Here is a 144179-nt window from a genome sequence, read left to right on the forward strand (position 1 = left end):
GATACGTGCAGTAAACATATTTTCATGGGACGGAAAGAGGAAAGTAACTCTAACTTATTAGTTTTAATTGTATGTGTTTTTCGGAGCCTGGCCAAACTACAGTGAAATTTATGACCTGGTAGCAGACAGAAATAACCAATGGTCGTCCAGAGTAACCATCTTGTGATGGTTTGTATTCTTTCCCAAAGGGATGGACGGTCTCGGACCTGATGGCAGTGCCGTCACCAGTAGTGTCGGGTATATTAGACAGAACTGCCTAATTCACCTTTTAACGCAAGTATTTTCAAACCTTTTACGTTTACTGCATGTATTAATAATAATAATAAATGAATTATAAAATTTGTTATTCGTGTCGTGTAATTGAAGTTGTGAGGCGAAAAATGAAATATTTTAACTTTAAAAAATGAAGAGTAATTCTGGACCGAAGAAAAGGTCACATAAACGAAGGAAGTAAACAGGGTTTCACGGTAAATAAGTGATTTCGGGGAATACGATTGCCTGTTCAAGATTTCCGAAGGCTTCGAAATGTCTGACATTTGGAAACCCTAGTTGAGCAATCTAGAACTGTTAGTTAGAAATTTACTATAAAATAGCAATGCCATGGATAATTACATTTTTTTCACATCCATAATGTAGCTGAAATAATGCAATATATATACGGGGTGATTATAAAAAAACTATCCCGACATATGGGCCCCTAACTATCATACCATTCACAGAAACTGAATGAAATTTTGGCATAAGGTATTTTGAGGTATGCGCTCAAGAATGATATGGAAAACAACAGTGTCACTCTAACAGTTACGGTTACAGTGAGAAAATTTCGAAAATATCAAATGGCAACACCAAGTTTTTTGTATTGGAATGCGATCTCCATACTGAAAAACACTAAATAGCGTTGGAATGGCACCTGTAGCACGAAAATCCCCGGAGCTAGGCAAGGAAAAAGTAAAAAGGACTTTGCCGTGCACCAGAGCATTAATGTTCGTTTCATTCGTCACACCGTTTCTTCGGCTGAGATCCCAGCCTGATTAGTCCTCCACAAGGTCATGTGGAAAATTTGTGAAACACAATAAAATGCTTTATTTTATGCTGCTTCTCTGTCCTTATTGGTTGTCCTCACTTTTAGCCTATCTACCGCCGGTGATTTTCATGCTACAGTTGCCGTTCGAACGCAATTTAGGGTTTTTCACAATGGAGATCGCATTCCAATACAAAAAACTTGGTGTTGCCATTTGATATTGCCGAAATTTCCTCACTGTAACCGTAACTGTTAGAGTGACACTGTTGTTTTCCATATCATTCTTGAGCGCATACATCAAAATACCTTATGCCAAAATTTCATTCAGTTTCTGTGAATGGTATGATAGTTAGGGGCCCATATGTCGGGATAGTTTTTTTATAATCACCCTTAATTTAATCACCTAATTAATCCTTAAATCACCTTAATTAATCACCTTAAATAATCACCCTAAATAATTTTAATCCTTTATTTCAATGAATTATAATTCAAGTTGGTTTCGTTGAAAATACGTATAAAAACGGGATATTTTTACAAAAAAGTCTGGATGGCCTAAATTGGGTGAAAATACAGAAATGTCCTGGGAAATAGGGGACATCTGGTAACCCTAGATATTAAGAATCTAAATATCGGGTATCACTAGTTATCGCCAAACTGATGCTAAAAATAAACAACGTTGCCAGGCAATGCTAAAATTACTGAAAAATCCCCAATGGCGGGAAAGGAATCATTACTGTAAATTGCAGACGATTACAATGATTTCTACAAAATAAATCGTTTAACATGAAAAATATATGAGATGAATATTCTTATTTATAGTCATATCGTAATTGCAAATTTGAACGATATAGTTGAATTACCCGCGATAAATCTCTGAAACTGGTATATTTGTTAACATTTAGGAAATAGAGCGGAATAAGTTGAGTGGAAGGGATTTTCCTTCTTTCCACAGTTTCCACCCCTCCCCACCCAGTCAACTTTGGATCTTTGTTTTAAAGTTTTTGACTAGTAAAAACATTGTTTCAATTGTTATTTCAAGCGTCCTCATATGTTTCTGAAATTTCTACCTTTTGTTCTCATTTTCTAAATAACAGTCGCATACAATCCAATACATTCATAGTTTGAATTTTAGAGCCAAAGTATTCTTTCCAAAATTTAGTATCAATTATTTTCTTTCCTCTTTAACACCCCGTGGGGCGAATGGGTAGGTAGCACGGCCCCAGAGCTGTCCCTGCTGAAGCACAACAAACAGGAATCACCATCGCAGTCATTAACCTTTTAAGTGGCACCGCAGAAATCACTCACTAATTTGATTAATTATTACAAGAGCTGTTGGAAGTGGCGGCCGCTGAGGTCGTTGCACAGTTTACAACGACGTAAAAACGATTTCCGGACGCGATTCCAGACCACCGTGTGCTGAACATCGAGTTCAGCTGCAACCGATCGTGTACTTGTCGCCGAGAAATCGGCAAACCGTTGCAGCACGGTTTCTTCCATTTGAGGAGTGCGTACATTGCGCGGTCTCCCTGCATCACGCCATGCTGGGTGGAAGGTCCCGTCTCCCGTAGTAGTCGATTGATCGTAGGGAAGGTAGCATGGTGTGGACAACGCCTCATCGGATATTGCTGTTGGTATATCCGTTGTGCTAAGCGACCATTGAAATCTGCTCGACCGTAAGTCAGATGCATATCAGCGTATTCCCCATTCATGCAGTCAGCTATCACCATACTCATTGAAACAGACAATTAACTGCCACACGTGCTTACTACCACACAATAGTGCTAATTTGCATCGCCCACAGCGACGACAATCTGCGCTATGAGATCCACACCGTGATCCTACCCCAGCGCATGCGTTTCACGACGCTGCTCATGTCAGATATGGTGCGCGAACCCACGAACGCATTCGGCGATCAACTGACATCCACCATTCGTCTCTTCTGGACTCTCGCGTTTCTCGCGATTTTCACCCTCTCAACGTGGTTTGCGGCACCATGTTCCATTTCAATTTTTGTTCCTCTTCATGCCTACTGACAACCCTCTGAGTTTGTCGGTCCCTGTATACAGTCCTATATCAGATCCGTTCAGCCCGCTTCATTAAAAGCGTGACCCTGTTCTATGATTTCCGTTCTCCTCGTATCGTATCTCTACCAATGACTGATTGCTGTACAATTTCGAAAAAAAATATCTGGATTTACTCCGATATCAGCAACATAATGGAGATTCTTGTCACGAGGTCGTTTCAGAACCGAGGTCATTCAGTCACGAGGTCATGAAGCGAATCATTGCATCGTAGAGATTTTTCCATGCGGATTTAAAAATATCCGCATGCATTTAGTACCGTGGTTTTCAAATTGAGAGTTGCGTTTACTGGGGGGAGGGGCAAATTTTGTGAGTAGCATCGTGGCGAACTGGCTATATTCATGTGTGTGTGTGAGCCCGTTTAATACTTTGAAGTTGTTCTTTTTAAGCTTTTTCCGGGAAGCCGTGACTAAACGATGACGACGCCAAGTGAGCCACGGGTCGAAAAAGTTTTTAAACCTTTGAGTTAGTGAACAAAAGAAACAATACGTAAACAATGACAACATTTTCTGAAAGCACGCTTCCATGAGTGTGAGCGTCACTCATGGAAACATGCCCAGTCCCCACATTAAAGAGCTGTTCCTGCAGGCCTCGATGTTTGGCGGGACCCAGGAGATAAGATTTTTTTACGGAAATCCTTTAGAGTAAATTTATAGTGTAAAAAAAGTATTATTCTTGTGCTCCCCAGTATAGAGACTTGCCAGTCTCCCCCATGCACCCATGTAGGGGGCCATGGGACGTAATGTCCCTGTCAAATCAAATTTTGGACGATTAAGGGCTGAGAAAATTCTGACAATTGTGCGACTTCTTTGATGTCGTCCATTGCTTGGATCATGAAACTGAATGAACTGATGCATGAGATACTGACAATTTTGTACATCACCATTATTAGAATCGTTCACGAATAATCTCGATGAATACTATACAGTATTTTCTAGTAGCATATTAAGAAATTTTGGGAAATATGTGATTTAAATATTTTGAACTTAATCAAGTGTTTAGTTTATATTATAGCTTAATTATTTTTGAAAATTCTAAATACTAAACTTATTAGATGATTTTTCTAAATAATCGAAGAGGTATTGTAGTGGTCTCTTTGACTTAATTGTATCGCAACCGATATTCATAGTAATCTAATATCATCTGTAAAAATGATGCATGCGTAGAGAAAACTTCAACACATTTTCTGGAGGTCTTTATTTGAACATTGTTTAATAGGCAGATGAAGTGTTTATTTTGAATTGATAATTACATGATAATTATATATGTGTGCATATATATGTATATATATTATAAAAAAAAGCAACAATAAAATTAACCAACACAAAAAAAAGCAAAATGTTCACATAGACATGATAGAGACTTTGTGATGATAATGGGTATGGAGAAGTGGATGGATAACAATAAAGTATTTAGAAATGGGTAGTGAAGTAATTGTATAGGTTATAAAAAAAGTAAAAGATGTATTTTTAAGAGATGAATGAAAGGAAAGTAAAGAAAAACACTAAAAACGATAACAAATGTCTTTCAACAAGGCGAAAATAAAAGTTATTCGAAACACAAGTTTTCCATGAATTAATTTAAAAAAAAAGTGAATTCTCGGTCACAATAATGGTGGTTATTAATATCCAGCCAGAAGCTGAACTTTTCAGCATTGTCGAAGGGGAGGGAACAACAACGGATAAGTTTCTAGCTAAAAATGACAGCACTAGTGACAAAGAACAATTTATGAAGAGATTCGTCTGTTAAAATATGTTATAGATTAATCGTAACATTGTGCATATGAGACGTAACATTAAAAAAAATGTTTTTTCTCTTGTTGAACGGTAAGGAGTTCTAAAGCACAATCAATATACATGCATAACCACTGATATTTATGAATATTAGGTATAAGTTATGAATGAGACAAATGAAAACACATTTAGATTAAATTTATTTACACGACTTCTGAACAAAAAAATCTGTAGAACGAAAAAAATTATATAAATGGCATTTTTGACAAAATTTTGGACCACCAATTGTTTCTTTCTTCTCTACAAGAGACAACTGCTCGGATATAAATTTAATTTGAATTTTTCTTTAAGGTTAGAGCAGGAAACTGAACAAAAACGTAACATCAATCTACTGGCATTTACAGATAGCACAAAAGCATCTACATGTTTATGGCAGAAACTGTACTATACAGAAAATTTAAGAACCACGATTAGTTTTCAAGTACAGTGACGAATAAAACATCGAAGTAATTCAGCATATGCAATGAAGGACATTAAGATGGAGAAAAAACAAATTTTACAATAAAAATTTGATCAACTGATTACCCAATTAGAGAATAAAGTCTATTTTTTTTCCTACTCATAAAAAATATTGAACATGTAAAACACATTTATAAGCAATTTCCTTTGAGTCCTTGACCCAGTCTAAGTTAGCCGTTATTTTCAAGCTTTACTCATCTTTCAGTCTTGAAATTCGGTTTCTAGTCATGCTTTATGTAGCGTTTGCACTCGAGAAGACGGTGTAATCAACGATTGAAAAATTATAAATTTTCACACTGACGTTGATGGAGAAATCCCTTCCTCTCGTAGTCGCCGGCATCGAATTTCTTCTGCAATATCGATATTTGGTCGGCAAAGGTCTTTGATTTTCTGAAATACATATATGAAAAAAAATTAAAGCAAATCGTCTATTTCTCAAGTTGATTGAGCAATCGTGCTCGAAAAACTCAGTACCGTTAAGATCCTACGAATAAAATCTAGACAAAAGCATTTAAATACTCTTTTGATGACGTTGTAGTCATTTTAATAGCTTGATTATAGTTATTGATGTGGGGCATAGTGTAATTTCAATGCTGAACTGATGAAATTATTTCAAGAAAAAGAGACGGGAAAAAGTAACAGAACCTAAATCTTGTACTCATATTGAAAATGTAAGTGAAGTTAACTTAAGATTTTTCTTTACTTAATTTTTCTAGTAAATTTACTTAATTCTTACTAGATTTTTCTTTTTAATTTTTTTTAAAGTACACATGCATGCTATTAATATTAATTTGGTCTTGGTAATTGTATTAACGGGAATTTTTTTGAAGAAATTAAAGTTTTTCCTTAAAGTTTTTTAAAAGTTTTTCTTAAAACAAAGACGGCGAGAGTTTGCATTTCTTAATGTGAAAAAGTAGAAAATGAACTTTATAATGCCCCATGTTAATGGAATTTAATATTTTTTTGGTTTTGTACTTTCCGAGAGTTTAATAAGTGTTTTACTTTGGTTTATCGCGACTTTGATTTCAGATTTTCGGTGGTTTTATGAAGTATTTTTCAAAGAACTAATGAGGGGTTTGAGAAGAATGATAGAATTTTTGGTCTATTTACGAGAATATTAAGTATATTGTTTGCTTTATTTATTTTTTGGCCAAAATAATATTTGAATGATGTTTTAGCGTTTGTCATGTAGCTTATTTGACATGGCATATACACGTATTTGGTTATTACTACCCTAATGATTTTTCCGTCTGAGTACATATGACTATTTTTTTAATATTCATATCACGAAAAACATTAGAAGATCTGGTAAATTTTTATTTAATTTAACCTAAAATTTTGCCTCAAAAAATAGATACAGATTACAAAGTAAATGACAAAAAATTCATTTGTGAAATTTCTGAAAGTCACTTCATCACCTTGTTGCCATATAATAAATACCATTTTATAGTATGTACTTTAAAAATCTTGTACAAGAGCCTTAGACTTACTTCACTGAACGTCCCGGGTGTGGTTAGATATTTGTAAAGTCCATAACCTGGTATGCATAACATTGAAGATAGACCGAGAAGCCAGCCAATGAATTGTCCCCACCATGGATATACGTAACCAATGTAACTTAACGGTTTATACTGTATCATACTGAACAGGAATACTCCCTAAAAGAATAAAGGAAATTGTATGTTATACGTGTGCTGTTTTTTTAAACGATGAGAAAGGTCTTCAAGGAATGGAAAGATAAAGTAACGTTGAAATATACTGTGAAATATATGAAATAGGTATTGAAAAGTTAGTAAATTGAAAATTCCCATTGTGTTAATGACAATCTTCTCCAGACATGGCAATAATAGTCATCGTAAATATCGGCAAACGGTATTTAAAATTATCCTGGAAAAAACTGCCGTGGAACAATTAAATTGACAAATGAGTTAGGAGGCTGAAATAATTTTGATTAACTGCTCAGTTTGTTATGCTTGAATACTAATATGAGAATTCGAAATAATTTGCATGAAGAAATTTAGCTTAGCCAAAACATCATGCCAATAACAAAAAGAAAAAAAATGTAGGTTTTTTTTATGATAAAAATATTGAATCAATGTAGTGAGATACTCACGAAGCAAACGCATGGAGTGAAGAAAACCCAGCACAATTTCCACCAAAAGCATGGATAATAGCCCAGCATGTCTTTCAAATTTTCATAGTAGCGGTTAACGCCTGAAAAATAAAGTTTTCAGAAAAGTAAAAGTTTATAAATGAAAAGTTTCTGTTCTTTGAAAGCTTTCAGCTGATAATTCGAAAGCATATAATGTTAATTAACAGATATGTGGAATAAATTTCGATATTGTACAGCAACTACAGGAACTCAACGTTCTTCTTTGAAAGAACAAATGCAAGCTTATGAAGTTTTTTTAACTTTGACTGATCGAAATTGATGGTTCGAAATTCTATGCATTTCTAGATAATAGAACAAACATAAAAGAATATAGATATTTTTTGTTGAAATATTGAAAATCATAATAATTTTTTTTCGTATTAGAGGGGCCGTATTAACGCATGTGCTCTTTTGGGCACACCACGGGAGCTTCCAGGTGAATAAAAACCTCATGTTAGTACGACCAAAATGTAAAAAAAAGAAAATAATGTAATGTGAAATAATTCTAAAATGGTTTGGCTGGTACTTTTCAGGTCTCGTAACGGGGGAGGGCATGATTTTGTTAAGATTGGGTTATTAGTTTTTCCTCTTTTTTTGTTCGTATCTTAATTTTGTAAAAGTAATTTTTTTAGGAAAATAAGAGGTATGTTTTCCAGTCTTACCATATGACCAAGAGATGGATACAACTTCGAAAAATATGAGAAATAACAATGAGATCCCACTTGCTGCGTAGTAGTCAAAAAGCTGGAATACGTACATTCCACCCTAAAGTAAAAAAATTACGAAATTGTTTTTAATTGTACAATTAGAACAATGAAATTTATATTGTCCGATGCGAATATTTTGTAGAATAGGTCATTGAGTTCATGACATACATTTATATGGTAATTATGTGTTTATATGTGATTATGTGTTCACATCATAGCAGACAATCTTGCAATGTTTTAGTTAAGTTGGTTTTTGGATTCATAGCATTGCGTGACGGAAAATATGAGACTAACGTACGATTTGAGAGAAGTAAAACAACAAAACCTTAAGTTTCTATATATTATAAACGAATGCGCCAGTTCAGCCTCGCAAAATACCCATGTCTGTAAAACCATTGTGCAGCGTTCCATAAAATGGACCAGACAAAAAGCATATAAAACAATTGCTGCATTTTTCGGAATAAGTGCCGCACAGTGAAGGAAAAAATATTTGTGAGCTCAAGGTACACCTATTCCTCACGAAATGGTACAAATAATTTTCATTTGATATCTATTTCTTTTCATTCGGCAAAATAGTGTTTACAAGAGGTTATTTTCAAAATTATCAATGCTATTTACAAATATTTAAATTTCAATTCAATTAACTGGTAATTGAAAGCAGTGAACCTAACCTTAACTGAAGTGATGTAGGTGACAGTGGATCGGACTGTGAACCTGAAGGTCAAGGTTCGAATCCAGCTCGTGATAGTCTTTGCATTTCTCTCCAGAGTGGTCCAACCCCTCGGGGTAAATGGCTTACATCCCACTAGGGACAGAGCTTGGGCCTCTACTGGCCTTAAAGTGAACCTGTCACATTCACCGCTCGATTTTACGAACCGACACGTTTTTATGAACTAGTCTTCTGGTATAATATGCCCAATATGCCCTTTCTTTGAACGTCATCCCCATTTAATGAACTTTTGATTTTAATTGAATAATTATAACTATCTAATTGTTCAAAATCGTTAGAGTTCATAAAAACGAGCTTTGACTATATTATGTAAAAGTATATATATACATATATATTATTTTTTAAATTTATACTAACGCTTGCGTCAACGTAACACCATAATATCCAAAAGAATATTTGCGAAAAGTGGAGCACAATGTGCCTATTCTGAGAGATATGTGGTACTAAAATTGAATTTATTCTTTTTAAATTGACAGTGCGCACACAGGCGATCTTCATAACAAGAAAGAAGTTTCTATTAATATATCTTTCCAGACCATTCATAGATTTCTTGCCAATTTTTTTTTCGAATAACTGATTGCTCACAGAAGGGTTTTAAATCATATATGCTTTCATCAAAACAAAAATTCTACGTAAACATTACGCTAGCAATGTAGCAAGACCGCTGATGTGATGTGTTTGCGTGCGGAACTTATGGTTTGCCGCATGCAAGCTATTAAATTTTGCCGCCTTTCCTTCGTTGCAATGTTTTTGACCACCAATTACTAAAATCTGCTGCCTTTTCGAACTTGCCGCCCTGGGCTACAGCCCGCTTAGCCTCCTCCTCTCCTCTGTGCGAAACACCGTGAATATGTATGTACATATTTCCGAAATAAGTGCATCATAATACAAAATATCGTTTCGAATTATGTATGTAAATTGTGTTTTTATCCTGACAATCACGCTTCAACCAGACAGACTATATATAGCAGTATGTAAATTTTTGTTGTGGAAACATTGCGTTTAGAGAAGATTTTAACGAGGTTGAAAATCATAATTTTTTTTTACATTTGAGTAAGATTTAGCTTAAATAAATTGAGTTTGATACCGAAAAGCAGATCTCAGTGAAAAGCTAGAATGATCCCCTAAACTCATGGCGTAGTAAATTAATTGCATTGATGCAATTTCGCTATACCATTTTGAATGCGAACTCAATTGTTTTTTTTATCACAAACAAAACACACAAAAAACATGAACGAGATTACCTGAGTGACAAAACAAAGGCCCATCACGTATGAGATGACACAGACAACAGCAATAAATAATTCTTTGTGGGGTCGAAGGAGTCGTGGCCACTCATCCACAACTGCAGTTATGAAGCCTTCCATTGTGCAAAACTAAAAGATGAAGAAATGAAAATCTGCTATTGAGAGATAAACCGAAATTAATCTACAATCGGAAATTTCTGTGCATAAGTATAGGCTTTGAATAAGAGATACTACAGTATATCAAATATTTCTACATGTAGTTTACGGTGTCAATCTATATATACACATATACATTAGACTAGTCGACTGCACCTTTGACGTTGGAGGTATGCCTGTATGTGCCTCCCCCGTATTCCCGCCCATGTTCTTGGATTCATCTTCACATCAGCCAGCTGTCGAAACCTTCACTACAGAGTGTCAGACAGTGGTGGTCAGACTCACTATGTATACTCTCGAAGGGCAATCTCAATCAGGGGTGTACACAACATCGACTTTTGGATGGGGGCATAGAAGGCTTAGGGGAGTGGGGAACAATGAATTTCTTAGAGAAATATTTTAGTTATTAGCCTTCAAATAAGATTGAAAGTAACATAAATTGATTAAAACAACATATATAAAGGTATTGCCTATCGATATTTTAATTTTTTGAAAAATATTTTTTTTATCAAAATAAATTTTTGATCGTCTTGTGGGGAAGGGGGGGGGGAGACACGATCCACCTATGTACCCATGTACCCCCGCGTGTGCTTCTGAACCCGATGTTCAGTAGGAGGTGGAGCCAGAGCTGACGAAGAGTTTTGCTAACAATGAGGAAGGGGAGGGGGGTTAGAGTTTTGTTGACTTTTGCTGACGGGGGGGGGGAAGGGGGGTCAGAAATGGCTAAAATCTGCTGACGTTATACTTAAATGGCCTCTTAGCGCATGCTAAGAAGGTGAGAATCCTGTCTGTTGTACACCCGAATACAGTATTAAAATTGAGGACTCTATACCCTATGTGATAACATGTCGCTAGAACAAGCTTCTTTGAAATATGGTAGCCCTTTGCGAATAAAAGCGTTCCCCATTCTGTAAATTGGATTTTCAATGCCGATCGTTTAGGAGATCATCTTTCTGGAACGGAACGTCTCATTTGTCATTGTAAAGAGGTTTGAGAATCAATTTCAACATCCCAGAAGAAAAGAACCTTTATACAGCTGCATTGAAATAAGGGAACTCGTCACATCATTTTTCTGTGATCATAGTCGACATAGTTGTAAGAAAAAAAAATGTTTGTTCGTGATGTGTGTCTTTTTCGGATTTGTTGGCTAAAATGTCTTTTCCACAATGGCAGGCGAACTTTTTTTTTTTGGTTTGAAACTAACGATGCTATCTCATTTTTATCATAAAATAGATACAAAAAAATTCTCATAGCTCAAGTAATATGAGACGTTTGAGTTTCATTCATTTTCAGAATTGCGAAAAATTGAAAACACACTTTTGCTTTTGAGAGAAGCTAGAGATATTAGAAAAATAGAATACTATCAGTGTCCTTTTGATACAATGTTTTAATCCAACTAATTTTTTTTTGCAGAATTAATTATATTTGGAGTAATGTTACCATTCAACTCGTAAGTGAAAAATGCGAGTTATTCTAAGTAAAGCGAGAAACCATGCACAGGACCACAACTATAGTATTTTCTTGCTTATAATTCCGTGGATTATAGGTTAAAAAAGCATAGATATTTTTTGGTGAGGATTATATTCTGCTGCACATCATCCGCTTTTTTCCTGGGGGGAAAAAGATTTAAAATGTAAATAACATTTTTAAAATTAATTTGTGATGTATTTTTAAAGAAGGCGTACAGATGTGAAGAGAAAAATTAATGTATAAAAACTTGACCAACAACCCGTTCCATTCCTTACGATTTAATTTATAAAATTTGTACAATAAAATTTTATACAATAAAATTTGTATACGCGGATTATCAGGTTCGCAGCTGCGGGGAAGAGGAAGCACACGGGTCTAGCGACCCGGGCGCCGGACCAGTGGGGGGCGCAAATTTCACTCTTTAACCTTTTCTTCAACATCACAAGGGGCTGCCAAAATGCGTGAAAGCAGAATTTCACTCCTATATAAAATTTTAGGGGAGTAGATTGTAAAAAGAGGGTATTTTTTTAATGAAAAACCCAGAAATATAACTCTATTAATCCTTCAAGTGACAATTAGAAAAATCACTAAACCCTCCTTCAAAAAAACAAACAAATGTCATATCTTATTTAATATGAAGCAAGCTTTCTTTCGATTTTCAGCAGGTGCAAACTAAGGGGCATAGAGAAAAGTTTTCATTGAGAAATTAACTTTATAAAATATCCGGGCTTGCCACTTAATGGGGGTCCTTGCCCCTTAAATGGTTGAAAAAATTACCTACAATTTAAAGTGCAATATTTACCTACTACAAGGAGTATTTTCACTAGTGAACCAAATTTGGAGGAATAAAATTGAATTTTGATGCGTGAATTATATATATATAAGCATTTAAATACGGATTGGCAAACACTGGCAGGTAGATATTTGGTCAGACGAAGCGAACATGCATTTTTACACTCCCATCATGTTGAACGAGCCATTGAAGAAAAGATAATGTGAAAATTTCTGTGTCCCCCACCGTTCCGGCTCCCGGGAGCATGAATCCCGCCTACCTCACTTAGTAACGGTCCTGCCCATGCATTTCTCACAATGAAAGTCATCATTTGTGCATGCTGTGATCGTATCCAAGTTGGTCAGAAGTGATTCCTTATCACCAGCATTCCCGGCTACACCCATTAGTTTATGTCATCTTCGAATTACTAAAAATCTCTTCGATACTTTTATTTTAATTATCGATAAAAAGCAAAAAAAGTATGGAACCTAGGAAACTTCATTGAGGGACTCTCGCGTGCAATCAGAAAATTTCGTACTTTAAACTTTGAAAAACAAATAAAAATGCAGTTAAAATGTCTTCGTATTTTACACCTAAATTTCTTTAAAAAAAGAAAGTAAAATTTCACTCTAAATAAAAATGAGTTTAAATTACCTGGCTGTCAAGTCCTAACATTAAAATCATGAGGAAAAACAGCACAGCCCAAAGTGGAGATACAGGTAATTTTAGAACAGCTGAAGGATACGCTAAGAATGCAAGTCCAGGGCCTAAACGGAAAGAAAGCAAGAAAAATATTTAGTAAGTCTCAAATTATCATTATCTTCTCAGACATAACTTTCTTTACGATTCACAAAAAGCTATTTTCTGACAGATACTGCATGAAAGCTTACGATTACTATTGACTATAAGCAGTTTCACTGATGTTGATATGCCATGCAGAAGATCGTTGGTGAATGAAATAGATTTTGAAAATTTCGCAAACCAACGTTGCAAAGTTGGCTGAATTTATTCTTTCAATTTACAATTTATCGAATGCATCATTTGTTATCAAATTTGTCCGTGTTACAACAGTGAGAAATCAGGAGGCCTGGGTCAGATCCACAGGTTCGATCCCGGGAATGGACAAAGAAAATTTCTTTCCCTATCGGAAATGAGGTGAACACCGATAAATGGTACGTTATCAATATTCTCTCGTGAATGTACCGTCAGTGTTTAACACGAGGACTGAAGTATCACATCACTTTCTCCAGAGAGAAAGAACTCCACCCAAAATTTTATGGTAAAAAAGTGCTGTATGGCGATATGATGGAATTGGTGTGCGGTTAAAAGAAAAAATGAGAATTCAGATACACACGCAACAGAAAAATACATACAATCAGGTATTTCAATTCTTTACCAATTTGCCACTTCCGATTCAGAAAAAAGATGGCAGCACCTACTTAACACATAACATGCATGGCAGTAGATGCACATGACATTATTAGTTTCCTCATGGGTGTAACATGGTAGGCCCTTGTGAAGCATCCCAGTTAAATATAACGTGGTTTGACTTTAAGCACCAACAGACAAGCTTAGAAAGGAAAAAAAAGTTCACGTTCTTGGTCTTCCAAGAACAAGAATTGAATCACACACCACGTCACGTGAAATTGGAAGATTCTATTTTTTCTTAAAATCTTTCAAGAAATTCTTGAAATTTTTTTTTCAGACTTGGCCTTTTCTGCGTTTGTTTTACATACTTTGCGATTGGTTTGTAGCGCCAGGGCAGAACGAAATTGCCAGACAAGATTATAATTAAAATTTGAGCCAAGGTCCAGCCCGCAAGGGACGAATGAAACTGAGGATACGGAGGAAACAACTTGGGGACAAAAACTAGTTTACGCGAAGACATTTATGTATTAGCAACCCCAAACAAAATAAACCCTCTATCCCGAAAAGGTCAAGCTGGAGACCTTTATAGAACTATACATGACACATATCGGAAAAATTATCCAGCTTTGATAAATTTTGTACGTGACGAAGCATTCTTTTGAACAGATATACTTAAAAATACATCTGGATTAAAAACTGAGAAAAAGCGTTTTTATTGCATAAATTTAACGACACTTCACAAAACAGCAATACTAATGAGCAGTATAAACATATTATATAAACGAAATAACAAAATAGACAAAAAATACTTCGATGACATCGCAGGTAAATTGATAATGACAGCAAAGAGATGGCGAAAAAATGTATTGCCATATTCACATTTCATCTGTTTGAAAGAAAAGATATGATATGACGATGACGATTTTTGGCAGAAAATTATCAAGTACTTACCTAGATAATAGTTTTAGCTGTGATATACAGATTTCGGGAAGAAGTACTGGGGTATATATAAGGAAACACAACATACCTGTCGTGGCACTGTCGCTAGTTATTTTCCAATGTTATGAAGGTACACTGAACTAGCTGAATAAGTAAGATCGATGAAGATAGTATATTACCTGAAGCTGCAACTTCACTAACTGGCTTGTTCTGTTCATGTGCCATGAAACCCACGACCGAGAAGATGACAAATCCAGCAAACATTGAGGTACCACTGTTAATGCATGACACAATCAAGGAATCTCTGAAAAAATTTAATTTATTTTGAATTTAATTGAACGTGCCAAAACAATAAAAGATATGAGTGTGTGTGAAAAAAATGAAAAATATCTCATTATCTAGATAGAAAATTTTGTTCATTATGTGTCACATTGATGAAAACACATAAGTGAAAAGTGAATATGTATTTCAAGTATTATGTGAGAAAATAAAATTGGCCTACTATAATGACATTCAACGTCTGCATCGTTTTCCATAAATTAAGCAGAAAATGAAAAAAATCACGATGATGAACCTAGATGTATGCAAAGTTTACATTTGTTACGGGGCTAAAGCAAATAATTAACATCGAAGAACTTGCAGCCTATTAGTTGATGGGACATTGTAGTTAAGAGAAGTCGGCAAGATGAATTCTTAATTTCAGGAGAAGGATTGGTTTTCAGATCTGGCAAGTCGGCAGGTGCAGCAAGTGTCGAAGCAGGTTCGGCACCGTACCGGAGGCGCGAGACCGTCTGCTCTGGTGGATGTGAGTCGAGCACGAGTCAGTGCAGCATTCTACGGTGCCATCCCTTAGAGAATGCTGCGGCTTCGCAGGGACCGTACTTTCCGACAGGGAGCCCTCCCTTTTTCCGAAGTTTCGGCGGACAGTCAACGACAGACCCGAAACCGCTATGAACCGAGGAAATCCAACTGTCTAATTAGAACAAAGCGTTGCGATGGTCGTTGAGTGGCTATGACGCGATGTGATGACAATGTTTCCCATCATGATACTTGGAAACTCACGGAGTGGTTGGAGACAAATGATGTGTTCCACGTCTTCCACAACAGGGAACGATGACTTTTGAATTAACTACAAAGTTGTGTGAACTAGACTCAAAATCAGTGGAGGTCTATACCTTTCACGGAAAAGTCGCAATTCGCTAACAGAGTGTGACAGTGTTTACATACTACATTATTTACTATTCATCATGATCAAAAATAAATAAGTTATACACTCAGTTGTCCTCACCTATAAACATTGTTACTGTACTTATTGTAGCTTCCAAGAGCGATCAACGATCCAAGACCCAGTCCATATGAAAAGAAAATTTGAGTTGCAGCGTCTATCCATACCTATAAAAGACAATATTTTATCATTTATGGTAGTGGTTCTCAAACCTTTGTCTTCCACGGCTCCCTTGCCCTAGTGGGCATGTGCCAGTGACTACCCAGAATAGTCTAAAGAAGAACCGTTTCATGGGATTGGATAGGTACACATTAATAAGGACAGCTGACCATGGCACCCCTGACAATGGTTGGTGGTGTCTCAAGAACCCGCGGAGCACACTCTGAGAACCACTGTTCCAGGGTAAAAAATCGGTATCAACAAAGTCTTTGCAAATCTGCACTCCTATATGCTGAACCTACGAAGATTGTCAGGCTACCTGCCAATTCACCATATCCCACTCACGTTGAAGAAGTTCCATATCTTATGAAAAAAAAATGCAAGATAGGCAGTGCTGTAGTCAGAAATGTTTTTTGGGAGGTGACAATTGGTATTTCGGAAGGAGACCAAAAGGATAGAACAATACACTTAATCATGTTATTTTATATAATATTTCATTTTTTTCGCATTCCTGGGGTGGGAAGAGAAAACCCCCTAATTCCATGTCTAGGTGCCTGGAATATACCGAGCGGACTCATTGTCCTCCATCTTGGAGGGGCAAAACCAGTTTTCTCTCCACAGCGACGTCTAGTCGTTAAAAAAAAACGGAATAGAGAACAGCCATTGACTGCCGCTGTGGTGGTCGAGTGGTAATAGTGACGAACTCGCATCATGAGGTCCTTGGTTCGAACCCCACTGGCGCAACAATGGTGGTCGGCTGAAGTAGATTTTCTGTGGTTCCCAACTTCGAGGCATGAATGAAAGCCGATATCCCCGTTAAAAAGTCTCACCACAGAGTGCAACAGACCCACAAATATTAAATCATTACACTTCACTCACTACTGAAATATACAATAGATGGCAGAACCGAAAAATTAGACACAACACCAGATACGCACTCAGAGTGTTAGGTACACACACACACTTCTGGCACAACTCACTAGGTTGTAAATTGTCCATGGCGATAGACTTGAGTTGTGCTCGGTTTGAAAGAAAGAAAATGTTTGACTGTAGTGATAATACTGATGTCACACGTCACACAAATATGGCGGATGAGCCAGCTTGAGGTTTCCAGGAGCTCTCCCCCCGAGCGGGAGCAAACCCCCGAAACTCTTTCGCCCGTAGAATGCCACTTACCGCGTCAGGAAAGCATTTCTGACCTGCATTGCCATGTAATTCCGATTTGTCTTTGAGTCACATACTCTTCACAGAAGTTTGTACACGCAGAGTAATTAATCATTGTGTAGATCGTTAGCATGAAAAATAGTTTCGATTTCAAATTCGGTCAAAATAAGAAAGCACAGAAAATCCAGGCATATAAAAGCGACCAATTTAATGCGAAATTTGAACGACAATGCAAAGTCACATAAGAAAAGTAGAATGAGGGATATAGGTGAACATCGTTCTTTTGTTCGATATAGAACAGAACAATGAAAGCCGCCTGTCACTTTTTCTTCGTCTCAGAAGATGCGATCTCTGCTGCGATAAAGAATCAAGATTGATAATGTTGGCTCTTTTGATGGCTCATGAATTTTACAGAACAGAACTATTAGTAAGCAAAACCTTTAGCTTATCAGGACCCTTAACTTAAAATTTTGAAAATTTGACAAATAATCGCGAAAGTGCTAGTTAACATGATATCATGATTTCTATTGACTACATAAATTTATAAAAAAACAAAGTAAAATAGTACATTGCAAAAAACTTCCGTTTATTGATTAGATGTAAAGATAAGATAAAGAGCTGAAAATAATAATAATATATAATGATAGCTGAAAATAATATATATATATATAATTTACCGTAGAAATTTCATACAGTTGGGATTTCACGCTTAGATTTTATGGACGAATAAAAGTATAATCACCGACATTACTTTTTATAGAAGCTTATGAACAATGTAAAAAGAGAGATGCAATCACCGACCTTCATATAAATAAAGAGTCCACTACTGTTACATTAAATACGATACAAACGTACAGTAGAACGTATTAACTACTATACTGCTCAGGTTTAACCAACTTCAAAAACTTTAAAATAAGAAATTTTCAGACTCGCTTTTTGATATTTTTTTTGGTAAATTAATCACCTGAGAGTCAGCCAACTTGTTCATGTCTGGCATGATATAGAAGCGTATACCGTCTCCAGCGCCTGGCAGGGTAAGTCCTCTTATGAGCAAAATGAACAGCAATAAGTATGGGAAAAGTGCAGTGAAATACACGACCTGAGAGAGGAAAAATAATAATCTTCAAAAATATTTCAAATATTTATGCTCTCTCATAAACTTAATACATATGAAACCAAATCCAATAAAAATGTAAAAATCATTATTTTTAATTTCCGGTGTACAAAGTCGATTTAATGTGCATCCACGTTTCACAGTTTTATGAGGGTATCAAAGTACCTCATACTAAATTTACATTTGAAATTTCTCTTGAAAAACTCTGTAAAATCTACGTTACGGTAAAATGCCCAGCTTAGTTGGCGTACAACATGTAAGATATGGAACATGAACTAAATGAAATATGCACTCGTACATTCGTGAACTGAGTCTGCCTTTAATAAATGTCTGAATCAAACACCTGCCACAAATGTGATTATAGATTTTTATACCTTTCCTGTCCATTTTACTCCTTTCCAGATACAGAAGTAGCATAGAATCCACGCCAAAGCCAAAGTACCAGCAAGAGGCCAGCGTACATCACCGGGTTCACCAAGACCTGGTGTTATTTGCAGAACATTTCGTCTTTAAAAAAGTAAAAACAACAATGCGACTTTATAGTAAATTTTTAGCATTTCAAAAGCATAATTCACTTTTATATTGCACTTTGTGAGTCCCAGCAGAATTATGGGCAATGTAAAAATGAGACCGGTTTGGGGTTTCATCGGGTTGTTTTGACAATTCGAGTTTTATTTTGTTTACTGAATTTCTACTTCTAAAATATTCACTGCATTTTAGCATCGAATATCATTGAACACTCTTTTTCATACTCACTCCCAATATTCCTTCACTGGACTTTTGTAGTTTGGTGGCAGAGTAGCATTCAATACACATGAGTCTGTTGTGCAATTGGTTGGATTTTCATACTCAGAATGGCAGAATGGTGTATTCCACCAGTTGTCACATGTTCTCCATAGTACGTCCCACCTTAGCGAGTTAAATATGTAGTACAATGCCCAAGATAACACAACTATATAATAAGTGTTCAACCAAAATGCCATCACTGCGGCAGCATAACCAACTCCTGTTTCAAAAAATAATACATGAAACACTGTAGTTTATATAAAACTCTTAGATCATAAACTCAGACATATTATGTGGTATTACAGTAAAATCTTGCTACATCGATACTTGCTTCAACGATAAATACCTTTACAACGATATTTTTTAAAAATCTTGTTTCGAATCACTTGTACTCTAATGTTCAACTCCTATCGAAACAAAGATATATGTTTCACTTCTATAAATTCCTCTACTCGTATAACGATATTTTTTGAAGAAATTTTGAAACTGTACTATATACATACACACAACGGTATTTCATTACATTCCTTCCAAAATTTACTTCAACATATTTTTAAACGCGTTACCTGTTTTTATTTTGCCGAGGGCGTCTACAACATCGATATTTTGTGCTATCTGAACACCGAAAGCTTTAATGAATTTGTCGGTGTTACTATTTTCTGTGTAGTATATAAGAGTGTAATGCAATAAACACTTTTACAGGGGCAAAACAGGAAACTGAATTTTATTTGATTTTAAATGGTTTAAACGATTATTTTTTCAAGTTAAGAATTGAGATATGCGTAATGGTATCCAACTCAAATATCCTTAGTAAAGCTATCGACCCAAATTAGTTAATTAATTAAATAATTAATTTTTTTTTCTTTTTAAAGGGCATTTTGACATAAAATGAACACAAATCAGTCAAAAATTTTTTTTTTAACAGTCAGTTTCGGCTCAGGTTTATGATTGAGGAGTTAGCTTTTGCCACCCTTTAAAAGGCCGTTTGTTTGGAAAATGTTGAACGAGTGTTATGGCATATGTGATGATGGCTGCAAAGAGAAGGAAATTGGTATTTTAATTGCGTGGGGGAGGATTTCCTGCTGAAGATAGTGATGATGTCTTCTTTGGGAAATTTGGATGTTACTTACGTCAGCAAAGTTTTGTCATTGTTGAATGAATGGTCTTTCCTGCTAAATATATGCTCGACACATTAACTAACGGCATTATAACAAAGCATTATATTCTATAGATATAAAAAAAGACAAAGGGCGGAGAAAAACAAAATAAGTGAAAAACACAGGAAGCTTCTTGTTATATCATTGGTGGTCTAAACCATAGGTTTCCAACTGGTGTTCCACGGAACTTCGGGGTTCCGCGAGAGCTTTCCTGGTGTTCCGCAGTATTAAAAACTCCAAATTTTTTCATTTAAAAAGTGCAATAAAATGTCTATATTATAGAAATATTCACGTGTGGGTTCCGTGGAACAGTCTCGTAACGATCATGGGTTCCGCGCGAAATAAAACGTTGGAATATTCTGATCTAAACAATGATGAATTGAATTATATTATTTAAAATGAATAATCATCATTAATCATATTATTAATAATTAATAAAAGTTGATTGATAGAGTACATTTAATATGCTCTACTCATTTTGAAAATAATTAAAAGATGTGCTGAGTGTCTTTCACGTATTTTTCCCGAAAGTAGTGAAATATATTAGTTGGGTGAATTAAGTTGTTCAATAACGGCATTATAACGTCATGGCTATGATTAGAGATCGAAGTGTTCAGTATAACGTCTGGTTTTTATTCAAGTCCAAGTTCAAATCCGTGTTCAGGAATATATTTGCGTAGCTGCTTTAAATTAGATCTAAACTATAGCTCTTGGTTCATATAAAAAAGATCGTCGTATTAACAAAGAAAACTGAAAAAAATGGATAAAAAATAATGATCAAATGAAAAGTTGATCAGAAGATATTAGTTATATTCAGAATATCTCAGTAATATACGATGTACCATACTTTTTGCCTATAACTCCCGGCAGCGTATAACCAGACGAATAAAAATTTCACTACTTTGAGAAAAATGTCATCCCATAATCCGCATATCAAAGTTGTAGTTGTTTTCCTTTAACACCAATAATGAAATCTCAAATACAAATACAACGCCACAACAGGCAAAATGCCCAACGAGGTGGCTGAGAAAAAAGATGCCCATAACAAATATGGATGCCATATATTTCAAAAATACAGCAACCCAATTAAAAATTCAATTAAATACAATATATATATATATATATATATACATGATAAAATATTATACAATGCCCATAAAGAATACTTATGGTTGTCTTATTCAAGTATGGATAGCTTCTCGATTTACCCCAACATGTTTATGGTATTTCTTTTTAAACGTGTCAATTGTGTTAGAATTTACTACTTCCGGGGTAAGCTATTCCATTTATTAACAGCCCTATTAGAGAAAAATTCCCTGCGACACGATAAACTCGCATTGTCCCTTACGAATCGATACTGGTGTCCCCTTGTAAAAGCAATCGATTGACGGCGTACTAATAATTCATGTCCATCCTATCCATCCCGTTGAAAATTTTGAACACTTCGATCATATCTTCCCGACACCTGTGTTCACCCAATGTAAACATATTGATTTGCATACAGGATTGAACTTTGATTTCCATGTACTACAGGAAACCTATTATGGAAATTGAAATATGTATACATATATATATTGATGTTATCGCGGTCCCGCTATTCAGAACTGTGATGTTTGGCAAAGTTCGTTTTACTGATTGTTGTTAATTCCCCCTCCTGAATCTCCCCAACATTTGTTATTCTACGCCGTGCTGTGCTCTTTTTAGTAATCATTTTAGGTGGACGATGCAACTGCTAGATGTGGAGAGGTTCCAGACTAGGATTAGACTGGTCACTTGACCAGCTACTAGGGATTGAGTGCAATCATGATAATGGTTTTATATGTACCGCTGGATGAGGAGCGGACGTATGGTTCTTCTCCGTTGATCCGATGGACGGGAAGTGACCGATGTTGTCGTTCTGCTGTTGGTCCGGTGGGACCTTGGGCCGCCGGGGTGTTCTTGCTGGTCCTTTTCGTGTGTCGGAGGTCCGGTGGTGCGATGCCGGCCGGCGTTCGGCCGGTGTTCTTAGTGGCTGACGGGGCTTTCCTTTTTCCAGCATGGTTCAGCCGTAAGGTGACCTGCTTATATTCCACAAGGGACAGAGCGGGGTCCATGTTTGGTGTTTGCATAACTAAAGCCCGAGGTCCGGAAGCGCAATGCCGGCCGGCGTTCAGCCCGTGGTCTTGGTGGCTGGCGGGGCTTTTTCTTTTTTTCCAGCATGGCCCAGCCGCAAGGTATCCTGCTTATATCCCTCAAGGGACAGAGCGGGGGCCATATTTTGTGTAAGCATAACTCAAGCCCTGAGGGCCAATAAGGACCCGCGTAGCTCTTCTCTGCACCCCTTCAACCAAGTCTATGTCCCTCTGTAGGTATGGTCTCCAAAACCTCACAGCATACTCCAGTCCAGGACGAACTAAGCCTCGGAAAAGCGGAAGAATGACTTTAGGAGAACGCGAAGAGACCTTTTTGAAAATGAGACCAAGCATTCTATTCGCTTTTTTGACCACCGCTGAACAATGTTCAGAAAGCCTAAGCCGCTCGTCAATGAGAATTCCCAAATCGGTGACCCTAGTTGCATCCGGGATAGCGAAACCATTCAACTCGTAAGAGAACCGTGGGTTGTTCGAACCAAAATGAGCGACCATGCACTTGTCAACGCTAAACACTCTTCTTTTATCAGTAAACAATGATAGGTCACCTCGTTCACTTTTATACTCACCGAATGCTCTTTTCTTTTCAAGATAAAGTTTACGCACGCTATTTGTGAACCATAGAGGGTGCGATGTACAAACACGTTTTTTTTGAACAAAGGGTATGACGTCGTGCAAAACAGAGGACAGCTTCGTACTAAATTCTTCCCATTGACTTACCACCTCGACTGATTGCAACCGGTCTTTGAAAACTTCCGCTAAACTTCCTCTCAAAACATCAAAGTTAGTTCTCCGAAAACAAAGAACCAGTCTTTTGTTATTAATCTTACCCGAAGAAAACTTACAGAGAAAACTGACGACACGATGATCACTAGAAGAAAACTCGTCCCACCGAAGCACGTTCAACAAGATCCTCAGCACGTGTAAGAATTAAGTCAAAAATAACAGTACCCCTAGTGGCTTTTGATACATGCTGATACAAAAAATTCTCGAGCACCAACTTAAGAAAGTCTCTTTTATACTGATCTCTAGCTGAAAGGTTCTCCCAATCAATACCCGGGTAATTGAAATCCCCTAGTATGACATCCCTCTTATGTTTACACATGTAGGAAATTTCATCATGAAATTTGGTGATGATTGGATCCCTATTCGGCGGATTGTTACAAACCTGAACAATACGTTTATGATGTCGTTTGTTTTCAAGCTCAACCCATATAGTTTCAATATCACTTCTCTGCACGTTACACTCTCTAGCCTTCAAATATGATTTCCCGTATATCAACACTCCACCCCCTTTCCTATCAGATCTATTTCTCAAAAAAGTATCGTATCCTGAGATGTGTAAGAAAGATTCATCCCCATCGTTTGCCCAACATTCTGTAATGGCTATAAGATCCAGGCCCTCCACAACTATCATAGTTTCTAAAAAATCTTTCTTATTACCCAAGCTCCTGGCATTAATTAGCACACATTTTAATTTGCCCGGTGATTTAGTGTCAATCGAGAAGCCATCCAAGTCATAGGTGGGTAATTCCCCGTCAGTACTGTTGTGATTATCATTAACTAACCCGCATTCTCGACTACGTGGTCTGGGAGTAAAAAAACTGACCTAAGACTATCGTAAACCTCCCAGACCCCGCTCCTATTTAGATGGATCCCATCCCAACGAAGCCACCTATCGGTAAATGCAGGAAGCTCCAAGAACGTCACGTCAAGTGACGAGCAAATGTTCTTTAGGCCTAAATTGAATTGGTGGATCCTACTTCTATACCCCTACTACCCCTTGGCAGTACTGGAATCACTGCCACATCTGAACCCTCTCCCTAGCGGATAATAGTAAATCCCGGTACTCTTTTAGAGACTCACTAATATTCCCTCCTACCTGATTCATTCCCACCCACAGAATTACCCGCAAGGGCAACTTTCGGCGATGAAAAACGTCTCGAACGTTGCCAATCTTCCCCCCAGGAAGACAACAGCGCTCGAAACCCCGAAAATCCCTACACACTCTGTTCCCGAGTTCCCTAATCATAGAATCTCCGATGATCAAACCCCTATCACTATCCCCCCTCTACCTCATCCACGACTACCCATTCACCCTCTAAACTGTCGTTGTTCGTGGAGATTGCTTCTTCATCAACAGGTGGCTCGACGACAAGTGACTCCGTTATTACCGGGCTTCGACCTCGAGTTCCAACCTTGTCCTATCCAAACACCCCTTACAATTGAAACTATCAGCTACTATCCCTCTAGATCAGGGAACTTCCCGTCGCAAGCTCTACACAACACTAGTCGAGGTCGAGGCATACTAACACTATTGCTAAGCCTAAATAATAATGCTTAAAAAATAGGAAAGTGAGAAACGTTAACAGGAAATTAAAATAACGTAAAATACATTACAATTCGAAATATACGTAAAAGATTGTACGAAAAAATTAAGTAAAATAAAATGCTCAACACTAAATCACGAAGAAAATATAAATGTATATAAAGAATACAAAAACACACCCAAAAAAAGTATTAAGCTATAAAGTATAATTTATACTTATTAGAATTAGCTAACTATCTCTACTCACTAACACTAAAAACAATAGGCCCAAATGGAAAAAAAATTACTGAGAGTACCCGGGAAAAGTATATGCTGTTTGATAACACCAACGTCCAAAAAACCCACGAATTTATATCAAAGAAGCGGGGAAACACAAACCTGGCGAATATACAACGAAATGAAATTAGAGCGAGAAAAAAAAAATTAAGTCGATCGAATATATATATATATACAACGAAAATTAAAAAAATTGAGAGCAATAAAAAAAACACTTATCTCGCAAATCCAATAATGTGCAGAAAATCCGTGACAAAATCAAACTAGAGAGTAAATTAAACACACAATCTAGAAAAATAAAGAAAACACCGCAGAAATGACCCAAAAATAAAAAACACGGTAAAACTCACGAGAACGAAGAAAAACACAAAGAAAGACACAAAATGGCTCACCGTGACGGATAATCCTTCGGTAATCCCCCGGCAACGGTTCCGGATAAAACTGCTGCTCTTGGTCATTTTTGTCGCACCACGGTCATTTTCTGCACACGAGGGCTAATTAGACCGAGACCTACAATTTATTGCCGATTCCGAACGACAGGCTTGTTTTTTAATACTCGTCGAGAGGTTGGTGCGCTAACCCCTCGATAGGGGACTCCCTGCGGTAGCAATATTTTCTGCGGTCATGTCACCGCTTCTGTTGTACCCCTGTGCAGGAAAGTTTTCTGACAAGGACGAACCGGGTATCGATCTCGCGACACCTCTAGCCATCCTTTGGTACTTCAGGCGAGTATCTTATCGACCTGGGCTACCGCGCCCTGCTGCTACTGGTCGGTGAGTGGAGCGCGATAAAAGCTCGTCCGATCCCAACAGCGGCGATGACGAGAAGGATGCAAGGGTGCCTTGAAAGGAATGCAAGGGATTGTTGGTCACGTTTTCTGGGAAAAATTTCTGATTCTTCAACTCGCATTTATGTCATCTATTATCTTTTAAAAATTACTGTATTTTTTTTGTGAAATATATTTTTAGAAATATTCATTCAAATTCCAACCTCTAGGGGAAAAAAAATCATTGATAGCACGCAATGGTTCACACTACCTTGCGGGGAATCGAACTCACATCCTCTCACTTGTCGGGTGAGCGCTCTAGACCACTAGACTACAAAGGCTACGAATATCTCGATTTTTCCTTAGAAATCGTGTGCATTGAATGGGACCATACATGGACGATCGGATCTAATTCTGGCCAAAGCTCACAATCGCTGAAAGTGCCACCAGATGGTGACTTATTTTCGAATAAGTCACCATCGGTCATTTAAACGGTCTGGAAATGTGCCGCTGGTCACTTAAGTGAGGCAAGAAAGTGTGGCGAGTCCCTTAAGTGATCTAGAACAGTGTCCCACTTAATTAATCTTTAAATGTTCCGCGGGTCACTTAAGTGGTTTAGGAATGTGTCGCGAGTCACATAAGTGGTCTGGAAATGTGCCACGGGTCACTTAAGAAATCTGGTTAAGTGCTGCTTAATTCATTTTTACATAATAAAGTTTGAGGTCGTGGACCACATTAGATGCCTTCAAGGGCCCGCTGGCCAAAGCGGGTTGAGCATGTACAGTATGTATTACAGGACTTCGAAGCACATTTTACCACGACGTTTTGAGTGTTATCACGTAGTCATCCATTTATTACCTCGTTCCTTCTTACTGCAATAAATGCATTTTTTCTCTCCTAATGAAGTAAGTCAACTTTAGTGTCAATTTATTTTATCACTTCCTAAGGAAACACGTGTTAAAAGTGTTATGTTATTGCAATTTGGATAATTTATCTTTTACCGGATATAATAAAAGTTGTGGAACAGTTTTGCTAAAAAACAAATTATGATTTCAACACGCGAAACGTGCTGATGGAAAATAGTGTAGAAGTTTGAGTAGAAAATTACAAGCAGTAACTTTGTAGCAATTAGTTATTCTAGAAGTTATACAAATAAAATAAAAATCTTGAAAGAAGTCACAGATAAAATGCAGGCTCGTATTAGGATGGTGTCTTGTTTTTTTTGTTGTTTGCGAAAATAATTCACTCGATAGAAAAGTCTAAGACAGCAGCGTGGGTGAGCTAACTGAGTTATAAACGTTTACTTGGCGCGTTCTTTCCTATATTTTTTATTTTCCTTTGTTTTAACTTTCGCTTTTTTTTTGCTTCTCATTTGTCCTCTTAACTCTTGAAAAGTGACATTGAACCGTTAAACGAATCTGAAAATAGGAAAGCTTTAATGTGGTGTAGCTTGCCGTTTGTTGAATGCACACAATAATACTCAAATGCGTGTTATACAAACACAAATACAAGGCCACAACAGGCAAAATACCCAACGAAGTAGCTGAAAAAAGGTGTCCAAAAAATATGGATTTCATATATATATCTACTATATTAAAAATACAGCAACCCAATAAGAGCAATAAAAATGAATTAAAGAATTGTTAATTAATTGAGATTAATTATTAATTTAAAGTTATTGAATTACAAAAACTTGTCAACCGTTTATTTTGAGTACTATGTTCATCTGTTATCTCAAGTAATAGTTAGAAAGATCGAGAGAAAATCTGCAAACGGTTTCTAGAATTTTTGCTAAAAATTTTAGAAAAAAAAACCCGTCCGATGTTTTATGAAGTTCCAGAATGATACATGATCTACTTTTTTAGAAATGATTGTGATGGAAACATAATTAAAAAATCTCGTGTTCTCCTCTTTCGTAAAAAAATTTTGGTGTAACGCGCCTCGTAATTATAAAGACTTTAATTTTCGAAAAAAAAGAACGAAAACAGCGGAAAAGAAGTTTTACAACACATAATTATAGAACTAACCAACATACGCCTGTGCAATAAATTTGAAATATATAACAAGCATGAAAATGTTTTAATGAAATACAACTTCAATGGCCACAACAGGCAAATTGTTCAACAAGATGCTGATAAAAATATACATGTATACAGTATATAACATTGTGATAACTTACGAATGTTTTGGCTAACAAAGATCACGCGTGATCCAGGCCTGGCCACGGCGGAGGGCTCAACCGAACCAACAAGCCAAGGAGGGAAGACGTGGTCCAGGATCTGGTGCCTGGCCACATAAAACAACAAAGGGCTCACTAGAGCTACAAAGACTTTATAAGAGCTTATTGACGTAAATTTTGTATAATAGAAATTTTTAAATTTGTGTATAATTTTTTTTAATAATGTGTTTATATTCATGAGTTGGTAGTGTATAACCACTACACTACCGCAGAGTTGATATAATTACTGCTTATAAACTTAAAGTTTGTTTATAATCATTAATAAAACGGGGAGGTGTGATCATTATCATATCTGGGAGACCCCGCTGCTACATGATCATATCTGGGCCCCATGGATCCAGCTATGATCATGTATATACTACTTTGATGTATTGTATTTTATATGCATAATAAAGCACACGACACCACCCAGCCCCCTCATCCGGGGCAATGGCTAAAATTGACAATGGTCGATAGAGCCTGGGCGGTTCACGGTATGAAATGAAATGTTTAGCAAAGATCGTTTATATATATATATACGTGGTTTTTCGGACTCGACTTATGAATGTTTTAGTGAATGTGAACGCACTCGTTAACATAAAACAACCACGTTTTGAGCTGATTTTTCATGATTTTTCATGCTACCAATGATCAACAGAATTACTGTCACTCGAGCCCAAAAAATTTATGTTCACCTAGGAGTCGCTTTCCAAAAATACTTTTATTTCTCTTTCAGAAAGCTTAGAGTAAGTTTTCAGTAAGATTTAAAGTAAAATGAATGAATACGCTAAGAGAAAATTCATTAAAAAAACTCTGCCTTCAATATTTTCAGACAACATGACGAGACACTCGGCATCAAAGTGAATGGCTCGGACATTCCAGGACTTCCTGACATTCAGTCAGGTTCATTCCTGTCATTCCAGGACATTCCATTCCGTTTGGTTTGCACGCATGAGAGATAAAAAAATCTTAAGTTTTACACATCTTCCTGCAAATTTTGCTTCATCCATTTGTGAAGACTACTCTCAACCTACGGTCAGTTTCAGTCCGGAACGAATTATTTTCGTTAGTCAAGCTATCACTGTACATTGATCCAAAATTAAAGAAATAGTACGAAGAAACAAAAGAAATTTGAAAACTAAAAAAAAGACGCACTGCCCATCAAAAGTATGATGGTTGTCATCTCAATTAAGAAATCTATCTTTCTACATAAATAGCCTCCAAAACCGTGTGACATGTTCTACGCCAAGATAGACGAACCAAGCAAAAAAAAAAAAAAAAAAATTAAAATGAGACAACAGAGATCTTTTCAAGTTTAAAATCAAGCATTCTCTGTTTTTTCATCACCATAGAAAAAAAAATGTTTAAAAAAAAACTAAGCCACTCATCTCTCAATAGGAATTCCTAAATCTGTAAACCTGGCTACATCCAGAATAATTTTGCAAATGCAAATACAATGGCCACAACAGGCAAAATGTCGAACAGGGTGGCTAGAAAAAAAGATGTCCATAAAAAATATATATATCTATGACATATAGCCACTTTCCAGGTTCTATAATTTGTTCTTTCTGAAACGCGTCTAGCGCACCCGTTAGCATCTACTAAACACTAAAGGAACCTCCGTGGTACGCGGATTTTTCTATGTTCGAAAGGCTCAAGGAAGAAAAAACTCCTTCAAGGCAATTTTTTAGGGTTGTTTGTCTTATGTGATAAAAAAAATGCATAATTTTTCTTTCATTTTAATATCCAAAAGTGGTTGTTATTCGGAAACCGTTGTTTGGGGGTTAACCTTAATGTTAATCCAATAGGATGCTTTCTGTTCAAAGAAAATGTGGCAGTTGTTCAGAGGTTACCGTTGTTCGTAAGTGAAGGAGGTTTTATTGTATATCTAAACTATATAAAAATACATTAATCCAATAAGAGCAATAGAAAACCAATAATTATGATGAAATATAATACACACTGCCCAAAAATTTTTTTTTGGCTGACTTATTGTAAGTGCGGATAGCTTCTAGATTTATCCCAATATGTTATCGCACTTATTTTTAAACGTGTCAATTGAATTCGAATTCATGACCCCCGGAAGTAAGCTATTTCATTTATTCACAACCCTATCATAGAAAAATCCCCTGCGACACCACAACTTAGAATTGTCCCGTACAAATTGATATTGGGGTCCCCGTGTTTAATGCAGTCGATAAACGATGTACTAATAACTCATGGTCCATCCTATCCCATCCCGTTGAAAATTTTAAATACTTCAATCATATCCCCCGACACCTGCGCTCTTCCCATGTAAACATATTAAAAAAATCCAGTCTCTTTTCACATGGCTTAAGCCCCACATGTGGCTCTTCTCCGCAACCCTTAATCAAGTTTATGTCCCTTCTGTAAGTATGATCTCCAAAACCTTACGGCATACTCCAATCCAGGACAAACTAAGCCCGGAAAAGTGGGAGGATCACTTTAGGACAGTGTTTCCCAAAGTGGGCAATATCACCTCCTTGTGGGCGATGGAATGGTCCAGGGGGACGATAGAAGCTACGGATTTAACACAGGATCACATGGGTTCACTTGAGTTGGGGGGGGGGGGTAATGAGAGAAAAAAAAATTCTGATGAAGGGGGCGATGGAACAAAAAGTTTGGGGAAACTATGCTTTAGGAGAACGCAGAGACTTTTTTGAGAATGAACCAAGCATTGAACTGCTTTTTTTATACTGCTGAAGAATGATCAGAAAACCCGAGCCGCTTGTAGATGAAAATTTCCGAATCGGTGATTCTAGTCACATCCGGAGAATGACTCCCCCTCCTAATTCAAATCGTAAGTGAAACGTTTGTTGATTGTTCGAACCAAAATGAGCGACTATGCACTTGGTCAACGCTTAAAGTCATCCTCCAATCGTTAGCTGTCATGCTGCAATCATATTCAAGTTCGCGTCTGGAGCCTCTCCCTATCGCTTTGAGTCCAGACTACCCCTATAAGCTTCAGGTCATCTGCTAATTTGTTCACAACCCCATCGTTAATGCGCGCTTTCTCCGGGTGACCAAGCATCTAGTTGCGGCCTTACAACCAAGCACTTGCCAACACTAAAATACATACCCCCATTTATTTGCCCACGCTACAATCACATTCAGGTTCGCCTGGAGCAAATTCTGTCGCTTGGATTCTTGGCTACACCCATTAGTTTCATGTCAAATGCGAATTTACTAACAATCTCATCGACACCTTAATAAAGATTATCCATAAGAAGCGAAAAAGTATGAAACTTCGAAAACTTTTCTTGAGGGACTCCTCTTGTGACAAACGCCCAACCAGAAAATTCTCCGTGACCATCACCCATTGTAATAAATCCCACAACCACGAATCTTTTACGCAGAATGAGCTCGAAGATAATGTAGAGTGATCGAATTTGGCAACTCTAATCATTTACACTGACATTTCATTTGAACAGGATTTGAGAAATATGCACGTACCTTTGAAAATTGGACAGATCTTCCATACACCAAGACCACCAATACTTAAGAACTGTCCTAAAGATGTTTCCAGTAGGAATGTAGGAATTCCTGCCAGAAGTAATGTAAGTAGATATGGTATCAAGAACGCACCTGCAAATAAATGCAACAAATTAGAAAACTATTAAAAAAAACAGGGAAATTAAAAAACAGTTACGTTCCATTGAACATAAATTTTTAAGATTCAAGATTTATTTCGTAAAAAAAAGGGTTTTATTTTTTCAATTTACAATTTACTTTTTCACCTACGAATCTATAAGCAAAATTATTTCGGAAATATATATGATGTAAACCATGGGTATATAATTGAACAGGGTGGGCAAAAAGGCTAAAAAATTGAGAAATATTTGCATTTAAATGCGCTTTGCTGGGTTGGTATCCTCACTGGGGACTTTTTTGTTAAGACAACAAAAAAGTCGTAAAAATCACCGATAAGCATCGGCAAATCCCACAATTATGTGACAGGACGCAAACAAGATTCTGATTATAAAAATTAGTGTCCGATAAATGTGTGAAGTGAATAATACGTTTTCTAAAAAACATCAAGTTTGCTATAAAAAACTTCGTTAAGCGCGAACACTTGAACACATAAAACATGAACCACAATAATCACAGTAAACGTAATTTTCATTGTAAAATATCAGTGCAACTGTTCTTTTTTTTCCCGGTTAACGTCACCCATCAGTTATTTTTGTGTCATAAAAATTCCATCGTACGAACAATGTCTACTCCCAGCAGTTAATATCCCATACCGCACAAGTTTTACACACTTTTGTCCCCCCCCCTCCCCTTGCATAATCGGATCAGACCCATAGAGCACAAGAATATGCCTATCTTGTGGTAGTATCTACCAGGCTGATGCTGGGATGCTCAGTATATAGTGGAGGCTAGAAGATATATACCATAATCAAGGTGCATTAAAACAAATTCCATAATCTATGAGAAATTGCGATGATCCCAAATTGTAGGTTTTTCGGTCTGTTTTTAAAATTGAAAATAAACTTTTTTTTCAATACTATTAAACTTCAATTAGCTATATTTTAAATTCCATCGAAGACAAACCTTTATACCTTTAGAAAATCTGATGATAATTAAATTCTTTACGAATACAATCGAATGCGTAAGGGTAATAATAAAGTCTTATTAATGAAAACTAAACGTTTTCATTTCATTATGATTCGTTAGTAAAGATCCAATGAAAGTAATTGTTTTATAGTGTTTAGGTGATAGAAATTCGAAACGATTGTAAATTACATACGACCTTAAACCTTTCACCGGCATCGATGAAATCACTAAACCCCCTACAAAATGCCCTATTTTCTTTTTACGAAGTATGCTTTTTTCTGATTTTCAATAGGCGCAAAGTAAATGGGAATGAGAAAATGAGCTGCATTGAGAAGTTAGCTTTACAAAATACCTGGGCAAAAAAATTTGATTATTTCGAGAATAAGCCCACAGCATTATACGAATGAGCGATGAAGCGTGTCTGATGATATGTAAGAGAAGTTTTTTAGCATAACACACGTGTATGATGTGAAAATAAACAAACTAAAGTCAAATAATCGTATACCAATTTGTGGAAAATCCCTTATTACTCATTTGATTTCAGGAAGTTTCGAAATTACAGCTAACAATATCGCGTACATCTTTTTAAATTTTCATGACATTCAGCTGGGATTTTCATATAAGTTGCACTATATGATATATCTGGCAATCAAATTATGAAAAATAAAATTTATATTTCTCTCGCATATGAGCAATTAATAATCATTCACTAAAAACACTCATATCTCATTGAATAATGATTTGTTTTATTTTTAATTTTATACAATGTGTCTCATGCATACCGTCATATTTTCTGTAAATTTTGTAAAAATTAGTTTAAAACTTAGCATGTTATGAGCAAAAATCATTCGATGAAAATTGGAATTTTTGTAGAGAACATTTATATTTCCGTGAATATACATGCTATTCTCACAAAACTGCACAGAAGTTATTGCACAAAGTTAGTACAATATTTTTCCATAGTTGCAATTCATTTGCCGCTTTTTCTGATACAGGGTTGATCAAAGACTATTTTTCGTTTTTTAAATTTTTTGTCGGTACCCTAAATGCACTAGTGACTATATTTTCACTGGAAATGGCGAGTATCAACATAAGGTATAATATGATCGAAATTTCAGAATGATTTTTCAGAAATTTTTCTAAAAATTTGAGAAAATGTTTGAACTCCAAAAAGGGGACAGACTTTTGGAAATGTGGTGTACATAAGTTATTTATTTTATATGCATATTTGTGAATGGCAGTTTCAGCAGTTGCACCACAAAGAAGAGGTGTGGCAAAAACAAAAAAAAGCAAACAAACGAATAAGATAAATGAAACGACTAAAAATAAAGTAAACAAGTGAATGGATATATATAAAAGAAACAAGAAAATAGAAAAAATTTGCCCAAGTAAAATCAAATACAAAGAAAAATAAATATCTTCTGAAACAGGGATGCACAATCGTTTCAGTCCTCGAGTCAGATATGAGGTATTTCTGACACTTGCGAGCCCGAAACTTGTAAATAAAGAGTGTCCGTATGATCCATATATTACAGCATAATCCTGTAAATTTGGCTGTTCCAACTTTTATTTAATGAAAATGTCCCGTTTTTCTCTTATTTTCACAAAAAAAAAGAAAAAAAAAAGGGAAGTGAATTTTTGAAACCAAGAATTAAGATTATTTTTATGACTTATAAATTACATTATAAAAATTATTTGACTCTAATTATCATAATTATAGTCATATATAACTATAATTAATATATGAAGGATAGTTAGATTAATATATACAGGGTGATCATAATCAAAGTTCCCGTGTACTCTGAGTAGTTTTTCTCGAAAACTACTTTTCCGAATACAGCCAAATTTTTAGCTTACCTTAATGAGACGTGGGAGAGAGATTTATGAAATAAATAAAAAAAAGTTCAATTTTTGACCACCAGGTGAATAAGTGGCATTTTTTTATTGAAAAAATTTTCCTTTTTCCATGGTCCATACAGCGTGCATACCAAGTTTCAATGGAATACGTCCTCCAGTCCTCCAGAACGGGTGCTATATAGGTCGGAGAAGTGTCAGTATACTGACGGGTGCTACATTGGTCTGAGCCAAAACCATCTATAGCAGAAGGCCTTCACGCTAAGCTCGTGACGTCACTGAAGGCGGTCATCTCACCTATTGCCAATAGATATAGCAGGCCGACGCGGGCGCCATCTTTACCCTTTTTTGCAGTATAAAAGGTGAGATGACCTTCTTCAGTTACGTCACGAGCTTCGAATGAAGACCTTCTGCTATAGATGGTGGTGTTTGGACAGTTCCAGTGTACTCAGACCTATGTAGCGCCCGCTCTGGCAGACGTATTTCATTGAAACTTAGTATATACGCTACGGGAAAATGTAAAATGCAATAAAAAAACACCACTTATTCACCTGATGGTTGAAAATTGATTTTTTTTTTTAATTTCACAAATCTCTCTCCCATGGTCTCATTAAGATATCCTAAAAATTTGGCTGTACTCGGATAAGCAGCTTTGAGAAACTTTTTTCAATTTTTAACGACAAACTCGATCAGGGCATTGATGGGATTGTTAGAAAATTTGTGGATCACGTTAAATTAATGGGTGTTGTCGGGAATCAAAGCGATAGGGAGTTGTTCCAGGCTAGCTTGAATGAGCAGCATAGGCAAATGGATGGAGCATGACCTTCAGCTTTGGCAAGTGCATGGCCGCTCATTTTGTTCGAACAATCCACGTTTCACGCATGATCTAATTGGTGAAAGTAAGTAAACTATTAAAAAAAAAGGTGTATAAAACCAAAATTACGTGAAACAATACAGTGATAAGTTGAAATCACAACTACAAAATAAGAGCTAGTTCATCAATGATGAAAACAATGAATTTTTCCTAAAAATAAAAGTTAAAAAAAGCATAGCACCAGAAAAGATGTGGAAACTAGTGGCGTATTTACAGGGGACTTAGCGGGCTATACCAGGAATGAGTGGCCAAGAAAGTCGATAGAATGGGAGAAGGACGGCAAAATTTTTATAAAAAAAATTAAAATAAATCCGCCTCTGCCAGGACAGTAAGGGATTAGGTCAGTAAGTGACTTAGAGAGTTTGCAAGCATGTGAGTAAACAAAAAGAGCGACCTAGAGCGTTGCAAGCGTGTGAGTGACCGAGAGATTGACCAAGAAAGTTTGTAAGCATGTGGGGCACCAAACAGTGTACAAGCATGTGAGTGACAAAAAAGATTGATTTAGAGACACAGGTGTATTGCAGGAGTGGGGGGGGGGGAGACGAAGCAGGTTATATCACAGGGTGGCGAATTCGAGGAAAGAGTAGTCAAGAAAATTAGGAATTTAGAACTACAATGGGAGAAGGGCGACAAAATTCGTGCAACCCCCAGCCGGAAAAACAATAAGTGCTCGTCTGGTGGGAAATTTTTTTAAAGCAGCCTTGAACTGATGGATTGTAGGCTTCGCCATAATCTCATTGGGTAATAAGTTTCATATGCGAGCTGTGCGAATGAAAAATTGAATAGTACCTTGTATTAAGGAAACAGATATTTTCTGGATTTTTTTTAATGTCATGATAAACTCGGAAAGAAAAGTCAAAAGGGTCTCCACAGGGACTTAAACCCAAGACCTCTTGCATTCCGTTCAAGCATGCTACCATCTACGCCACTGGAGACACGACCCTTCCTTATTTCACTCACTGTGGCGTGAGGGGCTGAAGTACAGACATTTTAGTAACCTCTTAACTTCAACAAATCGCTCCCAGGTGGGACGTTATAGATAGAGATAGACGGTTTTTTTCTGAGCCCAATACATCAAATGAACAGATATTTTCTGGATTTTATTTTTTAGTCCCGGTGGAGACAAGATGACTTTTCTTTTCATGCATACCTCGGCATAAAAAAATATAGAAAATATCTGTTTCCTTGATATATTGGGCTGAGAAAAAGTCACATATCTCTATCTCTACTGTCCCACACGGAGGCTATTTGCTGAAGTTAAGAGAGGCTACTAATGCCTCTACTCCACCGCCTCACGCAACAGTGAGTGAAATAAAGAAGGCGGGGTTGTATCTCCAGTGGTGTAGATGGTAGTATACCTACTCAGAATGCAAGAGACGAATGAAGAGACTCACTTGGCCTGGGTTAGAGCCTCGGCGGAGACAATGTGATTTTTCTTTCCGAATGCATCTCGGCATAAAAAAAAGAAGAAAAAAACTGTTTCCTTTTCATATATTGGACTGAGAAAAAGCCGTCTATCAGTACCTTTTATTATTTCCACAGGATGGAGTTATGAATTTTAATTTCCGGGCTCTTGTTATTGAATTGATGTAAGTAAGGGGGGATCGACTGCTGTGAATGTTAGACCTCTTTGTATTTTGTAAAGCAATATCAGATTGTGGAAGAATCGACGGCATTCGAATGAGTGTTGATTTAGATGTTCCAGTCTTTCTTGTCGTTTACATGGGAACGGTTTTTGTGACTGCTTAAGCATTTTGATATCTCCCACTCGGTAGGGAGACTATAAAGGAGAAGTATATTCTAGAATAGGTTTTCCAAATGTGTTGAATGAGTATAACTATATTTTTGAATTTTTAATTATGTAAGTTGAATTTTTGCCTCCAAAATGTCCAATGATGCCGATTGGAATCGTTTCTGAATTTCAAAACTGAAATGTAGTTTTTTTCGGAAAAATGTTTGATATTCATGTTTTATTCGACCTAAAGACGAAATTAATGTTGACAGAAAAACAATTTCAATTGTACAAAAAAAAGTCAAGTCAGAAAAGGTTAAAAAAAACCAATTACTGCTGCTAAGTTTTTATATAACATTGAAATAATATCAATGTTAAGAACATTCCAATTCCTCAAAGTTTAGAAAATTGTATCGAACGTAGAGACTCCGTTATTTCGTGAGAGATTCGGTACTTTCAATGAGATAGCAAACTTTTGACAAGTCTTACTTTCGAGAAAACCTTGAAAGACCCAAATTTTGAAATGACACGTGGATGTGTCGATATTGAATTCGATTATCTGATCCGTCACTGTCAGATCATTAACTTCCACTTTAGGGGATGAACATAATTCACTTTTATCTCCATGGAATGGACAGGTGACAGATTGCAAAGAGGATACAGAGCTGCCAAAATTCAAGAGAGAACGCATCCGCCTTATCAGTATATACGATTTGACTTGAGAAATTTTTTGTATTTGTTAAGAAAAAAAATTTATCGATCAAATTATATGCTTGGCACACTACCATTAAATTTTTAATGAAGATATCTTAAAAGTTATTTAAATGTGTCAAAAGTTTTAATTAAACTCAAAAAATAAAAAAATAAATGAATTTTAAGGAAGAAAATCTATATGCCCCTACATATTAAAACAGTTATAAATTTATGAATAAGGTATAAACTCCAGCAAATTTCTAAATGAAGATAATTGAATAATATTGTTGCACAGGGTTGCAGTTTGTGTTCGATTTGAAGACATATGATGGAAATTTTACTCTCTTCAAATTTTTTTTAATCCGTCGAGTTCAGTTTAAAAAAATTGCGTTCGTTCTTTTTAGACTATTAAAATACCTTCTTTAGAGTGGAAAAATACTTCTTTTCAGAACTAATTGTGCAGTAATTACAAAATTCTAGCTTGGCTTTCGCTCGATTTATGTTGCCCATCATTACCAATTTTTGGACTGATTTGCATTATTTTAAAAACATAATGCTTCATATTATGCAATAGATCGGTTTTTTTTTCTGTGATGTTTGTATATTAGCGGTGAATAATAGAGTGAAGAAATAGAATTCGTAGCTCACAGCGTGTAAAAATCATTTATGAGATCACATGTTCCATTTTTATTCCCGGTATAATAGAATATATATTAGCTTTCTTTTTACATATACAACTGCATATTATATTTTATTTTTCCTCTCAAAATTATGTCGTCTTTTATACAGTGACTGCGTATACATGGCCATATTGCGGAAGTTTGGCACGATTATTCAATCAGAAAACAGGAAAAAATGGATGTATATAACACAAGGTCAGGCATTGATGCCAGTTAAAAGATATTTTTTGTAACTGATGAAAGCTTTTCAAAATGTTATATCATAATTGTGTAAGCGTGAAAAAATGAATTATGCCTGTTCATATGTAACGAGTTCAAGCGGAAAGACGTGACATACGATATGAACTTCAAAACATTTCTGATCGGTCAAAGATCGATGTTCGAAAAAAATTCATTAGCCAATATGAAAGCCTCATTGTGGAAAATGAATAGATTAGAGAATGAGGAGCTCTGATGTGATAATCACCGCAAAAATGTCAATTAAAAAGAAACAACTAGACTACTAATGAAATGCGAATAAAAAAAAAAGAGATTTTTCTTTTGTTTGAAAACCTAAGAGCGCTCCAGCACTAAAATTTTGAACTGAAAAAAAAAAAAAAAAAAATTGGCCATGTGTTGGCGGCAAGCAGCAAAATAGATCACAGAGTAGCAGTTTATTGTAGGAGTGATATTAACGATGTTTTGTCAGTTTGAAGAATACCAAGACTAATTTCATCTACTGGCAGGAAATTATTTCCCAGGTTGCATTTAGATCTTTGCTCCAGCACATGTTTCAGTGTATATAAAAAAAAGAGAGGAAAGTGCTACTCAGGTCGTTAAGCTGGCTTCCTACCAGCACTAGTTTCCAAGTTCATTCTATTAATAATCTCAAATACGCTTTCCATAAAAAGATAGCAGCTGCACATTCATAATCACCAGAAAATTGTTTTGAACCCTTATGTGAAATTTTTTTACACTAATGTGCCGGAGATATCCGGTATAACATATTTAGAATGTGAAACCATCTCTGTGGGCTTTTACTATTATGTAAGTTTCTGTCTGGTGTATATATACAGTATAAGTACCGAGCGTAGGTGTGTGCGTACGACGTTATTTCAAAATTTGTGGTACAAACGCCAGGGGATGATAGAACACAACTAGAGGAGCACAAATGACTCTAAAATGCATGCTCGGAATTCAAGAGGTGAAACGCCTGAGGGGGTACTCGCTGCATAATGTAATGATGATTATTACAGCAACTGCACAAAAGTGCTGCTACCGATGTAATGACCACCGTACATTAGTGAAAACACCAGGCATGCCTCTTTGGCTTGTCAGTTATGGAAATACGGGGGGAAAAAGTTTGCTGCGGAATTGAGGGATCGTCATCATAGCTCTTGACCTCAGAGAAAAACTCATGAGACTATTGTTCCCTGCGCAGACGCGCAAGTAAAATCCCATAATTTACCATTGCTGAATATTACAGGTTATCCTGCCACGCACAGAGGAAACAGGTCCGTGCTCGTAAAATATAGTAAATATTAGAGGGAACCTTGCTCGAGACATAAGACATCAAGTCAGCCCCCTTTTTCAAAGTTGCCGGTGGAAGCACCAGGAAAGTTCTCGGATCTGGCATGTGTCTTGGTACAACCTTTATGGGTTTGTCTTACACTTCCGTCCTCAACCTCATAAATGAAATGCACAGACTTCTGATTCTGTATTCATCCGATTTCATCGGCAATCCATAGCACAAATGATGACGGGATGCGGAATATGGCCGGGATTATAAGTTTTGTAAAAGTTATTTTATAAAAAAACTTGAAAAATGCAATCAATTAACGTATTAGTTACATTTGAGTGAATTTAAACAATAGGTATATTGCTTTTTTTAAAAGTTTGGTAAAATATTTTTTCCAAACTTTTTGGTGTAATTCTGTCCTAAGGCCCGGGGATTACACTATAAAAGTTTTGTAAACGTGCTTTTATAAAACTTGAAAAATATAACCAATATACTGATCAGTTGCTCGAATGAAATCGACGAGCTTATTGGTTGTATTTTCAAGTTTTATAAAAGCACTTTTACAAAACTTTTACAGTGTAATCCCAGCCTAAGAAAGATATTACGCCGAGATCTGTCCTCAAGACGTCGACCATCGGCTTAAAGAAGGCCTGGAATGTTGAACCTAAAACGGCCTATTGTGAACAACGCTTGAACTGCGTTAGCGCAGGAGTGTTTTCTGGCGTTTCGCCGCTGAAGTTCCGAGCATACATTGTGGGGTGTTTTGTTTTTATCAAACCCTAACGTTCATACTGTACCATGAATTTTTGAAACACCCTGTAAGTATATGCACGTACTCACTTATACTCGTTCACCACATCAGCACAAACCCAACGCTTAGTGGCTGCTAAGTGGTTGAAACATCAACTCCCGGCTGCACATGTCTGCAATCGAAATTATATCAAACAAACGTTCGGAATTAGCATCAAGTATTCCGGGTGTCCGTCCTCTACAATTTCTTTCAAATATATGCGGTTAAAAAACTAAATTTGATGTAGTTTTCTTAGTTCTTCGATGGAAATCATGTTCGGAGTGTGAAAAAGCCACGGTAGGCTTTTAAGAAAATGAGCATACCATATTAAATAACTGCAAAACTTTCCTTACGATGGGTTATAATTATAATTTAAAAATTTTCCTAATAAATTCACGATTTTTACACGGTAGTTGAAAAAACGTCATTATGGGCGTATGTTTTCTACAATACTTTGGCGATTGCGCACTCTCATTCGTAAGTTTCAGTTCAGACCAGAGTTAAATTATCTTACTTCTGTAAGAGTTGCTAGTTAAACCAGAATTAAAGATTATCAAGAGCAGTCTACAGAACTATCTCAGCAGAGCCTGTGAAGAAGGCATAGTGAGACTGTTTAGTGTATAGGTCTCGGTTCTCAACATTTTTTTACGCGTGGAGCCCTTTTTAGTATGTAATTTCTATGGCGGAACCTGGTAGGCCTGGTTTTTCTTATTTATTTACCAAGTATACTGATTTATTTTATTTTCCTCCATCGGTCACGAAGCCTTTCTGATGTGCCCATGGAACCCTAAGGGCTTCGCGGAGCACCGGTTGAGAACCGTTGATTTAGGTGAATGAGTGAACTTATGATCTTATGAACTTATGAACTTATGACCTGTATGAGAATGAGTTATGAATAAGTTTCCATGAATAAGTTTCATGGAGGAGTTTTCCATTTCTTCCGTACAAAGCCGGTTCCACACTATGCAATGATGCAGACACGACAATGACAGTCTGCAATGACAGTAGTTAACTTTAAAAAGTGTTTCGGAAGGTTTTTTTCAGCAGCTGGCTGACGAAAATCTTCTTATGGAAACCTTCGTAGCGGAGGATGACGTTATCCTTGAAAAAGTGTCAAAAACCAAATTTCAATATAGGTTTAATTGAAAAAGATTTGTATGCGTATACTGCATTAATCTTAATTTTTCTGGATGGTGAGCAGTATGAGTCATGCAGTGCATCTACGTTTACGCAAAACAACGCAACTATCGATGTTTAATCGCTTGCTTGGAAATGTAAAATTCTTCAGATAAAAATAAGCACCCTTTATTATTATTATTACAATATTTTCTAACTGTCCGTTATAAGCGACGTCCGTTATAATAAGGTTCGTTATAATGTATAACGAACCTTATTAGGCTATGAAGCTCTACTGTACTCATTTGGGGGGGATTCCCATCCGTCTCGGGGAACGGGGCATTGCGCCGGTTGCAAGCCTGGGTCAGGAACAGCTAGTTCAATGTCTGAAATTATTTTTTTCCTTGGAATTCAAGTCCGAAAAATAAGTTAGATACCGCACACGAATTATGTCTTTGATCTTAGGGTACTTCTCCATCAGTAATACTCCATTTAAGTGAGAAGTCCAGTAAAAAAACGAAAAAACCTAATTATGTTTATTATTGTGGCACAAGGCCTCACTAATGACTTGAGAATTTACGGATATTTTTCTGCCATAATAGTCCTTTCCGCGAAAACACTGACAGCAATATTTTAATCGCGCTTATAATCTCACCTTAACATACAAATAAACACACTCGAGATTATCAGGACATGGAGTACTTTAAACTTTTATCTCGTAGCACTACTATTTTACCGCACATCAACTCCGGTCATATTCACCATACAGCAATTTACTATTAGTCGAGCTTGGTCGGAAATGAAAGCGCCACCTATGTGTGTCAGCCTCCCGCCGACCTGACGTTAGCCTTCTTGGTGGTAGACGAGCATCTTACCACTGGACCACTCAGGCGATATTTCTTACAACTGGTGCGCATTGACTTTCTTACTGCTGTGATTAGGACAGATGATGGTGATCGCGTTTGGCTATCTGATTATGAGAGGGCGCTAACATAGTAGGATAACACTAAGTGATTTCAGACGAAAACAATAGAAAATTTTCCTTGGTAGACTTAATGGTATTGCATTAGCCATTCGCATTTTGAATGAACGATAGAAATACTTGAGAACTACACAAAAATTAGTAACAAACATTACACTTAACTAGATGTGAATGATTATTTATCTCTTAGTGTAAGGTGTTTTTTTTCCTGTTTAAATTTGAAACTGAACTGGTATTATTAGTGATAATGTATGGAACGATCACAGCAACTGCCAGAAAAAACAAAGGAGAAACCTTTGTGACCTGAATTTTTGTGTACTTGAAACATTAAAATTTTCCGAATCATTCTTCTGGATTAGCGTTTTGTATTTAGCATCTTTGTCATAGATGGCGTTTTCAAACTTGTCAACATTTTAAAATTTTTTGTTTTTACTTTATCAGTTTGGATAAAAAGAAGAGCAAAGCACCCCGAGGATTTTCTTTCAATATGATTCACTTTCATAAAAATTGATGGCTCAAATAAAAATTCTCAATTTTTTTCTTTCGAATCTACGCTGCTGGTGTCACTGACAAATTATATGTGTTAACTATGTGTTATTATTATTTTCAGAATGTCCGTTGCATATAGACATTTTCTTTCTTCACTTATTCGAAGAGAAGGCTTTTCAGTTTATTTGGAAATGAAATAAAATTTTCTTACTTCTTCCTGTAAGAGTTACAAGTTAAACACATCTTAGAGCTATACCGTCAAGTCTGTTAAAGATATTCGTCATTTGTATGAATTGAAAACTCAAGAACCAGTAAAAAAATAATGAAAAGCTTGCGTCACCAGTGACGTCAAATAGCAGCCAAAAGGAAAAGAAGTTAATAGGGAGTGCGGTAGGTTAAATGTATTTCGGGTTCTTACTGTTATAGGAATTAATCTAATATACTTATGTGTATCGTTTAAAACTCCATTAAAAGCAGTTTCAGATATTACTTTTAATCGTCATAAAGTATTCAAGTTAATTACTGACGTAAGTTCACTTGCAGCAATTGTCGGCGACGTTCTGTTTAATCAAAGCTTATTTGGAACGAACCAAAAAATTAGTAACTTCCGAGTTCATTCATGTTGACCTCTCATGACTCTTCATTTCTATCCGTCTTTGCCTCCTCAAACATGACTATTGACACTTAAATCCTTCATAGGATGTATTCTTATTTTCTAGGATTTGAGAAAATAGTAAACACCAAGATCTGCTGTTATCTCTCCGTGTTTCCGATAGTCAACGCTTTCATGAAACGAATATTTGGAAAACTTTGTGAAAAATAATGTATTCTCTCAAATTTTTCAAAATCTTTCAGAATTTATTTATTGTTTTCAAAACTTATTACTTTATCTTCTTGTAGGTTTTGACATTCCTACTCTCGATAATTTGCAAAAGCATGGCGTAAGTACAGTATATATATTCCAAGCGAAATCTATGGCAGCTTTTCAGGTAATTGAGTGGTGTTTTAAAAATGTAAAAAAGAGATTTACTAACTGTAAAAGCGAAATAAATTTGTTTAAAAAATCACAATTTTTTGTGACAAGGGAAATAAAGCTATAATGATGTGCATTCTTTTTGAGCTTTCATTGGCTCAGATCATTTGATAATTTTTGTCGCACCACGGTCATTTTCTGTACATCAGGGCTAATTGACTGGGGCCTACGATTTATTGCCGATTCCGAACGGCATTGGCTAAGAAGTGTCATTCCAAAAGGTAAAAAAGAAAGGTTAAAAAAATGTGAGTTTCATATATGTAAGCTCACTGGAAAATGGTATACTCAGAGTTTTAAATGCAGAGAATAAATACTACGAGTTCTTCAATCATTTAAGATTACACTATTGGTGTTGGATATGAGCCAAAATGTTTTGGAAAAGTTACAAAACATTGTTCTATTTTTTTTTTTTAATTTTGAGAACTGAATGCAATAAACAAACAGAATGAACGAGAGTTTGTATTATCCATGAAAAATAATTATGTTGATAAATATATTAATTTCTCCAATTGTCACGATCTTCAAGTAAAGCTTTTATTGCACAGATTTGTGTATTTAAATAAGCACATACCCAAGGAATCCCGAGATAACCAATGGCCCCACTCCAACCTGCGCAGCTATTTGCAAAAGGAATAAATTCCTACGTATGTTGATTTTGTACAATTTCATTCTATAAATTAGCGTATCAATTCAGAAACCTTTTGCAGTCCCCGTTGGTTCACAAACCACCTCATGGAAATCTGTCATGAAAACTCGCCATGCTCTTATACGAGACATGTTTTTTCTTGTAAAATCGGAAAACAATGAAATAAATATTCATCATCTAATTTCATGGCTACCTCGTGTCTATTACTTGGAGACCAGGCATGGAAACCAGGCATTATGGCAGCCACTGACTTAAATGAAAGAACCAAATCACGCACACTTTAAAAAATAATTTGATAAAAAAATATGCGCATGCAGGAAAAGTTGTCGTAATCACTATAAAAAATATAGTAACTAATATTGGGGTTTTTAACCCCATTTTACGATCAAGGATGTAATATTGCGTCCAAACGCCAGTGAAATAAATTCAAACAAGTTCTCTGTGTTTTATTTCCTCTCTCTTCACCAACGAGAATCTTTATTACAACCCGATAAAATGGCAACACACAGTAATCTTAGTAGAATGAAGAGATAGTGTGTGTGTGTGGTTGTAGTGGGAACGGATTTTCATTCCCCACATTCTAGAATTTTGCTTGTTGACAGCAACTTGATGGTGCTCGTCTGTCAGCAAAATATGCCCTGGTTCCATGTCTCTCGTTTCGGTGGGTACAGCGCCACCTTTCGGTACATTTTCAAGTATTTTTCGCTTCACCAAGCAAAATTCCGTTTCTTCAGGAGTATCCATGCAAATTGTCAAGTCATTCTAACCAGTGGTCCTTATTTTAGTGTTTTGATATATCGCAACTTAAATTATAATCATCCTGAAGTTGTTATAAATTAGATCTTCGGTATACAGGGCAAACGTGACCTGTTCTGCTAAACAAAAGGACACCACACCTGCGAGCAGTATTCAAGAATCGGTCGGACATATATGCAAAAAGCGAAAGTCAGGCTATGCATATCGCACTTACTGTACGCCGTGCGTATCATATATGCGACTCTATTGGTCCTGCAGACCATATTATGATAGTAATGGGAATGGGAAAGATGACTTGAGCTGTCATTAGTGAACAAAGTGAATAGAATAGAACCCAGCACAAATCCTTGGATAACGCCGCTTGGTATGGGGCGAATCGCTGACACAGCCCCAGCAACTCGAATACGATGGACTCTGTCTGACAGTGGGACATGAATCGTCCTGACTGTTTTGCCAGGAACGCCCATATCGGTTAGCTTTTTTAAGAGAATTGATCTGTCGACTTATCGAAGAACTTATTAAAATCCACATAGATGACATCAACATTGTGACCTTCGTCGATAGATCTAGACCTACTGTCGTGGGCGACTAGTCGCTGAACCGGTAACGAGCGGCCCGGTATGAAACCATATTGGGTAGAGGGTATAAGACTCATCTCAATTGCATAGGGTTGGCAATACATCTTTCGAAAATTTTGCAGGTGATGTCGGTCAACGAAATTGGGCGATAATTGCATGGATCTGACTCAGAACTCTTCTTTTTGTAGACCGGAATGATAATTGCGGAGTGCCAGGAATGAGGGATAATCTAATGGATGTAAAAGTAGGAAAATCAAAAACTGAGGAGCAGAGATATAACGTCGAAAGAGTTTGAAGTAAATGCCTGGAGCTCCATCAGGACCCGGGGATGCACTGGTGGAAAGAGAAGAAATAATGGACTGTATTGTCTGGATATTAAACATGTCATTAAAAATCGGATGGTTCCCCGCAAGGTCACTGGTGGAATGGTCATAGCCCTGTCCAAAAGGACTGTAGGAGTGACAAAAGATGTCAATAAAGGTATTAGCATTATCGAGGTCTTCAGTTATTGGTGAATCATTCAGAGACAGTACAGGGATACTCCAAGACGCACGAAGTCTATACAGGGCATCTTTATAAAAATAATTGCGATCGTGATTCATGCAAAGTTTTCGAAGATACAAACGCTCTCTATATACTGGTCATAGTCTGAATAGAACCGTGACATTTTTGTAGTGATCTTTGGAACATTGAGAGGGAAAGTTCTTAAAATGGCCTATTAAAGGTATTGAGATGGACTGATTCAGCCAAGACTCGGCTATGCCCAAGATGTCAACATCGTGTGCTCGAATGAAATAGTGTAGATTGGCCAGTTTATTCATTATACTTCTAGGATTCATAAAAATGCCGATGAATCCCGTTTTGGGGATGCTCGAAGATCCGGAGGACGTTGTTTGGAACCGTGAGGAACCACACTGTAGTCATTGTTGATTAACAGCGTCGCCCGGATGTGGGATGTCCTGAACATTTGCCGGATTGACTGGAGAATCAACAATAAGCTGACGAGGAGTACCAAAGAATTCTCTTATGTGGATGCCCGATGGTCAGAGTGAAGGGTCGCTCAATATGTCAAAGTTATCACTGGTGGAAGTCAAGACGAACGAGGCATAGCTAGAGGCATTCCTCGTATTAAGTTTGATGCAATCCAACTCAAAATGAAGATTATCCAGATGGCAGTGGATGTCGGAGATTGAGGTATGTCAAGTCTTAAGAATCCCGAATTTGTGAAGTTTCTGCAAGATCTACTCACAAACTAAGCTAACATTTAGAAAGAGCGGAAAAAATCCTATAAAAGGTAATACCAATTCCATCAGAATAGCCGGATTTAATGACGACCTATAAGCACTGAAAGATTGGCGAAGTTCAAAATCGAATTACCGATAAAAGTTTTAATCGCTAATTTTGCAAATACTTTTTTAGCTACAACTATTTCACCAAACCTGTTCATATCGCTATATTGCAATTTACTGTCATTTAATGAGATGGAAATGAAGGCGCTGTCTATCGGTGGTCACCTCAAGCTCGTTTTAGGGAAAATATTTCTTATCTATATCCTGCCTCGGGTTTGAACCTGGGACCACGTCTGCAACCTTCACGGTGGCATACGAACATCTTACCACCATGCCAGTCAAGCACTTCGAGCTACAGCTAGTCAAATTTACCAAAACCTCTTCCATTCCACCGTCTTCCGTATTCTGGTTCGGGAGAAATGTAACTTTTTTTTTTGTTCGCAATATATATATGCATATATATACACACACACACACATCATTGAAATTGGCGTTCGCCAAAAATCCAGAGTTGGTGGATACAGATTTTGCAGAAAAAATCCTATTAGGTGACATATATCTCTCTCTATCAGGATATCTTGATTTTTTGGTGAGCTGCAAGCGGTGAGAAATTGGCGAGGTGAAAAATCAAATTTGCCGCCAAAATACAATAAAATGTCTACTTTTACGAGCACATTTTTTATTTACAAACGCTGATTTCAGTGATGTATTGCAAACAAAAGACTAAATTTCTCCTGAAAACTAGAACACCGACATGGTAGGTTCTTTCAAAAGCTGGTGCGATAGACAAATTTTTGGTAAATTTGACCGGTTGTATCTAGAAGGGTAGTTGCGGAGAGATTGGCGATTAAAAATTTTTTCTACAATTCGATTTTGAACTTCGTCAGTCCTTCAGAGTTTATAGCCAACACCCCCATAGATAAGATTACCTATAAGGGGTGCTGTTATAGCTCGCCGTTAAATCCGGATATTCTGATAGAATTGAAATTATCTTATAGGACTTTTTCTGCTCTTTCTAAATATGTGCTTAGTTTGGAAGTATGTCTTGTAGGAACTTCATAAATTTGGGTTTTTTTAGACTTGACGCATTTTCCTTCATAAGCGCGTATCCACCATAACTCGAAAAGGTTCGAGATAGGGCAGGGTTAGTAAAGTGTTTCACGTTCCACTGAGGCTCGTCTATCCCCCCCCCTTCGTTTGGCAGAACAGGTCACGTTCACTCTGTAGATCCCTGTCAGAGAAACAAGTGTTTGTCTCACACAAAGCGACATAAAAAGAAATTGAACAGTCGTAAAACAGCAATTATAATTCAGCAGTTATGTTTTTGATATTTGTCACAAACCAGAATAATTTCTTTTTTTTCGCTTGGTACGTGGAAGGGAGCCAAATCAGGGGTAAGGGAAAAATAATAATTGCTGAAAATTTCTGAAAAGAAACACTTTTGTCTGCAAATGCAAGTTATCAATGAATAGGATGGAATAATATTTGTATGCATGAAAAATTATGATTTTTTTTTATGCATACGTATTGCGTACATAAATCTGCGGGTGATTTGACTAATAAGGCTTATACGCCGGAAGGACGTTGAAAAATATCTGGGTAGGTGAGTGGTTAGCACACAATACTACGGTTGGTGGGAGACAAGAAAGCACTGATACTGATTTGAATTGTTGGTCACGATCTAAGTAAAGATCATAAGGATATAAATTACCATATTGCAACATAAATTATAGCAAATACATTTTTTAAATGATTACTTTCAGTAAAATGATTCTCTCCATTCGATATTTTCAACCCCAAAACGTATTTTTGAGCTTAGTCGTTGTAAGTTTGAAACGACTAATTTTGGTAATTGAAAAATTAAATTCAAATCCTAATATCCTCGATATTTTTTATTGACATCAAAATTGATACAGATTGGTTCAAAGTACCGCACATTAAAAAAAAGCAGGAAGCAAATAACTCTTTAATAAGAAAAATTAATCTTTGAAATCGTGTGATATATCTTTTTCTGAAATTTGAGATCAAGATCTTGTCTCTTGATTTTACACACAGAACGTGTTTTCTAATTTATTCTACTAAACACTAGAATGAATAATGTATTCAAAGTCTGGCTCGAATCTTGAAATGGCGGAAGGCTGTGAGAAAGGAGAAACACACACACACACAAATTTAAATCTAAGCTTCCCATTGTCCCGAAAGAGCGCGTGTCTCTTTGTGAAGGACAAAGAAAGAATTAGAAAACAAACTCGAAATAAAACAACGATGAGGTAAGAAGATTACATAATGAGAAACAAAATTGATGGCATTTCATTTATGCAAATTGAATTTTTGATAAAACGGGAAAGTCTAAAACCATTATCAGATCCAGTGACAGAAGGAAAAGGAATGTGCTTTTGATAATATCCCTTACGGTACAAAATATGTGATAGATATTTATTTCAAAAAATTAGAACACTCCAAATATTTACGAGAGCAGTTCATGAAATGCTAAAGCTAAAAAGCCGAAATTAAGGGTATGGTAGCAATTTGCATTTTCATCTTCTAAGAGGTTCTTCTTGAGCATATCGGTGGCAAAAAAATTCCATAAAGTAGATAGGAGCAATCCTGGAATGCCAAATTATTTTTTCCTCTTTGTTTCAAAAAATTAGAACATCTGACTTGAAACGTATTATTACATGAATAATTTCATGCAAATTCAAATCAATTTGATCGAATAAGTGTTGCATGTATTTCTTGTTTATGTATTTAATACAAATACAAAGACTACAACAGGCAAAATGCCTAAAGAGGTGGCTGAAAAGAATAGTTCAATGAAAGAATAGTACACCTAGAATATAGTTCAATCTTCGCATTACGGATAGAAAAACGGGACATTTCTGCAAATGCAAAATTACGTGTGTGTTTGTTTGGACAGTAAGAGAAAACACGTGCTGATATCGTATGAATTCATTATACTGTGGCCATCTTTGGCCTTGACCAGGGATTTTATGCATCAAGACATTGAATTGATAAGTCTCCAGCACAGATCTTGATTAGACCTCAACCACGAATCCCCTCATCGCTATTGTAGAGTCGACAGTAACGGGTTTGCAATTGATAAGCTTTTTTTTTAGCACGACTCCACAATCTATTGATTAGATCGGTATCAGGTATAATCATCAGATATTACGAAACCACCGAAGTATCGATGATGTTTGGTGGAAATTGCCGAATTCTCGACGTAATCTGCGTTTTTCGTCTTCAAATAAAATGTTCAGCTCGTGCAACCAAAATACAGAGACTAATGAATCAGAAGGATATCTGGATGGAGGTATACATTAGGCTCTCTACCTTTTGATTTCAGAAGTTGAGACTTATATAGAGATGGAAATTTCATTGGCCATAAAGAAATTTTCTATGTTAATTGCTGCAGCATCGATATATCTTCTTGGACATGGTCAAGGTGCATTTCATGGTGCATTTATGAACTGCTCTCGTAAATTTCTGGGGGTGTTCTAATTTTTTGAAACAAACGTGTATATACATGGTGTTTAAAACTTCCCACTTCCCGTACATACTTTTAGGAGTTTTAGGGAATATCAAAGTAACCATATTCTTCCGAAAGAAAATTCTTATTTCTAAAATTATGGTCCGATGTACCTCTTGATGGTGAGTATGTGATGCGTAACTTCACTCTGGAGGTGAGCAACTGGGACAACTGGTAAACTCACAATGCTTGCATGATATGTCTTAAAGGTGGATATGGAATAAGATCGGTTGGTCAGATCAGCCGTTCGGACTTATAAGTAAGCCTCTTACTGTTGTCACTTGTCAGTTACGACGATTCGATGGTTCATTTTTATGCTATCCATCTGTTCTCAAAATTTATATACATGATTTTGCGTCATCTAGATCAGGGGTGGCCAACAACTGGCCCGCCACAACATGAAAAAAATATTATATTTTTGGTATTAGTTTCGATAGACGAAATTGTGGTTAATGTAGAAAAAAATGTATTTCTGATTAATTGACAAAAACAATTTGCATTTTCAGCACATAAATACGAAACCTCTTTAAACACACAGGTCACATGATTGATTTCAAAGATCTACTGTGGTGTTATGGAAGTAGCAGTAGCAGATTTTCCTTACGCAATCCACGAAGGTCAGTGATGGTAATCTCGACGAGCAAAATTTCCCTCAAAAATTTTCCTTTCAAGTAAGTTTTTCCATAAACTAATGTGCTACCGTCTATTGGTAAAAACATAGTCAAGTATTTAGCAGGAAAAAAAAGCAAACTAGAAAAGCATTGCACGAAATTCAGAATAACAAATTTTTCAAAATATCAAATTGTTTTTTGGTTTGATGAACTTTAAACGTATAATAAAGTAACATTCTTCAGTCTGGATAGAGCATTCATTCATAATTTGCTGAAAGAAAAGAAAGATGAAAAAGTTTTCTTAACAATAATTAATGAAATTAATTAATTCATTAATTATTTGTAGTTAGTATATTTAATTGAATGAAGAGTTTGGTTAATTAGTTAAATCTCGTCAAAATGAATGTGACCCGCGATGCCATAGCAAGCAATCATACTGGGTACGGCTTATATGCCGGAGTTTTGTCCCTGGTGTGGCCCACGAGACTTTACGTTTGACGTTTGACCATTATGTTGCCCCAAACAGAGAGAAGTTGGCCTCCCCTGATCCAGATCACAAGATCACAAGCATCTTTCAGCGGGCCCTTTGCTAATCCCACGAGACAGAAATTTCAGTTCCCTTTTCGCTATTTGGTGCAAAACTCTGTTGAAATTGATTTTCTTTTGTGAATGCGATTGCAATGCGAATTTTTTCTTGGCTTGCCGTGAATGCGAAACGCCCCCTACCTCCCTGAAAAAAATTCTCTTCACAGAGAATAGCAAATACACGACATAAAAATTACACGCATTAGTATCCACTCATTTGTCGATTTCGTACTCCCAGTATGGAAGATGGATTGCTGCACTTCTGAATGCATAAACACGCCGAGGTAAAAACTTAACCTTTTGTGGTCCAGAGGTTTCTCGGTGCGTCGTTGGTACTTAGCACGTTCCCCCCCCCCCTCCCGCAACCACGATTGCATGAATGCCCCTAGAGATGCTAGCTGTTACGTTTTTTGCATATCTCATGAGTTTTGCTAAGAAGAATTTACAGGGGGCCTTCCCGTAATCATAAGGGGTCGTTATAACAATCAAATGCCGATACTAGAGACAGCGGCCTTATTGAACAATTCGAGACTTTTTGTTTTAATACGTAGGTAGCCCTGACGGTTGTGCAGGTTACGTTTAAAGCAAGCTAGACTTTTCTCTCCATTGTTTTGCTAATTAAGACGGGACTTAAGCCAGTAAGAGTAATAGTGGGCGTAAAAAAGAGTCGCAGCAATGAAACAATGTAATACACAGTTACATTCACGGAACAAGTTAGTTATTCTAAGGAATCTGCAAATCCGTGACGTTGGACGCAGAAATAATAAAAACTGATAATAATTTTTAAACTTGAACATGTGGAGCACGTATAGAGAGTGCATAGCTAAGTTTTCCTACCACAAACTATTAGCGAACCGTTGATAATAGAGGTATACTTCCAATTAGAAAAAGTATTCAAAAAACGTCTAGACCTCAGATATACAAGGTGATTCAGAAAAGATAGGAAAACTTTAAGAGGTGATAGTACACACCAATACAAACAATTGCCATCCAAGAATCATGGTCTAACATGAAACGCAAACGCGCTAGCGCGTTTCGAAACGGCCGCTCCACAAATGTTAAAACGGCATTCCTGTTGAAATTTATCGGGAGATAAAGAACACCGTACATGCAAATGTAACCTAGGGAAGAAGAAACTGTATGCAAATCTGCGTCACAGTGAATAAAAGGCGCGGACTCAGTATTACTAATGAGCGCCATATATATTTTCCCGTACGTTACAACTGTTGGAACGGTTGCATGCTGGAATAGCTTCACAGGGCTGGCGTCCGCGTCTTTTATCCACTGTGACGCAGATTTGCATATGGGTTCTTCTTCTTCCCCAGGTTACATTTGCATGCATGGTGTGTTCTTTTTCTCCCGATAAATTTTAACAGGAATGGCGTTTTAACGTTCGCAAAGCGGCCGTTTTGAAACGTGTTAGCGCGTTTTTGTTTCATGTTAGACCATGCATTCTTTGATGACAATTGTTTGTATTGGTGTGTACTACCACCTTTTTTAAAGTTTTTCCCGTCTTTTCTGAATCACCCTGTATATGTCATACAAATTTCAAGGAGTTGTATAGTTATTAAAATAAAAAAAATTAACTTATACTGACACCCTGTCTTAAAAAACCCAATTAGAAGGTTGTTGCCTTGTCTCTCTTGAGGCCAACAAAAAAAATTCCACGTTTACACGTGCAATATTCACTGGGATATTTGCGTTGGAAAATCTGAGAAAAGTTGGGGTAAAACAGCATAAATGTGAGGGAAAATGCGTTTTCTGTTAGCTTATGCTGTTTTTTGTTATGCCTCATTTTTATACTAATACCTATATAACTATTTAATAACTATACAACTCCTTGCAATATGAATGACGTATCTGACGTCCACACGATCTTTGGATATTTTTCTAATTGAAAATATGCCTCTAGGATTAACGGTTCGCAAGTAATTTGCGGTGAGAGGGAGTTACCGATGCACCCTGTATATAATGGTATGTTTAAATTATCTGGTTTCAGGATTTAATGTTTATTTTTTTATGGAAAGAATATTGTTTTTAATTACAGCCTAATGGTAAACGTTTCAACAGCCTTCTTGTGGGGCTATCAGTGAGTTGTGATTTATTCCTCTGCATATAGAGTATTCATTACGTTCAATTTTTATGTGATGAATTCTGAGTGAAAAATGACTATAATTTGAAAAAACTTTCAAAGATTTTTAATGGCGAGCTATTCTTGAAAAACATTTTTTTTATTTCTCGCGTCTGATATTACACAGCGTATTGTTTTTAATCTAAAGTGACGGGATAGTTTTAATTATTTGTCCGTTTTCCAAAAATAATCCGATCATCTCGAAGTTTCGCACGCAAATTCCTTTATATACCAAGTATGCAAATGATTAAATTTTCAAAGTTGACTTCTGTCCTAACGCACGTTTCTACTGCGAAACTAGCATTGCATAAGACAGGCAACAATTGCGACGGTTCATCTTTTCTCGTTGTTGGTGTTGCAGTTCCCTGAAGACCCAACCAATTCGTTGTCGACGACCTTATAGCCAATTGGACGACTTCGAACGTGATCGCATAGTCGGGATGCGTGAAGCTGGCTGGTCATACCGAGTAATAGGCTGCTTGAACCGTACGGACACGGCTGTGCAAAGGTGCTGGCAGCAATGGTTGCTGCAAGGAACAAATAAGCGGAATGAAGGCTCTGGAAGGCCAAGGTGCACGAATGTGAGGCAGATGATTGTGCGACAGGCCCGAACTTCCCCAACGACATCATTGTCCGCTATCCAACGTGCTACAGCCTCTTCCATACCACCCATGATACCTTCCGCAATTTCACCGCGCTTGGCTGAGGCGGGGTTACACTCACAGTGGCCTTTAAGAGGTCTGCCTTTAACCCCACAACATCGGCAGAGTCGTCTAGAGCGGTGTCGTTGCCGATTATCATGGCTGCAGCAGACTGGCATCACATAATGTTCAGTGATGAATCCCGCTTCAGTCTTGGAGCAGATGACCATCGGACCTGTGTGTGGAGAGGCCTGGGCCAGCGGTCCCTTTGTACAGCCATTGCCCCTGGCGTGACGGTGTGGGGTGCTATCTCTTACGACAGCAGGTCACCTCTAGTCATCCGGCGTACAACTTTAACAGTTCAACGATATCTTGATGACATCCTGCAGCTGGTCACGTGGTCGCGTTACGCTTCATGGCACGTCATCATGGGGCAATTTTCCATCAAGATAATGCCAAGCCAAATACGGCTCACATATCTCTGGACTGCTTCCATGCTGTTGACACTCTTCCTTGGCCAACAAGTACACCAGACCTTTCGCCAATCAAGCATGTATGTGGGACATTGTAGGCTGCCAGATTCGGGCACCCTAAAATGTGCAGATCTGGAGCAACAATTGATGAATGCCTTGTAGAATGTATCGCAAGATGAGATTAGGAATCTTTATCACTCCTTACACCGGCGTGTAAAAGCATGCATCGCCGCCGGGGGGGGGGGGGGGTTTCCACCAATTACTGATTTGAACGTGCAATGCGCAATTACCATTTTGATGGGTCCTACGGCTTTGAATTTTCAATCATTTCATTATCTGTGGTGTATGTGAGCTTTACATATATTTAACTTCAATAAAAAATCACTTTCTTCATGGTGCTTCGTGCTTTCTTTTATGCAAAGGAGTATAATATCAATCATCAACAACCAAAATTTTCAATCCACTGCTGCATGTAGTGGATACAGGTTCCTTGATACAGGGGTTGAAGTAAATCGCAGCGGGTGTATATATATTAAATTGGGGTCTATGCCAATAATACAATTTTTCACTGATCGCCCCCATCACCCCACCCCTGCATCGAATATGCATGTTAGGTCCCTAATTTTTACTCTAACTTGTGCTTCTATCATTGAGTTTACTAAAAACACAGTCGAATCTTAACACTCCATCTTGTTTGGGGCACCTTCTCGGACCTTCAACATCTTAGGATATCATTTCAATATTTGTCGTCCACCTGCTATCCATCGCCTTCCAGTGTTGCGTCTAGCATATTTTTTATCGACCGTTTGAGTCTCTTCATGACATAATATTTTTTGGCTTATCCTCTTCACACCTGGGCCAGAACTGGATATTTAAAAAAAACTGAATGATTTGTGTGTTTATTGTATGTCAAAATACCCTATGAAAAGAATTTTTTTTAATCAATTAATTTGGGTCGATATCAAGGGTCACTTGAGTTAGTTACACATATGTGTTCTTCAGGTCTTAACTCGAAAAATAATAATTAAAAACCATCTAAAACCATTTAAAACCGTTAAAAATGAGGTGTACCCCTGGAGCAAAAATGTTGTAGTTTTTTCTTGCCCCAAGTCAAAGAAGCTGTATAATATAAAAATTGTTGAATATAAGCTTCTTTTACAAGACAAAAATTGTTGAACATAACTTTCATCTTTTGCAGATTAATTTTTACCCTAAAACGTAAAAACTTTTGCCAATTCTTTTATATCGATTCTCCCAATTCATCTGAGTCATTACTAATTACTACAATGACATCGCTAAAACCCGTGAATGGTTGAGAATTTTTTTTAACCACTTTTCTTGTCCCATTACAGTTCTTTAGATACTTCTAATATAAGCAGCATTAAATGTGATGGTTTTGGTGAAATAGTATCGCCTTCTGTGGCTCCTCTTCTAAGTTCTCTCTTGTTTCTTTTCTTTTCTTTTTTTTTTCTAAAGACGTGGTTAATTTGTCATATATCTATAATGGATCTACATTGATATGATAGAATGATATCTATGTGTGTGTATCATAATGATGTCCTGTATCCCATTTGCATGTGAAACTTCAACTACAGTAGATATTAAGGATTCAAACCCTTTTTCAAAGTCAATAAAAGAAAGATATAGTGATAATCCGTATTTTTTGTGTTGTTCTACAAGTTTCCCGTTTATTTATATGTGATCTAATTGTCCTGAAGCCACTTTAAAAATCTAGCTATAGTGTATTTGTAGAGTAGTTAAAATAGATTGTATTTTGATTAAGCTGTGACCAATGTAAATTCAAGTCTGGATGTCAGCACTTAGGTGTAGAGCTTACAAATAACTAATAAAAGACTATTGTCGATAATTCTTAATGTCCATTTCTCACTTTTTCTTGATATTAACTAACATAGAAACGACAATGAATTGTTAGCATTATGAAAATGTTTATAACACTCTTTACGAACGTGAAGAAATTACTCTGTGATGTAAAAAAACGAAGCAGAAGGAAAATAAAATAAAACAGGAGTTTCATACAAGTTGCTTGTGTAATGAAAAAGAACGTTTAAAACGCTATCAAATGCATGAAAAAAGAAAATGACTAGGTGAAAATGGAATTTCAATTATCTTTTTAAAGAAGCCGGAAACGCTGCCTTACGTGCAAAGTGGCTCACAAAATCAGTTACGGAGGAAAATCTGAATAACATAATGACAGTTTTTCTTTTCGAGAAAAAGTGAGAAATAAGATATTCAGAATTATCGACAATAGTCTTTTACCAGTAATTTATAATCTCTACAACAAATAGCTGACATCCAGAATTCCTAGTCTTTTTTTCACGTTCGTAAGGAGTGTTATAAAAATTTCCAACAATGCTAACAATTCCACTGTCGTTTGTATGCCAGTTCCATTTTTCTCTTCTTAGTGTGAAAAAAATCTCTTCTTCCAACAATATAATGTTCGTTTGTTTCTGCTATACCTAAACATTTTTAGATATTCATATTTTTAATTTATTGTATTTTCCAAAAAAGTACCGCAGAAAGAACAAATATTGAAACATATTAGTGAGCTTGACGTATATATATAAGTGCCGCAACATTTTGAAGAAAAAAACAACAACAAAAAAACATTAGAAATGTTTGCGTAAACTTAACGTAGGCGTACATATACGGCATTTTCTTACGATAAAAACTAAACTTTCACATTTAACCTTCCTCTGTCCTTTTAATATATTTTCCTTTATGCCATAAAAATTGTTTGAAATTTTTCACTAAGTGATCAGTATCAATTAAAAAAAAACCGAACACGTGTGTTGCCTCAAACTAAATGCCGCAAGCTCTAAAACTATGTTTCCACAAACATAAGCGTTGCGGTTGCTATTCTGAGAAACACATTATTCAACTATGACAACAGTTGATGAGGTTTTCTAAAAAAAATTATAAAAGAATAGGAAACGAAAAAATCAAAAGCTGATTAAACTTTTTTATTTGTTTTCATGTTTCCACAGCTGTGGGAAAAGCTGGTTTCAACTATTCATTGACCATATCAGACATGCGACAGTGATTGCTTGACAAAGGAAAAATTAAAATATTCCATACTCGAACGTTAAGTAAACATACGCTTATAGCAGTTTGATCATTTCAGGCCTGTCAACGCGAGAGACTAACGGAAGATATATGTTTGCCATAGTAAAACGTGACCTTTCTGGAAAATGAATTAAGCTGTCGAATGCAATTTATCCTGAGTTAGCTAACACGTGTGTGCTCAATTTAAAAAGAAAATAATGTTGTTCCAAGACAAATGAATGAAAAAACGTCATATCACGACCGTAGGGAACGTATAAAGATAGGATAAAAATAAGTGTGAACGTAGTAGCTGGGAATGATACACACAATTGAAAAAAAAAAATTAAGATGGGGGGGCTCTACTGGAAAGCTGCCTGATATTTCATTTAATCTTCAGCACCGAATAAAAAAATACAAGAAAAATAAAACTGCATGAAAGTGAGTTAGTGGATGTTTTGTCTTAGGAATGGCATTTCTAACGTAAATCAAAAGTGACTATTTAAAAACACTAAGTTTTCTTACCGTAAAACTAACACCTGCTAAAAAAACGAAATAAAAATAACAATAATGATAAAACAAAACGGGTTATGACATGTTTTAGGTTGAAATGACACTTTCTTTCGCTAATGAACATAAATATGTTGATACTTGTAGAACTTTCAGTGATTCTAAATCATGCTTAAAGGTGAATTTGCGTAAGTGGTGGGTGAAACATTTTAATTTATGAAAAAAAGAAACATTTTTGAATTACAGATACAGTTTTTTTTATGCTTCAGATTATTTGAAATGGTTTTTTCCACAAGCAGGTGATTTAATAAGTTTTCTGAACTTCTATACCGCCATAAACAAGGATATCATTATTTATATAATTTAATTTCCTAAGAAATTTACATTTTCTTTTATTAACGTTGATACTAATAGTTCATGAATGTACATACGCGGAGCTAATTCTTTTATGAAAAGTAATATAAACATTTTTAAATGCTCCAAACTCACTTTATAGATCACGATTTAATATCTATTTTTATTTACCCCTAAAAACCACGTATGGAATTAATACTCAAGTACATCGCGTGGCTGAAGAAACTCCCGTACTGCAAACCTTAAGGCCCGTTTACACGCGTCAGATAATTTAGTAGTAAATTAAATTTCAATTAATCAAGTACAGGGTTTGCAGAAGTGAATGACACGATTTTAAAAATTGCAGATATATAATATAATCTGTGATACATTAAAATAAAGAAAAACATTGTCACAGTTTTTTTACCAACATCGTTCAACAGACGGCAGCACTTCCCTAGAACGCAGTCTCTGAAATTAAAAATGGTGGCAATGAGAGAAAAAGTTTTCGTGTAATGAGAATATGCAAGAGTGTTTCCGCTACTTCTGTGTAGCATGCATTCAGAAATTTGTAACTGAAAAAAAAGGGTTAAGTCAATGTCAGTCACTACGGAAGTGCTGCCATGTATTGTGCGATGTTGAAAAAAATTCTTGAACGTTTTCTCTTTATTTTCATGTCATTATCACATCAACCATTTTCAATCCACTGCTGGATGAAGGTCTCCTCTAAATTTTTCCAAAATTATTCTGTCATACTTTAGCCATCCAGTTGGCTCCAACTACGATCCATCTTGTGTAGGGACGCCTTCTCGGACGTTTAACACCACGGGGGTACCAATTTAAAATACTTGTGATCCATCAGTTGTCCTGTCTTCTTGCAATATATCCAGCCCATTTCCATTTTAGAAGTTTAATTCCTTCCATATCATATACCTTTGCGTGGTTCCTTATCCAAAAGATTCGTTCCCTGTCTCTCATTGTGATGACTAACATACATCTTTCCATGCTCCTTTTTGTTGTCTGTAGACTTTTATCGTCTTGCTCGTGAGTGTCCGTGTTTCAGCTCCATAAGTCAGTGCTGATAGCACACACTCGTTAGACACTTTTCTTTTCAGGCATAATGGCATGTGACACTTCAGAATTACACAGTTTTTGCTGCAAAAAATTCTCCATCCAATTCTGATCCTTCTGTTTATTTCATTAATGATTCCGTTGTCCATGGTAATTTCTTGTCCCAGGTATACATAACTTTCTACTTCTATCTCTGTGTTGTTGAGCCAGATCGTCTTCTTCAACGTAAAGGAGTTGAACATAACTTTGGTCTTTTGCAGATTCATTTTCAAACCCACCTGAATACTTGCCTTCACCAGTTCTTGTATAATTTTTTCTAGTTCGTCTGGATTACTGCTGATGATAATAATGTCGTCGGCAAAACGCAAATGGTTGAGAAATTCTCCATTTATTTTAATTCCTTTCTCGTCCAAATCCGTTAAGATACTGGTTGGTTGCAAAAGCACTGGGCATCGTTCGGACACTTAATTGGTCACCACTTAATTCCAACTCAAGTGTAATTGATTACTCTTAAACCTCTTGTTGAAGAGGAATGTAAAGAGTCATTCGTTACTTCTAACATATGTTAAGGATATAGATGAAACAATGATGTAAATATGGCTAGAGATAAGTGATTGGTATTGCATGACCTCGTAAAAGTAATGACACCAAAGTATTAAAGCATATAACGTTTTTTTGGACAGCAGTGTATATCACTGCATTCATGCATTAAATATTTCTTAATAAAAATATAATGACAACTTTATTTGAAACTTTTTTCCGACTTCGAAGCTACTATATTGATATCAAACTTGAGTGATTCATATATCAATTGAAAAAAAAAAATCGGATACATAATTAAAAAATTATAATTAGTGTCTTGGTGAGTATACTTCATATATATATGTATATATATAATTTGTAAACTTTAATAAATAAAACAAATAAACTTTGTAAAATTTTTGTATCATTTTTACAATGAATTCACCATGTTTAAGCTAGAACGTACTAGCGTTCAAACTACGTCATCCGATTAACTAGTAAGATAATTATTAATATTCAAGTTAGTGAAAAACAAATATAAAACTAAATTGCACACACAGACTTAACAACATATTCAGAATAATACGCCGTATTTTTTGACTAAAAGCACCGCAGTATTAAAAAAAAGATTTTTTTTCAACGTATATACAGCATACAGGGTGTTCTGTTAATGGGCCGACAAACTCAGAGGGTTGTTAGTAGGCATCAGAGGAACAAAAATTGCAATGGAACATGGTGTCGCGAACCACGTTGAGAGGGTGAAAATCGCGAAAAACGTGCAGGCACTAAGTCCAGAGGAGACGAATGTGGATATCAGTTGATAGCGGAATATATATGTTCGTGAGTTCGCTCACCATATCTGACGTAAGCAGCGTCACGAAACACATGCGCTGGGGTAGGATCACGAGCTGCCGATGACGTAAATTAGCGCTATTGCGGTAGTGAGCACGTGTAGATGTTACATACCCAAGGAGCTGGATTGGACGCCCGGGACCCGTTGCTTGGCCTCTACGTTCGCCGGATCTCAATCCGAGTGGCTTTTACTATGGGGTCACCTTAAATTACTTGTTTATGTGACGCCTGTGGATACACCAGAGGATCTCGTAGCGCGGATTGTCGTCGCTGCAGCAGACATCAAAAGCATACCTGGCATCTTCGAGCGCATCCGGGAATCGTTTTTACGTCGTTGTAAAACAACTGTGCAATGACGTCAGCGGCCATAACTTCCAACATCTCTTGTAGTAATTAATCAAATAAATATTTTTGTAGTTATTATTGTACTTTTTGCCATTCCAGCGTGACGTCGAAACCTGCATGTGTTTTTCGCGATTTTCACCCCCTCAACGTGGTTTGCGACACCATGTTCCGTTGCAATTCCTGTTCCTCTTGATACCTACTAACAACCCTCTGAGTTATATATGTATAAAATATTAAATATTTGAAATGTGTGGTTGTTATTGGATTATTCGTCTGTCTAAATTGATTTTTGTTTGTTTGGCTTCTGATGTGCTACGAGCGAAACGCAGAAGGACTTGTACTTTCGTTTAGGCTTATTCCAAAAGTACAATCGGAAATGTTTTGCTTTTTTGGTCAGTCTCTGTGGTGTTTCCCCCGTTGAAGAACCCAGATATGGCTTTGCATTTTTCAACTCAAATTTCTTCATTTGTTTCAATTTTGAATTTTCAAATTTCATTTCATTGATTTCGTTTAGCGTTGAGCTATATGCTTTCAAATTTATCTTCGTCGTTTATATAGCACACTATGTATTCCAGCTGCCTATGGCGCTAATATTGGTAGTTAATTATGTGTAATATGTATACTAAATTTTAAATCCGACACATAACATATTTTTGCTGCATATATGTATATAAGCTCCACACCTTCACAAGATAAATTCAACTTTCCTATAAAAACTTATATTTCTTGCATTCTACTAACAAATATTCGTTAGAATGAGACAATGTGTGATAAATCTCACAACCAAGTCTAAATAGTTGAAATGAAATTCAGTTAGTTGATAATTAAATATTATACGATAACACTACAGTCTATTTTTTAGAGATTGTGTTTTTTAAAACGAAAATTAACGTAGGCGCTGTATCAGTGTAAGCGCTGCAAACCTCCAAAATTATGTTTTTAAAAGGTCTCTCCGAATAGAGGAAGAAAGATGGCATATGCATTTGTATAAAATTCTAACGGAAACTCGTGGATGTACGGTATAATAAAGCTAGGAAATGAATGTTTATTTTCATTTAAGTTAATATGAATTAATTAGGCACATATAAAAAAATATTGCTATTTTTTTCAGTGGGTATTATAATGGTCTAATACTTTTTGTCTCAACTTATTTATTTTTTGCTCTTGAATGAGTCGGCGTAAATCATCGTGTGAAAACTCATTTCCATTAAAGCCTTGGGCTGTTTGCAAGGGAAAAATTGAATTACGTCGCTCACGACACGAAAGGACAGAGTGAAAAGCGAAAAGCATTTCCCTTCATTGGTGCTTCTAATTACGAACGAGAAAATAACTGCTGCTGTTTTCATTAACATGTTACATATATGGTTGTCCCATGGCGTAACACTCGAATCTACGAATGATTTGTATAGAAATAGTTGAACAGACCCATAGATTGAAACGCTCGGGAATAAAAATACACCGAATTTCCATTCGTGGAGCATTTAACTTTGCTTTACAACAATGACTGACTGACCGATAGGAAAATTCCAGAAATCATTTATGTGAATAGCTGTTTCAATTTCGTGTGGAATGATTTCTTTTAATATTTCTGAATTTCCTATTGCGTGTTGTGAATGATGTTGACAATCACACATGTTCGTATAGTTTTTTTATGGTCTTTTAAAAATAAAATATATTTTTGTAGGAAACGTGTGTAGGAATAATTATTTCTCCTCAAACACCAAAACTTTTAAGAAATAAAACACTTGAAAAAAATGCAAATTTGAATGTCCGTTTTGATTGATCTTGAAAATATTGGACAAGAAACGTGATGCGTTGATTTTCAATTCATTTCGAAGCATATTATAAACTGCTATAAAGAAAACAAGAGAGAAAATTTTGATTTTTATCATAGTGATCCGTGAAACTTTGTTAGAAAATGAATAATATATAAATTATTCTTTTCAGAAATAATAACTTAATAACATTCATCGGGGTAAAAAATACCGATAATTTTTTTTTTAATGTTACAAAAGAAACTCGTTAGCTCTAACTGCATAATCATAAGATTCGACAAACACGATAAAGTAATCAGGTTCAGTTTTTTTATTTATTATTTGGCTGTTGATTGTACTCCTTTTAAGAAAAAAAAACCGTAATGCGAAGAAATTGTTATCTTAGATTAAAGTAAATGTTTTTCATCAGAAAAATCCACACGAATTATCTTGCCTCTACAAGCTTTCAAATTATTTTCCTCAAACGTTTTTGACACTGGTGTAAAGAAAAAAACCTGATACAATTGAACTCGCTTAATACAAGCAAAGTTGAATACGAGTTCATGGCTAATACGAGAATTTCTGAAATCATGTTTGGTTGCATTAAAATTTCATGATTTTACGAGGACTTGGAATAAGAATTTCGGTTAACACGAGCATGAAAAAAGTGATACGCGCGTGTTGTGGAAATGTCCAGAGAATGTGATATTGAAAAATATTATAGAAGGGAGTCACATTCTGCAAAATATCTTCTGTGTACAGCAGAACTTGTCTGAGTTTTGAACACCCAAAAAGTCTGTTCTACTGATCTCTACAGAGAAGGCATAAACACATCACAGAACTATACACAATACGCATTATTTTAATTTAAGAGTATATTTGTTAAAACATTTCGGAAACTTCAGTCAGCTGTTCAGATTGCATAAGTGGTCAGTTTAAGTTATGTAATAATTCATATGATTCTAGCTTCTCTTTTATCGAGGATACTAAATGGAGAAGAAATCTCCATTAAGTATCTTTATTTGATCTTTGCTCTTCATTTCATCTTTGCTCTTCATTTCATCTTTGCTCTTCATTTCATCTTTGCTCTTCATTTCATCTTTGCTCTTCATTTCATCTTTGCTCTTCATTTCATCTTTGCTCTTCATTTCATCTTTGCTCTTCATTTCATCTTTGCTCTTCATTTCATCTTTGCTCTTGATTTCATCTTTGCTCTTCATTTCATCTTTGCTCTTCATTTCATCTTTGCTCTTCATTTCATCTTTGCTCTTCATTTCATCTTTTACATTCTTTCGGTGATTTATTTCATACAAATACAAATACAAGACCACAACAGGCAAAACGCCCAACGAGGTGACCGAGAACGTGTGTCCAGTGACTTTTTAAAAAAATTAAAACCCGAAAAAAAAATGCTACAGTGCATGATGAAATTAGAACTGAAGACACATTAATTTTTCCGAAATAATAAACACCGGTTTTAATTATCAAACATTTATGATAGTTTGAAGCAAATACTTTGGTGTGGTAAGCAAAAATTCTCAAACAAACATTCCGTGAAGATTACATGAGATTTTGTGTTTCTCTTTCAAGAGCAATCAGTAACACCGAAATAATATTTCACTTCTCCCACGGGGACCACCTACAGTTTTCAAAATTCCAGAGGTTGTCCATTCATAGAAATGAATGGGTAGAATCATATTCCAGGCCATGAATATACAATATAAATTACTTCCTTCATTTTATGCTCCGTTTTGTGAGAATGCAGCTTTAAAAAAGTGATGCCTTTTGGCATAAAATGGATTTGGAAATCTGAAGCACATAGTCTGAATATTATTGAAAAAATTTAGTATTGAGAATTATAAATTAATTCATGTGAAATAATTCATTTTGGGAACTTCACCAATTTTGCGGGCTTGTAAAAATTACAATACGGGTGAATTCCCTCTGATATTTTTCATTAAGATTCCTCATTCCAGTAGATACTGTACATATCTCTCATCAAGGCTACTTTTTGTCTCTAAGAGTGCTTTGGCATCACGATTTTTTTTTTCTTGTTTTCATTTGTTTTTCATAATAATTTCCTTCTGTTCACTTATCTTTGCATATTGTATTTTTGTGCAATTCTCTATTTCTTGGTTTTTATTTTGGGTAGACGTGGCTTTGCCTTCCTTGCATCGAATTATCAATTTGTATTTCCATTACGTACATATATTTCTGTATTATTTGGTAACACATCGACAATGCCATCAGAACTTTATTATGTGTTTGTTGACGATTTAATTCTTAACGTGTAAAAATTTGGTGAGTTATTATTTTGTTATTATTTTACTTTAAATTTATATTTTCATTACTTTATTGTATTTTTGGTATTTTCATGTCCGTGTTGGTTTTCCATCTCTGTAATTGGGCTCAGCATGTTGAGATGTGAAAAATAACTAAATAAATAAATATACTGTTTTTGAAAATAGTTTTGGTATCCCTCGCTTCACGTGGTTTCGCTTTACGCGATTTCGCTATCACGAGATTTTGAAAAGTTAATTTTACAAATTTCGACGCGCAAAATTCGGTCTGTAAAATTCTGTCTCTTTAATCCCCGAAATGGGCTTACAAATTACAAGTATGACATAATTGAAATGACAAAATCCGTTGTATTTGTTGATGTAGATGAGACAAATATGGCAGAACCGCTCGAATCCATCTCACCAGATCTCACTAATGAGCATCTTTTGGTAACACATGGACAATGACATCAGAACTTTATTCGAAGAAAACGATCCTAATGAATCTAGAATTGTCATATTTGCGAGCGAGGAATATTCAGAATTCTTTAGCTTTGCTCTTTAAGTTTTTATTAAAAGACGAAGGATGCTGCTTGTCAGTATAATTTTAACTGCTGTCGTTAAAAAAGTTATCAGCCTATCATAACAGGCTCTTCAGGAAAGAAAACACATCCACACTCGCACTAGAATCAATCACAAGTAGCGAACACAAAAGTAAAAAGTATTATTAAAATGTATTAACTAAATTTACACATATAGACTAAATTGACGAGATTTATGTTTGAATAATTAATTCATTCAAAAAATTTTATTTTGCTACTAGAAGTGGGATTCACTTTTTATTATCCTTCTGAAGAAAACACCTATCCCTATCTTACCCATGTTAAATTCTCCTCACTTTACGTGGTTATTTCGTGGAACCAATTAATCGCGTAAAGAGAGGGGCGCCTGTACTTAACGTTTTGCTTCTTTTTTTAAGTAGTTTTAAGCACGCAAAAAAAGTTCATCGTTCATCTTTGTTCAACCGTGAAACTTCTTTTCGGATGTTTTACATGTTGTGGGTGAATGTTTTGTACGATTCATTGCTACCCCTAGCCACTCCTTTTCTTCAAATAAATTTTTGAAATTACCTAATGACTCGCATGGTACTAATGGTGGATTAGGCTAGCATTTTAGAAAGTCTACAGACCTGTTGATTACATTTATGAAAAGTCAACTCACACAAAATTTAAATATTACCTTGAACTCAGAAGTATCAAATTTCATCGGAGTATAGAAACGTTTCATAAAAGTCACCTTTTAGAAAATTTAAAATCATGCAATATAACCCTACCGTGTTGCCAAGAAAGGAATTCGCCACGATCACAAGGGAAACTCAATAAACCATGGAAAATACTCAATAAAAATCAGAGTAATGCTCAGAAAATTTTCCAAGACATTGGCTTCAAAAAACAAGAAGCCTAAAGTATATTGTATGTTAGAGAAGCACTTACTTGAGCAAGCTTCGCTATGCAGTGCAAGCTAATGCCAGATAATCCAGCCAAAGCACGATTAAAAATTTCACTATGCATCGCTTAAGTAAATTTTAAAAGCGCAGATCGTTGCTGGCGGATTTTTGTGAATTTTAATTTGTAGAAAAAACCACATGAGCGAAAATTTAATTTAAAAGTATCAAAAAATATATGTTTCAAAAAACAGTAGCACTGTGATACAGGGTAACCAGCTAACAGGTCGCACCACAATTTACTGCCGAACTGTTGATCCTAGAGGCATACCTCCAGTTAGAAAAAGTATCCAAATAACGTGTGAACCTCCGATATGTCATTCATATTATAAGAGGTTGTATAGTCATTAAAATATAAAGATTAGCTTTTTATATGGACACCCTGTGCTTAAAAATCCAATTAGAATGTTGTTTTCGAGTCTCTCTTAAGGCCAACAAAAAAAAAATCCATGTTTCTAAGTGCAATATTCTGGAGTTCATTCTCTCTCTCTCCCTCGTATGAATATCACTCGGACAGGGCCCCTATGTCCAGCTGATCCGACCAATGTTCGAAATTAGGACTTTCGCCGGGCTTTGGTTGGCTCCTATATATCGATGCCTTTGTATCCCTATACTGAACCCTATGATTCGGGGTCTTCGCCCAGTATTTTTTTTTTTGGTGATCATTATGGGCATTTATAATTAGTCATAGCTAACCATAATTATTATGCTTAGCTATGGCAATCCTAACGATCACAGGAATCTGAATACCGATATCTTAGTGATCCACATATAGGTATGTATAGGGATCGGCATATAGGGGCCAGCGAAAAATCCAGCCGACATCTGCTGGATCAACTGGCCCGACCAGTTCACGAAGTGGCGAAACCTCGGGCTTTTTGGCAGCAACATATACTGTCTAGAATTTCTCTAAGAATGCATCACTTAGCTCACGAGTACTGAAATGATTCACGAAAGGTTTATTCTAAAAAGTCTCCATGTGTGTGTGTGCGTGCGCTTATTTTTCTAAAGAGTGTTGCATTAAAATATCTGCATTTCACACGTGTAGTAATTGGTGAACGTTTTTGAGCTATACAATAGAATAACTGTCGTACGTAAATATTTTACTCCTTTGATCTTAAGAAATATGAGGCAAAATCTGAGAGAAAACGAAACTGTTCCCAGTCGAAAATGAATCCCTTCATGAGAAAAAATAAATGCGCAAAGATTTTTTTAAAAAGTAAATTAGTATTACGTCAAAGGAGGAAATTTTCGTACCAGAAAAATAAGAAAATTATTAAAGATATGTACCCTTCCATAGTTGTTTGACTGCATATTCCTATTCCTAGACAGAAGGTAATAAACTGAAAACAGCTCAAATAAACACTAATAAATAAATCGGTAATTCATCAAGATCATTTTTTTATTCCGTTTGTTAGGGTTCGTATTTCTAGTCATGTCATGCTTTTTATGACGAGTTATATTTTAGGCATTTTCGAGGAGCTATTGGTCATATTTTAAGCATTTTTGAGCAATCGGTCATATTTTAAGCATTTTTGAGCAATCGGTCATATTTTAAGGAATTTTTAAGCAGTCGGTCACATGTTTTGGTCATTTATCACCGGAAATTTTAATCTCAAGGCATTTCTTCAGAGATGTAGTTATGCACTTACAATGAATTCGTCTTTTTTTCTTCGAACATGTCCTTCTTTTCTGGGAATGCAAAAACTTTTGCGCTCTCCCCCCCCAGTAGCTACTTTTTTGTTCTCGGAGGAGCCTTTTGCTTTCTGAATGGCTCGCCAAGCACTTGCGAAAGATGTTATTCATTCAGACACTCGAAATCTTCGCGTTCAATGCATTTTCATGTTTGTCAGGAGAGGCAGACGGCATATGTGAGTAGATCTCCCCATTGAAAAGTCTCTCAATAGATCCTACAACTATGATCGCAACCAAAAAGAAAAATTAACACTACCACCCGGGTAAATAGGTACTTTTTAGCACCCCTTCCTCGTAATTTTGAAAGAACAAAAAGCAAACTTAGCGCTCTTCCTGGTCCAGCTCTCAGGCCACCACACCCCTCTGCTTTTCCCTAGTTGCGACCCTGCCTACAACTGTACAAATATTCAAGCATTACACGTCACTCACAATTCCAAACACAGATGACATCACTAACGTCACGCACAACACTAGATATGCACTCAGACGGTTAGGTATATATCAGGTATCAGTTAGGAAAAGAACTCGGCTCAACTCACATTTGAAAGCGGATAAAACGGCAGTGAATTGTCAGTAGGTAGACCGGAATTATGCTCTGTGTAAAAGAAAAAGGACCGATGGTACCACTGTATTTTATTTTGTTAGTTATGTTAAAAGTTCCAGCACAAAATCGATTTAATGTACAGCAACATTGCACTTGAGAACAATCAACGAGAACGCAGAAACTAGGCGTCTGCTTTATGACTAGCCTTCTTCAATAAAAATTACCAGATGGAGCAATATTTGAATTTTGAAAAAAACCTTTGCAAAGTATAGTTTCCTCAAATATTTCTTGGAAGAAACTATACAATAGGAGTTTTTTTTAACATAATGAAACTGCATCTCATAAAATTCGGTTCGATTCTAGAACGTACTGAAGAAAAGCTATTGTGCGTAAGGTAGGCGTGATTTTAATTTGAATCTGGTGAAAGAATTTCAATTAAAATGGTAAATTGACAAAATATTTTGGTTATTTTTCAACTTAAAAAAAAAGAAATAGATGAAATAATGGGAAAATTATGAGGTCATATTTTTAAATTTTAAGGTTATATTTTCATGTTGTTTAGGTCATAAATGCTTGCATATTTTCAAAATTTTTAGGTCATAAAAATCTCAGCCTTAGTTATCATATTTTGTCCTTGACCATCCAATTGCTAAAATCGATATACAGGCAGTATTTGTACTAATAGATTATCGACTCATGTATACACTTTTATTAATTATATCTACTACAAATTTATATATTTGCTACATACATTATCGATCGTTTTGGCTGATGTAACTTTGGTTATGATAGTATTGCCTGGGACAAGTGCGATTGAAACTGCTTATTAATAATACATTATTGATAATGCCGTATTTTTCTTTTCATAGGAAACAGATGTGAGCAGTTATTCAAAAAAAAATTGTATAAGTGTTCAAAAAATATTATAACCGCATGCGATAAAATGAAATAAAACTTTTTTGGAACACAAATTCTCTAGCAAAATGGTAAGATTTTGATTTGAAAGACAAAATATTTCAACTCATTTTTTTCAAAGCTGCTGTTAATTAATTGTAAAAATTTGCTTCTGCAAAAAATTGAAGAAAGTTCCAATGTGAAGAAAATTTAAATATTTTTTAGAATTGAGAGATGTTTTATCCGGCCCGAAATATACTGAGAAATAGAATTTTCTGGATATTTTGCCGAAGCGAATCCTCCGAGAAAAAGCGAGCTGTAGCCTCTGAGAATCAAACAATACACCAGAGACATTTCCCCGCACTTGCCCGGTATTAAAGGGAATACCCCCCAATTAGAAAGTTGTTGTTCTGTCTCTCTTGATGCCAACTAAAAAAATTACACGTTTGTAAGTGAATTATTCACTTAGATATTCAAATTTTTGAAAAACGGAGGAGAGAGTTTGGGAAAAAAACATCATTCAAAGAAATGAGGAAAAACCATTTTACTCGCATTTAATGCTGATTTTCGGTGCATAAAGCAGCAATGACGATCAATAAGTAAGTCAGAATTATGATCAGATGGTGAATTCTATGAAACGATATTTCATAGCTACCAGAGCATTTGAAACCGAAGTTACCGAGAAATAAGAATGCCAGTGCATTAAAGTGAGAGAGGTGCAACCAAGTCTTGGCAAACCATTGGGAAATTCAAAAGAAACTTGTTGCTAATGAAGGTCGAAATGCTATGATGATGACTGGCATTTGATACGATTCTTCCCTTTCTTAACTTACTGTAGATGTAGTTTTAGCTAAGGAATGAATCTTCTCACAGTGTAAAAGAAGCTAACTTTGGCGTATTATGAATTGATGCTGACAGAAACTCGCTCTTGTAGCCTTGGCAGCGAATCGCAACGCGTCCATTGGTAGCAGGCCAGAAGTGACAAATTCCTCTGGTTTATGGCCAGCTGTTATTAACGCCGTGTCCTCCAACGCTAATTTCGAAGTGTGGAGCAGCATATGAGCACAAAGTATGGTCTAGATTCCTTCGACATCTTGAACATTCACGCTACCTTTCACATACTTGGAATCATGCCTCGAATATTTGGAATGGAGCATTATGAACAAACATCCGGCGATCATGGGCATCATCAAACATCATGCGGTCGTATTTGTCGGAGCTCTGGAACAACGGGCTCACCTGTGTAATGACATTGAACACGTGCCTGTTTCGAGTGGCATCAAATATAACTTTCCATAGCCATACTACCGAGTTATGCAATTTACTCAACTTGTCTTTAAGACAGGTATTCATTATCAAATAAGATTACGCAATCGCGCACCATGTGCTTCCATATAAATCATTTCATCATCTGCAGTTTTTCTTAATGTTCTTCCATGTCAGAAAGATTCACTAATTGGAAATCGGCGTGGTTCAGCTTCTAGAATATACCTCTGAAATATAACTTATATAAAATAAATTTATTTCAAAAAATTTCATTCAGAACTCTTGGTGTTTTACAAAATCGGTATTCTTTTGTCAAAAGAACGAGAAGCATTGCCGTATTTGCCAGTGTACAAGAAATGCTTTTTCTTTTGGAAGTCGGTCCAAAAAAAAAAAGGTGTGGCTTATACCAGTGCTAATTTTTTTTTATTATTGAGTATTCTCACTTAGGCCAGCATTACACTTTAAAAGTTTGGTAAAAGTACTTTTATAAAACTAGAAAAATGCAACCAATGGCGGATTAGGCGGATCAGTGAAATTCGCTCGAATGTAACAGATGTGCTTATTCGTTGCATTTTTCAAGGTTTATAAAATTTTTTTTATCAAACTTTTATAGTGTAATACCGGCCCAAGTGTGCGAAATGTGTGCAAGAAATCGGAGTCAGTTATATCAATGTATAATTTCACGAAAGTTGTAAAAAAAAATGTGGATAAAGATTTCTCTGTATAACTTTCCGTAAAATTTTATTTCAATCTTATATAATCATACGATAAGAATAGTGGGGGAACTAGCCTCTCACTGTGCAGGTCTGGGTTCGAATCCCAGCATGGATGTCTACTAACACTAACAAATTCCCTGGACGGATCATACTGATCCTTTGGGAATATACGTGAGAATATTACGTTATTTATAAATTAAAAAAAAGCATTACGGAAAAGTTTTTCAAATATTTTTTATTACATATAACTATAAAAACTAAGGATTTATATCATATTATTATCATCAAAACTTTTTATAATTTATTTGTTCATTAACGAATTGAAAGATACGGTTAAAATGAGTGGTTATTTTAACTAGTATTAATGCTAATAGAAATAAACCTTCTTCATGCACATTTTTAATAATAATTTTATAAGTTTAAAATTCAATAATTTTTATGAGAATTGAACTTGATTATCACACACACATTTGCCGTATTAACATTATAATTCTTCTAATTTTAATTATCAGTAAGAAGATGAGTATCGCATTACCGTACAGAATTCTAATGCTTTCAAGAAATATTAACAAAGATTGCTTAATTTTTCCTTTACTCTTAATATTCAGAACAAACATTTGTTCAATTTACTGAGAAATTGAATTTTCTGGATGTTATGCCGAAACTGATATTTGGAAAGAAAAGTGATTTGCCTCCTCCGGGAATCGAACCCGGATCCCCTTGCATAATAATCTCTTCATTTGTTCAATTTGTCACCCAATGATTAATTTATATAATAAAATGAACAGACTAGACAGCTTAGTCAACCATGGAAGCCTAGAAAAATGCATCGATGTTTCATTGGGGACTGCACAGTCGGGGATAAATACGGTAACTATTCGGCAGCCGTGCGCCACGACTTGATATGAAAATAGTTACGATGGCATGCTCAACGATACTCACTATTCATCATAATATTTGCCCCTTGAAACGCTTGTAAGGTTTGTGCACAGGGAACCAAAACCGAAGAAAAAACTTCATTTTAACAATAATTAGGCTGTGTTAATGGCTTATTCTGTTTTTCTGAAGTAACAAAAAATTTTACTTTCGGAAATAATGCGGTCCAGTTACCAAGAAAGTTTTTCGGCAGGTACTGAAAATCAAGTGGGTTTTAAAAATGGTTGTGTTAATTTCAATAATTCTTAGAAAAAATTAATTTGAATGCATAAATGCATTGAAATGCGTTTCGTTAAACAAAATGACGACAGTTAGCGTGAACATTGTCGAATAAACACAATGCGTGAGCACAAAATCGTGAATAAGAATATAATATAATTTTGCTTACCCCCTCCGTTCTTGTAGCAAAGGTAAGGAAATCTCCACACATTTCCAAGGCCAATGGCATAGCCCACACATGACATAATAAAGTCAAGTCTTCCAACCCAATTTCCACGTTCCGGTAGATCATCATCGACACTTTTGGCCACGATCTCTGTTCCACCGGTTCCAGATGCATCCTTAGAAGTAGACAATGACCCTCCATTTGTTGGAAAACTGTTCAACTCGTGGCTCTGAGTCTTCTTATCGGACATGGCACAAAAATTTTATAACAATAATAATAATTAAAAAAAAAGAAATCTACGAAAAACTAACGAAACGAACTTGAGATAAAAAAACGAAACTGAATCGTAGTTGACAGCACTCTTTTTTTTCCCTCCAATGTTAATCCTGTTATTTCGGTAAGTTCAAAAAATGAACGAAAGAGAAATATATAGAGAAAGCACAAGCACTTCTGGAAGCTTTGAGAGTCAAAACTCAACTCGAAGAACCGTCAGCATCCAACGCTGATGATGCCGGAACGTCATGTGATCTCGACTGACTGCCAATTGTTGCGTTCGCTTCGAAGTGCCGCCTTTTTCCGAGTCTCTTTCTTCCGCGGCTTCGAAAAACCAACCTCTTTATCAATCGGATCAACCACTTGCTCGAATTTTTTCACCCCTTAATGCACTTAATTCTTGACTATACCGTCTGTCATGGGTGGACCTCTTCTTCTTCCTGTCATTCGTTCATTCATTCATGGTGAATTCGTACCTATAAATTGCCATCGAATATTTCAGTTGATGAAAGAGTATCTAGGCCTTCTACTTTTCAACCTTCTATGGTTCATCCCCATAAAAACGTAATAATGATATATTTTTTACAAATAAGAACTTAAATTAGTGTTGTTAGCACATTTTTAATTAGAATAATACATCAAAATAGCAATTTAATTAATTAGAGTAGATTTTTAATTAACTGAAATTTTTAATGAAGAGTGAACTATAAACAGATAAAATATAGGGCAAAGTCGAATAGTTTTTATCATAAATTTTATTTTCAATCCCTTCAATTTTTGGTGTGATTTTATAGGAATGAGCATGGAAACTTTCAGCAGCTCTCATAAAAAATGACACCGACAAGGAAACAACTGTTTATATAGCATACTTACAGCCATATTTCGTACTGAAATGACACTAAAAGATGTACTTTCTGAAGTACCAAAACACTGAGAAAAGAAATTGGTATAGTGGGCTTTTTGACCATGTATTTGCCGTGTTTATTCAAATATACATGAGACCATAGAGAGTTTGTGATGGTCACAACCTCAAAAACCTGCTCCAATAGAAATATCGTTAATTTAACGGTTAATTTATTTCAAAAATTTGATACACATGTTTCTAATTGCATATGCTATGCTATTCTATGCCAACACAATGTTTTACACATCTTTAATTCTTTCTTTTTTGCAGATTTTCAAACTTTAAGAAAAAATATATTATTAAGTCTCTTTGCGTGCATAATAAAATGGAAGGGCATGAATGCAATGCAACAAAAATTAATTCAAAATGAAGAAAACTGTTCAATTCATCGCAGAAGCCAAAATATTGAAAATTAATTGACCCAATCTTATTTAAAATTAAATTTAAAATTCAAATTTTTAAAAATTAAAAATACTTTTTTCATAAATCAAATATTTATGAACGAATCTCAAAAATTTTCCTTAATCTGCTGAACAATACAACTGAACATTCTATTTTATTTTTAATCAATTTTTATTCTATTACAATAATTTCATGCAATTTCATTACGTGCGCAAAATGTTAACAATGCATTTTTTTTCTCAATGTTTAAAAGTTTGCAAAAGAAAAAAATAAACCGTATTGAAGATATATAAAATATTGTGTCAGCATAGCATATGCATTCAAAAATATGTGTACTAAATTGGAAATAAATAAATGCTAAATTAATATTTTAAATGATATTCTCCAGTAGAGCATAATTTTCAAGGTTTATTTTATCATGTTAAAAGGTACGAGACCGCTAATTCCTTATTCCGCAACTCATATTTCTGGTTGTATCAATCACGTTTTGAATAGCATAGGTAATATACAATCAACCCACGTCCTCTCGCTTAGTGAAGGAAGTGAGAGGACGTGGGTTCGATCCCCCGTAAGGGCACTTGCATTTCCTCTTTCCTAAATTTATCTTCGCATCAGCTAGCTGTTAAAAATCTTCGTATGGATAGCGGAGAGTGACATCATCCTCGGATACAATCATTTACTTGGAAAAAAAGCGAAACTTTTTTCCTAAGTTGTGATAAGAAAAATAATTCTGTACGGAAATGCGATACTCGTCTTCTTACTGATACTTAAAATTAGAAGAATGATAATGTTCATAGGCAAATGATAATCAAGTGCAACTCTCATAAATTATTGAATTTTAAACTTATAAAATTATTATTAAAAATGTGCATGAAGAAGGTTTATTTCTATTTTTGCATTAATACTGGTTAAAATAACCACTCATTTTAACCGTATCTTTCAATTAGTTAATAAACAAATAAATTAAAAAGTTTTGATGATAATAATAATATAATATAAAAATCCTTAGTTTTGATTAGTTATATGGAATAAAATATTTGAAAAACGTTTCCGTAATGCTTTTTAGCATAATTTTTTTTTTCTCGTGGAAAATAGTCACATCATAGCTAGAACGGTTTGAGAAAAATTGTAAATTTATGTTCCGTAAGGTTGTTTAAATTGCAGGGGATAACTACAGTAATATACTGTTTGGTAAATTATATTTTATTCGTGAACTTGAAGAAAATTTTGAGGAAGTAAGAAAAATTTTCACTAAAAATGAAAAAGTGAGTTTAGCACTTACGGACGTAATGGAAAAACTAAACACTGTAGTAATGTTCTGAAATATTTTTTTCTTATACTCTTTTTTCTTTTTTATCACCCCGGAAAAGTTTTCCTAAAATTTCTGTTCAATTCTTTCCCATTTTCCAAATATAAAACGTCCATAGGTAAATGCTTTTAAAAAAAGTGTTTTGAAAAATTAGCAAAACATTTAGGTTTATGAGATTAAGCATTACACATGAGTGCTTTTAAAATTGATTTCTAGTAAGAAGATGGCAAGAAAACATTTAAAATAAAATGGCTGAAAAAAAATTTAAATTGAGTAATTCTATATACAAGAGATAAAAGTTTTCGTTTTACACTATATTTTACATTGTTCGAACTTTATATCGATTTGAAATCGACATTAGAGTGGCAATACAGGCTGTCCCAAATTGTTTGCACAGCGGATCTCTGCAACCATTTACTTTATATATATATATATATATATATATATATAGAAACATACTCCCAATTCAAAAAAAGTTTTCAAATGACGGACGATTACTCAAAATGTCATTAATTTCCTAAGGAGTCGTATGCATTAACAAAATACAAATACAAATACAAATACAAATACAACGCCACAACAGGCAAAATGCCCAACGAGGTGGCTGATAAAAAGATGCCCATAAAAATATGGATGTCATATGTTTCAAAAACACAGCAACCCAATTAAAAATGCAATTAACACAAATTACAAACAATATATACACATGATAAAATATTATACAATGCCCATAAAGAATACTTATGGTTGTCTTATTCTAAGAATGGATAGCTTCTCGATTTACCCCAACATGTTTATCGTATTTCTTTTTAAACGTGTCAATTGTGTTACAATTTACTACCTCCGGGGGTAAGCTATTCCATTTATTAACAACCCTATTGGAGAAAAATTCCCTGCGACACCATAACCTTGCATTGTCCCTCACCAATCGATACTGGTGTCCCAAATAGAAAAATTTTATCACAAAAAATGAGTAACTTTGTATAAAAAAAAATAGAAAAACTAATTTTTATACAGGGTGGTAACTGTTGACCGCCAAACAATTACACACGTGATTCCTTGTGAAAAACTAACATGGAAAAGTGTTTTCCGTTTTGGGATCGGATGAATATTAAGGGAATTATAACGTTTTGAATTTTTGTGACGTGTCATTTTTCTAACGATTAGTTACACACCCAACGGAAGTAAATTTCCTAAATTTCTCCGATAGCAGTGGGTTGCCACTTCTTCACAAAATGAACTGAAATATTCAATTCCGTTAGAAGCCAACCTTCGGTCGTCTTCTTTCACGATTGGCACCTTTTCTCTCCACGTAATATGTCTATGTAATGTATATTATAACCTTGTTATTACGTGTTATCTTCGTCTACCATATTGGCAAATTTATCGCCAGATTTTTGAATTAGTACTAATTTTTACTCCTCTTCGAGATGTTCTTATATTTCGTTTCCTGATTTTTTTTCCGAAAAATGATGCCCCTTTCCCAGCTCTCAATTTTCAAAATGAAAGCCATCTTTTTACTGTTTGTTCTTCTAAATATGGTTTTGTACCAATTCGTTAGAGGTTCCGCAGAGGAATATGGACGAGGTGCATGTCTGGTTTAGTAGTAGTAAATATGGTTTTGAGTATGGGTTTGTTTCATACGCACATTCATAACATAAATGAGATGCGTAAAAATTTTAAACTGTAATTGTTAGAGAGAGAGAGTTCATCGTAATAATTTGTAACTGTGATCAGTTTCATTCAACATGCTTATTGTGTTAATCAAGTTAATCTTCCAAAACTTCTGAATTGGAACTGGGAAAAAAAAATTTCATCTCAAAATTGATACTTTGAGAGTGATACTTTATTCATTCAAGAGGTGTTACGATTCCTCAAGTTGATTCTTCAAACAAGGCTTTAAAAAATGTTTCATTCAGTTGTGGAAATCAAATGCAAAAAATCTCGTGTCAATCGGGTTAATTTGTTTTTTCAAAATAAAATTAAAAATTAATGAATTATAGTGTAAACGTGAAGAAAAACACTTTGAACGCGATGTTCTCAAATTGCAGTTTTTGAGCCGTTCGTTTAAGATTAAAAAAAACAAACTACTGCACCGAAAATTCTGTAGGAATATTTTGACGATAAAATATACGACATACGAATATTTTAATAATGTACGATATGTATTAGTAAAATGAGTCGAACTTCGATAGCTGATCATTCGTTAGAATTTCATGAATTTTTAAAGTTTGAAAAAAGTATAAATTTCAAAAATCTGTATTCAACATTTTTTTTGAAAAATATTTCCCATGGGTAAATTTTAAATTTGAGGTTCATTTTACTAACACATAGCACGTAAACATTTCTGCAAGATTTCCAAATTTTCTCTGGGCAGTAGTTTTTTTTAATCTCACGGATAAACTCAAAAACTCCAATATCTGAGAAAATCGTAATAACAAGCACGTAAAAATTTGAAAATTGCACTCATACGCACACAAGAGAGGGGAAAAAAACAACTGGTTTTTGCTTTTTATTTGCTCGATTTCTCTTTAGGGTTATCAGTTTCAAAACTCTTAAGTTACACTTTTGGTGTACGTTCGGTGAATTTGGCAGGATTTTGAAGTAACGTAATCAATTTGTAAAGCACGTGATTGTACAAGTATACACATGATTTTGTATTGTATAGTTACACACGTGATTGTATTGTATAATTACACACGTGATTGTATTGTATAATTACACACGTGGTTGTATCTTATAATTATACACGTATATTAACGATGATATTTCACTTCGAAACTTTCAGCCTTTATCGCTAATGATTAAGGGTGTGATTCACAAATTTCGAAACGTAAATTAAATTCAAAGTAGTAAAAATTCTGTAATTGGTAAAATAGTTTTCAAAAATGTAAGTGTTGTTTATAAAGATAAAATGAAGTTGAGTTCTCATTCTATTTGTGCAGTCTTTTAAAATGAAAATTTTTGAACCATTTCTCTCTACGATGAACGCTTGATAAAATAAAGGCCTAGTTAAGACTTGCAAGACACTCTGTATATTGTTGTATCTGCTGGAACCAATGAGTGAAGAAAAATTTTCATTGAAGCTTAACATAGTGATTTTATTTATTTAATATCTCGCGCGATAAATATATATTGCATATAAAATATTAATTTTTTTCCAAATGTTTTTCATATAGCGGCATCTACATTTCAATAATTGGAAGTTCAATCACGCAGTGACTGTTGATTTCTTTTTTTGTTTTATGTATACCACCCCTCAAATAAATTTGGAGATTTTAAGTGATTGCACATCATTTGAAAACTTTTTATTTTGAAAGTATGTTTTAAAGTCAGTGGTTGCAGAAATATCTGCTGTGCAAACAGTTTGAGACAGCCTGTATAGTGCGTATAGAAAGTGCATGGGTTATAGAATACCTTTTTTTTTAAGTTATTATTCTAGTTTGAAAGATGACATAAACACGAAATCTGTATTTTTACAAAATTTGGATGCTTCTCGTTGCATTGACAAAATCATGTTACTTAAAAATAAATATCTTGTCTCATAAAAAAGATATTTATAAAGAAATTATACTTGGGGGTAAAAATTATACTTGGGGGTTGTATGAAATAGTCGGGAAATATGGAACAGGGGGTTCAAAATGAAGCAAACTAACTAAAATTGAGCAAAAACAAAATTTAATGAGTCTAAATGACAATGAAAAATACAAATAAATTCAAGTGTTTGTTTTTATAAAATTGATGAAGGTGGTGGTCATAGTCTGTTTACAAAACTTTCTCCACCCAGAACAGTCAAGGTACCCACGAAGCATAGGACACACATTATTTTCAGATCTCTTTCCTTCTATCTTCCAAAGCTTTCCATCTTGAAGGGATATTCCAGCCCAACTCAGATGATACTTGTAGTATTCCATGAAACCCAACATCCAACCGGAAAGAATAGCTACCTAAAATATCACATAGCACAATGAAATCCAATTTTTGTGATGTACAAGTGTGCTTAGTTTCAAATTATTAGGCACTCTTTTAATAACTAATAAACAAAACCAGAAAAAAAACAACGGTGGTTTCAGCAAATATGAAAATAAACGTCTGAAACACACTATGGGTTCCATTCTCAAAGAATTGAAAATTTCCAAACTAAAATGGCTTAAATAGAAATTTAAAAAAAACGCTGGCAACCATGACGAGCGCTAACGAAAGATTGAAAGACGCAATGAGCGCTTATTTAGTGGTGGTGCTTCCTTGATTTGTGAAATTTTCTGATTTTTTTATAAGTTAGTGATGAAATGTAACATTATTGAGTGTTACATTTACGTCATGTTTATGCCACATGAAAAAGTGGTTTTTAATTAATTAACACTTTTCAAAACTTGTCTGAGTAAAGTTCTGAAAGTAAAAAAAAAAAAACCACCTTCTATAGCAGCCGTGATGATGGTAATAACCGAGCGACACTCACTGTACAGAGTGTTACCTAAAGTGGGTAATATCTGGAGGATAATAAGTGGAAAAATATATTTGAATATATTTCCCAAAGTGGACTCTTCCATCGCCCCCCCCCCCCCCAGGGTGACGGTAGATGCTTAGAGTTTGGTACAGGATCCTATGGGTTGAATGTCTAGTCGGCCGTGGTTGACTTGAGTTCGAAGGGGCGATGAGAAGAAAAGAATTCTGAAGAAGGGGGGCGATGGAACGAAAAGTTTGAGAAACTATGCTGTAGAGCATCATGGGGGCATTTTTGAAGTGATTTATCACTGTCAAACTTCATAGCTATAACTTAAGATGAATAAAACTCGGTATTTCATGTTACCTAACTATTTCATAATCCCCGCAATCTTTGGAAGTTTTGTTATTTGCATACCTATCTATGCTTCAGAAAATATTACGGCATATGTACACAGGGTGTTTCACAAAGAATATCCGAAAGAAATCTAAATTCTATGGATGATTCTAAAACCAAAGTAAAATATGGATAAATATCAGCAAAAGTGAGAAAACTTAGCTCTGATACTTTGACTTACGTAAATTGATAAGAAGAAATATTAAAATGTCCATGTAGGCCACAATCAAATATACATCTCTCAACGTGGTTTGCGACACCATGTTTCATTGCAATTTTTGTTCCTCTTGATGCCTACCAATAAGTCTCTGAGTTTGTCGGTCCATTAACAGAACACCCTGTATAAATCATAAAAACTTGCGCCTTTATTATACCGAAATAAACTTACCTCAAATATTTAAACGAAAATTCGTCCAGATATTCATAGTTAATATCCTTGATTTTTGCTACTTTTGACGTGAATGCGTCTTTTAAATCATCTGACGATACTACTTCACCAAACACCAACTCAGGCCATATATTAATTTACTGCGATTAATAAGACGGGTTGGAAATGAAGACACTATCTATCGGCGGTCGCCTCAAGCTCGTTAGAGGAAAATATCTCATCTATATCCTCCCTCGGGTTTGAACTTGGGACTGCGACGGCAACCTTCAACGGAGTAGACGAGCATCTTACCACCACGCCACTCTGGAACACCTGACGATACTGGGTGCATTCGCAAAGTGTGCATACAAATCACTGATATATTCTGAATTCTCACTGAGATGGGCATTTAACTTATTTCGTCATCTGACGATACTGGGTGCATTCGCAAAAAGTTGCATGACGAAATAAGTTAAACGTCCATATCTGAGTAAGAATTCAGAATATATCAGTGTTTTGTATGCCTGCGGGTCTCGTTGAGACAAATCCAATGACACCACTCTGGTCTTAATACATCTTCTGGATTGCGCACCAAACTCGCGGCCCGCTTTCTTAACGAAATTGTTTTACGCTATATCTCGAGAGGTTCGCAACGCAAGCAGAAGCTGACGGTTTCGTCTGATTGGAATTTTTGAAAAAAATTCAATGATGCTCTCTTTTGATTTTATTACCTTTTCCGGTTTGGGCACAAGGCTTGCGACCCGCTTTCTTAACGAAATTGTTTTACTCTATATCTGAGGAGGTTCGCAGCGCAAATAAAAGACAATGGTATCATCTGTTAGATATTCCAAAGATGAATCCGATGATATCCTGCAGATTTTAATACGTATTCCGGTCTGGACACCAGGCACGCGGCCCACATCCGTAAGTAAATTGGTTTACGCTATAACTCGAGAAGTTCGCAACGTAAATAGATAACATTGATATCGTATGTTAACTATTTCAAGGACAAATGAAATGATACCAATTTCATTATGCCAATACCTACCACGCAAAGGTAGACCCAAAGAACGTATTCACGTCAAAATTTGCGGCTGTGTGTATGAAGCAGCCTACCCCAATTTTTTTACGACCGTACCTCTTTGTCCGTACTTTTTTTAGACAGTGCCAACTTGGCACGTCCAGATATCAAAAATCAATATAGATACGTAGAAGAATTCTGATTCGAATGTTATAGTGTCAATTTCTGTAGGTATTATAAAGAGAAGAGAAAATTTTACTGACAGTTTTTCTTTTGACTGGTTTCGGAAGAGAAATTTTAATTTTTCTCAATATGTTATGCTGATATTCCCCCTCCCCCCATTTTACTTCAATTTTTGAATCAAGCGAAATGTTGTTTTCACCCTGAATCATGAGATCATGAGAGAACTGGGAATTGATCGTTCGTCAATGTTAGTGATTTCCAACGTGGGCGTTAACACCCCCTGGGGGTTGATGGAATGTTCCAGGGGAGCGGTAGAAGCTACAAGTATAACATAGGATCCTATGGGTTAGATTGCGTTGGGTGCCATGGGAAAAAAAATTTCTGAAGAAGGGACAAAATGGGACAAAAAAAGGTTGGGAAACTATGTGTGGTCTATGTTATATGCAAATTTATATATTATAATATTATATTATTATATATTATATTATTATATATTATATTATTATATATTATATTATTATATATTATATTATTATATATTATATTATTATATATTATATTATTATATATTATATTATTATAGAATTAAAAGATTTATTATATTAAATTAAAAGATTGTTTTATCTTAAAGTACTAATAAAACACCAAGTTTATTAAAAGTGCTAAAACACCAAAAATAAGAATTCTTGAAATGTCAAAAACTTTATTTTATCGTGTCAAAAATTCGAATTAATTTTTACTAGGTCATAGGGGAAGTGGAAATTTTCTTTCATATTTGATGCAATTGTTGAAAAATAATGTATTAGCACTCATTTTTTTTTTCGAATAAGAGAGTGTATAAAAGTTTTAATTTTCTATTATCTCCTATAATGGCATAAATATTAAAAGGCGAAACAGAAAAAACATGTCGCCATGAGTTTACTTTGTAAAGCAACGATGAAATCAGCTATGAAATGAGTGTCATGATGGAAGAGCTATACCGACTTCCACTGACAGAGGTGCCAGGCTGTCGGCTTTAATTGCCGTCATTAGGTATTAACCGATCCTTTCGGGAGGAGTTCAACCATCAAGCATCTGGAGATCATTGACAAAGTGCCGATGATGTTCTCGAACGGCCAATTTACTTTCACAGCTCTAGACAGCGACCGACGTCAGAAGCGATTTGAATCTCATAATGGGTATTTTGAAAGGGAAGAGCGTTCGAATTCCATTTTATTCGATTCCATACACAGCGCTAGATAAGACAGCTAGAATAAGGCGGCATAAATATGCTAGAAAACCTATGCAAAATAGATTTTGATGATATACGGTGACTTCGAAACAATGGTTGCTTTTGCTTTACTCATTATCAGCAACTTTGGGCTATCCATTAACTTTTGTTGAGGCTTTTCCATCTAATTTTTGAAATACGTATTTCTCGTTATGTTTGTTTGAAATGTGTTCAGATGTTTGACTTTATTAAACACAGAAGTTACAAACAGAATTATATTATTTTCTCGATATTAGTAATTCTACCAAAATAACGTGTTTATTCCCGTTATGGAGGGTGCGTAGCTTACAGATGGGACCGCAATTTACTGCTGATTCTAGAGACGTACTTCGAATTAGAAAAATACCCAAAGAACGTTCGGACCTTAGATACGTCATCCATATTGCAAGGGGTTGTGCAGTTATTCAAATAAAAAACTAACTTTTTATACGGACACCCTATGCTCAAAAACCCAATAAGAAAGTTGTTGCCCTGTGTCTCCTGAGGCAAACAAAAAAAAATCCACGTTTTTAAGTGCAATATTTGAATTCCAAAATATCAGAGGAAATTCGGAAAAAACAGCATAAACTAACGAAAAATGTTTTTTTAAACTTTTCTCCGATTTTTGAATTCAAACATTTCAGCGAATATTGCGCTTAGAAACGTAGAATTGTTTTAGTTGGCTTCAGGAGAGACAGGGCAGCAACTTCCCAATTGGGTTTTCGAGCCCAAGTTGTCCGTACAAAATGTTAACTTTTTTATTTTAATAACTTTACAGAACTTGCAATATGAATGACGTATCTGAGATCCACACGTTATATGGACACTTTTTCTAATCGGAAGTATGCCTATAGGATGAACAGTTCGGTAATAATTTGCGGTGTCAGGTGTTAGCTATGCACCCTGTATGTGTGTGTACGGGGTATAACCAATTTATGATTCACCATCAGGGAAAGAAACTTTTCTGGACATCATGCCAAAGTGAACTCGGAAAGAAAAGTTTCCTATCTCTTTAGTCGTGGCTTAAAGATGTAATTTCGATGATTTCACGTGTGGGTCACGTATTATAGTAAAGCTTGATGAAGAGTGAAAGGTTGCCGATATTGGCGGTTACCGATTTACCATCCGACGCAGCTTACCGGCTTTAGCTTTTTCAAGCAAGCAACGTGTGTCATAACACTGGAAATGTGCAGTAATGTCTTGACAACGAGGACTGCATCTATTGGCAAGCTCGCTATCCAGATCTGAACCATATCGAAAAAATATTGGGAACCTTAGACTTTCTTAGAAGGTGATACTGTTACTTAGTGTCCCTAATTCCAATTAAGTACAATTGATGTATAAATTGCGTTTAATTTCATTAATATGTTTTGATACTGCAGAACTTATAGTACATCGTTTAGAGATCTAAAAACCATGAAAACTTGTAATACGTTTTCATTTTAGAAGGGAACATTTACGTAGTTCCATGTGAAAAATAATTGTTAGTTTTTCGATCGTAACTCAACAGTGAATGTGTTCACCTAATGAGGAAGTTTAAACCACACTAGCAGTAGATCAAACCATAGCGGGAGGTAGCGAATAATGTAGCAGAAGTCAGGATGTCCTCTAATTGTATCCTCTCATGATCAGTGGCTGAGGAAAGTTTAGTACAACCTCCAATGTTTCCCGATGACGTTGACCTGATATCATAAAGAAGAATGTTTGTCTACATACACATTCAGGGTCATCGACGTTGACCTAAGTTCTTGCAAAACAAAATTTGCCACCTGAACTTTTGCAAGTACATTTGTTTACAAAAAGAAGACTTATTTCCGTTTTTCTGTTTCCCTGTGTCAGGTTCTCTAAATGATTAATGGAAACTATGACGCATTCTTGAAACGATAGCCTATATAAAAAATGGGTAAAATTTTTTTTCTATGATCCTCCTTAAATGTTGCCGATTATAGCAGTGTGCGTGCTTATTACGGCGTAATTATAATTTCCTGGTAACCCCATACCGTAATAGTAAGTAAAGTACTAATGACTACTTATTCTACAACGAAACTATGATTGTGCTACTAACACAATCATTTTTCCCGATGGTCATAATAACAAGCTAAGAGATAAAAATAAATCTTGATGTGAGACAAAAGTACTATATTAGAGTTACACACTGATATCCAATAAATAATAAGTGGAAATATTAGGCCTATAAATCTATAAAGAACTGAAATACATTATTTATTAACTAAATAATAAATAACGAGAGAGAGATAATATCTACATTTATATCTAAAAGCTTTTCAGACATATTTTTGATCTTTCAATATTAGTGAATGTACGGGTATGTGTAGACCATTATTTTTCGTATATGCAGAGATGAACGATTTACCTTGGAATGAAAAATATTCATCAATCAAACACACATTATAACACGCACACATTATTTTCGTTACATCTTCTACTCTACCTGTTTCTTTATTATGGATATTGTCAGGGCCGCAACTAGATGCTTGGTCACCCGGGGCAAGCGCGCATTTTGACGCCCCTTGTAATGTTGAAGGAGAGGTTTCAGAATGAAATTTGCGCCCCCTCAGGTACAGCGCCCGGGGCACGAGACCCGCCTGCTTCCCCCCTAGTTGTGGCCCTGGATATTGTCACCATTGCAAACTTTTGCCTAACAAACGATAAACGCCTGTGTTATGCAATGGCAACAGCAACAACAGCCTCACCTGTATTAACTTCGTCAGTGGTATTTACGACACATCTCGCCAAACTTGACGCTTTCTATGTCGGCAATTACGAGATATGTCGCCTTTTTAAACCTGTCTTATTTTGTCAATGACGAGCCTAGAAGATACTTTATAACTTGTCTTCTCTTAAGAATGTGTTTTCCCTTCTTACCCAACTTGTCAGATTAAGTGCACACACACACACATTTGCTGCAGTATAGGGATATGCGTACAGGATAAATAATAAGAATAATCTCTACAAAAAACTGCACAAAATCAAAAAAAAAAGTCTTTTTAGAAAAGATGTGGCATTTTATAGAGGGTTAGGTTATTTCCTCTGTGTCAGTTCTAATGTGGATCAGTGAAATTTATATAACCGTGGAAAGGGTTAATGCGCTGAAGTTTCAAGTACTATATATGTATTTTGGTGAGCAAGTTGAAAAGCCCAAATGAGATAAATAGATTTTGCAAAAAATGAAAGTCAGGTTTCTCTGCATTTCATATGTGGCTATTGATTTCATTGGAGACATGATTAAAAAGTTTCAAAATTTCTACAAAAAAATGAATACTGCGTATAAGCGAAATCTTCACTGCTATTCGGGCAGCGGAAAGAGAGCGTGTGTGCGAAAAAAAAGAATTACTTTTAATCAAGCCCTTCCTGTCGATTCCCATACTCAGGGACTGGCCTCAACAAATGACACTAAGTATGCCATTAATTTTCATCGAGCCAAATGACGAAAAGATCCTTGCTTTCGAACGGGATGTCATGCTTTCGTCACATAGAGTCTATCTGTGCGGCTTTCCACCACATTACGAAGATTATGTGCCGCTCAATTTTAGCGTGGGAAACGGAACCCACTGCGTCATCTCATACGTTGAAAGACGGCAATGAGTCCCGTCCCAGGTGCTATCGAGTAGGCTACTCTTTGTATTTGGAGGAAGTCACGCCAAGCATGTTTTTATGAGTTTCCATCGTTGACAACTCAGAAAATTTTTAGTTCGTCATAATATAGTCTTATAGTTTATAATAGGGGTTCATAATATATCTAAGTGATCTAATTGTTTAATGTTTGCCGGTCATGTTAAAATTTTTCGCCTTGTAAATAGTAAAGATGTATTATTTACAAGGCGGCATTCTATAGACAAGCTCAGTTCATGGTGTTAACATAATCTGTTAAATTTGAACATTACCAAAATCTAAAATCATGCCTTATAGCAAAAAACTTACTCCTTTCTTACACAGCTATAATATTGAGTAAGTTTTCTGCTATAAGACATGATTTTGCACTTGGTAACGTTCAAGTTTTCAGCCTTTAGAACGTGTGGAATATATGAAGGATTTGGGATCACACACACACACATTCAATTATTCCTTTAACTTCAATAAACATTTTGAAAAAAATTAATGCCAAAGCATCTAAAAATGTTGGTTCTATTATTCGTAATAGTCATTTCTTCCGTAATACTGAAAATATCCTCCTCCTTTATAACTGTTTTGTCAGACCAAATTTGGATACTGCAGTGTTATTTGGAATCCTTGTTGTGCAACAATAGAACGTACCCAAAACTGATTTTTATGCTTTGCTCATTTCAAAGAATTTCATATTTATAATGTCCGCTTATCAACTCAAATCCATAGATCAACATTTCAATATGATACACTAGAGACTCGACGTCAAAAAGCTTTGCACAGTTTTTTTTTATCAAAATACTCAAGAATATGATTTTGATTCACCATACATCCTGTCAATAATCACTTTTTATGGTCATTAACCTTAGAAACCGTTGTTTATTCTATGTTCCTTCATATATCGCACAAATATATTTAGAGATTCCCCACTTTTTCGTGTTTTTATTGTACAATAATGTAGATTTTTAGTATGTATATATTTTTATGTACGTGTGTGTGTGTGTATATATATTATTTCGTTTTTTCCTCTTTTTTTGGTCTTTTATACGTATTATGTTCTCTATGTGTGTTTGTATATGTATTGTTTTCTTTTTTCATCACTGCAATTGGGTTGATGCCTGTTTTGAGTGAATAAATAAATACGCATCCTCTTTCCGATGTGGCAAAAATCCGATTTTGAATTTTTAGAATTCAAATACACAATTAATCCGATGCTAGTTAAAATATACACGCGCCCGAGTGGCGTGGTGGTAAGATGTTCATCCATCACCGTGAAGGTTGCCGTCACGGTCCCAGGATCAAACCCGAGAGAGACTATAAATAAGATGTTTTCCCCTAATGAACTAGGGGGCGACCGCCGATAGATGGCGTCTTCATTTCCAACCCAACTCATTAATGGTAGTAAATTGCGATATGGCCAGAGTTAATATTTGATGAAGTCATTGTTAAAATATACGCATTTCTTGTGTTGACAAACTAAGTAACTGGCCAGAAACGTCACCGATTTTCTCTAGAGCAAATGAGAATGTTTATAAGTGGTATATCTATAAGTGTGTTCAAAATGAGAAATATATAAGTGGCTCTAAAAGTTGCAACTTTTGAAATAGCTAAAATGTATGAACGTAAAGTTTATATATTACTGCCAATGTCCGAACATTAAGCAATACGTGAACTCACTGGAGTTCGAACATTAGTCGTGCCTTATACTTCAAGGAAACATAAGATTGAATTTCTCTTGATTATAATTGGTGCTTCAATTTTCCAGGAAAGTTCGACAGTTACTAAGCGAATCGAGTCGAAAGTCTGAGTCATGATAGTTGCTACAAAAAAAAAAAAATAATAATGTACAGTGTCTTTTTAATGCACTCCACTATGGAAATTAGCTGAGCATTTTCGCTCTTCTCTTATAAATTAAGTTTAACACAGCATTATGATTCCTTCTGAAATACCGTTTACTCACTCAATCTCCAAAATATTTACTGCAATAAAATTTATTAAAAATAAGCTTTTAATTTGAGCGGAAAACATCAAAACATACCGTAGCAGACAAAAACTATTTCCATGATGCTAAATGATATTGATGCTACGGGTAAAAATTTCGATCAGAATCATTGTTTTAATCGAAATATTGTTGTATTTCCTGTTCGAAAACTGTTCGTGTATAAATTTCATATTTTATTCCATATGATTTAACTGTTTCTATATTTTTGGTTTTTTTCATGTTTTACATTGTCTTTGTATTTTATTATACATCCTTCTATTCGATGTTTCCAAGTTATCATCCCGAAAGCTTTTATTTTTCACTTCCTTCTCATAGATGGCAGGACGTTTCAATCCTACGTTTCGACATAATTTCTTCACTTTTACCAAAGTTCAAAGATTCAATTGCATGATTTGAAAGCTGATAAAAATTAGTTTTCCGCGTCTTTTAAAAGCTGAGTATTTCAAGTTGTTTTATGTAAAATGAATGTCATTTCTTTACGATGAAACTTAAATCGATATTCTGCCGTTAATTTTGAGACAGAGAGAGAATTCCCACATAAAATTGTCATGATGAGCTGCGCTAGATAATATTTATTTTCATTAAAAACATATTTAACAACCTAAATTAGACAAGAATTTAATTACAACATTAAAATTTTAGAGTTGTGAATTGATATTTTGTTAAATAGAAAATGAAGTAGATCAATGAAAATTATAAACAATTATAAGGCTTTTTTTTTGGAAATGAGCGTTTCGGGCTCTCTAAGGAAATGGCTTCCAGCAATTACTAGAAAAAGTGAAAAAGCTTTTCGCAAAAAAAAAGAAGACATTTCCCGGTGTCTAATACAAATACATTTTACATATCTATTAATTACCATTACGAATCACTGCCATATCTGAGTGATATGATTTTTTTTAAAATCAAGTTGCACTTCGAAAGTACCGTCAGTCAATGAAGAGTTTAGTAACTGTTTAATCATTCTTTGAAAATACCGTTAAAATACTATAAAGAAAAACTGCACTACGTTTAGATTAACGTTATTTTCTCCGTTAAAAAGAAAATGTCTTAATTTCCTTATCATCCTGCGTATTCTTACCGCTGCGTATTATCAGCAACTTTTTTCTGAAAACATGAGAGACCAACAACTCCTTCCATTACCTTATCTTTCATTTACTGGGAAAAGAAATTTGCATATGAAGATTTATAGGATGTCTTTTTTTTTTTCCTTCAACGTAGTGAAATTTGCACATCTGCGTATTATTCAGGGTATATATTCATATCGTATAATACACCCTCTATAAAGGGTAAAAGATAAATTTATCTTTTGAATCGTTGGTGAGATAGAAACACAGTTTTAATTAGAAAATGTATTAAAATAACGTGCTCATTTCAAGGGCTACCGCACCCCAAATTTTTTTCTACACAAGAGCAATATTCACTGAGATATAGGGTAGGGGGCCCAAATATCGCCCACTTAAGCCATTATTTCAATTACAGAGCCAATTCATGTGAAATTTGTGTAAAAATTGTTCCATTCTATTGTCTAGACTGTTATCTAAAAATAAACTGAATTACAACTCTAACAGATAATTTGAACACACCCAAAACAAATTTTTTTTGCGATCTTTGAATTTTTCCTATGAAAAAAGTGCCCCTAATATCGCCCGCGTCTAAAATGGGCTGAAATAAAGTTTAATTTACGTAATGATTATACTTTCTTTATTAAACGTGAAAATTAAGACAACAAAATCGAAAGTAATACACGACAGTTTTCTATATTTTTAGAAATATAATTAACGCACCCTTTTAACACTTTTCTTAAATACAACATCAAAAAAAAATAAAATAAAGTTAGGGCGTTACATAACGTTTTGTTGTCTTATCGCATTTTTCGTGGGACCATTTGTTACATATTAAACATTTTAACCATGTTTCTCCATGACAATCGTTTGAGTGAAGTCCTCCACAAATTGAGCATTGGGTATCATTATCTTCTTCGCCACAACTGCTGTCGTTGTCGTCGGTTGACACATATGGAAGTTCTTTATCTTCTGAAGAGATCCTTCTTTTATCCGTTTTTCCGGACCTGGTTCCTTTACAGCTTTGTCTGCTGTTTTTGTCAGTATCTTGCCAGAAGTTGACGAACTCTTAAATGATAGTGATTTTCCCTTTTATTTTTATCTTTTTCAGAGCCAATTCAGGGTATCTGTTGAAAAAAAGAGGGAGGCATTTCCTACCATAACTTTTTTCTTCAGAAAATGGGTGGCGTAAATTATTTCTAATGGCAAGTAGATATTCCATTCTTTTTGCATCCTTTGCCGTAAGTTCATAATAACTTTTATCCATTTGTAAATAATACTCAACAAATTGATCTTCTACATAAGGCGATAAAGAAGGCCTTCTTCCAAGCGACACATCAAGTAATTTTTGAAGTTCATCTTCAGGTTTTTTTACGTAGTCTTTTAATGTAGACCCAGGTACCTGAAAAGCTATCGATGCTGTCAATAGTTCCACCTGTTCATTTTTTACCGCTATTACACATCTCTTACATTTTAATCCTTTTCCACGTCTTTCTACGTGATATCTGGAAGGAAAAAAAAACCTACTTCGAAAGTGTTCGTAATATCGCCTAGAGCGATAATGGGAACATTCAAGTGGGCGATATTAGGAACAACCTAACTCACAAACATGGCGGCTTCCACCCTCGGAATCGAATCGCAAACCAAGAAACAAACTACACCAAAATGTAGCCTGTTACGGTTGCTATCGCTGCCTCAAATGATATAACGCTATCACTTCAACTTTGTTGATTATACTAAAAGTAATGAAACGTGTATATTAACTGATCATACACAAAAATAAGAAAAAATTCCCAGAGAAAAGAAAAGACAACACAGGTGCGTCTAGTTTCCACAAACAACAACTGAAGGGGTAAGCTTCGTTGTTCCAGTAGTGGCCACCAGCTACCAGCATTGATCAAGAAGAAACCGTGGTAGGCGATATTAAGAACGTAGGTGATAATTGGGCTCCCTACCCTACTTGATTGAAAGTCAAAAGGGACATATCAGAATTTAGAAAAGTTTAAATAAACTGCAACTGCAAAAGAACGTTTTGATTTTTTTTCAAGTTCGTCTCTTGATATACTCGTATGCTAATCTTTCCCTTATTTTCAGCGATTTTTGAACTCAAACATCTCGGCTAATATTATACATATAGACTTTGAGTGCTTAGGAGAGACAGAAAGAAAACTTTCTCTTTGTAATTGGGAGTTAGAGCACGAGGGGGACCATGTAAAAACTTAAATTTAGCAGAAAAGTGGTGTCCAGTTATAGCGGCGTCCAGTGAGTTTGACGAGCTCCTCTCGAAAATTTTGGAAATTTTATAAAAGTTTTATCAAAAAGGAAATTGGTGAAGTGGATAGATGAGAATAATGTATTAACAGAAAACCAGCATCGGTTCAAGAAGAGGAAGTCATGTGTAACCAACCCTCTTTGCTTCTATCATCACGTGACTAAGGCATTGGGAAATGACAAGAATATCGACGTAGTTTACCCTGATTTCCGAAAGGCATTCGATCTGGTCTAACATGGGAAACTCTTGAAGTGTTTACATGAGATTGGAATGGGGGGGGGGGGGTAACTTGCTAAATTGGATAGAATCGTGGTTTAGAGATGGGTCACAACGGGTTATGGTGAACGGGGAACTCTCTCTCTTTGATTGGACGGGTGTCACAAGTGGAGTTCCTCAAGGAAGTGTCCTTGGCCCCCTACTTTTCACTTTTTATCGATAAATTCGATCAGAGTAGCGATGGGAATGTTAGCAAATTCGCAGATGACGTGAAGCTAATGGAAGCACTCGAGAATCAAAGCGATAGGAAGTTGCTCCAGACCAACTTAAACAGGATTGCAGCATGGGCAAATGAATGCAGCATGACGTTTAGCGTTGTCAAGTGCATGGTCGCTCATTTTGGTCCGAAAAACCCACGTTTCTCTTACGAAATGAATGGTGTCACTATCCGAGATGCAACTAGGGTCGCCGATTTGGGAATTCTCATTGATTGATTAGGTTTTCTGAATATTTTTCAGCGGTTTTCAAAAAGAAAAAAAATGAATAAAATGCTCGGTTTCATTTTCAAACTGTGGTGACAGCGTCCACTACTGAATAGCGCTGTCCACACGATAGCAAAAGAGCTCGTCTGCGCGATCTAGTGGTGGACGTTGTCACCACAATTCTAACGCAATTGATACGTTTAAAAAGAGAAACGGTGAACTTGTTGGGGTATATCGAGAAGCTATCCATACTTAGGTCAGACAACCATAAATGTTTTTTATGGGCATTGTATTATATTTTATCATGTATTATAGCCTTTAGTTTTCATAATTGCATTTTTAATTGGGTAGCTGCATTTTAGAAATATATGCATATTATTGTTATGGACATCTTTTTCTCAGCCATCTCGTTGTGCATTTTGTCTGTTGTGGCCTTGTATTTATATTTCTATCTCAGTGCATATACGGCCTCTAAAAGAAGAAATGACATATATGAAATGGGTACGTTATTTAGATACTTTTTATAATAAAAGATATGTTTCTATTACCAAAACAGTTCAAAAGATGAAGGGTCTATAAGAATATGACTTTACAACCTGCACATGGAAAAAGTTAAAGTATGTCTTATTTGGTTTTCAATTGGGTTGGTCCGATTAATCGATCAATTGTTCATCGCAGTTAAAAATTTTAGTTGAGTTAATCGATTCGATCAATTCGATTAAAGTTTTTATTAAAGGTTTATGAGTTAACTTGATTTTTTTGCAAAAAGAAACCGATTAAATGTCATAAATCATGTTTTATACAGAACATCTTGGATAAGTGTACTGGCTAGCGCATTTGCCCGGTGTGCAAGGGGACCCAGGTTCGATTCCTGGAGCAGACATAAATCACTTTTCTTTCCAAATATTAGTTTCGGCATAACATCCAGAAAATTCACTTTCTCAGTATATTTCGGGCCAGAAAAAATACCATCTCTTGATGATTTTAGTTTCAAACTGAGTTTGATGGGAATTTTAGAAGACAAAACAAAAATTTATTGTTTCCACTATGAACAAACATTTTTCTAGTCGAGTTTCTAGGCAAACATGCAACAGTATAATCGAAAGTGGTTTGGAAATCAGTGAATAATAAATAATAAAAAATAACCGATTTCTTTAAAAAAAAAAGATCCAAGTGAAGAAATTACAGGTTTCGGCAATTATGTTCAGCATATTGAATTGCTCGAAGCGGGCAGCCTCAATTTCTTAACCTATATTTGTTTACATGTACAGAATATGAGAGTGATATCAATAAAATATATCTTTATACCAGCTTAATATTATATGATCACAAAAAATATTCGATTAAAGTTCGATTAATCGATTAAAATTGTTTGATTAACCAGTTTAAAAATTTAATCCATTCCCAGCCCTAGTTTTTAAGAATCGCAGATAAAATTTTCTCATATGTTTGAGGATTATTGATTGGTAGAAGTCTCATAATTATCATTAAATTTATTAGATCGAACTTGATTTTCGGGTACAATATCCGTCTCGTTTCGAGAAATCGATTGTTTCAGTTTGATAGGTATTTTTTTCTATAATTTCGATGCGCAGGGGCACAACGGAAAGATTTCACGTGCCCCTATGATAAATTTCCATTTCAATTAACATATATCGTAGTGGGCTAGTAGGGTGCGAGTGCATTACTTCTCCGAGGGACCCCCAGAAAAATGACTCTGTAGATATGATTATTTTTGAAATCTTTATTAACTCATTCATGCTTCAGGTGCCGATATATCGGCTTCCCCCGTGTGAGCGTGTGAGCGAAAGTGTTAAATAATCTGCTTTGAGTACTGATGCGTACTGCATACGATACTGTATATACAGGGTGTCCTCTAAGTCTTGATTTATCTCATCAACCGTTCTCGTACAGGTTTTGTTTGGTCTCAAAAATGCTCAAAATGTGTTCAGAAATCACTCTGTACCAGTTTCGAGAATAAAAACATAGAGTGTCATAAAATAAAAATCTAAAATTTTATACGCTCTCCTGTGCTCCAGCTTCTGATTAGAATGTTGTTGCCTTGTCTCGCCTGAGGCCAACAAAAAAATTCTATGTTTGTAACCTCAATATTCGGAGAAAAATTGGGGAAGAACAGTACAAATCAGAGAAAGAAGCTTTCTCTGTTAGTTTATGCTGCTCTTTCCCAACTTTTCTCTGATTTTGAAGTCGAGAATATTCCAGTGAATATTGCGCTTAGAAACATGGATTTTTTTTTTGTCAGCCTCAGGAGATACAGGGAAACAACTTCCCATATGGAAGTAAAGGACAGGGAGGCCCGTACAAAAATTTATATTTTATATTTTATGACACACTGCATTTTCACTCTCGAAACTAGTAAAAAGTGATTTTTGAAGACATTTTGAGCATTTTTGTTCAAAATTAGAACCGTAGCTCTCCACGACGAACGGGCGATGTAGGCCGATGTATAAGGCCGGATTTTGACTCACACCCCCTGTATATTTTTCCTACACAAGGTCCATGTCACCACCAACAGGAGTACACAAGTAGAGTCTCGTATACAAGGTTTTTCATGCCCCTCCCACTACACAAAGATAAAGTTGGACAACTTTGCACGTACAGCACATGCACAGAAGTTGTGAACACATCGTGCTCTACTACTATACGTCATGTGTACGTTTGCGACTACACTTTCCTACGCGAATTCGTATTCTTTCGCTATTTTATCTCCCAAACAAATTTGAACGAGGAATACTCAATCACCCTATATAGTACATTAAAATGTAAAATTTCACTACACTCCACGCATCGATGAATTAATTTAATTTTTCATTGTTATAGTAAACTGATGAATTTGTAAGTCAAGATACATATCACGTGTTTCTCACAGATGAAGCATGATTTCATCTTGATAAATATGCCTGTTGCCAAAATCACCAAACATGCAGCTGTAAAAAGTCCGTTAATTTGTCAAGTGGCCTCTACTCTAGTGGGCAAGGTACGTATTTTTCTACATAAAATACTTATTGATACTTACTCTCATGATGCTTTCTAGTGGATAAAATTTAAATTCAACGCACTGCATACACGGCAGAAAGAAACCCCTTGAAACTTGTTCCGACAGATTACGAACATTTTCCAAAAATAATATAACACAAGCCAAGAATATATATTTATTTAAAAAATGTATATTTTCTAGTAAGATTTACTTTGATGAAAAAATTTCTGTTTACTTCTTTAGAAGTATCTACCGTAACGTCCAACGTTTAGGTTTTCCATCAATGTCTACAAGAACTGATTCAAGGTTTAAATTAGTGACGTTCTTCAAAAAAATATTTACCTCGTTTCTTTATTTAACTTACATATAAATAGAATAGATAAAATCTACTAAAAACTGCTCTGCTTCTTTGAAAAAAGGAGATCGTTTTACAAGATTAAACACAGTTTTCCTCGGCTTTCACTTGATCAACATCTCCATAGTAAAAAATACAACCCCTTAAAAAAAGAAAATATGTATGTTTCATCGTGTCTTTTCACTTTATTCCAACATTTTTCTACAAAAATTCAGGTATTTTACAATGCACATGCATAGTTTTGAAGCGATTATTCCTTCAGTATATACATGACTACCTCTGGTTACAGTGTAACTTCAACAGCACCAACTTCAACAAGTTTGGAAAAAATTCCTCTTGAATTTCATAAATTAAGGTTAAACTTATAGTAGGTAGGTAGATGGTACTTTTTTTAATTGCAGATCTCATTATACTTAGTCCTCATATTTTTAATTGCCTTTGTAATACTCTATCGTACTTTTTATTTGTGAAATGTCTTACTTTTTATGATTGTCAGGACACAAAATGATTTAAGCGATGTCAAATTCGGGATAGTCAGCCAATACCGTTGCCAACCTGGCGATAGATCTTTCATTAATGGCCGATAAAATTTTGATTTACGAACAATAAAAGTGCTTTGTTCTCTTTTTTGATTCTTCAGAAATTGCCAAGCAGAGAATCGAGCGAATATTTTTTCGTATATTGGGAAATAGGAGTTCTAAGTGCACGCGTAGAAAAACGTTATCTACTTTAAAAACATGTATCTTCCATCACACCGTTTATTTGGGAATTATTTTTGTGCTTCAATTGTGAGAAATTATCATCTGTTAACATCCAAAGGGCGTTCGTATAAAAAGCCGATAAAATAATATTTCATCCTTTTCATAATCACACTCATCTACGAGGTAAGTTGATACAAATTTACAGTTCAAAAACATAACAAAGACACAATTTTTCTTCTTCTTCATTACATATGTAAAATACGTAATTTAAAATTAAAAAAGGGGTGGGGGAATCACCGATTTCACATAAGCATCTTTACTGACAGAAGGAATAAATTTGGCTAAACTATATATATAAAACGTTTCTCAGTAGAAATACTGGTTTTGGCAAAAACCAACATCCGATTATTATTTTTACAAGTGTTTTACAGCAAACAGTATTGAAATGTTTTTTTTTTCTTTTAAGGTTTTCCCTCTCCCTTAAAATCCATGTTTCGATTGTTTTTGACTCAGTCGATGGCATTACCCAATTCTTTCATGTTACCAGTCATGTATCTGAGTAGGCGCAGAGCCCGTTAGTTGGTATATTGGTTGCACTCCACAACGGAAATATAATTTGGACACTAGGTTCCTTTTCGTTAGGTGATTACCATCAGTTTAGCCCTTTCAACTGTTGCACTCGAAAGTATTACTTTTTTCATTACACAGTAACCCATCTTTCTGGCCTGAAAAAATTATCCAAATCGAGATATGTAAATCAGTTTCTTATTTTATATTGAAGAATGAGAGATATCATGAGACAGATTATATCAAGCGTGTATATCGTGTTGCGTGCGTTTAATGCGGCATTGATCATTCCTTAGTAGGATAATGGCTGAAAATATCTCATTCACTTATGATATGTTTTAATTTCAGGGTAATCTAGTCTGTTTTTCGTAATCTGATCATTTTATGTGGTCTAACAAAACATGTTCTGTGATCCAATTACAGATTTAAACGCATCACATGGGTATGAAATACCTCGTTCTTGCTCTGTGCTTATTGGGTGCATCTCATGCAGTACCGGTTCAAGGTAAGCAAAAATGAACGCAGGCGTAAACTTGTATTGCGCCTATCTATTGAAATATAGGACCCAACCCTAATAGGATCCCCATATAGTTTTTACCCTCTATATGGAGTATACTCCCTTGTACATTTGAATATATTAGGGGGGAACAAAGTTCTTGAAAGAAATTTATTGTTTGGTAAAAAAGGATACAGAAAGAAAAAGCAAGAAATATTTTTTCGGAAGAAAGTCATAGAAGATTATTCTACGGTGATCCCACCTGACAGACAATATTGCCTTCTTGTGTGTCAAGGTGCGTCTGGCGTCCTTTTTTGCCCTCGCACCGGGCAATTTCCAGCTGGATTGTCGAGGGGAATGTCCATAGTAGAAACATTATCCTACTGTTCTGGCACTTACAGTGGACTCTAATACGGAATTTATCACGGTTGCAGCCCTGAAAGCACCAAGTTTGGATTTTCAGTGGAACCAAATGATGTGGCGAATTTTAGATTTTTCAACAGACATTTTACACGTCCGGTATTACACTTAACAATTGTAAACAACAAACAGAATTTCGCGTACTACTAGAACACACTTTAACGTTCCCAAAACTATCGCGATTATGCAAATCAGACTGTAAACACCATTACTACAGCTCATCTGGCGCTACCTATCTTTTCTGGCAAGAACTTTGTTCCCCCACCTAATACATGACAAATACGGTATCCCACAATCGACTGACGGTTTTCAAAATGGGATAGCAAGAAAACGGTAGTAGATATTAGTCATTCTTGCAAAATATAAATGTGTGAAGTCAAGCAGTTCAGCTACGATATTCAAATACAAATACAGATACAAGGCCACAACAGGCAAAATGTCCAACGAGGTGGCTGAGAAAAAGATGCCCATAACAAATATGGATGTCATATATTACTAAAATACAGCAACCCCCCAATTAAAAATGCAATTACAAAAACATGTTGCAAGGGTTGTATAGTTATTAAATAAAAAAGTCAACTTTTTAATATGGACACTCTGTGCAAAAAAAACCCCCTAATTAGAAAGTTGTTGACCTGTCTCTCTGATGAAAACAAAAATATTTCCACGTTTCTAAATGCAATATTCGCTGAGATATTTGAATTCAAAAACCGGTGGAAAGTTGGGAAAGAACAACAGGCAACGCTTCTTTCTAAACTTTTCTCCGATTTTGAATTCAGATATCTCTACGAATATTACACTTAAAAATGCGGAAATGTTTTTGTTGGCATCATGGGAGACGGGGCAATAACTTTCTAATTGTGTTTTTTTTGCGCACAGTGTCTACATCAAAAGTTGATTTTTTTTTAATTTAATAACTATACAACCCTTGCAACATGAATGACGTAGCTGAAATTCCTAGCTTCACACAGTTATATCTTGCAAGAATGACTTTAATATCTGCCACGGTTTTTTTTTGCTATCCCATTTTGAAAACCGTCAGTCGATTGTGGGATACTATGTTTACATGGTAAAAAAGAAATCCCACAGTATAACTATTTCTTTTCTCGATTTTTTGGTATTTTAGAAAGTACATCTTTTAATGTCATTTCAGTACAAAATACGGGTAAGTATATACCATACTTTTCATGTAGAAAGAGTTGATTCCTTGTTGGTGTCATTTTTCGAAAACTACTGAAATTTTATGTGTTCAGAGATTTATAAAATATATAGCTCAAAATATTAGCAGATTGAAAATAAAATTCAAGGTAAAAAGTACTCACCTTTGCTAAGCAAGATTTTATCTATTTATAAATAGCATTAAAATCAAGGTGAACTGCATATTTTATCTCTCATAAACCATTTTTATTAATTAAAAAATTCACTATAGTTATTTAAGTTGCTTTGCTGATGTATTGTTTCAATTAAAAATATGCTAACATTCACATGCGTATTTTCTAAAAAATAAAAACCAATACGTTTTAATGGGTGTGTGATTAGGGTTTGGGTTAAATACTCCTGAACTGTTGTGAACTTCACACACACACAGTCACTTTCTCTCTATTTTATTTCATTTATTTATTTATACAATATTGTTAGCTGAGGCTTATGCAAGATAATGCGTTGGTTGGTGTTCTGATACAGATATTGTCTTACATTGAGCAAAAATTCATCACCAGTGAGTGAATTGGAAACATAATGTTTGACCCAGGACTTTATAGACCACTGATGTATATTTTCTAGCACCCCAAGCATCTGTTCAAGCCATCTTCGACTGGTTGGAACTTGATGTGCAACATGAAGGGAAAGAACTTATAAAGAAAGTAGGTATATATATATATATATATTGTCTCATATTCGTTTTTAATCAAGTGATTACATTTGTAATAATTGTATATGAGTTCAGAGAAAACGTAAAGAGCTATTCGTTTCTTATTTTTAATTATTCAGAATTATACATACATGTACCATGGATGTGTTCGTCTGTCTTTTCTGTGTTATGAAGTTACACAGATTTTTTTTACTCATTCCATACATGAATACTTTTGGGGTTATTTCCAGTCAGTTACATTGTTGAAACACGTGGAGGATGGTATCCAGCGTGTTAAAGAGATAATACCTGTGGTCAACAAGAAGATTCATGAAGATGCCGATGAAGTTTTGGTTGAACTCAAAGAGATCACTGATGAACTTAAAAACTTGATTTCAACGAAAAATGGAGGTGAATCATAACTCGTTTTCTTTGATTCTCTTAAACTCAGTTAGAACGATAGGAAACTTTAAAATCATCATAAATATTAGAAAAATTTGCCCGACGAAAATAGGCAATACATATTTCTTGGCTTCCACAGTGAATCTTTAAATGCATATCTTATTTACGTTGGTTCCTAAACAATGTTTTTTTCTCAAAGACTATATATGATTACGGTCGACCCTCTTTAACGTGAACCGGCTTAACAGGAAACTCCGGTAAACGTGAAAAGAATTCTTGAGATTTAACATGAACGTTTTCGATGGAAGATCACTTAACGTGAAAAAGATTTGTCAACCTGAATAAAAAATATGCTTTGTAGACAGGGCCGTTTTAAGAGCATCATGGGCCCCAGGCCAAATGATTTTTCTGAGGCCCTACCAGGCAAATTTTCGAAAATCTGAACCAGATCCCATTTTTGTGAGGCCCCCAGGCCGTGCCCGAGTGGGCCCATGCCTTAAGATGGCACTGTTTGTAGAAAAATTCCGGAAAGGTAAGGGTTGGGTAAATGTCATTAATGCGCTAGACAACCAGGGGCACACGACCATAGACCAAAGAGATATACTATTATAACTATTATAACTCTATGGGCACGACCCCGGTTGTCATTGAGAAAGAGGGTTTTATTGCCCACGAGCGTGTGTGGGGGTGACGTGCACACTCTCAGAGTCGGCTCTTTGTTGTCTCGCTTTCAAAAGCTGTTGTAACGATTTAAAATTATAGATGATGCTGTGGTCTTTACTTTCGTCCGATAGAGAGGAAAGAAGAGCTGCTCGCTCTCTGCAAGCGCTTTGGTTGGCGGTCGAACGCCATGACGTGAGTGTGCGCGTGGCGTGTATATTGTCTGTAATTTTTATTTGCGTGAATGTTGTATTTAATGTTGTGTTTTCCGTCATTAAATGTTGTGATTGTTTAAAATTTGCTGCCTCGTCCATCGCCTTTTCGTGTCACACAACTAGACTGTGCATGTGCTGGCTGTGGATCGTTAGATGCTTGTCCATTCAAGCAGTACTTAGTTCCTCTTGAGGTTAAGCAAAACATCTTGAACGAAATATTAACGATGGTAGTTTAAAAAAAATGATTTAATGCTGTTCGCATGTCGATTTTTTGTTCTAAAAATTGTGAAACAAAGAACGTTTTAAAAGAGAACTTGATGATCAATTCAGTGTGTATTATATTTATATAAATCTACACTGTATTGAATTTCCGGCTAACGCTAATAGAATGCAAAAAATTCTATTTCTACCATGCTTATCGGTTAGCATGAAATTTAGTTAACATGAAAAATTTCTACGAAACCTTGTCTTTAACGTTAACGAAGTTCGATTGTATACTTTTGTCTGGAAGTATAGGTTAGGTTACATGGGTTAGGTTTTTAACCTATTTGTGTGTACCCTCTCTCCCTTATTTACTTATTGCCCCACGCATCAATAAGAAAACGGATTTTTAACTCTCTCAGAGTGACAATTACGAGATATCTCGCTTTCTTAAAACCCTCTTATTTTGGCAATGATGAGCTCAGATAGTTTTTATTGTTAGTTTCATATATCTTCAACAGTTTTTTACACCCCCTCCCCCTTGAAGCCTATCGATCATCAGCCAGTGGATGGAGTCAACTATTATTCGCGTTTTGATAACAGAAGGAGAGAGACGGTATTTAAAATATAAATTTTTTCCCTTCGAAGCAGTATAGGGATATGCGTACAATACCAGTATATAAATGATGGAAATAGGTAGAGTATTTCTCTCTTCCTTCGTATTTTATTATTATTCTCGGCGTTGGGAGGACAGCACTATCACCTACAAGAAATCAGCGAAAAAGTTTTCTTGTTCAAAAATATGTGGCATTTTATAGAGTGTTTTGTTATTTCTATAGTATCAGTTATAATGCGTATCAGCGTAATTTATAAAACCATTTAAAAGGTTAAGTACTGTGAGACGGATTATTCTACTCTCGGTGATAAGATGTACTTCTAATTTCGCGGACTATTCCATTTTCGAATACACAAATGGATTAATCTAATCTAACATAGTGGAAACTTGGACAGTGCCGGATATGTCTTATAAATTCATACATTTGGTTAAAAACAAAATGTTTGAAATCTTTTTTACGAGTAGGAAATGAAATTTATAACGCTCATAAAACCAACTTTGTATTTTTGGTATTCAGATGTTTACTATGGATTCGGAATCTTGGATGATTTGACCAACCTAGCTGGAGGTTTCAAACTGAGCACAGCAATCCGCCTCGTGAAACTCGCCAGCAGTGTCAGTAAAGTATGCCAAGATGCAAAAGAAGTACGTCTTTTACATCAAATCACTCTTACAAATTATATGCAAGATCGTCGTGACGTAATATTGTATCCTACCGTCTAAATTAGTAGTCTTTCGAGTAGTACAACAGGTGTCAAAAAAATTTCTATTGTGTTAAACGAGAAATATAGATTCAGTATTGTTATTTTTTAAAGGTCTATGTGAGATATAAGGCAAATTGTGTCCCGGAGAGGAAGAATATTATGATAAGCAGCTACTTGAGATATTTTAATCGAAAAAATTACCATGAGGATATGTGTATAGAATAGTATCTGCATAACGTCCAACTAAATATTCGTATAGGTATATACGAATACTTAAGTCGTATTCCGGTCATATCTAAGAAATAATTGTGGACTCAGTATGTAAAAAATTATTTATCGTCTCGTTTTCCATGAATAATGAATATTTCTTGACCTACAGAGGATTTAATTGACATGGTACTGAGTTTGGAGATTTTTTTTAAGCTTTTTTTTATTTTAGCGATAACTGTAAAACTAACAGACAAGAACTTTTTTAAATTTGTTTAGCTGGAACCTAGGTTCACTAAGGAACTCGACAAAATCCAAAATATTCTCCAGAAACATGCTACTGACCTTGTGACACATGTTGTTGACGAACTCGGTGTGGGTGATAATAAAGCTCAAAAAGGTATTGTGAAAGATCTTGAAGGCTTGCTGGAAGACCTGGATGAAAAATTTTGGGATCTAGTAAGTTGAAATTAGTTAAGGAGTTTTTTTGCTTACTATATTCAGTATTCGCAATATACGTGAATGTTGTAACAATCTGTAAATGTACTTAAAAGCCATTTCGCATGTTTTCCATTTTTGTGTTTAGGGTTTGACAATCGCTATTTTTAGATTATCAAATCATCCATAAGCCTATAGGATTAATGGTTATGAATTTTTGTAGGTCGTCGTTCTGATTCAAAACGTAAATGATAGTATACAGCGTGTTAAGGAACTTGTTCCTAAAGTATACACCAAAATTCACGAAGACGCTGACAGACTTTTGAACGAGATCAAAAAAATTGCAGACCTTATAAGAGCGCATTTACACAAGAAAAAAGAAGGTAATTTCTAATTTTACCTCATGCCTAATGAGTATCCCATTAAAATTATTCAAGTGAATTTCTTTTTTTCGAAAAAAAAATAAAAAGGATAAAATTTTTTTTAATGATTTCAGGTGTTAGCTACGGATATGGAATCTTGGATGATATCTCAGATCTAGCAGGAGGTTTCAAATTAAGCACTGCAATGCGCGTCCTTCAGCTTGCAGAAAGCGCCTACAAAGTTTGCCAAGATGCTAAACAAGTAAGTCTCTCATAAAGATTATTCATCAAACCAAGCTTCGTATAGAAAAGGGAAAATACATTTAAGAATAGTGCAAATATGTAGAATTAAAAAATTAAATTAATCTCATTTTCTGTGTGTGTGTGGTATGAGTAATAACAAGGTAAAATATACTGACATGATTGAAAATACAGTCAAACTCAGTTATAACGACATCGAAGATTCCCCAAAACTTTATTAAAATTAACGGAAGTGTTGTTATAACAGAGGTTGACGTTTTCCAGATCTTTTTTTACTGACGAATCAAATACTTTGAATAAAGTTTTATTTCTTTATGATTAATATTTTATTTGATATTTAATTTCTTTCTATATGGCCAATTTTATCGAGAAAAATACGGATATTGGGATATTTAATACGGGACATCGCCGATTCTCAGAAAACATGTTGTCAGATGTCGGCGAAATCCCCAAATGTATCTTATAAATAACCCTTAGCGAGAAAAAAAATGCTACAGCAAGTGTGCTAAAATGTATTCTACGGGGGAAAAAAATTAACCTGGCAAATACAAATACAAATACAACGCCACAACAGGCAAAATGCCCAACGAGGTGGCTGATAAAAAGATGCCCATAAAAATATGGTTGTCATATGTTTCATACGTGAAATGAATATTTATAGTCATATTCATTATATCCAAGGATGATGTCCCTCTCCCCAATCCATACGAAGGTTTTCAACAGCTGACTGATGCGAAGATGAATACAAGAAATAAAGAAATTCAACTGCCCTTGTGGGGATCGAATCCACGTCCTCTCACTTGTCGGGTGAGCACACTATACTACAAAGGCAAAGAAATCTCAGTCTTTCCTTAAAGCTCATGTGCGTTGAACGGGACCGTACATGGACGGTCGGTCAACCAGCTATTGAAAATCTTCGTATGGATAGTGGAGAGTGACATCATCCTTGGATAAGTCCCCATCTGGTGGCAGTGTTAGCAATTGGGAGCTCTGGAATGAGTTAGGTCCGACCGTCCATGTACGGTTCCATTCAGTGCACACGAGCTTTAAGGAAAGATTGAGGTTCGTTGTTTCTGTAGTCTAGTGGTCCAGGGCGCTCACTCACCTGGCAAGTGAGAGGACGTGGGTTCGGCTCCCCGAGAAAGGGCAGTTGAATTTTTTTTCTTTCCTGAATTCATCTTCGCATCAGCTAGCTCTTGAAAAACCTTCGTATATTCATTATAACATAATTTATAAATAATGCAAATTACCTTCATCCCCTATTCTGGTAAAGATTATGAAGAAAATTATTCGTTAAAGAAAACCAGAACATTTTCATAAAGAATAGTCCGGAATGGCAAGCTACGGAAATGTTTCGTATACTGGTCATATCAATGAGCAAGTCGGAACACGAAGTATGCAATAAAAAAATTTTAACGTTGGGTATAAATAGAACGACGGACGAACACAATAGAGCTGAATGTGGTTAGCTCTAATATTAGGAGCTAACAGTTACCCCGCGGTTTCGCTCGTGTGGATTTGGTAATAGGAAAATTACTCAGCGATGATTCCCCGATATAGCATTTGAACCCCTCATGAACTCCCTTGGGGGGGGGCGGCTCAATTTTCATAAGTCTCACCTTAGTGGTTATCTACATTATAAAATATAATACTGACAAAATTTCGTATTTATAGCTTCAGCGGTTTCGGCTCGGCCATGATTGTCTCATATAGCCTTTGAACCACCTTATGACCTCCTTAGAAGTTGAAATTTGAAAAGTCTCTTAGTGAGTCTCTACATTACAAAATAAAAATTCTGACCAAATTTCATAATTATTGCTTCAGCAGTTTCGGCTTGGCGTGATTTCTCTATATAACCTTCAAACACCCCCCCCCTAGGGGGTCGAATTTCGATAAACCCCTTCTTAGTGCGCCTTTACATCATGAGATAAAACTACTGACCAAATTTCAAATTTATAATTTGAGCTGTTTCGGCTCGGCGTGATTTCTCTATGTAACCTTTAAACCCCCTTATCACCCTCTTAGGGATCGAATTTCGAAAAACTCTTTCTTGGTGAGTCTTTACGTCACAAAAAAAAAATACTGACCAAATTTCATATCTATACCTTCAGTGGTTTCGGCTTGGTGATGATGAATCAGTCAGTCAGCCAGGACACGTCATTTTATATACATAGATTTCTTGGGAAAATGTCATTGAAAAGAAAACATAAGCGACGAAATAACGTTACAGAAATATAAGCGACATCATTATATCCTTGGTGGTTGCTTTACATCAAAGTTATAAGCAATGATCAATTAATATTAATCTCTATGGGAATCAGCCTCGACCGACAATTTATGACTTATATCCGAGGTACCGTTATAACCAAGGTCATTATAACCGAAACTGTAGATGCTTCATTCTAATAAATCCGCACTGTATCGACGCTTAAAAATATCTTATTTTTTAAATTTTCGTTCCAGTTTGAGCCAAAACTTGAAAAAGAACTCGACAAAATCCAAGGAATCCTTCAAAAGCATGTCACTGACTTGGCAACGCATGTTGTTAACGAGTTTGGATTGGGTGAAGATACTGTCCAGAAAGGCATCGTAAAGGATATTGAAGATCTGTTTGAAGATGTCGACGAGTTCTTCTATAAATTAGTGAGCAGATTTTCCATCCTATTGACTTGTATGAGTAGTAAATTCTTTCAGACCGCATGGCAGTTGGAGCATTTTAAGTACTTTGTTATTGCAGTTGCTCGGCTGTAAACTATAGCACGCGATATTTCCATACCCATCAAGGAAAATAGATTGACCATGGGGAAATAAAAATGAATATTTTCGCCCCATGAACCATAACCCCCCAATATTCCATTTCAGTGCACGTAAACATACATATTCTGCAGGCACATAAAAAAATAAACAAATTACATTTTTTTTAATGCTTTTTTAATTCGCAGGTCATCGATTTGCTCAAAGAAGTGGAAAACGGTATGGAAAAAGTGAAAGAAATTGTACCAAAGGTTCACGAAAAAATTCACGAAGATGCTGAAAAAGTTTTGAATGAACTCAGAGAACTCATAAAGTCATTGAAAAGTTTCGTTTCCAAAGAGATTGGAGGTAAATTTAAATTTATTTTCGTCCACGTTTTTCTATGAAAATCTCGTGTATTCACTATTCGCACATCATTATCTAGTTTACGTCTTGCTCAACGTTTTTTGACACGTTCTTTATATTAGTTAATGCAATTATTTTCGTAATCAAAAAATAATATAGAATAAGAATAATTGCTTCCCTGAAATGGAACAAGACTCATGAATTGAGCGTGAATGCTCCATTAACAATTCAGAATAATCGTTTTTTCTGTCCGACAGACATAAAGAAAGTCTCTTTTATTATTTGGGAGATTAATTTAACAAAATGATCATTAAATTTAGTTTAAAAAATATATCCTTGCAGATGTCTACTACGGATACGGCATTTTGGATGACCTCACCGGCTTAGCTGGTGGTTTCAAATTGAGTACAGCCATGCGTGTTCTTCAGCTAGCTGAAAGTGCCCACAAAGTCTGCCAAGATGCCAAACAGGTTGATTATTTTCATTCCTAATTGTTTTCAGGCCCATATTGCTTTTCGAAATTGTAACTCACGGTACATATATACGAGCAAAACACGGTTTATTTGAATCAGATAAATTCGTTATCAATTTAACTCTGTATAATAATAGCAAGCATTACAGAGCACTGTTATGGATTTAATATTATATTAAATTGATTTTAATAATCATGCAATAAGTTAAGTTAGCACTAAAACATTTTTTTTTAAAAACTTTTCAGTTTGAGCCAAATCTCGAAAAGGAATTCGACAAAATCCAAGGAATTATTCAGAAGCATGTCACTGACTTGGCCACGCATGTTGTAAATGGATTCGGATTGGGTGGGAATACTATCCAGAAGGGCATCGTGAAGGATATCGAAGATCTGTTTGAAGATCTCGACGAGTCATTCTACAAACTAGTGAGTAATTTTGATACTGATAAGTGTTAAATTTTCATTTCCATCACTTCAACATTTCTGCCTACATAGTAATTGATGCGTGGATGCCATTGTTAAATATTTTAGAATCGACGCTCCACCACAGGGAAAAGTGTATTTAGCCCATTATAATTCACAAAATTACGTACATTTGGACAAAGCAAAAGAAAATTAAGATAAGTTTACAACGCAATCTTTTATCTATGAGAGATCACGAGTCAATAAAATGCCCGAAATTAAGAACTTCCATATAAATTCCCAATATTGGATCATTTTGACTCAAGTATATTTGTGCAGCTTTTAGTCTAAAAACCAAATAAAATAAAATATTAGTGTAATATGATCTACACACACATTTATTAGAAATACAAAAAATAAATTTCTTAAATGTTTTTGGTTTACCCTTTATATCGAGATTGTGAAAAGTAGAATAAGAAAATTATAATAAAAATATAAGCATAAATGTAATGATAATAATTAATAGTTATCATGTAAATTATTTGGTAAGTCATTTTAGTTCTAATTAAGAACAAAAAAAACAATGTTTTTAAAACAATTAGTTAGCTCAAGGCAAATTATCTAACCTGTTACTTTAAAGTACCGTCATTATATAAACAGTTAAAATTAAAACAATTATACAAGTTTAATATAAAAAATAGAGTAAAGTGTAATATGCCCTCATTTTTCAGATTTTGAATTAATATCTGCTTCAACGTCAATTATTCATTTCTGAATTCAATGTTCAATGTTCTGAATTCAATTATTCATTTCTTTCCTTCAATTTATTTCTGAATGATAAAATCGTCATGGGCGCGGTGGCCCTGGTCGATAAGACACTCGCCTAAAGTACCAAAGGATGTTTAGAGGTGTCGCGAGTTCGATACCCGGTTCGTCTTCGCCAGAAAACTTTCCTGGCACGGGGGTACAACGAAAACGGCGATATGACCGCAGAAAAAATTGCTGCCGCAGGGAGTCTCCCATCGAGGGGTTATCGGACCAACCTCTCGATGAGTATAAAAAAACAAGCCTGCCGTCCGGAATCGGCAATAAATTGTAGGTCCCGGTCTAATTAGCCCTCGTGTGTAGAAAATGACCGTGGTGCAAAAAAAAAAACACCGAAGGATAAAATCGTCATTATCCACCATATATTCACCGAAATATTATCGGAAAACGATAAAAATGAAGACAGCAGTATAATTTTCTGTAACATTCACATGAATGTCCTCGTCACTATTTTCGGAAATTAAAGGGGGAAAAAAGTAGAATTTTCAAAATTATGAACAAAATCAAGAAGTGAAGTGTACACATAATTTTAATTTCCTGGAGAAAAAAAATTTTAAAAAAACGTAAAAAATCACCTCGTGAAAGCCAAATTTATTCCATCTCGTACTTTTGAGAGTCAAAATAATATATATGTTTTTCTCTTTCTTTATATATGAAAAGTCTCTCACTAGACATTTATAAAAGCCAGACAGAAGGAACATTCGGAATTACACAATAGCTTAAATAAGCTTTATTCGAACATTAATACAATAACTACGGAGAAACACGACCGACCGCCATTGCCGCCAGAACTCGAATCCCAACAGCAATCGAATGGCGCGCGCGTATTGATGCTCACGCTGTTGCCAAGTCATACATAAATATAACATATATAACAATATTGCATGACACTTGATTATTATGCATAATCGCTGGGAAAGTGATAATGTTTTCTGTATTTATCAACTTTACGAACGACGCTTGGGTATTACGCATATTCGCCGGAGAAAGTGATAACTTTAACAAACTTACCAATACGATTGATAAGTATGCATGATAACCGATTTATCACATTTACCGTGACCATTACATTACACTATATGCTACGGTAAATGTGATATCGGTTATCATGCATACTTATCAATCGTATTGGTAAGTTTGTTAAATTTATCACTTTCTCCGGCGAATATGCGTAATACCCATGCGTCGTTCGTAAAGTTGATAAATACAGAAAGCATTATCACTTTCCCCAGCGATTATGCATAATAATCAAGTGCCATTGTTATATCTGCTAAATACTTCAAATTTATCGCCTTTATCTGTGATTATGCATAATACCCTATTGTAATTGGTGAATTTGATAAATATGAAAGTGAGAATTCCAAATGAGTTTCCTATGCGTGATGAATATAGTCGGTCCATGATATAATAACAAATTTTACGATCTTACCCAGATATAATGATACTATACATGTATATGAACTATCATGTATAGAACGATTCATCATGTTTACCAACGACGCCACGCGTGGGTGCCATGCATAATCGCCGGTAAAAGTGATAAATTTAGGGAAATTTATCAAACTTACCAAAATGCTCGGTGATTATGCATAATAACCGAATTTATCACATTTACCGTAACGTATATATATATATATATATATACATATTACTATAAAAACTTTTTTTATATAAAACTGATTTAGGTTTATGGTTGAAATATTCGTAGAAATGTTTTTTACGATAACTTCGTTTCAATTCTCAGGTCATCAACTTGCTCAAAGAAGTGGAAAACGGTATGGAAAAAGTGAAAGAAATAGTACCAAAGGTTCACGAAAAGATCCATGAAGATGCTGACAAAGTTTTGAATGAACTCAGAGAACTCATAAAGTCATTGAAAAGTTTCGTTTCTAAAGAGATTGGAGGTAAGTTTGAAAAAAAAATTATTTTCGGCGATCATTTTCGTCCTTGTTTCCCACGATGATATTGTGTATTCATTATTCGCAAATCATTATCGAATTCACGTCTTACCCAACTTGTTTTGACGTGCTCTTAATTTTAGTTAATGGGAAATCACGCGAAGTCACTGAAAAGTTCTTTTTTAAAGAAATTGAAAGAATACTATAAGTAAATACATTCTCCTCTCGGCTGTCTAAACTACACACATGCTCAACACATGGGCCGCAGGTCAAATGTGGCTCTCCGAGTCATCTGATGTTGCCTGCGACGTCATACATAATTTTGTAAAAATGAACAAAGCAGCAGATTTTCAAATCACCTTACTGATCCGCGGTGCATTTCTAGATCACTTGAGTGGCTCGCGGCACAGTTTCAGATCACTTGAGTCACCCGCGGCAGAGTTCCAGATCACTTGAGTCACCCGTGGCAGAGTTCCAGATCACAAAAGGAATCCAAGGCATAGTCCCAGTTCACAAAAGGAATCCAAGGCATAGTTCCAGATCACACGAGTAGCCAGCTGAGCATTTTCATATCACTTAAGTGACCCCGCAGTCCATTCCAAGATCATTTAAGTGACCCCGCAGTCCATTCCCAGATCATTTAAGTGACCCCTGCAAAACAGGTTCTAAATCACTTAAGTGTCCCACACCATATTTACAGAACACCGCGGCACATTCAGAGATCACTCAAGGGGCTCACGGCGCATTTTTAGATCACATAAGTGTCCCGCGGCGCAGTTGAAGAGCACTCGAGTGAGCCCTTGCACAGTTCCAGAGCACTTAAGTGACCCTCAGTATCTTCACAGATCAATGCGGCACAACGCAGCACTTGAGCTACCCGCGGCCCAGTTCCAGATCACACAAGTGGCCCGCAACTCATCTACAGATCACTTAACGCTCACTGCAGCGCTGTTCCAATTAAGTAGCCCGCGACACGTTTCCAAATCAGCAAAGTGGCCCTCTGTTTCCTTACGCTATAAACTATCCAAACAAACAATTGTAGCCATTAACTTTCAACCCTTTCACGTTTTTTCTAAATTTTTCTGACTAGCACTTTATTTTATTTATCATGTTTTTTTATCATCATCTAAACATGAAAAAACATGGAAATGAAAGCTTCTCTCTCAGAAAGAACATAAATTAAAATAATAAACCTTAATTTATTATGAACATTACAACCAAAAACAGCTTTTTTTCCCGTATGACAAATTTCGTCTCAATTCAGAAAATTTGGGAAAAATATTTTGCGAGATTCTTATATGATAATATTAGTTTTATATTATCATAAATTTAAGATGGAAAAAACATTTATTTCAGATGTTCACTATGGATACGGTATTTTTGACGACCTCACTGACTTAGCTGGTGGTTTCAAATTGAGCACAGCCATCCGTGTCCTTCAGCTTGCTGAAAGTGCCCACAAAGTCTGCCAGGATGCCAAAGACGTGAGCTTTAATGACATAAAATTTCATTCTCCAATCGTAAAGCTTAAGGATTATTGGTTGTTAAATTTGCAGCTATAACTGTGTTAGAAGGGGTGTCATGACCTCTGAGACTTCAAATTGCGATTTTTAAGAAATGACTTTAAAAAATACTGCATTTGTACAAATACAAATAAATGCAAATACGAGGCCACAACAGGAAAAATGCCCAACGAGGTGGCTGAGAAAAAGATGTTCATAACAAATATGGATGCCATATATTTCAAAAACACAATAACTCAATTAAAAATGCAATCATAAAAATTATAAACAATATATATGTACATCATAAAATATTCTACAATGCTCATAAAATGTATTTATGGTTGTCTTATTCTAAGCATGGATAGCTTCTCGATTTACCCCAACATGTTTATCGTATTTCTTTTTAAACGTGTCAATTGTGTTAGAATTTACTATCCCCGGGGGTATAAAGCTATTCCATTTATTAACTCTATCCTCTTTTCATAACTCTATTGAATGAAAATTCTCTGCGAAACCACAATTTAGAATTGTCCCTTACCGATCGATACCGATGTCCCCATGTCAAAAGCAGTCGATTGACTGAGTTTTAATAATTCATGTTTCATCCTATCCACCCCGTTGAAAATTGTGAACACGTAGATCATATTCTCAGACACCTGTGTTCTTCCAATGTAAACATCTTCAAAAAATGGAGTCTCTCTTCATAACTCTGTGCAAACAAGGACACGCGTAGCTCCTCTCTGCACCCCTTCAACCAAGTCTACGTCGCTGTGTTGGTATGGTCTCCAAAACCTTACAGCACACTCCAGTCCAGGACGAACTCCAGGAGAACGCGAAGACACCTTTTTGAACTGATTGATTTTGCATAATCAAATGAAAAAAATTTCATGTCAATCGATTAATTTGTTCTTTCATAATAAAATAAAAAAATAATGGATGACAGTGTAAAAAAAAGTATTCAAGAAATAAACTTTGAACGTGTTTATCTCAACGAATTTCTGAAATTTTTGCAGCCCATCCGTTTAAGAGTAAAAAAAAATACTACTACAACAAAAATTCTGAAATATTGTAGGAAGGTTCATTCAACATGTGTTAGTAAAATGGCCCTCCGATTTAGCAATTGACAGAAATGAAAAGTCTTTTTAAAAATACTGTTGAATTCAAATTTTTGAAAAAAAAAGTTTAAACTTTTAAAATTCATAACATTTTTACGAATGGCCAGATATCCACGTTCGAGGTTTATTTTATTAACATATGTATAAATATCCTTACACAATTTCAGAAATTTTGCTGTAGTTTTTTTTAATTTTAAAGACAAGCTCAAAAACTGCAATCTGAGAAAACCGCGTTTAAAGTGGGTTTTTTTTGTATATTTATACACTGATAATTCATTTCTTTTTCTTTATTTTAAAAGAAAAATATTGATGGATTTAATACGGGGTGTCCCACTTAGGACTCTTTGATTTTAAAATAAAATAACTCGGAAACGATGATCGATAGAACAATGAAACAAGTGGCATGTTTATTTTGAAAGCCGTAAAAATCTGATTCAGAAGCTTCAAAACTAGTTACAAATGCCGACAGGTGGTACTGGCCACTGTAGACGTAATACGGTGTCCGAAAAATAGGCCATAAAATTTCCTTTACAAGCAGTCGTTGCAATCACATCACAATCGATTAAAAATGTTCACCTTTCGCGCAGCACAGAAAGGGCGCAAACGGATAATGAAATTTTTAGTCACCTTCTGTAATGTCTCAACGGAAATAGATGTAAATACCTCACATATCAAATCTTGAAGATCGCCCAGTGTTAGAGAATTGTTCCGGAAAATGTCCTTCAATTTGCCCCACAAAAAGTAGTCTCGGGAGTAAGATCGAGTGAATATATAGAGGTCAATCCATGCCTGTTCCAATAAATGTGGAATAGTTCAATGCTATGAAACTATTCCCGAAGTGTTCCTCAAGAAAGGCAAAAAATGCTGTCTTGCGGTGTGGGTGGATTCCATCTTTCATGAACCACGAAGTGCCCTGTCTATCCTGCAACCCAAGTGACGAATTGTTCCAAAACTGCAACGTACCATTTAGTAGTGATCGTTTTCGCCATCTTTGTGCATCAAAAGTCTGCACATTTTGCATAGATTGTAATTATGGTATGATTGCAACTACTGCTTGCGAAGCACAGTTTATAGCCTAAAATTTCTCGGACTCCGTATTACGACTTGAGTGTGCTGAGCCAACCCTTCGGGGTAAAGTGCTTATATCCTCCATGCGACAGAGCCTGGGCCATGTCTGGTCTTACACCTGTTGGTAACATTTGTAACTAATTTTGAAACTTCTGTATCTGATTTTTACGGCTCTCTTTCAAAATAAATGTACCATTTGTTTTATTCTTCTATCGATCACCGTTTTTTAATTATTTCCTTCTAAAATCAAGAAGTCCTTTGTGGGACACCCTGTACAATTTTTTTTGTATTTGATTTGCGTCAAAATGAAGTATTTTTCAAAGAAATTTCTGAAAAATCCACTTTTGGGGTCGTCACACCCCTTAAATTTTTTATTCTGCTTTTTATATTAATTTAGCTTTTTCACTTGTATACAGTAATAAATAAGCAGCCACACTTGTTTTGTTATATGTTGCTTTTTTTTACAGAAACGATTATAACTCATCTTTTTAAATTTATTGAATGACTTAGATATGAAAGCGTGTGAAATAAACGAGCATAATTTCGGAAATTTCCCTTTCAGTTTGAACCAAAACTGGAAAAAGAAATTGGAAAAATGCAAGGAATTCTCGAAAAGCACATATCAGACCTTGCAACCCACGTTGTTAACGGACTGGGAGTATACAACCATCCAATCCAGAAATCTATTGTGAATGACATCGAAGACTTGTTTGATCAGGAGTTGGGTGAAATTCAAACCTTGGTAAGTGGAACGATTTCGACTTTAAATTGTATAAGCTTCGTATGTGAACTCATGCGTTTTAGTCAAAACTTTCTGGATTTTAAACCCACTATGTTTCAGCTATACTAGATTATCAAAATAAGAAAAAGTGTACTTACTTTATGTATAGGTCTTTTACCAAAGTAAATAAGTAACTATTGACATGAATATGCCAATTACATTTTATAATTTTTAAACGAAATATAGGGCTTGTATTCGGTCGTGAAAACATAATTGCAAATAGATTGCATTCGGAGATACACCTACGAGTGTTTTTCGCGAATACGCCTATTTCGTATTCACATTTCGCTCCATTGGAATAGAGTAGCAGAATACCGTTTCTTCAATATTTAATCGCTCTAAAAACATTATATTTGGATAAAATGATTAGAAGTTGTCCTTATCTTGGATGTTCTGCAGTTTCAATTAAATTCGACTGATTGAGATGAGAATTTACAATAATTTTAAGAAAGTCTGATCTGCTGCTACATTTCTGTAGCTCTTTTTTGCTACCAAACTTCTATTGCTACCAATTCCAACACGTTACAATTCAATTGTTTTTGATAGTAAAGTTACTTGTGATTTTTTAGGATAAAGTTCATAATTTGATGGTAGTTATGATTTGTTTTAATTTTTCTACAGATTTTGACTCTCTTCAAAAACATCGAAAACGTTTTTGATGATTTGAGAAAAGAATTTCCAGCAGTCTACCAAGTAGTTGAGCAAAGAGTTAATGAAATCCGTGATGAAATACATAGCATTGTACAAGAGATTAAAAGTACACTTCAACTCAGTAAGTGACATCTTAATTACTTAATTACATTATTTCTTAATTATAACAAATTTATCAAATGTTTCGTTTGCTCTGTGTTATCGTTATTTCCTCTTTCGATTTATTTACCAGTACATTATTCAGTAGGTTCTTTGATTTAAATATTCGTGAAAAAAATGGAATTCTCCTGTTAGTTATTCTAGGCACATTTTGTGATGCAATACTGTATTTAATTTACTATTCACACGGTTCATAAACTGTGATATGTTGCCTTGCTAAAGAGTTGAAATTGGGAAAATTAACTTTAAAGTGACCAAGAGAACTCATAGATACAGGAAATATCTATATAAGTACACTTGTGAACTGTTTTTTTTAAATCAAGAATCTGCTAATATTTTTCATTGCAAATATCTTTTTTTAATTCAATATTATAAATAAATCTCCATAATGTTCTTTTATTCTTCTATTTTTATTTTATTTATTAATTTTTTTATTTAGGCAGTGCATCTTATGGAATTCTTGATATCGCTGGTACGTTCACTAAAGGAACAACTATCGGCACAGTTATCAGGGTTGTAAATGTCATCAGTAAATTTAATACTGTCGTCCAAGACGCGAGGGGTTTTGGGCCCCATGTTGAAATTCTACTCAAGCACAGCGTCGAGAAAGTAGCAATAAGTGCGCAAGACTTTTTCATTCACGCATCAAAAATTGCATGGAATTAAATTTGTAACGTATTTTAGATACAAGTTTTCCCTGGATTGTATTTGAATTCCAAGTGGTTTCTAGTCAGTAGTGTGTGTGTACTCTCTTTTATAATAAAAACTAATCAACAAATAACTTTTCGATCTAAAATGCTTCCTTTGGTTGTGTGGTGTATTTGTTACGGCACATGTGAACATCTGATAAATCGGTAACTATGCATATATTCCCGAATCGTCTTGAAGAGTGATAAATTTAATGGTATTTATCACTATTACTGCTTATTATGCATAATTCCCAAATGAAGTTGGTAAGTTAGATGAATTTTAAAGAAATCATATGGAAATACCATTTTAATTTGCAACAACTTATCAGTTTTTCCCATACATGATACGTGCACTACATATATTTTGCCATAAAAATTAAATTAAAAGAAGTGTAAATTAAAAAAACAGTTATGGGTCTCTTGTTAATGTTAACTTTCTTCATATTTATCAACCTGTGCAAACATAATCAAAATTGCCAATTGAATTCATCATCCTAGACTAAAGTTTATTTAAAATGTCGAGTAAATTTGAATAATTCATCGACGATTCATCATACATATTTACCGATACGAGCTGAAGATTATATATAATCACAGGTAAATTTTATAAATTCACGATACCTATCAAAATTACCAAAAAAGTGGACGAGATTACGCATAATCTCACCAAAATTATCACATTTACCACAACACATATATTTTTTCATGGTGAGATACATATATGTATGTATACGGGAAGAAATTAAAAATGATCACATTTTATTGCATCAAAAGCTACACATTAGTTGTAATAACCATTCATCTATCAATTAATTAACAATCACACAAGCAATTTAATTTGCCAGGAATTTTGCCAGGTTCACAAATCCTGCAGGAGGTCCACAACTATAGATTTTTAATTGCATCAAAAGTAATGTTTCTTTTATTTGCTCGTATTCAATAAGTCTGATATTAGATATTAATTGCACAAGAATGATTCAATCACATCATTGAAGACGCTGGCATAGCATTTCAAAACAGAAGATCGAGAAAAAATGTATTAATCTTTATTTCGATACATTTTTGTTCCATTTTATAAACAAAACTGTCAAAAAATGTTCATACAAACGAACTGGCTGAACAATATATTCATTGTTCCATACTATCCATTGACATAAAACAAAGTAAATCTTTTTTAATAATAATATTTCCAAACAATCACAATTATTTCATGGTGTGTGTGTCGGTTATTATGAACACATTAAAAAAGTAAGAAAGACAACAAAATATTTCACACAGCAGCATATATCAGATAACAAAGGGATTTTAAGAATTGAAACGTTTAAAAAATTATATTAAAAAAATCGATCAGGGTCACATTACTGAAATACATGTACGTAATACAAATACAATGTACGTACGTTTTTGAAACATATGACAACCATATTTTTATGGGCATCTTTTTATCAGCCACCTCGTTGGGCATTTTGCCTGTTGTGGCGTTGTATTTGTATTTGTATTTGTATTTGTAATTACGTACAGCAAAGACTATTTTTGTGGCAAACAAACTGTGCATGACTGGTTCTAAAATGTTATTAGATGGTCATAGTGTTGAAGATATAATTTTATTATATATCTCGCTATATGTGTTACACTGCTTTATAAAAGAAGACCGAAGTTTAAATTTACATTCCAGTAATCTCTGAGAGTAAAACTACCTTTAGTCAGGGTCAATACAGTTAGTAAGTACCGTTAGTCAGAGTATCTTTAATTATGAATACTTTTTAAAAGTAATAAAATGTGTTCCTTTTTTTTTATATTTTTTTTATTTAGGGAATTCAAGGTTCCAGAACGTGCTAATTTTTGAAATTAGAGTTATTATAGTCTCGCATTATAAATACGAGTGATCAATGCTAATAAAAACGGACAAGAGATGTTCTATATGTTCTTATGTATAGTTCTGTTTTTTTTAACCTATATATCTGAGTGTCACACTTTCGACATTTGCTATGAATGCCATACGCCGTGATTGCGTTAAGACACACCGCAAAGCGGTGAAGAGGGTTGGTATACATGAACCTGGTCTCCCCTACAAAAAATTATCTATTTTGAACAATTTAACTGCTCTATCATCGATGAGTGGTGGACGAGATATCGTAAGTAGTATAGGCTGGTTCGACTCTGGACCACCATCGACATTAGTCTAAGTTCCAGAGTCGAACCAGCCTATACTACTATCGTAAAAGTTAAATTTTTAATAAAACGAATGATGTAACTTTTAAAAAAAATTATATACTGTGATTCACACAGAGAGATAGATATGTTTCAGTGTGTGTGTGTGTGTGTGTGTGTGATATTTAACGAGAGCTTTTAGGATCTTATATATATTCGTTGGTTTTTTATCAAATAATAACAATAACATAACATGCAATTTTTTTTCAAAAATCACCAAACTTTACCCGTATGCCATAAAACTACTTGAAACCATTTCACTAAAAAATACTTTCGTTAAAGCATTAATATTGCAGTGTCCAGCGACTTAGAAAGTTTCAACGAACAGTGTTTGAATTTTTTTCATAATTTTGAAAAACACCATTTCAATGAAAAACCTGAGCATAAGGGGGAGATTTTTTTATCCTATCAAAATATTATTTGCTTACGTAAATTCTTAAAACTGTCCGGAACCGGTCCTGGATAAAAAAAAATTGGAACTCAGTCAGATGCAGAAAAGTTTAAATTATCTGAAAATTCAAAAATAAGTGGTTTCTTTTTTTTTTTTTTTTTGGGCACCAATCCCCCTTAATTAGGTTGTCCTTAAGCCAAAAGTAACTGGTATTTCATATCGATGCAGTCACATTTTTCGATAATGGCTATTTATTATTCTTAACTTTATTTCTCTTCAATTTTGTAAACTGCTGTTTTGAAGGCATTCTGACCAACAGTTATTATAATTACTACTACCGGTTCTTTTTGAAATGCTGAATTTGATTAAGTAAAGGCAAACCAAGTGCAATGTGTTATTATGAGTGCAGTAGTATAGAAAGATACGCATTCTGCACATTTTGGAAAGAAAAAAAGTAATAAAAGTGTTGAGGGAGAGTGGATTATACGTATATGGCATTCAAATATACTTTTGACCGGCCTGTTGAAGCATCTTATCATGCGCACTTTAATAGTATTTACCTTTTATTCAAATCAAATATTCACTAATATTCGTTATACCGTATATGTATGGCTTGTGTGGCTTTTTCAAGTATCTCTGTCGTTTAAAATCAAATATTTTTATGACCTTATATCTAATAATATTTATTGAATCAGAAATAGTAGCTATATGTCAATTAACTACTGAGTGCACCTGAATCGATTATAAACGTAACTTTATAAACGTAAAACACTAAAACTAACTTCATAAGAGTTTTATGTTTTAATCGTTACGCTACTTCTCAACGTGTTTTTGTTTCTTCTTTTTTTTAAACTATGTCGCCTTCTTGACCGAAGTCTCATTTGGGGATATTTTATTTTCATTTTCGGTAGTAATGCTAATACTGTTTCTGAAAAATACTGATTCCTAATTGATTTTAGTTCTATAACGATGCGTTATATTAAGGTGTCAACCATAACGGGTAGATATTTCGGTCATTAGTACTAGCCTGAACGATATGATTTTGATGAACAGCTTGACGAAGAGTATCCACGGAATTCAGAAGGCTCTCTCTAATAGGATAAGTTGGAAGTAGTTTTTTCCCTATAACCTGGCGTAGAATAAAGTATCTGCAAGAGAATAAAAATTCGTTAGAGTATCGATCAGTATAATGACTGCCAGTTAAAAAACTGAGTTATTCGACACATTATTCATGATAACTGATGCTTCTTCTAGTACATGTTAATGCAGGACCGTAAATGAAGAAAAGATAATTTTTTGTTTTGTTGTGAATATGTCTAAAATTATCTGACGATGTTGGGTTCATTCGCAAAAAGTTACGCGTAACGAGATAACTTATGCGCTCATATCCCAGGAAAGTTTTAGAATGTATCAGTATTTTTGATATCTGCGGATAGATTTCGTTGAGAGAAATCGAATGATACCACACTCTGTGGTGTTAATACCTCTTCTCCGGTCAAGGCACCAGGCTCGCGGCCCGCTTTTATGCTATATTTCGGGAGAGGGGCGGCGGTCGGAACGCAAATAAAAGATAATGGTGTCCTCTGTTACATATTCCAAAGACGAATCCGATGCCACCCTATGAATGTTAATACGTCTTCTGGTCTGGGCACCAGGCTCACGGCCCGCATTCGTTATGAAATTGTTTTATTCTATGTCTCAAGAAGTTCGCAATGCAAATAGACGAAATTTGTATCGTCTGTTACCTATTCTAAAGACAAATCCGATAACACCAATTTCATTATGTCAGTACCCACCTCGTGATACAGGACACAAAGAATATATTCACGCCAAAACTTGCGGCCGTGTCTATGACACAACTTCTACCCCAAGTTTTTTCCTTAAAATTTGCCCTTCCCCCTCGTTTCGGCCCTGTTACGGCATACTGCATAAACAAACATCGAAATTCATTACTGCTTATATCTCATTTATTACTTCACGTCCCGTCAGAAGAGGGCTCGCTTGACATTAGTGACAGGAGTGACTTGAAGTAAACAGAACTGAACTGAAGCTAAAAGTCTTACAACTTCAATACAAAAAAACATTTCAAGCATATTCGTATTAAATCGTATAGAAACATAATTTTGAAACATAACATAATCCCGCGGCACTTATACGAATGCAACGTGTACTTTACTTTTGAACGTAATTTTTGAAATTCGCAATGAACATCATCATATAACATTGACATTTAAACTAATTAATTTTTTTCAACTATTCAGAATTGGTTCTGAGTATTAAGCAAGCATTTTCTTTAACAAATATTTGTCTGTAAAATGCAAGTAAGCTGTATTTGCGTGGAAGTTAAATTTTATTCCAAAGAAATGCGGGATTAAGTAACGCTTACAAGTACAGTTTAATGTTTGTTTTTTTTTACTCATTGCGGTGTTTAATGTGCGAAATACGGTAGACATTTCCTCAAAAAGCAAAAACTTTACATGACTTTTCCATCTTGATACAGTCACGTTCAATTTTAAAATATACATACATTAAAATGCAAGTTACGTTGTGTATAATCATCATAAATATTTCCTTATTAAGGATATCGTGATATAATTGCGTTAATTATTTCTCACCTTATTTCTTCTCCAAACATGATAGCAACTTTGAGGGTTAGAACAGGAGAATGTTTTATAAGAATACATAAGACTGAAACTTGCTGATGTAGGAGCACTGCTTGAGCTGGAGTAAGAGTACAGTGATCACGTGGACTCGCAAGAAACAGAAGTTGGCACATCAAACGGGATATAAAAGTATCCTGAAAAGTTATTGAGTAAAAAAATGTTCTTGAAAAATACATTCCATATTATTTATATGTGAGAAAATATTCCCGCTCATAAATAAATCAATAACTTATAAACCACTCAGAGCGACATTGAGATGAAAACCAATAGCATCTGCGAATAAACCTTGTTAAAACAAAAATTCAATGTTACTTTACCAAGTATAAATACTTTTATAGAATCTATACAAAATTTTTTATTATTTGATCATGCTGTATTTTAATTTTTAATACCAATCGAGAGAAAAGTTATAGCATGTAGTTTTTTCAATGGTTTCTTAAAATCATTATACTTTACGCTACGTCGGAAGATGAAAAAACTAATTAAAACTCACAACAGATTTTGCTTCGGATATTATTTTCACCATCCAACTAATACCATAAGAATTCTGATAGCTCGTGAGTTCGTGTCCCTGAAAATCAATAATTGAGAGCTCAACGTTAACAATAAGAAGTGCATCACAAAATTCAAACTAGCAAGGAAAGCTTAAAAAACTCATAATGAAAACTTTTGTAGGATTTATGATCATTTAGGCAATGAGAAGAAAAAATGATGACTCATTTCATCACGTGAGTGATGATCATTCATTCACTCAATCATCACGTGAGTTTTAAAAAAAAATTTCTTTGCGAACTACGTATCTGTATAATACTGTATTTAGAGACCAGCAATTCATTAACCAACAATAATTTTCGAGCAAAAAATAACAATAGATAAAAAAAGAATAAAATAATTAATATTTACACGTAACAATGAAGTTTTTGTAAGCAATAAAAGGGAGTTCTCTCTATAATTGTACTTACTTCGAGAGCTAGTTGAAAATACTGGTAGAGGGCCATCGTACTCATATTTGTAAGCTCCGAAATAGAACGAATCAACTGAAAAGAAAATGCGTATAAGACTGAATTTTTTTATTCACGTATATATGAGTATATATGTACTGTACACATATCCTCAAAGAATTTACTTAATACTTAAGATACTGGAAGATACTCCTATACAAATATTCAAACTAATGTCGATATTGTCTTTAGAAAATCATACCATTCTTGATTTAACGCGGTAGTAAATTGCCGGGAAGTTATCGATTGGGATTGCGAGCAATTTCAAACGAATACTCACGAATAATTGGAATAATGAAGAATTTTTCAGGATGAAAAAATTAATAATTTTCTAAATTTACTATGCAAAAATAAATTTATGAGACATTTTTAAAATTTTACTGTATGAAAAATATAATATATGCGTCTTACTGGAGCTTCTACAAAATTTTCCCATTCTCTGGAACAATAATGGTCATAAGACGTTACAGTTAGAAGCGTTAACTCTCTGTAAGAAAGTGGTATCCAAGGCATGGTAATGAGCGTTGTCAACAATTCTTTTGTTCTTTGTCCACTGAAAAAATTATATAACAATGAGAACATCATTCCAAACCATCCTTGTGCTACGATCTCAAAAATATAAAATTATCATGCATTTCATTACTACAGGGAAGAAGCGAAAATATTATATGTATACAATTACATAATCTTTGTTTTTCATTTGCTGATTGTTTTGAGGAAATTCTTTTTTCGATTTGCGCTGCCTTTGTACAGCGGCCATTAAAACAGAAAAGTTAAAATTTTTCTTGAGATCCAGTTGTAAAATTAAGGTTTCCAACAAAGATGTTAGGTTGTCTAGTAAAAAAATTTTTTCTTTTATCGATTTTTCGTTTATAGCACTTCATACCACTCTGTAGTCCCATAATCGAATTCCCCTCAAACTTGTCTGAAATAGCAATTGATCAAATTATAGGAAAAGTAATTAAAACGTTGGTTTTTTTCTCTCGTTTTTGATAAAATTATTTTCTACCGTGTACGTTTTATTTTCAAAAAGCAGTATATATAATTTAATCAAACTTTCTATTGGCTGACAAGCATTGAAATGCGTTATAAAAACGAAAGTTACGAATAACAGAAAAGATATAAAGAAAATTTTAATTACCTTTTATGAAACGTGATTCATTTAGCTTTATATATTTACTAACATTTTTTTTTTAATCTGCCATCAAATTACGATGCATAGATTTAGTTTATTCTTATCACGTTGGGCATTTTACTGGCTCGGATCACGAACTAGGCCACGACAACATTTCCGGGCGCGCTCTGTTTCTTCTTTTTCAGACTAATTATATGTCATTTGAATCCGAGAAAACTCATAAGCACAATTTTATTAATAGAACCACCCTTTCAGTTTCCAATCAGGCGCATACGTTGAAGTTAAAAAAAATCTAGATCTTTCTTAATCATGTACTCTCTTTCTATTTCGGTTATTTCACCACATAACACCCATGTTATGAACTAGGGTCGAATGTTCACATCTGGACCGACATTCAAAATTTAGTTTTGAATTACACAGCAACGAAATTTATTTCAAAGAAACAAATATTGACAAAAAATTAATTTACTTTCTATAAGTTAGATGCCTTGGCCTTCCAGGACAAAACTCAGATTCTTGCAATACGCATGCCAATACACTGACGAGGGATGTACAAGCTCTAGGTGCACATAAAGGAAAAATATCTTATTACTGTAATACGATAAACAATAGAAAAAATTATACAAGTTGTAAACTCATATCCTTACATTTTTTATCATTTCGAAGGACGCTCCCATTTCAGACATGTCATTCATTTTACTGAGAGCCGTATATATATGCTGATTCAAATTTAATTATTAATACTGTCCTCCGTCCTCTATCTTCCAATTAGAAACTTGTTGCCCAGTCTCTCTTCAGCGAAACGAAAAACATTCAATGTTTCTAAGTGCAATATTCGTTGAGATATTGCTGATTGAAAGTTAAGGAGGTATATCCCAGAAGTTGGAAAAGTTTTAATAAACTGCAACTGCAAATGTATTTTGCCAAATTTTTTTATCGAGTTTGCCCCTTCAATATATGATGTTCTTTTTCTCATTTTCAGCAGTTTTTAACTCAAATTTTTTAATACCGCACTTATAACTTATGGAAAATTTTTCATGCTTAAATAAGCTCAGGACAAGATAGGGCAACAACTTACTGATTAGAAGTAGGAGGATAGAAGAATCATATAAAAAAATTAAATTTTGAATTTTTAAATTAAAAATTCTCAGTGGATATACGGTCTTTAGTAGAAGGAATGACATATCTAAAATAGGCACGTTATTTATATACTCTTTTTCTAGTTGAAAATATGTTTCTATTACCAACGGTTCAAAATATACTTTACACGCCCTGCATATTGAATGTTACAAAAATGTTTTTTGCTATGGAAGGTTTTATTGTTTCGATGCTTTTTAATTTATCAAAAAAAAATTACTTCGTGAATGAATGCATCGCGTGAACTATACTTTTTTGAATAAATGTCTACTATCTTAAAAAAAGGGTAGAACAAACGCATCGGAGATTTGTTATGTATTATAACATGCAGACACAGACGCTCGCACGACAGCATGTGATTGATAATATTATTGAGCTGATGGTGCGTTTTATAATGCGTTATTTGTAACAATCACATTTTAAAACAATTTTAAGTTTTCCTACACATGCTGCGTACCTCGACCTTCGTCAGAGACGAAATGGAGGATTGTGATTTACAGTGGCCGAATATGTGTTTTAGAAAGTCGCGTGATAGAATTCGAGTTTTGCATGATCGTTATATGTAAATGTTCGTCTGACATCCATTGAGTGTCAACCATAGCCGAAGGTCATTGATGGGAATGTATCTAGTGAAACATCAACAAAAAAAGATTGGTTATTACAGTACGCACCAGCCAACAAAAATCACGAGCACTCTCTCTATATTTTTACGAAAAAAGAAATAACCTCCTTGTTTCTGTATTTGCAAGTATAATACGGGATGTTTCACGAAGAGTTTCCGTAGGAATAAAAATTATACGGTTGATTTTTAGATTAAAGTAAAATATGAAATATCAACAAAAGCGTTTAGTGGCACATCTGCAAAATAATAATTAGGGAGGAAAAATAAAAAACGATTTTTTTTTTTAACGGCCTACAATCAAAAATGTGAATAAGCAAAATCTACGTCTTCTTTTGTTTATTACAACGTTTTTTAATGTTTTTTATTATATCAAAAGAAATTTACCCCGTAAATTTAAATGAAATTTCACTCAGTTATCGCTGATTGAAATCTTTCGCTTTTGTCACTTCTCTAGCTAGTTTTTTCCCAAGTCTTGAAATTTTTTAGACTTTTAACTCATAAAAAGAGGAAAAAAATATAATAATTTCAATTACCGCTATCTCAGCGAACTTTAATTTAAATATCATGAGGTGAAAGTTTTATTAACGGACATCTCGAAAATCTTAATTTTTATATTTCTCCTAGTTATCATTTTGCGGAAATCAAACTACTACTTCACCAAACACCTACTCTGGCCATATCGCTATATTGCAATTTACTGCCATTAGTGAGATGGGTTGGAAGTGAAGGTACTGTCTATCGGTGGTCGCCTCGAGTTCGTTTGGGAAAATATCTTATTTATATCCTCCCTTGGGTTCGAACCCGGGACCCTGACAACAACCTTCACGATGGCAGACGAGCATCTTACCACCATGCCACTCGGGCTCCGGAAATCAAACTGTCACAGCTGAATTTTCTCACTTTTGTTGATATTTGTTCATATTTTTACTCTAAATCTAAAATTTTTTGATCATTTCGGACACTCGTCGTGAAACACCCTATATATTATATACGTCTGTATAGCTACGATTATCACGACGATATCCTAGTAAAGAGATTTAATAATTATCCTCCTCTAGAACAAAATACTACATGATATGGTCTATAAATTTTATTTTTCCGACTTATATAATGTTTTGTGTATACATTCATATAAAAAAAAAACCACTCACTTTATTTTGTCCATCGTAAAGCCGATTGTATGCTGTTCCAAATCATTTGGAGAAAGAACAAGGCACTGTAGTTTTTCCGCAAGAGCGGGAAATAAGTGAGGATCCTATGATAACAAAAGACAAAATTTCTATTCCAACGGAAAGTTATATGTTCAACTCTCTCATGTGTATCAGAAATAAGCAAAAATGAAAGCACTTGATTGGCAGAATACGAAAATTCAAACCTTTCAAGGCAATATTTTGTTCATTAACCATTTGGGTTTTATTGGAAATTAAAAAAGTACAGGGTGATTCAGAAAGAATCATTCTATTTCAGAATTATATATATTTTTAAATTAAATAAATAGAATGAGATAAGTAATACAGGAATATACAGTGTGTAAAAGGAAAATGTCCGAGTTTTAGATCATGAACAATTGATCCTAGTACTGTATATCGTTTATGAAGCTCTTTTGGTGAAGAAGTAAAATGGCATCTAGTTATCAGAAAACTTTCTGTGTTCTTTCGTTTGCATGATGTTAGCCCACTGTTCATGATCCTATTGCTTAGTGTGCTGTGTTGAGAAAACAAATGTATTACAAGTCATATAAATTGCATAACTTACGAGCACTGAAGCGTTGTGATGAGTTAAAACAACTGAAAAACTACCTTTACATGCAAGGGGCTATGAAAGTGGACAATTTTTGCATCCTACTTCCATTAGAACGTATTTTGCAAGAGTTCATGCATCCTTGTCTGACATTCATACATCCTACGGGGTGAAGAAGTCATATTGAACATTTGTAAAAAAAGTTAAATCCAAGAATTTGTTGAATAAAATGTTCGTTATATCGGGGTGATATCGTAAAATTTGTTAAATGAGAGTTCGTTATTTTGGGGTATGATCGGAATTAGTCAAATAGGGATAAACTATAGGAGTTATTTAAGGGATATCCGGAAAAATTCGTTGAATCAGAGTTCATTGTATCCACTTCAGACTCTGGCTCAAAAGTACGGTCATCTAAATAGTAAACCTCTTTCGGCAATAGGACAGATTTATTATATTTACGAAAATAACAATACGAAATGGCAATAATGCATGATAACAGGCAAATGTGGCGAATTTATTACGATTTATTATGTTTATACCGACGACGCTTCGGTACTATGTATGTTCCTTGTTAAAAGTGATAAATTTGGGGAAATTTATTAAACTTATCAAAGTGGTCGGCGATTATACATAGTAACCGGGTATTAGGCACAATAACCGGATTCATCATATTTACCATAACATTTTGAAATGATTCACATTATTTTGAAAAAAATTTTCACGAAAAAAATTTCCTCATGAAGCGGGTTGCCGCTAATTGAAGATAAACTGAAATATTCAATCCCGTTAGAAGACAAGTTCAGTTATTTTCTTTCACGATTGGCGCTTTTTCCTCTTCGTGTAGACTGTAGAGCAGTGATTCCCAACGTGGGCATTAGCGCCCCCTGGGGGCGATAGAATGTTCCAGGAGGGAGGTAGAAGCTACGGGGATAACATAGGATTGTATGGGTTAGATTGCGTTGGGGGGGGGGCGATGGGAGACAAACATTTCTGAAGAAGGGGGAATGGGACAAAAAGATTGGGAAACCATGCTGTAGAGTAATGTTGACCTTGTCATATTACGTGTTTCCTTCGCTCCAATATATTTATTGGCAAATTTATCACCAGATTTGTAAAGTATTAGCTAAACGAGAACTATTGGCACTACACATAACAAGCATTACAGAGAAACTTCACGTCAGGTTTCACTACACGCACATTCCCGCATGTACCGATTCGTTAGGGGTTCCGCGGGGGGTTGTGGGCGGGGTGCATGTGTGGTGTAGCATTAGTAGGTAGGGCTCGTAGGTAGGGTAAAAAAGGGTTCGGGGATCCATGATGTTCTTAAGTCAGCCACCTCGTTGGGCAATTTGCCTGTTGTGGCGTTGTATTTGTATTTGTATTGGAAAAATTGTTTTCCCAAAATCAACACCTTTCTGCCAAATGTAGAAATTTTCTTTCCTTCACTGTTAAGTCAAATTTTATGAGGGAAAGGCCAATTAAAAAAACTGGTTTGCACAGCTTTAGCTTGCTTGATTACTCTCACGGTTGTAGCATTGCTATCGTCTTGAAAACGCCAAGTTTTACGTTTGGTGCACGTTCGCTGAATTTAGTAATGATTCGAAAGTGACGTCATCAATTTTTAATGCGTTATAACTCCATAATTACTGGTCAAATCAAAAAACTGAAAACACTTTTGCGTATTAATTTTTCTCAAGGAATCACGGGTGTTATTATTGAGCGATCGATAGTATCCATCCTGTATATGAATTGGCATCATCATCATCATCATCATCATCATGCCCCCCAAGCTTTCACTATCGCCCCCCCCCCAGCCTTTTGCGTTTATCTCTGACTATATATCAAGTACATGCATGTATATAAACTATAAGAAGACACCTTACTTTCCAGAAGACTTTTTTTCCTAACGGCGAACGTCCGATTTCTTTCTGTATTCTATCAGCGAGATTCCGAATTTGTAAAAAACTGTTTTCAGAATAACACATGGATCCATTTTCTAGAGTGAGTTTTTTATGCAGGTCCTGAAGAACTTGTTCTATGTGTTGCCTAAAATAGATCATCCAACAAAACAGTGTGAAACAAAGTCATACAAGTTCAATACAGAGGCATACAATCGTACATTTTAATCATTATAGAGTTTGTGAGTCGAGGAGTTAGTCACTTGCAAAGCACGAAACTTGTGTCTAATATCCAGTGAATTTATTTACTTTTTAATAAGTAAAAGGTAATGCGTCTATATATCTTGTAATGTTCTATATTGTTAAGTCTATATTACCTTGAGTCACTTGAAAATCTGGAATTTCTGCATTTATCCAAATCTAACGTCTGTTTCTGAAACAAAGAATCAAATCAAATGTTTGATGGGAAATTTAAAAAAAAACATCAATATATTTCCTCATACAAAAATTACATCTCACGATATTTATTACGAAACTAAGACACACAATTACTAAAAAGTTTTGATTCAATTGTCATTTAACCGTATTGGAAATTTTTTGAGTAAAAGTAATTTTTTTTTTAAATTATGCATGTTACTTAATACAACAATACAACAGTAAAAAGCGGCCGCTTTGATGTATGGCCAAGATGAGTCTTTTTCACAAAAAGATTAACTTCATTTTTTGAAAACTTGTTTTTTTTATATCTTAACACAACGATATCTTAATTTCCGTGAAAATCCAAGTGAAAAGACATACAAATACAAATACAACGCCACAACAGGCAAAATGCCCAACGAGATGGCTGAGAAAAAGATGTCCATAAAAATATGGATGTCATATATTTCAAAAATACAGCAACCCAATAAAAATGCACTTAACAAAAATTACAAACAATATATACACGTGATAAATATCATACAATGCCCATAAAGAATACTTATGGTTGTCTTATTCTAAGTATGGATAACAAAATGGGTATAGTTATGCACTTTTGTTAAATGTAAATTGAATTGAACATACGATAAATATGAAACTCACTAGCAGACTGTTTGTCCAAGTTGATTTTAAATGCCGAAAAAATCCAGAGTGACGCTTTAAAATATACAGGTTTAACTCACTTTCAACCAACAAAGAACCATCTAACGATATGGATTCTCTGGAAAAGAAACTACATGATACTATGGAATTGAAATGGTGAGAAAACGCATCTATTCATTAAAAAATATAATATCAAGATATATTTTACATAAATATTTATCCCTTGCAAAAAATAAAAACCTGATTGTTTTGGAGGTCTCTGTCATGAAATATCAGACACAGGTAAAAAATTTATATGAGTCTCTCTCTCTCTCTCTCTCAGGAATAAATAATAAACAAAGTTCTAATAAATTGTTTTTATAGTATTTATACAAATACAAATACAACGCCACAACAGACAAAATGCCCAACGAGGTGGCTGATAAAAAGATGCCCATAAAGCATATAACGTATAAGTTGTCTGATTTTTTTGGTTCAGTTTCCTTGTAATACATTTATAAAAGTTAATTCTGGCTGAATATAAATACAGTATGAAAATTGATATGCAATCAATGGATATTTATTTATTTTCGTTATTCCATAAGTTATGTTATTAGACTGCAAATAACAATACAGTATTTACACTTACTAAGTGTTGGAAGAGGCACCGCTTAAATCGCAGAGATCGCTTAAAATCATTTCTAAGGCAAACTCTTGTCAAAGAGCCAGAACAGTTGAATGGAACCATTGTGCGATTCAAATGATCATTGGGCTTCAGTAACAAATTAAGATTTAAAATAGTTTCCCTGCTGAAACATAAAAAAAGGCTTTCATGGGATGTACGGAATGTAACATGTATTTTAGCGTTGTGCATATTCTGTACTTTGCATTGCATCAATCTATACAAGGTCATCTGTTAATGGACCGACAAACTCAGAGGGTTGTTAGTAGACATCAAGAGGAACAAAAATTGCGATGGAACATGGTGTCGCAAACCACGATAAGAGGGTGAAAATCGCGAAAAACGCATGCAGGTTTTCACGTCACGCTGGAACGACAAAAAGTACAATACTAACTAGAAAAAGATTTATTTGATTCATTATTACGACAGTTGTTGGAAATGGCGGCCGCTGACGTCATTGCACAGTTTATAACGACGTAAAATCGATTCCCGGATGCACTCGAAAATACCAGGTATGCTTTTGATGTCTGCTGCAGCGACGACAATCCGCGCTGTGAGATCCTCTGGTGTGTCCACAGGCGTCACATAAACGAGTGATTTAAGATGACTCCATAGGAAAAAGTCACACGGATTGAGATCCGGCGAACGTAGAGGCCAAGCAACGGGTCCCGCGCGTCCAATCCACCTCTTGGGTATGTAACATCTACGCGTGCTCACTACCGCAATAGCGCTAATTTACGTCGTCCGCAGCGCGCGATCCTTCCCCAGCGCATGCGTTTCGCGACGCTGCTTACGCCAGATATGGTGAGCGAACCCACGAACGCATTCAGCGATCAACTGGCATCCACCTTTTGTCTCCTCTGGACTCAGAGCCTGCATGCGTTTTTTCGCAATTTCTACCCTCTCAACGTGGTTTGCGACACCATGTTCCATTGCAATTTTTGTTCCTCTTGATGCCTACTAACAACCCTCTGAGTTTGTCGGTCCATTAGCAGAACATCCTGTATAAGATACGTAAAAACCGCAGAGCATATGGGAAATAAACGCTGAGTAAATATGATTTTATCAATCGTCAGCGTGTATAGACAAGCTTTTATCAATAATAAAGATAACAGCCACTGTTTGCCAACCCAAAAAGACGTATGTTTCCAACTGCTGTCATTTTTTTTTTATTAAGGACCGGAAGTTAGAAATAAATGTGAATAATAAACTCTCGGTTTCGATTTTTTATTATGAGAAAGAAAAATTCATTAATAAAAATTTCTGTATTTAAAACAAAATTCTGCATACATTTTTTTAAAGATGTAATTGAAGGACGTTCGCGTTCTAAACACCACGAGATTTGGAGCGTAATTATATGTCGCGATACTCAAAGCTCATATATCTGTGGCGGACAGTGACGAAAAAAAAAATGATGATGGATTGTACGAAAGGTCTGAACTAAAAGGTATAGTAGTAGATGTTCCTTTTTTGACAGTTTTGGGATTTTTGCCAAACACCAAGCTCCAAGCTGTTAATTTATTTTTCGCACGTGTGCTAGTTACCTTCTTTTTCAAAACATTTCGCTAGTCCCAAAAACAAATAATTTTTGGTGAAAGCTTTGTGTGTTGAGTTAAATTATCATGAGTTTATAAAGTTACACTATCTTACTGATGTTTAATCTAAAATAGATCACATAAAATGTCTGAACGGCTGATTTAAAAAAAAAAACCTTTTCCCTCAAAATTGTCGAAATCATTGAATTCAAGTTTTAATTATGTTTTTCGTGAATAATTATCATTCGTGGATGCCTCCACGTTGCATCGTTGTTAACTTCTAAAAAATTAACAGATCACAGTAAACTTTTTTAAGTTATCATGAAAATAATAAACCTTACTCGTGCTCTGAGCTGGATATACTCCTCAAAATATCGGTGGAATGATTTGTTTGGTGATCGCCATAATTTCCCAAGACTGTTCTTGATCTGCCTATAGGCTCTGATCGGATAGTTAGGTCAGATATCAAACTATTCGTATTACTTGATAACGAAGTTGTGTCGTTTTGAACCGCATCTATATTCGTAGAAGTCGCTCTGAAAATATAGATTTATATAAGCTCTTTTTAGAAGTCTTGGGTGATTTGTTGTTGCTGTGGTATCACCTTATATTATTCATGCATATCTCACCTTTTTATTCTTCTCCAATCAGAATCGTTTATTGCATTGAAGATCGAATGTGACTGCTGTACTGGAGAATGCGGCGTAGATGCAACAGTAGATTCAGTAGAATCCAGTGAACACTCTGGACTGACTACACCAGTATCAACAAGTCTCACGAAAGGCAACAGTTTGCTGAAAGACAATCGAGTGGATGAATGAGTTCTTTCATCACTAATACTTGACACTAATGAAGTTGTATCGGCAAACGCTTGAGCTGAAGATGAACGCATTGGATCAATCCCATTTCCAAAGCGATGAACGGTAGTCTTCTTTTTCGGCCACGACAGAGACATCAAAAACTTTCTCATTTTGCGTTGTTTCCTTTCAGAATCACTAATTGGACTTGTGTTTGATGATGCAATGGATACGTCATCTGAAAGTACACTGGTTGAGTCGGCTTGCACTGAATCATCAGTCACTATAGATGGTTGTCTGAATCCGATTGCATTATTTTTCTGAGACAATTTAAACGTTATTCTAATGTGTTGAGCATTTTCCCTGTCTTCTCCTTTCAGAAATAATGCACCTTCGTGTACCTGAAATATAAGACAATGGCAATTAATAAAGTTATCAATAAAAACCCAAATGGAAGGCATGTTAAATAATGACAGAAAAAACTTTTTTAATTCCATTGCGTATCATTTTGCTTGCTCATTTTGCGTATTAACAGACGCACATATGCGTGTAGATATTATAGAGAGCCGCGCAAAAAGATCAAAAAGTGTGCAAGTGCAGCTTAGTGTTGTGTTTTTTTTTTCAGTGTGGAGATTTGTGAAGTGGAAAGAGCTGTTTTGTGAGGACTGAAATGCATATAAAAGTTTGAAAACAAGGGCTCTTTGGTAGCACGCCCAAGAAGCAGGAGATCTGTTAAACATTCTGTTGCAAGTTGTGCACGAGGTTGAACACGAATACTGTATGCAATTGACACTTAGGGGATGAAGTGCAACTGACAATCAGTGTTATTTTCTCAACAACATACTCCAATTAAGGAGTTATTATTTTTTTGATTTTCTTTATATAGTTTATGAAAACCAATATTCTTCGAGGCTTATTGCATGTACAGGAAAAAACAAGAAGTTTTAACGAAAAAATAATCACAAGTTAGTAAAACGATGAAATACATCCGTATAAAATGAAGCTGACCATGTGATGATTATTGAAACATTGAAACTGTTCATTTTTTTCGCAACTTATGTTATTTATTTTCAATGAAATTATATTTCCATGGAAAATTATGGTGACCATGTGATTATTATTAAATTGTTCCATTTTATACGTAACCTATGTTATATATTTTTAAACCAGTTGGGGAAATTTTTCAATGTACACTTCAAAATGTAGAAAATCGAGCAATTTTGCAATTCCGAAAACATCAAATCTGTTAAAACATGTAACAATTTCAATATTTTAGACAGAAACAATAAAAAATCCAAATTATTATAGTTCAAATCTGTAATTTAAAAATAATGCATTTGATATGGCAGAATAATATATAATTGAAATCGCGTCTACTGTTTTATCATTTTTATCTTTAGTTTAATATATATTTTACGTGGGATTTCAATAGCCTTGGAGCTGAACATCGTCATCCATATATAATTCAGTTCAACAATTACATTATTTTATTTTACATTTGTTCGTTTCCTATCAAACTAAACTATATCAGCAAAATGTAAGGTCAATTAATTGGAGGAAGGCCAGTGCATGTTCCACTAAAACATATCGTTTCCTCTGTCATGATCTTTCTCAGTGTAGTACTCATCCTCTTTCTATATTAATTCAAGGTCTCGTAATGTCGTTACAAGAGCTTTAACGATGACTTTAAGTGGGTTAGTAGATGTCGAATCGTTTTAACTAGACCAAACATGTTTCAGTAGAGAAGCTTCTCCGTCTGTAATAAAAAAAATCAGGAGTAAAGGGAAAGTGAATACCAAACCTAAGTACAGGAATCGCCCTCCACGTGATACAAATTGGAGTGATCGTAACCTTTCAATTGCTCCTATATCTTGGACAAGATGATTAAATTGAATTGTTTCGGGGGGAAAAAACTTTTCACACCTGCACATGAGACTGTGTGTGTGTTCCTCTCATTCCTATGACCCTTTCCAAAAACCTGATAGTGAAGGCCGTCTATTTTTAAGATTACATGGACGATGATAGATGATGTCTCATAGGGATTATCGATTTCAGAATTCAGGTTAACTGCAAAAAAAACTGTTTGGCTATATTGTTTTTCATTCATTTTTTTATTTCATGTGAGCTGCTTTTTCCCCCGTCTGCCAAATGTCAGAAAAATAAGGCGTTGATGAAATTTCTAGGTCAGATATCAGCTAGAATACTACGATGAAAACGTCGATACTGTTAACTGACAATAGGGTGTGGCGAAGTTCTCTGTCAATGACTACTATATTTAATTTGATTACTTTATGAAATAATTTACAGTAACGTTATAATGGATCCACCAAAAGTGTCTAAAAAGGATCAAACTCTGCGGTTCATTTTGAAATGCAAGTAAAATATGAAAAATGATTTAAAAAACATCAAACTTTTTCTGTGATGTTTGAATACCCCAAAAATATTTCTAGGTTCAAACATAAGAGCAAAATTTTCCTACTTTCGCGATAGTTTTTCATATTTTAACTGAATTTTAAAATCAATCATAGAATGTTTATTCCTTTCTGACATTTCTGCCTAAACACAATCTACAAAAATATAAGTGCATTTTTTACATCACAATATGCAGAATGTAAAACTTTTAGCAAGAAATATCTTATAACTTTACTCTGTCGCAAACCAGAAAATTTCGAATAGTAGCTTCACAATAAATGAAAAAGACATTCTATTGGCATTTTGAAACACCGTACGTCATTTAAACAAGTTTTTTTTTCATTAAATGTCATGTATAAAATGTAATGAGAGAGTTAGCGCTACTCATCGGTGAAACTTAGAATTAATTTATGGTTGTCAAATAAAATCTGGATTCATGATATAAACATTAGTACAAACTGTATAATACAATGATAGCTTGCTCTATTTTTAAGAATTATTCTTAAAGTCTATCGACTTTGGAGTTCACCGTGTATATATAAAATATATATAAACTATAATTAAATAAAACTAAAAAGTACATTTATTAATTTTTGCAATGGAAAAATAGTTTTCTTTTCCCAAATTAAGTAAAAGAAATCAGTTTTCCCTATGAAGTAGCTTCGTTTGCAATAAGTACAATGTTGCGAAAAAGCAAACTTTACAGGTGAAAATGTGTTCTCAAAATTTTGAAGCCAGCTGTTAAAAGCTTCTTATGGATAGCGGAGGGTGACATCATCCTCGGCTAAGTCACCATCTGGTGACAGTGTCAGCAATTGTAAGCTTTGGCATGAATTAGGTCTGACCATCCATCTATTACCGTTCAGTGCACACGAGTTCCAAGGAAAGATCGCGATATTCGTTGCCTCTGTAGTCTAGTGGTCCAGGGGCGCACTCCCGGCAAGAGAGAGGACGTGTGTTCGATTCCCCCCAAGGGCGGTAGAACTCTTCTGTCTTTCTTAAATATGTCTTTGCATCAGCCAGCTGTTAAAAACCTTTGTAAATTTTGAACTGACTACCAACTATTGATTTGGAAAAAAATTTACATATTTATTTCTCGATATCATCTTTTATAATATTTGCTACATAATATAAGTAAAATAATTCAGAATTATAAATAATTTTTTCAATGAACTAATTTTACCAGAAACACCCAAAAAAAGTTGTTTTATCCCAGTAATTTAATACAGTATCTCTAAATACCATCTATTAACAGATAAAGCCACTCATACTCGATTAATATTTGATAAAATAAAGCAAGAAATGTTTCCCCCAAAACAAATGCTGTTGCTATTGACAAGAATTAATAAGGTAGAGGAAAAACTGCCTATTAAGTAGACACTAGTCTCATAAAAAGTCGTAAAAATGCATTGAATTATTAGCTTCACTGAGTTTACCCTATATCAAAATGAATGGATTACATGGTAGTGCAGGGGATCAGTTCAAATACCCATCTCTTAACAACCAAGTAAATATTTAGGAGAAAAAAATGACCATTTGTGTGAAGAGTTCTTCTCTCTCTCTCTCTCTCTCTCTCTCTCTCTCTCTCTATCTCTATCTTCTACCCAATTCCTTATTCCTCGCTTCATTCTAAATATGGGAAAAAAATTGGATATTTTACTGTTATTGGACAGGATGGTACGAAATAGTGCGTGCTTAAAGCCGAGATCGATTCAATTTGTATTCAACCAATCCGAGTACGTGTTTATAGAACTGTTTGGTCACTGGGAAACTAACTCTATAGCAACGTGTCAAACAGATGGCTTTCCTGCTGAGCGCGGGAACACTTCAACATCATTTCTTAATAAAATCTTCTTTATAATTGATGACTATAGAAAACAAATTATCGGAATCAACGGAACAAAATGTATCAGAAATATACATTCAAATTTTAATTCGATAAACGGAGACTCCAAAATAATACAAAACAATGTAGATTAAAATAAGTATGCTGAAGCTAAAAATATACATTTAAGGATGTTTCATCCCGGTGCACGTGCCAGAGAGAGAGATTTAATGTGTTAGTGCACATTAAAGTTACAAGACGGACAGACTTATTACAGTATTCTGTACGGAAAGTCCGAATTTTATAGGTCCCATTCACATGTCCGTACCGTACTTTTATAATGTTTATATTACTTGAACATTATATTATTTACACTCTCAGCGGTGCATCGATGAGATATCTCACCTCCTTAAAAGCCACTTATTTTGGCATTGACAAGCTCAGATATTTTGCAAAGTTGATTTCTCAACGGAGCACTTACATCTATACACGCCCTTACTTTCATTGACAGAACATCATCTTCCATTATCATCATTGGAAGGACATCATCTTCCATTATCATCATTGGAAGGACATCATCTTCCATTATCATCATTGACAGAACACCACTGTAGAATTTAAAAATACACTTCCTATACCAAACTGACGCATCCAGTTTTCTATTTTCGTGTGTAATAATTGTCTTGAAATTTATCTACACTCCATTTCACACACTTTACACAATCATAGCTGCCCTTAGGGGTGTGCGGCAGACGAGGTCCCGCGTTTATGAGTGCCTTGCACTTATGGTAATAGGAATGGAAAATTTTGATTTTAAACTTAAATGATTTTGTGGTAATAAAACAAGGGAGCAGAACTCTTTACTATAAAAATGTTCATGCAAATATACAAAAAGGTGTTTCTTGCTTACTCGCTTTGACCGTGGGATAATAAATAGATACGCGCGCGCCGGATTTTTGCTTTGCTTCTCTTCTTTTTCAACCTACGCGCAAACCGGTTGCGATCGCAGAAGCGCATTAGCCTTCCACCATACCAATTCCTAGAGACGCAACGCAAGCCTCTTTGATGTGCCAACCGCAATTTGATCCATCTAAATTGCCTATTCGTTTAGTGCGCGTTGCTTGGCTCGTCATGAAATACTTCGGCACATCCGTACACATTGGTGGACAATTTCAGCGAACCACTCAAGGACAACGCATAGCACGCAGGTGTAGACGAGCCATAATATGACGAATCAGAGAAAATTATTCGTATCGTAAAGGGACCTTCGATTCAGGGCCCAAACTAGATATATTGGGGTAAGGCCCTGGACAAAGCAGGAATTAGCCCCTCCCCTCCAACTGGGAATCAATGATCTTTGGTTATTTATAATACAAATACAAATACAACGACACAACAGGCAAAACGTCCAACGAGGTGGCTGAGAAAAAAGATGCCCATAACAAATATGGATGTCATATATTTCAAAAATACAGCAACCCAATTAAAAATTCAATTAAATACAATATATATATATATATATACATGATAAAATATTATACAATGTCCATAAAGAATACTTATGGTTGTCTTATTCAAGTATGGATAGCTTCTCGATTTACCCCAACATGTTTATCGTATTTCTTTTTAAACGTGTCAATTGTGTTAGAATTTACTACTTCCGGGGTAAGCTATTCCATTTATTAACAACCCTATTAGAGAAAAATTCCCTGCGATACCATAACCTCGCATTGTCCCTTACCAATCGATACTGGTGTCCCCTTGTCGAAGCAGTCGATTGAAGGTGTACTAATAATTCATGGTCCATCCTATCTATCCGGCTCAAAATTTTGAACACTTCGATCATATCTCCCCGACACCTGCGTTCATCCAATGTAAACATATTCAAAAAATTAAGTCTCTCTTCATAACTCAAGCCCCGTGTGCCAATAAGGACACGCGTAGCTCTGCACATATTCAACCAAGCGTATGTCCTTCTGTAGGTATGGTCTTCAAAACCTTGCAGCATACTGCAGTCCAGGACGAACTAAGCCTCGGAATATGTATTGTTAAAATTTTGAATCCTCTAAAATTAAGGAGGGGGGGGGGCTCTGGGCAAATGCCCTACTTTCCCAAGTGGAAACGACTCTACTTCTTTTATTTCTTTTTGCACCGGGCCCCACGTTGTACACGACGTGCTGTTGGCTCGTTAGTTAAAACAGGCAAAAATTTTCCACGTTACCGCGAACTTTCTGTTTTGTTCTTAATTTACGGAAACCAGTGTGAATGAGAACCAATGATGATAATGTTTTTTTCCTCATATTGAAATAATTTGGTTCAATAAGTAATTTGTATTCTAGAAATTTGAGTTTGCTATAATTTCAAAACCACTCATACTCATTCCCGTAATTACATTTTTTTTTCTCAATCATTTATTTTAATCGGCACGCGAATGAAATAGACATAGCACTATATCGTTGTGTTGAAGGGTTGAGTAAGTATTCGGCGCCATCAAGGTTGCCCAAAAACAGAGCAACAAACTTTTCCTTCGCAACCGCAAGTTGCTAAGGGGGAGAGGGTGGCAAGATATAGGTTATTATGTCAAGAGCAGATATCTCTCACAGTAGCGTGTGAGCATCTGTTATCGTCCTTAGTGTGTAATCATTGATGGTCAGTGCAAGCAATTATTTTCTCATGTTTTTGTTCTTGGTACCCATGAATTACTGATACCAATAAACATAGTGATCGAAAATAATGAAAATAAAAACGTTAGTATATAGTCTGATATCTGATTACCAACTGTTTTCGTGGTTTCATGCACACAATATATCTGAATTTTACTTATTTACTAGTCTCAGGAAATTTGTTTAATCAACAGCATTCGAAGTGTAATTTTACTGGGAAGAAGGTTTTATTTGTTGATGAATCGAGGTAACACAGACACTATATACACTGAGAGCATACGTACATAATACACCACTAGATTATTAAAATTGCCAAAATATTAACTGCTTGTGTGAACCAATTCTTGTGTTCACCAGATATAGATTATGTTAGAGTTTTTATTGCAAGAGTGTTGAGTTCAGTGAAACCTTACTACAACGATACTCGATATGACGACAAGTCTCTCTACAACGATGCTTTTTCAATCTTTTCTGGAATCGACCATATAGTCCCATTAAAAAAAAGATCCTCTGGTAGAACGATAATATCATTTACTACGATGTGAAGGATATATCGTTCTACGGGGTGGGTAAAAGTCCGTAGAAACTTTAAAAATTAATAAAAACCGGGAAAAAACCGAAATAAAAAAAATGGTTTGCAGGGTTAACATCGCTAGGTTACGGGAATTTTTTAATACATAAAAATAACTAAAAAAACTGCCGATAGGTGGCGCTGCTACGAGCGACTTCGGTGAAAATATGCAAATGAGACGGTCATAAGAACTTGCGCTCCTAATCCACAATCAGTTTACCGTTATAAACCATGCACGCGGACCTGCTGCACTCTGCCGTTGCTGGATTTGTGACTCGCCTGCCATGTGTTATACCCTGTGATGGTGGTCATGCAGAACACATACGGCTGTAATAAACGATTTGGAGGCATTCTGTTCGTCATTTGCGTATCTTTTCTTTGACTTGTGTACGCCAGCGCCTATCGGCTGTTTTTTTAAGGTTTTTTTTTCCTGTTTTAAAAAAATTCCCGTGACCTAGCGATGCTAACCCTGCAAACCGTTTTTATTTCGATTTTTTCCGGTTTTTATTCATTTTTAAAGTTTTTACGGACTTTTTGCCCACCCTGTATATAGCCGTCTCTCTGTTTCGATATTTTATCGAGTACAGTCTGAAATCACTGCAACGCATTTTTTGTCTTGCCAAAAATTTCCTTCACTATATTTTTTAACTCTTAACCTGTTTTTGTTCTTCTGAAGACTTCTGTGTATTTGCACATACACACACAATGACATCAGTATTATTCACCACTTGATCACCGAAAGAGTTAATGAAGTTAGCTACTTTATATGCAGGTATAATGTGGTAAACCCTTTTACGGAGTCAAAACTACTAATTGAATTTTATTAATCAACTAATGAATTATAATACAGGGTGTTTCAAAAAAAATCATCCGATTTAAAAAAATCATAAATATTCAAATACAAATACAAATACAACGCCACAACAGGCAAAATGCCCAACGAGGTGGCTGATAAAAAGATGCCCATAAAAATATGGTTGTTAAATAAGCTTTTAATCCGTTTTGATCGAATGATGTAGAGGTAGAAAGAAGGAAATCTCGAGTTTCACGCAGTTGCTGACAGGTACCGCTAAC

At 35.1% G+C, this 144179-nt stretch overlaps 3 protein-coding genes across 3 annotated transcripts in view; 1 reads left to right on the top strand and 2 right to left on the bottom strand.

Moving 5' to 3' along the window:
* Positions 1–4805: 4805 nt before the first annotated feature.
* On the bottom strand, positions 4806–74967 carry Gat (sodium- and chloride-dependent GABA transporter). The gene is made up of 13 exons (XM_089233754.1): positions 74446–74967; positions 31693–31824; positions 19314–19563; positions 18932–19064; positions 18408–18542; positions 16184–16287; positions 15075–15199; positions 13243–13355; positions 10188–10319; positions 8169–8271; positions 7468–7568; positions 6845–7012; positions 4806–5744 (listed from the first exon to the last, which is right to left on the bottom strand). The coding sequence occupies exons 1-13, from the start codon at positions 74690–74692 to the stop codon at positions 5646–5648; spliced, it is 1842 nt and encodes a 613-aa protein (XP_089089880.1). The 5' UTR covers positions 74693–74967; the 3' UTR covers positions 4806–5645.
* A 23800-nt stretch (positions 74968–98767) lies between these two features.
* On the top strand, positions 98768–118855 carry LOC149085613 (uncharacterized). Its single transcript, XM_089233755.1, has 17 exons — positions 98768–98884; positions 99692–99773; positions 101967–102046; positions 102285–102444; positions 104645–104772; positions 105318–105497; positions 105700–105859; positions 105973–106100; positions 108563–108742; positions 109042–109201; positions 109541–109668; positions 109917–110096; positions 112642–112801; positions 114152–114279; positions 117046–117225; positions 117886–118036; positions 118514–118855. The coding sequence occupies exons 2-17, from the start codon at positions 99707–99709 to the stop codon at positions 118738–118740; spliced, it is 2397 nt and encodes a 798-aa protein (XP_089089881.1). The 5' UTR covers positions 98768–98884; positions 99692–99706; the 3' UTR covers positions 118741–118855.
* Positions 118856–121526: 2671 nt separating this feature from the next.
* LOC149085614 (uncharacterized protein C12orf56-like) overlaps positions 121527–144179 on the bottom strand; it is a 42566-nt gene continuing 19913 nt past the window's right edge. The window contains exons 2-13 of the mRNA XM_089233756.1: positions 135467–136035; positions 135179–135373; positions 132642–132759; positions 131939–131994; positions 131547–131709; positions 129075–129178; positions 126634–126723; positions 125441–125582; positions 124991–125065; positions 124522–124599; positions 123981–124162; positions 121527–122513 (exon numbers count right to left, since the gene is read on the bottom strand). Of these exons, the coding sequence (XP_089089882.1) occupies positions 122345–122513; positions 123981–124162; positions 124522–124599; positions 124991–125065; positions 125441–125582; positions 126634–126723; positions 129075–129178; positions 131547–131709; positions 131939–131994; positions 132642–132759; positions 135179–135373; positions 135467–136035 (1941 nt within the window). The 3' untranslated portion in view covers positions 121527–122344. The remainder of the gene's footprint in view (positions 122514–123980; positions 124163–124521; positions 124600–124990; positions 125066–125440; positions 125583–126633; positions 126724–129074; positions 129179–131546; positions 131710–131938; positions 131995–132641; positions 132760–135178; positions 135374–135466; positions 136036–144179) is intronic.

Source organism: Pholcus phalangioides, unplaced genomic scaffold (assembly GCF_987345545.1).
Source record: "Pholcus phalangioides strain wild (caught in Gottingen) unplaced genomic scaffold, Ppha-v1.0 ptg000007l_1, whole genome shotgun sequence".
NCBI lineage: Eukaryota > Metazoa > Arthropoda > Arachnida > Araneae > Pholcidae > Pholcus > Pholcus phalangioides.

What these genes read in the sequence shown, in the direction of transcription:
- LOC149085613 (XM_089233755.1), top strand. Translation starts at nt 99,707, where the DNA reads ATGGGTATGAAATACCTCGTTCTTGCTCTGTGCTTATTGGGTGCATCT. An exon ending in GGAAAGAACTTATAAAGAAA is followed by an intron (nt 102,047 to 102,284) that starts GTAGGTATATAT and finishes GGTTATTTCCAG; the next exon opens with TCAGTTACATTGTTGAAACA. An exon ending in TATGCCAAGATGCAAAAGAA is followed by an intron (nt 104,773 to 105,317) that starts GTACGTCTTTTA and finishes AAATTTGTTTAG; the next exon opens with CTGGAACCTAGGTTCACTAA.
- Gat (XM_089233754.1), bottom strand. Translation starts at nt 74,692, where the DNA reads ATGTCCGATAAGAAGACTCAGAGCCACGAGTTGAACAGTTTTCCAACA. An exon ending in GCCTTTGTTTTGTCACTCAG is followed by an intron (nt 8,272 to 10,187) that starts GTAATCTCGTTC and finishes TTTTTACTTTAG; the next exon opens with GGTGGAATGTACGTATTCCA. An exon ending in ATCCATCTCTTGGTCATATG is followed by an intron (nt 7,569 to 8,168) that starts GTAAGACTGGAA and finishes TTTATTTTTCAG; the next exon opens with GCGTTAACCGCTACTATGAA.